This window comes from Melanerpes formicivorus, unplaced genomic scaffold (genome assembly GCF_026170545.1).
Source record: "Melanerpes formicivorus ecotype bairdi unplaced genomic scaffold, bMelFor1.0.p_v2 SCAF_14, whole genome shotgun sequence".
NCBI lineage: Eukaryota > Metazoa > Chordata > Aves > Piciformes > Picidae > Melanerpes > Melanerpes formicivorus.
The window spans coordinates 19,671,874-19,807,012 of record NW_027142366.1 but is presented as its reverse complement, the minus strand read 5'-3'; the positions used below and the strand labels follow the sequence as shown (position 1 = coordinate 19,807,012).

The 135,139-nt window shown below is 57.7% G+C and overlaps 3 protein-coding genes across 15 annotated transcripts; 2 read left to right on the top strand and 1 right to left on the bottom strand.

Annotated features, from left to right (window-relative positions):
• Positions 1-13,443: 13,443 nt before the first annotated feature.
• On the top strand, positions 13,444-17,757 carry LOC137445576 (glucagon receptor-like). Its single transcript, XM_068147422.1, has 13 exons — positions 13,444-13,518; positions 13,745-13,841; positions 14,151-14,258; positions 14,534-14,655; positions 14,760-14,866; positions 14,967-15,123; positions 15,734-15,893; positions 16,081-16,141; positions 16,325-16,394; positions 16,773-16,861; positions 17,047-17,185; positions 17,497-17,538; positions 17,686-17,757. The coding sequence occupies exons 1-13, from the start codon at positions 13,444-13,446 to the stop codon at positions 17,755-17,757; spliced, it is 1,299 nt and encodes a 432-aa protein (XP_068003523.1).
• Positions 17,758-19,697: 1,940 nt separating this feature from the next.
• Positions 19,698-43,689, bottom strand: ANKS3 (ankyrin repeat and sterile alpha motif domain containing 3). Of its 3 annotated transcripts, XM_068147341.1 has the most exons (18): positions 43,622-43,689; positions 39,762-39,851; positions 38,635-38,810; positions 37,301-37,499; positions 36,698-36,819; positions 36,020-36,101; positions 35,193-35,328; positions 34,736-34,894; positions 33,644-33,769; positions 32,740-32,855; positions 31,588-31,737; positions 30,556-30,680; positions 30,108-30,252; positions 28,910-29,082; positions 27,025-27,140; positions 25,066-25,149; positions 24,338-24,414; positions 19,698-24,199 (listed from the first exon to the last, which is right to left on the bottom strand). In XM_068147341.1, the coding sequence occupies exons 3-17, from the start codon at positions 38,802-38,804 to the stop codon at positions 24,350-24,352; spliced, it is 1,968 nt and encodes a 655-aa protein (XP_068003442.1). In that variant the 5' UTR covers positions 38,805-38,810; positions 39,762-39,851; positions 43,622-43,689; the 3' UTR covers positions 19,698-24,199; positions 24,338-24,349. The 3 variants fall into 3 exon arrangements, with proteins under 3 accessions (XP_068003442.1, XP_068003441.1, XP_068003443.1); XM_068147340.1 differs by lacking the exon at positions 43,622-43,689 and having other exon boundaries at positions 19,699-24,199; positions 30,108-30,249; XM_068147342.1 differs by lacking the exons at positions 38,635-38,810; positions 39,762-39,851; positions 43,622-43,689 and adding an exon at positions 37,611-38,121 and having other exon boundaries at positions 19,699-24,199.
• Positions 43,690-43,821: 132 nt separating this feature from the next.
• On the top strand, positions 43,822-74,567 carry DNAAF8 (dynein axonemal assembly factor 8). 11 transcript variants are annotated; one of them, XM_068147351.1, is made up of 11 exons: positions 43,822-43,842; positions 45,121-45,239; positions 46,219-46,409; positions 50,817-50,930; positions 51,935-52,058; positions 52,137-52,426; positions 53,566-53,662; positions 54,060-54,198; positions 55,008-55,199; positions 55,961-56,026; positions 59,020-61,804. In XM_068147351.1, the coding sequence occupies exons 3-11, from the start codon at positions 46,263-46,265 to the stop codon at positions 59,330-59,332; spliced, it is 1,482 nt and encodes a 493-aa protein (XP_068003452.1). In that variant the 5' UTR covers positions 43,822-43,842; positions 45,121-45,239; positions 46,219-46,262; the 3' UTR covers positions 59,333-61,804. The 11 variants fall into 11 exon arrangements, with proteins under 11 accessions (XP_068003452.1, XP_068003450.1, XP_068003454.1 ...); XM_068147349.1 differs by lacking the exon at positions 43,822-43,842 and adding an exon at positions 43,874-44,046; XM_068147353.1 differs by lacking the exons at positions 43,822-43,842; positions 50,817-50,930 and adding an exon at positions 43,874-44,046.
• The last annotated feature ends 60,572 nt before the right edge of the window (positions 74,568-135,139 follow it).

Here is a 135,139-nt window from a genome sequence, read left to right as displayed (position 1 = left end):
GTGGGGACCACATTGGCCAGTTTCAGTCATCTGGGACCTCTCCTGTGAGCCAGGACTGGAGGAAAGTGATGGAGAGCAGCTTGGCAGCTCATCTGCCAGCTCTCTCAGCACCCTAGGATGGATCCCATCTGGCCCCATGGACTTGTGAGTGTCCAAGTGGCTCAGCATGGATCCTCATGGATTTCCAGGGCACTACACTGCTCCCTGACCCCATCAGCCAGCTCAGGAGGCCACTCGTCCTCAACCCCTGCCTTACTGTTGAAGGTGGAGGCAAAGAAGGTACAGCCTCCAGTTGTTTGTAGAATGTTTCATCAGCCTCCTCATCCTGGCTGGCTGCTCTATAACAGACTCCAACCAGGATGTCAGATCTGTTAGGCCTCCCTCCCTCTGATTGTAACCCACAGGCTCTCAATCCCTTCTTTCTCCACTTCAAGTTCTCTGGCAGAGTGACTCCCTAATATACAGAGCCACCCCTGCTCCTCTTCTCCCTCACCTGTCTCTCCTACAGAGCCTGTAGCCCCCCAGTGCAGCGCTCCAATGGTGCCTGTTGTCCCACCATGTTTCTGAGATGGTGACTACATCACAGTCACCCTGCTGGGCCAGGACTTCCAGCTCCTCTTGCTTATTGCCCATGCTGGGTGCATGGGTGTACCTGCACTGCAGCTGGGCTCTCCATTTCTCAACTGCCCCTAATTTGTGTCCCACTCTCTCCTCTCCAGAGAGACTGGTTTCCTTACCCACCCCCTTCAGACCTAGTTTAAAGCCCTCCTAATGAGCCCTGCCAACTCCAGTGCTAGGACTCTCTTACCCTGTCTAGATAACTGCACCCCAGCAGGACCCAGCAGGTCAGGTGCAGTAAAAGTTGACCCTTGATCAAAGAACCCAAAATTCTGCTGCTGGCACCATCCCCTGAGCCAATTGTTGATGGCATGTGTTCTCCTGTTCCTCTCAGTGTACTCCCCTGCCACTGAGGGAACCGAGCAGAACACCACTTGAGCTCCTGCCCCATCAATCAATTGTCCAAGGCCCTTGAACTCCTTTTTAATTGCCCTGGTGCCCTTCTTGTCAATCTCATCGCTCCCAGCTTGTATTCCCAGCTGAGGGTAATAGTCAGAGGCTGGATCAGCTTTGGCAGTCTCCTTGCAATGTCCCTGACCCACACCCCGGGTAGGGAGCAGAGCTCCCTGTGGGATGGGGCGGGACGACATATGGGTCCCTCAGTACCCCCCAGGAGAGAGTCCCCAACAACTATAACCCTTCTCCTTTTCTTTGTGGAGCTGGTCATTAGAGCTGGTGGGGACTGCTTGGCCTCAGGCTCCTCTCCAGATGGCTGCTCCTCAGCCTCAGCCCTCTCATCCCCACTGCCCTCCGCCTGCAGGGCCTCCTACTTATCATGCAAGGGCAGCAGAGGAGGAGGAGAGGGCTGGGATGGATTCCCCTTGCTTCCCCTGGCAGGGACCTGTATCCATCCCTCCCTGTTTCCAGGGATGCCTCCTTCGACAGGGGAGGTTTGCAAAGCCTGCTCCCACACATCTAACTCCCTTTCACATTCTCCTGTAGTCCTGAGCCTAGATACTTCATCCTTTAGCTCAGCCACCAGGTTGAGGAGAAAGTTCACCTGCTCACACCTGGCACGGGCATTGTCTCCTTCCCCCTCCACTCCAAGTGCCAGGCTCCAGCACTCTCTGCAGCCAGCAGCCTGGACTCCTGTGTGCTTGTGCACCAACTCTGTCTGGGCACCCCCTGATTTTCTAATAGCCTTTGGGGTTTTGTTGTTAGTTGTTAAAAGAAACTCAACTCTGTATTCCACCTGGCCAGTATGAGTTATTCCTTGCAGTACTGTATTTACAAACTCTATCATTTGTGCTTCACCTGAGTGCTGCCACAGCTGCCATGGCCAGAGAGATCCCTGCTCCTGGGATGGCACAATGATCAGCAGGGATATGAAACCCCACATCCTCACCTCACCTCATCTGACACTAAGCCACCACTGCTGCCTTCCAGGGGCTGGGCCCTGTAGGAGTTGGCACATCCACCTTCCACTGCTCTGCAGAGAGCTCAGATGCCTCTGAGGACAAGAGCAGCTCTGCTTGAGTGCTGGAGGTCACAGGGCTGAGATAGAGGGAGAGTGGAGGCTGAGGACCAGCAGGAAGGCAGGAAGAGCACCTTGCTCTCTACACTCCCATTTCTGATGGGCCATGAGGACAACTGTAGTGTGAAGAGCTCCAGAGGTTTTTGGTACAGCCCACACTGCACATGGCTGCCCCAAGGCAGAGCCTGACCCCTGGGCATTCATTGTCCATCAGCAGAGACAGCCATGGGCACCAAGGTCCCTGTGCTAGCCAGCACAGCTTCTTGTGGTCTCTCAGCTCCTGCACACAGCTAACACTGCTCTTACCACACTTTCATAACAAACTTCTCAGAGGCCCTTGGCCTCCCAGGTTTGCCCCTGCAGACATAACTAACAGCAGTGTTCGTGTTGATGCAGCAAGTGAGAACGTGCTGACAGCTTGTCTGCTGCCACTGCCTGGTTTCAGATGTCCTAAAGGAACTGGAGCTCTGACCATGAGCCTGCAGAAACACTGACAAGGGACAGCAGAACTGACTGCAGTGCTGCTGGCAGGGTGTCAGCAGAGTAGAGCAGAGGGGAAGGTAACAACCTTGGTGCTATCAGGGTGCTGCTTTCAGGTAGCAGCTGGTGGGCTCTTGGGTGATCTTGGGGACCAAGAAGCCACACGGAGAGCCCAGTGGTTGCTTGGCCAGCAGTGGGGCAGCAGGAGCTCTTGTGACAACCACAGGGGGGGTGGGGGTGTGGAGCCCTGTCCTCTGAAAAAAGGAAAGAGCTCACAGCAAGACAGAGAGAAAATATTATCAACAAAAGAGCAAGCAGCTGCTTCAGTACACCAGCTCCCATCCTTCCAGGGGAAGAACCAGCTTGCTTAACATCCTTTTGGACTTACCAAACCACACTGGAAGTCCTGAAGTGTTGGAAGCTGGGTTTGTCTATTTCTGGCTCTGCTTTGGTGTGAAACTATCACCAGCTCCAGCTGCCCCTCCATGGGTGCCAGCTTGCAGGTGGAGCTGGTGTCTGGCATAAGCAGACCTTGGGGCTGAGCCAGCCCTGCAGCTGAGTCCCTGTGCTGGCAGGAACCTTTGAGCCCAGCAGGGGAAGGATGTGGTCAGAGGTGAGGGAGCTGGATTCTATTGGAGGCATCTAAAAATAGGGCTGTGATTAAAAATGCTTGGAGTGGGGCTGGTGGAGGGGATGCAGGCAAGGGATGGGGCACAGCCCGAGTGGGGCAAGAGGCAGTGAGATATGGCTGGAGTGGCAGTGAGCACAGCTGGGCTGGCAGCACATCTTGTGACCCAAGTGACCTCACAGGTGGCAGAGAGGTGGGTGACAGTGCCCAGGGAGGGGCTGGCACTGCCAAGTCACAGAATCCCAGCATGTGAGAGTGGGAAGGGAGCTCTGGAGCAGCACCCTGCCCAGCAGCACAGTGCCCAGGGGGGGTTGGAAGCTCTCCACACCAGCAGACTCCACAACCTCTCTGGGCAGCCTGCTCCAGGCCTCCAGCAGCCTCACCCCAAACAACTTTCTCCTCCTGCTCAGCTCCAACCTCCTGCCTGACACTTTCTGCCCCTTGCTGTCCCTTCTGCTGGCCCTGGGCAGCACTCAGCAGAGCCTGGCCCCAGCCTCTTGCCCCCCACAGCTCCTTTAGCTCTTGCTGAGCATTGCTCAGCTGCCCTCTGGGGCTGCTCTTCTGCAGGCTCTCAGCCCCAGGGCTCTCAGCCTTTGCTGCTCCCAGAGCTGCTCCCACAGGACCCTGTGCCTCCATCAAAGCCAAAGGGATCCCAGCACCCAGTGAGACACCCAGGCAGACCGAGCCAGGCAGGATGGCAAGGAGGAGCCAGGCAGTAGCAGGACCGTGCCCCATCTGGGCATCACCTCTGTCTTGTAACTGCCTTTCTCTGCTGCAGGAACACATTCAGGTGTGAAATTGAGCCTGGAAGCATCTGCTGCTCCAGGGTGAGTTCAACATCTCCCAGCACTGTCTGTGCTGCAACTGTCTCCTGCCTTGACTGGAGCTTGCAGCAAATGTGGGGACACCTCATAACCTCCCTGCTGCTGAAGCAGAAGCCATTGCACTGCTGATGTGATGGGAGTTAGGAAATTATTATCCCCCCCCCTCAGCTAGGTAATCAGGATCTCTGGTTGCCTGGGCAAGAGACAGATTGCTTTGTCTGCAGGCTGGGTGCCCTCAGCAGCAGTTAAGCTGTTGGCAGATCTCTGGTGACACCAGGAAAAAGCTCCTGCTGGAGATAGATGTCTGTGCCTCTGCATGAGCAGGGGTGAGGTGTACATCCAGAAATCCATCCTTGCTGGAGCTGCAGCACATGTGTCATGGTGCCAGTGAATCCAGGACCCAGCTTCAGGTTTTGGTAGCTAAAAGAGAAGTGGATACCCCTCAAAACCCAGTCCAGAGTCTACTGAGTTACAGGAAGGTGGCCTCCAGGGTGGGAGAGCTGCAGGGCAGGAGTCTGGGCTCATGCCTACCTCTACCATGTCAGTTGGGTTTGCCAATGGCTCTGCTGACACCCTGTCACTGCTGTGACACCCTCTGAGCAAGTCCTGAGGCCCCTGGTGCTGCTTCTGCCTGGTAGGAAGGAGCTCAGCCACCATCTGATGACTAAAAATCTTCTGTCACCTTCTACAGGGAAGCAAACCCCTTGAAGACAGACGATGAGGAGGCAGAAGGGGTTGTGCCCATCCTGCTGCTCCCTGAGGGCTTCCCTGCAACAGCAGAAGTGGGAGTGGGGCAGGAGCAGTAACCCAGCCCCAGCTCCTTGTACCAGTGAACAAGGGGAGGTCACACACAGGCAGCCCTGGCTCACACAAAGAGCCAAGGGACCATGCTCAGCCCAGCTCATGGTCCCTGTTGATAGCTCCAGACACACAACCCAAGCTCCACATCTTTATGGAGGCTTTGTACACACACAGAAGTCCAGTGCCAGGCAGAGCCCCGAGCAGCAGCACCTGCTGAGCTGCCCAGGCTCTCTGTGTTCAAGGCATGAGGATGTCTAAGCAGAGCTGAGGCTCTCCAAACAGCCAATGAGGAGCAGCAGCCACTGCATTAAGCCCAGGGTGCAGCCCAGCCTCAGGTCTGCCTCCTCCAGCAGCTAGCTGGGGAGCTTGGGCAGCAGCACAGGGGAGGAGCTGCTAAGAAGCCAGCAAAGCACTGGCAGAGGCTGCCCAGGGAGGTGGTGGAGTCCCCATGCCTGGAGGGGTTCCGCTGAGGTGTGGCCATGGCAGCTGGGGACAGGGTTTAGTGGCTGTGGTGGGGTTGGGTTGAGGGTTGGACTGGATGAGCTTCGAGGGCTTTTGCAGCCCAGACAGTTCCATGATTCTATAATTGCTTCCTTCCTTCCTTCCTTCCTTTTCTCCCAGGTGAGGAGAAGGTGGAGCTTTCCCCAGCCAGCTGAAGTGAGCAGCCAGGAGCGCTGTGCCACAGCACCATGCGCTGCAGGCTGCAGCCCCCCGGGCCCCGGTGCCTCTTTGCCCATCTGTAAGCTCTCCTCCATCTCACCAGTGGGGCTGACAGCCCTGGGTTGTGTTTCAAAGCCCCTCCCGACCTGCTGGCAAGAGGGAAATGCAGAGCACGTCTCTCCCACCGCGGGGCTGAGCAGCTTGGACGCCCTGCTGAGCATAACCAGGTCGTGCCGGCGGCAGGGCGGGTGGAAACGCGCTTTCTGCCATCACACGGGACCGTGAGGCGGCAGGCATCCAGCACCTGGGACAGCGGGAAGGCTGGGAAGGGCCCAGCGCACACTGCAAAGCAAGGCAGCTTCTTAAGCCCCTGGTTGCTTGTCTCTCTTTTGCAAAGTGGGACATCAAGGCGGGAGGAAAAGTCGCTGTGCTCACTGCAGCTGGGCTCAGCACTGCTCCGGGGGCATGCCCTTACCCTGCCCACACAGCTTGCCCACTGCTGCTGCTCTGCTTGAGCAGGATGGCTTTGGAGCTGTCCTGCACTGGGGAGAGCCAGGCAAGAGCAGCCCGTGGACTTTCATGGGCAAGACCAAGGCATAGGATAGGATAGGATAGGATAGGATAGGATAGGATAGGATAGGATAGGATAGGATAGGATAGGATAGGATAGGGTAGGATAGGGTAGGGTAGGGTAGGGTAGGATAGGATAGGATAGGATAGGATAGGATAGGATAGGATAGGATAGGATAGGATAGGGTAGGGTAGGATAGGGTAGGATAGGATAGGATAGGGTAGGGTAGGATAGGATAGGATAGGATAGGATAGGATAGGATAGGATAGGATAGGATAGGATAGGGTAGGGTAGGATAGGGTAGGGTAGGATAGGATAGGATAGGATAGGATAGGATAGGGTAGGATAGGATAGGATAGGATAGGATAGGATAGGATAGGGTAGGATAGGATAGGATAGGATAGGATAGGATAGGATAGGATAGGATAGGGTAGGATAGGATAGGATAGGATAGGATAGGATAGGATAGGATAGGATAGGATAGGATAGGATAGGATAGGATAGACCAGGTGGGAAGAGACCTTCAAGATCATCGAGTCCAACCTATCATCCAACACCACCTAATCAACTAACCCATGGCACCAAGCACCCCATCAAGTCTCCTCCTGAACACCTCCAGGGATGGTGACTCCACCACCTCCCCAGGCAGCACATTCCCATGGGCAATCACTCTCTCTGTGTAGAACTTCCTCCTAACATCAGAGGAACAGCAAACACACATTTGGGCAAGCAGCAAAAGAGACCTTCCAGGCTGCCCTGCAGCCCCATGAGCATTCTGAAGAGCAATCTGCTTCTTCCCACCTCCTACCCTGCTCTGGCAAAGCACTGCCTGAGCCCTGGGGAATGCTTCAGCATGCAGTGGAGGTTCTGCTGAAGATGTCCTTCAGAGACTACACCTGGGGTTAGCCCAGAGCCTGCTCAACTTAATGACAACTGAGCTTGATGAGGTCTGTCACTGGCTTCACCTGGAGTGTGGTTGGTAGGAATGGAGGTTGAAAACACACAGAATCCCAGCATGGTGTGGTTGGAAGGGAGCTCTGGAGCTCCCCCAGCCCAAGCCCTGCTCCAGCAGGGCACCCCCAGCACCCTGCCCAGCAGCACAGTGCTCAGGGGGGGTTGGAAGCTCTCCACACCAGCAGACTCCACAACCTCTCTGGGCAGCCTGCTCCAGGCCTCCAGCAGCCTCACCCCAAACAACTTTCTCCTCCTGCTCAGCTCCAACCTCCTGCCTGACACTTTCTGCCCCTTGCTGTCCCTTCTGCTGGCCCTGGGCAGCACTCAGCAGAGCCTGGCCCCAGCCTCTTGCCCCCCACAGCTCCTTTAGCTCTTGCTGAGCATTGCTCAGCTGCCCTCTGGGGCTGCTCTTCTGCAGGCTCTCAGCCCCAGGGCTCTCAGCCTGTGCTGCTCACAGAGGTCAATGTTATGCCCAAGAGCAGTGGTTGTTTCAGTGGGTAGTCCCTGGCAAAGCCACAAGGACAGCAGAGTTCTGTCCTCCTCCATGTCCACACCCTCCCATCTGTCTCAGGCACTCTGGTGGCCACTGGTCTGCAAACACAGCATGGGTGCTGCTTCATTTGGAGCCTTTGTGGGGTTGTTGTGACTCAAGTGCAGGATCTGGCATGTGGCCTTGCTGATCCTCATCTCTCATCCCATGGATCCAGCCTGGGCAGCTCCTTCTGCAGAGCTTTCTTCACCTCCAGCTGATCAACACTGCTGCCCCCTGCTCAAAGCAGAGTACAAAGGGATATTTTCCAAGGGGATTGTTCCAAAGTCACCTTCCAGGCCCTGTGCCACGCTTGGAAGGTTACCTGTGCCCCCAGCCCAGGGCTGTGGATGCAGCTGGGTGCCCTGGCCCCTCACACATTGCACTCACACAAGGGATGCTGCTCCCCCTGCATGTGGCCACCCCACCAGCCTGGCCAGGGACAGATCAGCCAGGCTCTGACAGGTGGGAAAAGGAGATGTTGCAGGCAAGCTCCTGGCAGGCAGGAAGGGAATCAAAGATGCAGCCTCTGATCTGCTCCTTGAATGCTTTGATCTGCTCCTTGATCTGCCATGGATTATAGATGCTGTGCTGCCTGCCAGGGATCTGCATATGGAAGAGGGCAAGCCCTGGCCATCAGCAGAGGATGGGTACAGAGAGTCCAGCTCCAGGGCAGAGAGTAGAGAGGGTGTTCAGAGTTCTTGATCTGATCTTTGAGCCTCTCTGCTTGAATAAAGTGAGTGACACAAGGGAAACTAAAGTGACTTGGTCAGCCCTGGGGCTCTCTGGAAGGCCAGCATCTGCTGAGGGCTCCTCTGAGAAAGTGCCAAATTCAATAGTGCCTTCATGAGCTGGCAGCAGTCATCTGTCACCAGCATGTGACACTGCAGCGCTGCCCTGGAAGTGGCTTTGCTGCTGAGCAGGGACCCTTGGGTGTTGCTGCTTGAGAGGGTAGAAACAGGCTGCAAACCCCTGAACTCAGAGCTCCAGGGCCCATAAGACCCCTGCAAAGTGCTGGATTGAGGCCAGGAGTGCTGGGTGCCAGCAGGTGAAGAGGAGCCAGGGGGTGCCCAGGGGGGCAAGAAGGGCAGCAGCAGCCTGGCCTGGAGCAGCAGTGGGGTGGCAGCAGGAGCAGGGCAGGGATTGTGCCTCTGGGCTGGGCACTGGGGAGGCCACAGCTTGAGTGCTGGGTTCAGTTTTGAGCCACTCACCCCAAGAAGGACATTGAGGAGCTGGAGCAGGGCCAGAGAAGGGCAACAGAGGTCCAGAGAAGGGTCTGAGGAATAGGACTGGGGAGGAGCGGCTGAGGGAGCTGGGGGTGTTGAGCCTGGAGAAGAGGAGGCTGAGGGAGACCTCCTTGCTCTCTGCAGCTCCCTGAGAGGAGGCTGCAGCCAGCTGGGGCTTGGGCTCTGCTCCCTAGGAACCAGGGAGAGGACAAGAGGCAATGGCCTCAAGCTGCCCCAGGGCAGGTTTGGGTTGGCCATGAGGAACAATTTCTTCCTCAGAGATGGTTGTCCAGGCCTGGCCCAGGCTGCCCAGGGCAGTGGTGCAGTCCCCATGCCTGGGGGGGTTGAAAAGCTGTGGGTCATGGTTTAGCAGTGGCTTGTCAGTGCTGGGTCAGTGGCTGGACTGGATGGGCCTAAAGCTCTCTTCCTACCAAAATGTGTCTGTGACTTCTCATGGGCTTTGCAGGAAAGCAGCAGAGATGAGGTGTGATAGGGCCAGCCCCATGGTGATGCTCTCCTTGGCTGCTGTGTTTTCCAGGACTTAAGCTGTTGCTCTGTGTCAGAAGGGACAGACCCACCCCAAACCACTGCCTGTAGAAAGAGGAAGTGCTCTGTGGCTGGGCAGTGATTGAGGTCACTCATCTCCTGCATCGAGGCAAGAAACAACCTTGGTTCAGATGCAGAAGAGCAAATTTCAAGGTGAGCCTCTTGGTGCTCAGGTGGCTCACCCCCACACCTGGGTGCACTTCTGCAGCCCCCTCTAAGAGCCTCTTCTGCTGAGTAGAGCAACACTTTGCCTTCCAGTGTGCACCCCAGCTCACTCCAGACACCCAGGTCCAGACATGACCAGCCACAGCCAGTGAGGTCCCTCCTGGGGGGGCATTGACATGCTGGTGGGGTCCTCTGCATGGCAGGTTCCTCTGAGAAGCTCACTGAGCAACTGCAAGTCAGGAAGTGCTGAGCACCATTTCTGCTCTGCTGGTTATTGCTGTAGGAGAAGCAAAGCAGCCAGGTGAGCGAGGCCCCCAGAGCACTCAGGCAGGAGCTCCCCAGCAGCAGTGCTTCCTGGCCATGCTTCTGCTGCTAAGCCTGGTAGCAGTCCTTGGAGAAAGGACTGGAGAAACCACCCTGCATGCTGTCTGGTGCACACCTAGCCCATGGCAGCACTCAGGGAGGATGCTCTCCTCTTCCTGAGCCCTCCTGCAGCTCTCAGGTTGTCCAAGAGGTACCACTCAGGAGCAGTTTCTCCATCTCTGATGATTTATCAGCCTCCTTGGTGACAGCCACACAACACAGCCAGCATCCCAAGCAGGACAGGAGCTGCAGGAGAGTGTGGTGGTGGTCTCAGAGGGTTTTTCCCACTGCATGAGGAAGGGGTTTCAAGCAGCTGTGTCTCTTGCAGAGCTGCTGGAGCCAGGCTGAGCACAGATCCAAGGGCTAAAACCACCATCAGCTGCTGATGCATGCCAGGATCACAGCCAGGAGGAGGGGAGTGCTGGTGGGAAGTGCCCCTGCATCACCCCCAGGTGCAGGGCAGCAGTGAGGGTTTGTCCTCATGAGGGACAGTGAGGGCCACAGCTCTCCTGCTGGCAGGCAGCTCAGCCTGGGGGCATGGAGCATGGGGCTATGCCCCAGCCAACCTGTCTGTGCCTACAACCAGCTCTGCAGCTCCCCACAGCTCAGGATCACAGAACCATGGAATGGTTTGGGTTGGAAAAATCCAACCCCACCATGGCCACCAAACCATGGCCCTAAGTGCCATGGCCACACAGTTCCAGGGATGGAGACTCCACCACCTCCCTGGGCAGCCTCTGCCAGTGCCAAGTGACCCTTTCAGTAAAGAAATTGTTCCTTGTGTCCAACCCAAACCTCCCCTGGTGCAGCTTGAGGCCATTGCCTCTTGCCCTGTTCCTAGGGAGCAGAGCCCAAGCCCCAGCTGGCTGCAGCCTCCTCTCAGGGAGCTGCAGAGAGCAAGGAGGTCTCCCTCAGCCTCCTCTTCTCCAGGCTCAACACCCCCAGCTCCCTCAGCTGCTCCTCCCCAGCCCTCTTCTCCTGCACCTGTAGGATGCAGCCCCCAGCTGAGCCACAAGCACTGCAGTCGCTATGGAGACCCTGCCTGAGATGCATCAATATGGAGAGGAACTGCTTGTTCCTCACACCCCCAGGCAAAGCACCACTGAGTAAATCCCTTCCAGATGGACCCTTGCCCCAGCACAGCTCCCACCAGCCACACAGAACCCTTTGAAGTTGGCAGGGACCACGCTGGGTGGTGGTACCAGGGGATTTGTTGGAAGCATTGTTTGGACAAGGGGCAATGGCCTCAAGCTGCCCCAGGGCAGGTTTGGGTTGGCCATGAGGAACAATTTCTTCCCCTTGAGGGTTGTCCAGGCCTGGCCCAGGCTGCCCAGGGCAGTGGTGCAGTCCCCATCCCTGGGGGGCTTCCAGAGCTGTGTGGCTGTGGTGCTGAGGGCCGTGGCTCAGTGGTGGTGCCCTGGTCAGTGGCTGGGCTCTGATCTCAAAGGTCGTTTCCAGCTTCAGTGATTGTAAGATTTTATCCTCCATAGGTACCCCAGGATCTCATTATGGCATGGGGGCAGGATGTGACCCTGAGAGAGCCACCACCAGCTCCAGCCCCATAGCAGGGTGGTTTGTGGGAGCAGCAGAGATGTCCCTTCCCCAGCTCCTCCTTCAGACAGGACTCTTTGTCCCCCCAGGATCAGGAGAGTGCAGGAGCTTTGTGACCCACTGAACATCCTCCTTGCTCCATGTTCTTTGCAGAGGCCAGCACAGAGCAGCTGGGATGCTGTGTCCCCACTTCCCCCATCCACACCAAAGCCACTGTGTGTCAATGTCAGCTCACAGAAACACAGGCAAAGCCAGGACGTGGCCAGCCACAGCCTGCCCACTGCTGCCCACTGCCTGCCCAGGGAGCAAGAGGGAGGACAAGAGGTGAAGGAGGAAGAGAAGAATCAGCTGTGTACCTGGGGTGACCAGCAGCTGTGGGGGGAGCCAGGCTGTGAGCAGCAGCGAGGCAGCAGCTACCCAGGAGACCAGCTGGAACCCAGGCTGCAGGAGTCACTGAGCTCTGGTGAGCCACAGTCTGCCGCTGGTGCTGCTGGGGACAAAGAGGCCACAACAGCCAAGCAAAGATCAAGTGGCACCATCTGCAAGGGGCAGCTCAGGAGGGGTGGTCTCCTGGGGGTGAGGACGTGGGGCAGCTGGGGAGGAAACCTGGCCGGTTCCACTGAGCTTCTCCCGCGGCCGCTCCCTGCCCTCGTGGCCTCCCTGCTGGTGGGGGTGGCCACTGCGACCTGTGCCATGAGCTGGGGCCCTGTGCTGAATCCAGCCCTGTCCCCAGGGCCACCTGATCCTCGGGAGCAGGGGAGGGTGGCCCCAGGAGCTGCCACCATGGCGGCACCCCGCAGCCCAGGGGATAGATACTGGGGAGCCAGACCCGGGAAGGGAAGGAGGCTGGGGACAGTCTCTGGGGCTGCATGGGTGGGGAGGGGCTCGGGGTGGGCCCCGTTGTCTTGAGGCTGAGGGGGTCAGGACCCACGTTTCCTGTGCCCCACAGTGCTGGACCCTCATCCCTGGCACCATGTGAGGCAACTAGGAAGCCGCAGTGTGGCTGGAACCCCATCCCTGTCCCCTTGTGACCCATATGGGGACTCTCCAGGAGGGCTGGCCCCCATCTCTGTTCCTGTGTGACCCAAACAGGGACCCTCCGCAGACCTCGACCCTTGTCCCCTTCTGTGTGTGACCCAGCCGGTGAGCACCACAGCAGTGGACCCGCACCCTTGGCCAGAGTGATGCAACCAGGGACCCTGGGCAGGGCAGAACTCTCATCCCCATCCTCATGTCGTGCAACCGGGACCCCCTGTCAGGGGTGGACCCTCAGCCCTCTCCCCTTGTGACCCAAATGGGGCATCAGAGCAACGCTGGACCCTCACCCCATCCCCATGTGATGCAGCGGGGGGCTCGGCGGGGGCCGTGCTGGAGCTCGGCGAGAATGGGAGCGGCGGGACCCAGACTCCCGCCCCTTCTCCCGTTGCCCGTCGCGGGGGACCCGAGCCCGGGGAGCGGTGCCGCCCCCAACCCCCCCCCCCCCCAACCCCAGTCGGGGCACGGCGCTGGCGGGAGGCGGTCCCGCCGCAGACACCGCGGGATCGCCGCCGCGGCGGCGGCTCGGAGCTGGGGCTGCCGGGGACACCGATGCTGCGCAGGGTAAGCAGGCGAGGGGAGGCGGCAGCGCAGCCCGGGACCCCCGCGGTCCCTTCTGGAAGCGGGGGCGCCCGTGTGGTGCCAGCCGCCTGCGGGGTGGGCAGCGGTGGCACGGGGCTGTCCCAGCGGGTACCGGGATGGCTTTTGCTCCTCTGCCACTCCAGCCGATGTTGAAGGCTTGGCCAAGGCGGGGATCAGTCTGCTCCGGCTGCTCTGCCCAGTGCTCTCCAGGTTTTGGCTGCAGCAGAGAAGTAACAGCCCAGGACGTGCCTGCAGCTGGCACTTGCACCTCAGTTCTCCTCTGCTGCCCCGAGGAGTTCATCTTCTCCACAGCAGCGAGGGCAGCTGGAGAGCAGTGTCCTCCTCAGTCCTCCACCTCTCACTCAGGACCCTGGTTTCCAGCTCAGCGCAGGACACTCCCTGGCACTGGAAACACTGGGCAGGGGCAGGAGCAGCCATGAGGGACATGGTGGGGTCCAGGTCCTGGCAGAGCCTCATCCATCTCTCCTGGATGTGCCTCTTCTCTGTGCCGGTAAGGGACAAGCTGGGCTGGCCGCGGGGCAGTGGGGTTGGCAGTACCGGGCTTTGGGAATGGGCTATGTCCTGTCGTCACTGCCTGGTCCTGCCCATACCAAGGATGCCACCGGCAGCTGTTCACCGGGGGCGCAGGCAGCCGGACTGGGGAGCTGCTGGGCAGCAGGGTGGGGTGGGCTGAATGGCAGCTGGTCGGAGTCTCTGACCCAGCTCTGGGCTTGCAGCACGGCGGGGCCAAGGTGCTGGAGAAGACCTTTGAGGAGTGGTTGCGGTACCGTGACGAGTGCCTGAGGAGGATGGCGAGCGAGCCCTACCCGGCAGGTACCCGCCTGTGCCCCAGCTCAGGCGTGGGGCTCAGAGCTGCGGCGGTAGGGCCCGGCGCTGGCTCTGATCCCTCCTCCAGCACCATGCACCCTGGTCAGCTCCGGAGGGATGAGCCAGGGAGCCGGCCCGGTGCCTGCGCACCGCAGATGGGACGCCCAGCGCTGAGGTCTCCCCGGGGGGCTGAGGCTGGTGTGGGACACCAGGGTGACTCGGGGTGATGCCAGCCCCGCGGCATGGTGGGGAGGGATGTGGTGATGCCAACAGCAGCTGACCATCGGCTTTTCCCGCTCTCCCTGCCCTGGGAAGGGCTCTTCTGCAACAGGACGTTCGACATGTACGCCTGCTGGCCCGACGGCAGCCCCGGCACCGCCGTCAACGTCTCCTGCCCCTTCTACTTGCCCTGGTTTGAGAAAGGTGCTGATGACCCTCTGCACCCTGCCGCTGGAAACCGGAGCATGCGGGCTTGGGGAGGGGTTTGGGGGGCTCCCCTCCTGCCCACAGCCAGGAGGAGAGGGACCTATGAGCAGGCCTGGGGGTTAGGAGACACATGGGGCGTGGAGCAGAGCTGGCTCATACCCTGCAGAGCTGCGCTGGAGGGTCTCCGGGTCTGAGCAGGGTCTGAGCCACGATGCCAGGAGAAGAGTGGCTCGGGGAGCCCCGGGTGAGCTGTCGCTGCTCCCTGTCCGCAGTGAGGCACGGGCTGGTGAGCCGCCGCTGCGGCGCCGACGGGCAGTGGGTGACGGTGAACGGCAGCCAGCCCTGGCGCGACTACTCCCAGTGTGAGGAGGAGCTGGCGGCCACCATAGAGGAGGTGAGTGCCCTGTGCGTGGGGGCTGGGCAGGGACGGGCAGGGACACCACAGCCATGTGGTGGGTGCCGCTCCTCCGTGCCCAGCGGTGCGGTGCTTGCCCGCAGGAGGGTGCCCGGCGGCTGCTGGTGAGCTTCAAGGTGCTGTACAGCGTGGGGTATGCGCTGTCCCTCCTCACTCTCATCTCTGCCCTGCTAGTCCTCACCCTCTGCAGGTAGGCGAGCCAGGGCAGGCGCAGTCCTGCCCCTTGTGCCTCCCAGCCAGGGGCGCCCCTATCGCCCACCCTGCTCCCCTGGCACCCTGGCTCTCGGCAGGAAGCTGCGCTGCACCAGGAACTACATCCACGCCAACCTCTTTGCCTCCTTCGGGCTGCGGGCAGCCTCGGTGCTGGTGAAGGATGCGCTGCTGGAGAGGCGCTGGGGCATGCAGGTGCTGCAGGTGGCTGACTGGGAGGCTCTGCTGAGCCACCAGGCAAGTCCTGCTCCGGGCAGCTGGGCTGGGCAGCTGGGTGCTGGTGCCCATGCAACCTCAGGCGCCCAGTGGGTGAGCTCTTGGGGTGGGTGTGCTGCCCAGGAACATAATGGATGAGGTTTTAGCAAGCACCTGGGGTGCCCATGCCCCGTTGGTGAGCTCCTGGGGGTCTGTGCATGCAGTGTCTGAGCTCTTGGGGTGTCCATGCTGCACAGGGGCCTGATGGATGGTGCATGGAGGTCTCGGGGTTCTTATGCTGCCTGGGTGTACTCTAAGCAGGCTCTCAGAGTGGCTGCACCCTCAAGGGTGAGATCTTTGGGTGCTTGTACACCAAAGGACAAGCTCTTGGGGTGCTCAAGCACCCAGCAGCCAAGCCTTGAAGTGCCTCTGCTGCACATGCACCTGATGGGTGAGCTCTTGGGGTGCTTGTGCTGCTCTTGCATACTCTAGGCAGACTTTTGGGGTATCTGTGCACCCAGTGGGCAATCTCTTCGGGTGCCCACACAGCTGATGGACAAGCTCTTGGGGTGCCCATAGCCTCTCTAGGTGAGCTCGAGGTGCTGAGGCCCCAGGGGCACACAGCTGGCCCCACGGTGGTGTCCCCTGGCAGGCGGCGCTGGGCTGCCGTGCGGCGCAGGTGCTGATGCAGTACTGCATCCTGGCCAACCACTACTGGCTCCTGGTGGAAGCTGTCTACCTCTACAAGCTGCTCATCGGGGCTGTCTTCTCCGAGAAGAGTTACTACAGGCTCTACCTTTACCTGGGCTGGGGTAGGGGCCAGTGGGGGGAGCGGCAGGGCTGGGGATGGTGACGATGAGTGCTGGGGCCCAAAGTGGCCCTGGGAGGGGGTGAGGCGGGGGTGGGGCTCTGCTGACCCCACGGTGTCCCCTGCCCCGGGGCTGGTTGCTGAGCCCAGGCGGGCGCTGGGGTTTACAGGCTGTGCTGTGTGACTTGCAGGGACCCCTGTGGTGTTCGTGGTGCCCTGGATGGCCGCCAAGTACCTGAAGGAGAACGTGGAGTGAGTGGGGAGGGCTGGGGGGTCCCAGCTGGATGCTCAGCCCCAGGCTGGGGGTTGGGCTCAGCTGGGGTGTGGGATGGAACCTGCTGTACGTCCCTGGCCCTGCCTGCCAGGGCTGCACACGCTGGTGCTCATCCTGCAGTGGGCACAGGGTGCTGACGCCGCTCCCCGTGCCCCGGGCAGGTGCTGGGCGCTGAACCAGAACATGGCTTACTGGTGGATCATCCGCACCCCGATCCTGCTCGCCTCCCTGGTAGGGGCACGGCCAGCACCTCGCCCGCCGGGACAGCAGCAGCTCAGCCCCCGGCTCCCGGGGTGGGGGGCGGCGACCCTCGGCAAGCTCCCAGTAGAGCCTAGGAGAGAGGGGCTGGCCCCAGGGCATCGTCTTTCAGGTTCTGGGGGTCCATGCACGGGGAGGTTATGCTGAGCCTCAGAGAATGGGCTTGGAGGTGGCACCTGATGCTTCCTAGATGTGATTGTGGGATGGTGGGAGGGGTGGAAGGTAGCTCTGGGGACCAAGCACTGTTGGCAGGACAGGGGTTGTCACCTCCCACAGCCCCCAGGGGTGCCTCTCATGGGCAGGGGTTGTTGTGAGGGGTAGGGGTGCCCCTGCACTGTCTCCCCCTCCCAGATCAACCTGCTGATCTTCATGAGGATCCTCAAGGTGATCCTGGCCAAGCTCCGTGCCAGCCAGAAGGGCTACCCCGACTACAAGCTGCGGTGAGCCGGGGGGGAGGGGCGGCCAGCCCTGGGTCCTCCCTGCTCCTGGGGCTGCACCGGCTCCATGCCCCCCTCCACACCACGAAACGACTCCTCTGAGGCCAACCAAGATGTCATCCCTGCCTGCATCTGTGCCCCAGCCCTTCAGCACTCGCTGCCAGAGGGCTGCCCTTCTCCTCTTCCAGGCTGGCCAAAGCCACCCTCACCCTCATCCCCCTCTTTGGCATCCATGAGCTCCTCTTCATCTTCGCCACCGACGAGCAGACCTCGGGCGTCCTGCGCTACCTCAAGGTGTCCTTCACCCTCTTCCTCAACTCCTTCCAGGTGAGGTGGCAGCAGGACATGTCCTCACCCTCCCCCGGGCACACCGTGGAGCAGGATCTGGGGCCAGGGGGAAGTCTCTCTTCCAGCTTGTTCTCCCCCTGAGCCCAGGCACAGGCTGGGGCACCAAGGAGGGGGACACAAAGTCTGCCACGCCTGGTGCTGAGGAGGCGTGACGGTGCCTCCTGTGCTGTGGGGCAGCAGTGCCAGGGGGATCTCAGCCCCCAGAGCACCCAGCATGGCCTGGGGTCACTCAGCTCATGGCAGCCATGAGAGCAGGGGTGGTGGGGCTCACTCCCCTGCTGTCCCTCCAGGGCTTCCTGGTGGCCGTGCTCTACTGCTTCGCCAACAGGGAGGTGAGTACCGGCTGCAGCTTCTTCCTGCTGCCGGGCCTCGGCTCTGCTCTGCTCCGCCTGCTGGCTCTGCTCCGCCTGCTGGCTTTGCCACCCCCCACTGCCTGCTCAGCCAAAGCAGAGCCCAGCGTCCCTCCCCCACCACGGCAGGTGAAGTCAGAGATGAGGAAGAAGTGGCAGCTCTGGAAGCTTGACCACCCAGCGCTCTGCTGCACCCAGTGATGCAGCACCCAGCCCCACGCAGCCGTGGGAAGGGCTGCTGGCCCTGCTGGCCCTGCTGGCCCAGCTGCAGGGCAGCAGAGCACAGGGAGCTGTGCTGCAGCAGCACCCCACCTGGGACAGCTGGCCTGGGACCACCGTCTCAGCTGTGCCACCGTGAGAGCCCCAGAGCTGCAGGAGGGGATGTGCCCTGCTGTGGGCACCCCCAGCTCCCACCAGACATCGCTGCACCCTCAGAAGAGCCTCCCCTGGCCTGGATGAGAGGCATCTGCTGCTTTCTACCACTGCCTGAACACCAGCAGCGACCTCTGCTAGCATCCACCAGATGAACAAACACTTCCTGCTGCACCTGGGTCATGCCAGCCCTGCTCCAGTCAAGGGCATCATCTCCACACTCCCAAGAGCCCTCCCACCACATACTGAGACCTCCCAGAGGAAAGCTCCACGCCATGAAAGGTGCTGCTTCTGCACCTCCCCACTCTCATCACTGATGTGGAACAAGGCACCACAGCATCTGGGTCACAACAACCCTGTGAAGGCTCCAAGGCTTGGGGCAGAGTGGTTGGACACTGCCCAGCAGAGCGAGCACCTGGGGGTGTTGGTCATCAGCTGGCTGAAGAGGAGCCAGGGGGTGCCCAGCTCAGCCAGCAGCCTGGGCTGGAGCAGCAGTGGGGTGGCAGCAGCAGCAGGGCAGGGATTGTGCCTCTGGGCTGGGCACTGGGGAGGCCACAGCTTGAGTGCTGGGTTCAGCTCTGGGCTCCTCACTGCAGGAAGGAGACTGAGGAGCTGGAGCAGGGCCAGAGAAGGGCAAGAGAGCTGGGGAAGGGTCTGGGGAAGAGGGCTGGGGAGGAGCAGCTGAGAGAGCTGGGGGGGTTGAGCCTGGAGGAGGCTGAGGGAGACCTCCTTGCTCTCTGCAGCTCCCTGAGAGGAGGCTGCAGCCAGCTGGGGCTTGGGCTCTGCTCCCAAGGACAAGAGGCAATGGCCTCAAGATGCCCCAGGGGAGGTTTGGGTTGGAGATGAGAAGAAACTTCTTCCCTGGAAGGGTTATCAGAGCCTGCCCCAGGCTGCCAGGGGGTGGCTGAGTGCCCACCCCTGGAGGTGTCTCCCAGGGGCAGAGCTGTGGTGCTGAGGGCCAGGGCTCAGCCCCAGCCTGGGCAGAGCTGCAGAAGGGTTGGGCTGGGTGATCTTCAAGAGCAACCAGTGGTTGGCTGTCACTCTCTCCAGCTGCACACAGCCAGGGGTTCTCCTCTCCAAGGCCCTCCTGCAGCCCCTGAGCCCCCTTCACAGCGAGCGAGAGCAGAGGCAGCACAGGTGGCAGCTCCCTCGCCCCCAGGCAGTCACTGCTGCTTCTCTGGTGGCAGGGAACAGCCCCGGGGGAGTGGGGGCCTGGGGAGCACCATCTGGCTGGGAGCTGAGCCTGCCCTGCCCCTCGGCAGTAGGGAGAGCTGTGAATGCCCTCCAGGGAGCACACACGGCCGCAGGAGAGCTGTGCTGGCCACAGGCTGGGTGGTGGTGGGCCCGGCTGGAGCTGTCTGCTGCCCAGCTGGACCTCCTGGCCGAGCAGCTCGAGGCTCCCCCTCTGCAAGCCAAGCACCCAGGCCGGGGGGGGGGGGTGGTGACGCTTGGCTGTGTGCTCCTGGCTCAAGGGCTGCTCCTGCTGCCAAGCAGCAGCAGATGCCACCCCCTCCCCCCCCCAGCCCCCAGCTCTTTCCTTCAGCAGCAGGCCAGACCGACTGCCCCAGGCTGCTGCTCCACAACGTGAGCTTTGCCTGCCCCAAAGCTCCCGCCAGGAGGAAGGATGAAGCCACTCCTGCTCTCCGTGGCATGCAGGGGGTCAGGGGTGGTTCTCCAGCCCCTTTGCCTAGAGGCTGAGGGAACCTCCTCCAAATGCAGCAGCTCCAAGTGGTTTGCCTTGAGCAGAGAAGGAGCTGCCCAGGGAGGTGCTTGAGGCCTCATCCCTGGAGCCATTGAAGCTCAGCCTGGCTGTGTCCCTGGGCAGCCTGCTCTGGCTGGAGCTGTCCCTGCTGGCTGCAGGGGGCTGGAGAGGATGCCCTTGGAGGGCCCCTCCCAGCCCAGTGCAGGCTGTGAAAGAGGCTGCAGCAGGCTCAGGGGGGTGAGGGCTGGGAAGCCAGAGAGGAGCCCTGCTGGCTGCCTGCCTGTGACACCACTGGGCAGAGGAAACTTCTTCCCAGGTGTTAATAAAGTTTATTTTTCAGCTGATCTCTTGGCTCCTCTCTGCTCCAAGGGGGGAAGCAGCTCTTGGGCACACAGGGGCTGCAGCTGGGTGTGCAGGGGCACAGACCTGCACTGGAGCACCACAATTCCAGCCACAGGGGCACTGAAGGGGCACCCAGAGCCCCCACAAGGCCCTGCCAGGAGCTGCCACCCAGTGAGCCCTGGCCAGGCTGGAGAGCTGGGCAAAGGGGAAACTCAGGGGGCTCAAGAAGTGCAGGGTCCTGCATCTGGGCAGGACCAACCTCCTGCAGCAGAACAGGTGAGGAGACACCTGGGGGTGCTGAGGGACAAGTTGTCCATGAGCCAGGAATGCGGCCTTGAGGCCAAGAAGGCTGAAGGTGTCCTGGGGGCATGAAAAGAGCAGCCAGCAGGGCAAGGAGGGTTTGCTTCTGCTTAGACTCTGCCCTGGTGAGGCCAGCTGGAGTCCTGGGTCCAGCTCTGGGCTCCCCAGCTCAGGAGAGTCAGGGAACTGCTGGAGAGAGCCCAGGGCAGGCTGCAGAGCTGCTGAGGGGCCTGGAGCAGCTCTGGCAGCAGCAAAGGCTGAGAGCCCTGGGGCTGAGAGCCTGCAGAAGAGCAGCCCCAGAGGGCAGCTGAGCAATGCTCAGCAAGAGCTAAAGGAGCTGTGGGGGGCAAGAGGCTGGGGCCAGGCTCTGCTGAGTGCTGCCCAGGGCCAGCAGAAGGGACAGCAAGGGGCAGAAAGTGTCAGGCAGGAGGTTGGAGCTGAGCAGGAGGAGAAAGTTGTTTGGGGTGAGGCTGCTGGAGGCCTGGAGCAGGCTGCCCAGAGAGGTTGTGGAGTCTGCTGGTGTGGAGAGCTTCCAACCCCCCCTGGGCACTGTGCTGCTGGGCAGGGTGCTGGGGGTGCCCTGCTGGGGCAGGGCTTGGGTGGGGGAGCTCCAGAGCTCCCTTCCAGCCCCAGGCTGCTGGGGGTCTATTACAGGACACTCCAGGAGGGCAGCAGCAAACCACCACCCTGACTGTGGTGGTGATCACAGAATCCCCCAGCAGCTCTGGGAAGGAGCTGGCTGCTGCTCTGCCCTGGCTGCTGCAGGCTCCAGCAGCCCCTCTCCTGCTTCCACACCTGGGGCACTGCTGCAGAGCTGCTGCCCAAGTTGCAAGGGGTCACTGGCCAGAGGACTGCTCCTCTTCTTGATCCAAACTCCTCTCCCTGATCATCTCCAAAGTGCTGCTCTGTGCTAGGAGCTGAGCAGAGCCAAAGAAGAGAGTCCTCAAGACCAAGGACCTTGACTCAGAGCCGTGGCAGTGCTCCCCTGGCAGCTTCTGGCTGCACAGTGAGCACAGCAGGGCGGCTGTAGGACAGGGCAGGGCTCTGAGAGTGACTCTGCTTCACTCCTGCATGGCCAAGCCCCACCTGAGCTTAACAGTTGAGAATACAGAGTGCAGCATGGCAGGGCTGGAAGGGACCTCTGGAGCCCCTCCACTCCAAGCCCCTGCTACAGCAGGGCAAACAAGTTCAGATGAACCTCCTGGGCTCCAGCTTGTGCCTTCTGAGCTGCTGCAGAGACAACTTCTGCCCCAGCTGGGACCTCCTGGAGGCAAAGGTGCCAGTGCCCAGGCAGGCAGGAGAGAGCTGAGCCTTTTATTAGCTCTGCTCTGCAGCCCTGGCTGCAGGAGCTCCCACACCACCTCCCCTGCTGTCAGCTCCCAGAGCAGCCAGGCAGGGCTGGGAAGCTGCAGGGCAGGCAGCCTCGGGCCCCTCAGCCTGGGAGCCCCTGGCAGAGGCAGCTGGACAGCACTGGCTGTGGTCCTGCTGATCCTGAAAGGAGTCAGGGAGCTGCTCCACGGCCCCAGCCAGCTCCCTCCACAGCAACCCCCACCCCTGGGAGAGGTTCTGGGCTTTACTGGAGCATCCAGGTCAGCAGATGCTCTCCTCTCGGGGCAGCTTGCCTCAGGGGAGCACCAGAGGCCCTGCTCTGACCTGCTCCAGCAGTGACCACCACTTAGAGTCCTCCAGCCCAGGGCTTTGCCTGCTCAGGGCAGCACTACCCCCTCACACCTCCCCCAGCCTGGGCTACTCCAGCACCTTCCAAGCCTTTTCCTCTGGGCCCTGCAGCACTTCTCTCTGGGCTTCCTTTTCCTTCCTCCTGCTGCATCTCACCCTCCCCCCATCACAGCCTGTGAGCTACCCTTCCCCCCAGACCCCTTCTTCCAGCCTAGGTCCCAGCCAAGCCAGCCCCAAGCCTTCCTTCCCTGCACAGCCCACCCAGCCCTGGGGGCCCTGCTGGGGCAGGACCTCCTCTGCTCCCCAGCTGCTCCCAGGCCCCTTCCCTTGGGCTTTTGGGGTGGTTGCTTTTGCTTCCCTGGAAACTCTTCCCCTTGCCCACAGCTACCTTGCCTTACATTCAATCTGGGCTGCCCAGGGGCCACCAGCCCTGGGCCAGGGGACCCAGAGGCAGCACCAGGGGAGAAGATGGTCTCTAAGGTCCATCCAGCCCCAGCTATTCCAAGGCTGAGGGGAGGGCAGCTGCCTTGGCATTCTCCACCCCTCCTCCAGCAACAGGCAAGGAAGGCCCAAGCCCCAGCTGCTCTTCCCAGCACAGCCTCAGTGCTCTGGGAAGCTTTCACAGCTGCTGCTGTAGGATTGGCTCCAACTCTTCACAAATGAGGCTGCAGCCTCCCCCAGCCCTGCCCCACTGCAGAGCCAGGCCCAGGTGCCCATGCCCCGGTGCCCATGCCCCTGGCACCTGCTGAGGATGGAAAACTGAGATGGAGGCAAGGCTAAGGGCTAAAGAGGGGCAGAAAGGAGCACAGGCTCACAGCTGCCTCAGTGCTGTCCCCAGGAGGCACAGCAGCTCTGGGGGACAGCCAAGGGAGAGGGCCCTGGTCCAGGGGCTTTGGGCAGCTGGCAGAAGCTCCAAGGATGAGGCCAGATGGATTTCTCCACTTTGGCACCTGCCATCAAGGTCCAAAGCTCAGAGTTTCTGCCTGGGCTCAAAGGAACGTTCCCAGACTCCAGGCCACCACTCAGCCCTCAGTTTGTTGGCTGTTGCTTTGTCTCCCCTCCCCCACAGGAAGCAGAGTCACTGGGCACCAGTTCACACCACCAGCAACTGCTCCCAGCACCCTTGTGTCTGCTTCCCCAGCTGCAGGAGATGGGGCAGGACCTCTGCTGAGAGCCTCCCCTGCAGCCCTTGGAGGCAGCCTGACAACAATGCCTTGGCAGAACCACTCCCAAACACTACAGCCTGGGGCTCCAAGGCAGGCAGGGAAGGAGCAAAGCTCTGCTGCCCCCCTCCCTCGGGGCTGCCACAGCTCTGCTGCCCTCCTCCCTCGGGGCTGCCACAGCTCTGCTGCCCCCCTCCCTCGGGGCTGCCACAGCTCTGCTGCCCTCCTCCCTCGGGGCTGCCACAGCTCTGCTGCCCTCCTCCCTCGGGGCTGCCACAGCTCTGCTGCCCCCCTCCCTCGGGGCTGCCACAGCTCTGCTGCCCCCCTCCCCCAGGGGACAGACCTACCCCTCAGTTCTTGTGCCTGCCCCAGCCCTCTGCAGAGGCCCAGCAGACCTGAACAGCCTCAGCCCTGTCCCTGCCAGGGGACATCTGCCTTGCAACTGCTATCGGCGCCGAGACCTTGGCACTGCCAAGCCAGGTCAGACTCTGCCGTGCAGCATTCACCACAGAACCCAAAGTTCTCTGGCACTGCACAACAGGACCCCCAGCAGCCCCTGGGGAAGGCACTGGACTGGGGTGGGCTGGGTAGAGAGAGAGGTTTTGGGGATGGCAGGGCAGAGATCCCAGTTAGGAACTGGAGCTGCGTGAGCCTTGCAGTCAGCTCACTCTGCCCACCCACAAGGAGCCTTCCTCACTGCCCCAGACCTTCCCTGGGGCTGTGCCAACCCACATGGCATAGGAGGAGCCAGGGCGAGTGGCAGAGGCCTCGTGAAAGACGGGATGGAGAGAAGGATGATTGCTGTGGTCAGCTGCCAACAGCAGCCAGGCCCGAGCAGGAAGGGCTGCAGGAGGCTGCAGGCAGAGGAGAGCTCTTCAGGTGCTGCTCCTCTTCCCCTTGTGGCACCCACAAGCGATGCTGGACCCAAAGAGCCAGGCCCCAAGGCCTGCTGGGTTGCGGTCTTCTGCCGTGCCTCCTCCTCCCAGGGGCGCCCTCTGGCGGCGCAGCAGCTGCCCTGCGGCGGAGCTGTGGCGCTGCCGGCTCGCCCGGCTCGGCTGGCGGGTGGAGCATCACCCGGCGTCGGCACCTGCGGGGGCACGGGGCACTGCCAGCGGGGCACCGCCAGCGGGGCGCCCCCGGGGGCGGGGGAGGAGCAGGGCACAGCCTGGGGGTGCGGGCTGCCGGCACCCCGCTGCCTCCCGCGCTGCCGCCGGCTCCCACTCACCCTCCTGCTTCGCTACGGCTCCAGCCCCGGCCCTTGGAGCCTCTGCAGCCTTTCACTCACAGTCTGCAGAGCTCTTCCTGGGGGCAGACCAGAAGGGAAAAGAAGTTAGCCAGGAGAGCTGCCTGCATTCAGCCCCTGCTCTGCTGCCTTGAGCAGCAGGGCCTCCCCCGAGCCCGGAGCAGCAGTGCCTCCTGCCTCTGCCTGCCTTGGGCACAGCCCTCCCCCGACCCCGGAGCAGCAGTGCCTCCCCCTCTGCCTGCCTTGGGCACAGCCCTCCCCCGACCCCGGAGCAGCAGTGCCTCCTGCCTCTGCCTGCCTTGGGCACAGTCCTCCCCCGACCCTGGAGCAGCAGTGCCTCCTGCCTCTGCCTGCCTTGGGCACAGCCCTCCCCCGACCCCGGAGCAGCAGTGCCTCCCCTCACCCCGGAGCAGCAGCGCCTCCCCCTCTGCCTGCCTGCTGCTGGGGCAAGCTGCTGCCATCAGAACGGGACAGAGGCCTCGGCAAGCAGTGCACAAGCAGCTCTGTCAGTGAGCCACCCCCCTGCCCTCAGCCTGGGCTCTCTGCCTGCCAGCAGAGCCTGAGCTGCAGGGAGAGGTGCACAGTGCCACCAGAGCCTGGAGCCCCCCTGGCTGGGGGGGGGTTGGTGGTCCTCAGACACATCCCTGCTGGCCCAGCCCTGCTTCCCCAGCACCACAGCCAGGTCACATGCCCAGCCCTGCCCACCTTACCCATTTCCCCTACACACTGCTCCAGGACAGCTGACAGCTCAGGCAAGCTCAGAGTCTCCAGGGAAGGTGGCCAGCCCTCCAGCACTGCAGAGGAGCAACCACACAGCAATCATCTGCATGCTCACCGGGACAGAGGGCAGACAGGGCACCCACATCCAGTGGCTCTACACAGGGGTTCTGAGTCACAGGGGGAGAGAGCTGGGACTGCCTGTGACAAACCAGGGGGCTTCTGGCAATTCTGCCACTTAGGAATTGGCTTTTGTGTTGGCTGGGGCCCATGTTCAAAGCAACTTGAAGAGCTGAAGTGCAGGGGACAGGGATCAGCAGGATCTCCCTGTGTCTCACCTTGAGAACACAAGCTCTGGAAATGGCATGGCAGTATCACAGTATCAGTCAGGGTTGGAAGGGACCACAAGGGTTATCCAGCCCCAACCCCCCTGCCATGGGCAGGGACACCCCACACTAGATCAGCCTGGCCACAGCCTCAGCCAGCCTGGCCTTAAACACCTCCAGGGACAGGGCCCCAACCACCTCCCTGCACAACCCATTCCAGGGCTTCACCACTCTCATGGGGAAGAACTTCCTCCTCCCCTCCAGCCTCAATCTCCCCACCTCCAGCTTCATTCCATTCCCCCTAGTCCTATCACTGCCTGAGATCCTGAGCAGTCCCTCCCCAGCCTTCCTGGAGCCCCCTTCAGATCCTGGAAGGCCACAATGAGGTCACCTGGGAGCCTTCTCTTCTCCAGACTGAACAGCCCAAACTCCTTCAGTCTGTCCTCACAGGAGAGGTGCTCCAGCCCTCTGCTCATCCTCCTGGCCCTGCTCTGGACACCTTCCAGCACCTCCAGATCCCTCTTGCCATAGGGGCTCCAGAACTGGAGGCAGGACTCCAGGTGGGGTCTCCCCAGAGCTGAGCAGAGGGGGAGAATCACCTCCCTTGCCCTGCTGGCCACACTTCTCCTGCTGCAGCCCAGGAGCTGATTGGCTTTGTGGGCTGCAAGTGCACACTGAGAGCTCCTGGTGAGCTTCTCCTCCCCCAGCACCCCCAAGGCTCTCTCCTCAGGGCTGCTTTCCAGCCAGTCCCTGCCCAGCCTGCATTTGTGCCTGGAGTTGCCTCCACCCAGCTGCAGGACCCTGCCCTTGGTCTTGTTGAACCTCCTGAGGTTGGCTTGTGCCCACCTCTCCAGCCTGTCCAGCTCCCTCTGGATGGATCCCTTCCCTCCAGCTGTCTGCTGCACCACACAGCTTGGTGCCATCAGCAAACCTGAGGCTGAGGGAGACCTCATTGCTCTCTGCAGCTCCCTGAGAGGAGGCTGCAGCCAGCTGGGGCTCGGGCTCTGCTCCCAAAGAACAGGGCAAGAGGCAATGGCCTGGAACTGTGCCAGGGGAGGGTTAGGTTGGAGAGAATGAAAAATGTCTTTGCTGCAGGAGTGGTCAGGGCCTGGCCCAGGCTGCCCAGGGAGGTGGTGGAGTCCCCATGCCTGGAGGGGTTCCAGAAACCTGTGCCATGGCACCTGGGGATGTGGTAGGTCTGGGTTGGGGGTTGGACTGGATGACCTTGGGGTCATCCTGAGGGCTTTTCCAACCTAAGCAATTCCAGGTTAGTCTAAGCAGCTGATGGGACAGCCCAGCCATGGCCAGCAGCTTGCCCCCTGCTCAGGGTGGCAGCCATGGTTTTGGCTCAGCCCTCCTCACTGTGGTAGTGCCCCCAGGGTACCCACAGGCCCCTGCAGCAGTTCCCACTGGCTGCTGCATCTCTGCAGCTGTGGCCACCAGCATCTGCCAGGCCCCAGCCTTGCCACAAGCTGCTGAGGAGCTCCAGGAGCTTTAGAAGCTGCTCTCACATTCAGTTTGAGGCTTTGGCTGCTCAGCTGTTTCCAAACCACTTCTCAGTGCACCCTTGCAGCAGTGGCTGGCTCTGGGTTCCCTGCTGCTCAGCCCCCCCCGTGCCCACCTCACCTGGAGGCTCCCCGGGCCGCCTGTGCTCGCCAGTGCCCAGCTGCAGCTCTGTGCCCAGCACCCTGCCGGCAGAGGGCTCCTGGATGAGGCGTGAGGACAGCTCTGCCTGGCAGCCCCTGCCAAACAAGAGCAAGGCCATTAGGGCTGGCACAGGCAGTGCCAGGCTGCACCCCTCCACGTGCCTGCACCCAAGGCCCCAGGGTCACTGACTGCTCCTAGCTCCTGCCCAGGAGCGGAGGATGTGCCCCAGACGAAGCTTGGGGCCCTCTCCACTGTGCCCCATCTCTCCCTGTCCACAGAGCAGCTGCGTGGGGAGAAGAGGAGGCAGCAGGGTGAGCAGGACAAAGCCTAAGCCAGGGGCTGTGCTTGATTTAGACCAGAAGCAAACCTGAGCTAAGGTTCTTACCAGGCAAGGAGAGCGAGCTCAGGACAGGCACCCAGCTGGAGCACAAGAGGCACAGCAAGCTCCCTGCCATCAAACAGGGCACAGCAGGGCCTGCCAGCAGCCTGCCTCAGCTCCTCAGCCAGCAGGCAAGACAGCTGCCCTGCGGCCAGGAACACCACCCCGCGGCCGGGAATGCTGCCCCGCTCTGCGGCCGGGAATGCTGCGCCGCCCGGAGGCCGGGAATGCTGCCCCGCTCTGCGGCCGGGGAACGCTGCCTGGAGGCTGGGAATGCTGCCCCCGCTCTGCGGCTGGGAACACCGCCCCGCGGCCGGGAATGCTGCCCCGCTCTGCGGCTGGGAACGCCGCCCCGCGGCCGGGAATGCTGCCCCGCTCTGCAGCCGGGAACGCCGCCTGGAGGCCGGGAATGCTGCCCCGCTCTGCGGCCGGGAACGCCGCCTGGAGGCCGGGAATGCTGCCCCCGCTCTGCGGCCGGGAACGCCGCCCCGCAGCCGGGAATGCCGCCCTGCTCTGCGGCCGGGAATGCCGCCCCGCTCTGCGGCCGGGAATGCTGCCCCCGCTCTGCGGCCGGGAATGCCACCCGGAGGCCGGGAATGCTGCCCCGCTCTGCGGCCGGGAACGCCGCCCGGAGGCCGGGAATGCTGCCCCGCGGCCTGGAATGCTGCCCCGCAGCCGGGAACGCCGCCCTGCCCCGTGGGAAGCCAGTTTCCCCTGGCCGGGCTGCCGGCAGAGCCCCCCCAGAGCCCCCCCAGCGGCCGGGCCAGGATCTGCAAGCAGCAGGATTAAGGCCACCTGGATGTGTCTGCTCTACCAGTGTGCAGAACGTGGCCCAGTTCAGCTGGGGCAGGGAGACAAGCACCACAAAGGCAGCAAAAAGTTGGGTGAGACTCTGAGCAGCCTGACTCCGTTCAAGACGATCCTGCTCAGTGCAAGGAGGCTGGACTAGGTGACCCTTTAAAGGCTGCTTCCAACCCAAACCAGTCCCCAGCTTGACACCAGGAGATGGGGGCAGGCACAAGTCCATGGCAGGGATGTGAATGCCAGGGCAGCTCTTCCTGCTGGCTGTCAGAGGCAGAAAAGTGTTCTTCACTCTCCAGGGCAAGACACTACAAGTCTTTTGAGATGGTTTGGAAGTCAGAAGCCTTCCTGCATTCACCCAACTACCAAGCTGTAGCCTGGGCACTGGATCCCACATAAGCACAAATACAACTCTCAGGCTTCTGGTTCCCTCTAGCTGGAGCAGGAGCTACCAGCACCTCTGCAAATCAGCCTGGGCACAGCTGGTGCAGCCACCTGGGGCTTCACATCTGCTCATGTGGCTGTGGCTTTCATCCAGAGGAAGTCAGGCAGGCCCAAGCCAAGTTTAGATGCCTGGTGAGCTCTCCTGCCTCACACTAAGGCTGCCAGGGTGACCTCTGATCTCTGCATGGCCCAGAGCCCCCTTCCCAGCAGCCTCAGTGCCGTGTCCTGGGAATGACTTACTTGATCTGATCCAGCAGGACCCCAGCATCCTTGGTGATGGCCTGGGCCTCTCTGAGCTGGCACTGGATGACATTCCAGGTCTCATCCCGCTCCATCAAACAGCTCTCAGCCACTGCACGCAGCTTCTGCTCCTGGCACACCTGGCCCTTCATCACCTCCACCTCTTCACACCTCTGGAGCAGAGGAGAGGGTTAGGATGGGAGTGATGGACACCACTCATGGGCCAGCTCTGGAGTGGCCCTGCAGGCTCTGCTGCTTTGGCAACCAGAGGGTTCCTGCAAAATTGCACCCAGCTCCCTGGCAAAGGAACTGGATAAGGCTGGCACCCTGAGACAGCTTCTCTCCACATCAAGACCAGCCCCACCACTGACAGCTGCCCCTTCCTCTCTGTTTGGAAATGCTCTCAGGAGGCCCAGAAACCCCAAATGGACAGAAGGCTGCCCCCCAACGGCAGCTTCCCCAGGCTGCTCACCTTCACCACCAGTGACAGGGGGAGAGCAGCAGCTGCTGTCCCTCACACCTTCCTAGTTCTCAGGGGGATGTGAGGCACATAAGGGCTACATCCTCTGTGCTCCATGCTTGAGAAGAGCAGGTTGGTTAACACTAAGTGCATCCTATCTACTGGGCACCAAGTGTGTCCCATGGAAGTTCTGTCTTTTCCTTTAGTCCATTCCAGAATCCCAGCAGCCTGGGGCTGGAAGGGAGCTCTGGAGCTCACCCACCCAAGCCCTGCTCCAGCAGGGCACCCCCAGCACCCTGCCCAGCAGCACAGTGCCCAGGGGGGGTTGGAAGCTCTCCACACCAGCAGACTCCACAACCTCTCTGGGCAGCCTGCTCCAGGCCTCCAGCAGCCTCACCCCAAACAACTTTCTCCTCCTGCTCAGCTCCAACCTCCTGCCTGACACTTGCTGCCCCTTGCTGTCCCTTCTGCTGGCCCTGGGCAGCACTCAGCAGAGCCTGGCCCCAGCCTCTTGCCCCCCACAGCTCCTTTAGCTCTTGCTGAGCATTGCTCAGCTGCCCTCTGGGGCTGCTCTTCTGCAGGCTCTCAGCCCCAGGGCTCTCAGCCTTTGCTGCCCCCAGAGCTGCTCCAGGCCCCTCAGCAGCCTGCCCTGGACTTCCCGCAGTAGCTCCTCCATCAGAGGCACAATACAAAGAGATGGCAGAGGTGTGCTAAAGCCTGCCCACAGCAGAGGCTCACCTTGTGCAGCTGAATTGCCAGCTCCTGCATCTCAGCCTCCAGCCGGTCGGCATAGGCCAGCTCCAGGGCGTCGCTGGGCGGCCGGGCGCTGCTGTGCCAGCGTGCAATGGCAGAGGTCATCTTCCTCTTTGGCCCAAACAGGCTGCTGGGGGAAGGGCAAACTTAGGGAACAAGCTCTGCACCCTCTTTTCCTTAGCCTCAAGGGGACACCATGAGGACCTCTGCAGTCTCCTGGTTCCTTCAAGGCCCCTCAAAACTCAGGAGGCTGTTGAAGGCAAAGACGAGATGGGCAGAAGAGAGAGGCACCTGGGGCAGAAAGCTTCCTGCCAGGCTGTGTGGATGGCCTGGGAGGGAAGGGGAGAAGAGGAGAGGCAGCTGGGGGAGAAAGCTTCCTGCCAGGCTGTGTGGATGGCCTGGGAGGGAAGGGGAGAAGAGGAGAGGCACTCACGTGATGCCTATCTCCTTCAGGTCGCTCTCTGTGAGGGTCAGGAAGATCCGGAGGTCAACATCTTGCTCCTCAAACACCTGCAGATACTTCAGGCACCCAATCTGCTCCAGCAGCGTTGCCAGGTCCTGCAGCCCACCCAGACCAAAGTTACACTCTCACAAACAGCAGCATTAGCACTTCTCTTCACACACAATCCCAGAGCTGTTTGGGTTGGAAAAGCTCTCTGACATCAGCAGCTCCAACCAGCAGCCCAGCCCCACCATGGCCACCACACCCTGGCCCCAGCTGCCATGGCCACAGGGTTCTGGAACACCTCCAGGGGTGGGGACTCCACCACCTCCCTGGGCAGCCTCTGCCAGTCCCTGACCACTCTTGCAGCAAAGAAATTGTTCCTCCTCTCCAACATCACTCTCCCCTGGCACAGCTTCAAGCCATTGCCTCTTGTCCTGTCCCTTGTTCCTAGGGAGCAGAGCCCAAGCCCCAGCTGGCTGCAGCCTCCTCTCAGGGAGCTGCAGAGAGCAAGGAAGTCTCCCTCAGCCTCCTCTTCTCCAGGCTCAACACCCCCAGCTGCCTCAGCTGCTCCTCCCCAGCCCTCTTCTCCAGACCCTTCCCCAGCTTGGTTTCCCATCTGCCTCCTCATGATGCTGTTGTGCCTTCCAGGGTTCTAGCAGCAACCAAGCCTCGCCCTGGCTAACTGCCTTCTCCACAGCCACACCACAGGACTGGGCTGCCTACTGCAGCTGTTGCCTCTTGTAGCAAAGGCAGAGCAGATAGACCAACATCTGCTCCAGCCACACCACATCCTTGTCTGGGAGCAAGCCCCCAGGCTTGAAGTCTGTAGAACAAGGCTGTAAGCAGCACTCAAGCAGACAGTTCCTGGCACTGCTGCTGAAGCATTTCAGCTTGGGCAGATCTGGAATCCAAGGTGACAACTTCCCTCCTGTCTGAGAGGGCCAAGCAGCAGCTTGGCAGATCTCCCACACCTGACAGGGTGACAGTCTGCACCCCCTCAGAGCCAAGGTGGGCAGTTACCTGTGGGCCTGTATAGGCAGGGGGCTGAGCAGAGCCCCCAGCCCTGCCCAGGCAGTGGCACCAGTGGCTGTCGCTGCTGCTGTAGCGACTCTTGCTCTTGAAGCTCTTGGCCTGCTTCCGGCTGGGGGTGCTGCTGGCATGGTCAGAATCCTGCAGAGGGAAGAGAACAACACAGAAGGGAAAGGTGAAGGACGACCAAGCAAAGATGCCACCGTCCCCACAGCTACCAAGAGCAGACTCCAAGTGCCAAGCTGCGAGACCAGGTGTGCTCCAGAGTGCTGGGTGCTGCACTTGGGTCACAGCCACCCCATGGATGCTGCAGCTGTGGGGCAGAGTGGCTGGAAACTGCCTGGGGGGAAAAGACCTGGGGGTGCTGGTTGACAGCAACTGAAGATGAGCTAAGGTGTGCCCAGGTGGCCGACAAGGCCACCAACAGCCTGGCCTGAATCAGCAATAGTGTGGCCAGCAGGAGCCCCTGTGCTCAGCACTGGTGAGGCCACAGCTCAAATCCCAAGATACCACCCTGCTGCCATGGGACGGTGTCAGGCTCTTGCAATCCCAGTTGAGGGGGCAACATGCCAGAGCAAAAAGCAGTGCTGAATGCTCCCTGAACTGATGCAGTGCACTAAGACCACACTGGTGAGAAGCTCTGCTAGATACAGAGGACTTCTGCTCAGCTGCTTCAGCCTTCTGTACAGCAGCTGCAGAGCTATGTCTTGAACCACACGAGCTGTGACACGAACCAAGGAACAGCCTCCAACCCCCTCCCCTTCCTGCACTTCAGAAGGGCCAACACCACTGCTGTGCTTCTCTCAGTCTTACTGCACTGCCTGCTCCCTCCCCAGGCTGCAAGACTGGGCCATCTCCAGCAGGTCACAGCCACCACCCTGTGGCTAGCAGCTGGAGAGAACTCCAGCTACTGACTAGCCACCAACAAGCTGCTCCAGAGCAGACATGCCCTGAGCTGGCTTCTAGCCAGAGCACAAACAAGCCAGCCCATAACCTTCCAGTATAAGAAGCTGGTTTCCTTGTGGGGACCTGTCCTCACTCAGGCTGGGACTGCAGGCTCCTGTGGAGGCTGAGTCACAGCAGGCTGCAGAAGTGTGACAGAGGCCAAGCTGAAGGCAGAGCAAGGCAAACTGAAAACCTCACCTCATTGCTTTCCAAGGAGCCTTCGCTGCTGACTCCCAGGGCCTTGGTCAGGCATTCACTGCTGCTGCTGCTGCTCCTGACAGCTCCTAAGTTGTTGGTGAAGAAAACATTCTCCTCTGGAAAGGTGGGAAAAAAAGTAGAATCTGAGGTTCAACTTCCTTACACTCAGAGATGGTTTTACCACAGAGAGGAGAAACCCAGAGCAAGGCTTCAAATCCAGCACTCATGGCAAGACAGTCCCAGGACAGAACCATCACACCTGATCCCAGGCACTCATCCCCCTCCAAGTGCAGTTAACACCACAGAGAAGTAGAAAGCTGAGTGTGCTTCTGTGGGACTCTTGGCTCCGTGGTGCAGAAGGGATGATTGCTCCAAGCCTGCAGTGCCTTCAGTGGAGCTGAGGAAAGGCCTAGAGCAAGGCACTGACATGTTGTTAATTGAGGAGCTGCCTGTAGACCCCTCCCTGAAGGGCAGCTCTGGAGCTCCTTCTGTCCAGTCTCACTGCTCCAGCAGGGTCAGCTCCAGCAGGTTGGCCAGGAGCATCTCCAAGGACGGAGCCCACCCCAGCCCTGTGTGCTGCTCTCAAAGAGCAGGCAGAAAGCATTTCCTTATGTTCAGAAGGAGCCTCCTGGCTTCCTGTTTGTGCCCAGCGCCTCCTGTCCTGCCCTGGACCCCAGGTGTTCCACCTGCTTTACAGCCTCCCATCAGGGTGTGGGTACAAACTGAGGAGCTCCCCACAGAGCTTTCTCTTCTGTAGGTCAAACCATCCCAGCTCTCAGCCCTTCTTCCTGAGAGCTACTGCAACCCTCAACAGCTTCATGGGACAGGAAGGTGCAAGGCCTGGGCTGGTCTCTCACCCAGGCGTGCACTGCCAGCCAGACCATCTCCTGAGACAAGGACTCACCCCTGCTGCTGCTGCTCTCCACATCCTGCTCATTAATTGGAGAGGTAACATCCCTGTTCCTGATACCATCTGCTTCACAGCTGCCATCATCCTTGAAGGTGACATAGCCCTGAGGAGGGACCTGCTCTGTGTGCAAGAGAACAAACAAGTTACCAGGGAGGCTCCAGCAGGAAAGCAACCACTCAGCCCTCTTGGATCATTTTCAGGTCCCTGTCTCCTCAACCAGCAGGTTTCATTCTACAAAGCACAGAAGCAAGCTGAGGAAGGCACCTGCCTACAGCCTGTGCCACACCAATACTCATCAGCTGGTTTTCAGTCAGTGCTGAGAAGCACCTGAAGCAGCAGCTTCCAGCAATGCCTCTCCTGTTCATGCTCAAATGAAAGGGGAAAACATCTGCTTGAGAGCCAAGCACTCTCTGCAACACCAAGCCCTCTGCATGGGTGCTCAACAGCAGCAGCAGCTGTGCCACTTCAGAAGCTGACAGTACCCACTCAGCACAGCCACTGGGGTAACATCTCTGCATGAAGGAATTCAGCTTTGAGAATGCTTTCAAGCCTAGCTGTCTGTATTCTTGGCTACTCCAGTCAGCCTGAGAGATAGCCATGGCCACCACAGACTGAAGAACCACCCCTGCAGCCAGAGGCTGATGTCTGAGCTGGGATCACCTTTCTTTTGGCTGCTGGTTCTGCAATCTCATCCTCAGCACTGCTTCAAGCATGGAGGAGGACAAAGCTGACAGGCCTAGGAGCAGGAACTTCCCTTCCATGATCAGTGGCTCCTTAGCTTCTGTGGTCACTTCCTTTGCCATCTGCTTGAGGAGGGTTCTCAAACTTTTCAGCCCACCTCAGAAGGGGCAGCTGGACTCAGAGGAAGAGTGACTGAAGTCAGAACAGTGTTTGTCCCACAAGTGCTCTACTCACTGTCCAGCCCTAACAAGAAGCTCAAGGGGTTTTCTTTTCAAACCACAGGCTGGGAAGCCTCACTAACTGCTGCTGTACAAACCACACAGGAAGCCCAAAGGAAGCAAAACCAAAGAGCTGCAAGGCACTGGAGACCTCGCAGGACTCAGGCAGGCTTCTCACTGCTCTCACCATAGCGAGATTGCTTCTTTCCCCCAATTCCAGCTGCTGTTATCTCAGCCAAAGCCTGGGGCCCCTCATGGATGCTGGGGCCCTTGGTCCTACGAACAGGTCTCTGTCTTTGGGGAGCAGAACAGGATTCATCTGAGGAACTCAGCTCTTCGTATTTCCCTGCAGTGCAAACACAGGCTGTTGGCAGCAGTCATTCAGATACCTACTGCATTTGCTACTAGTTCCAGAAATGCAGTGGAAGAAAAGGAAACGTTAAAAGGGAGGTGAAACAGTTTCAGCAGGTCAGCAAGGGGCCAGCAGACAATTGCTGGGTCCATGCTTCCTCCATCCTTAGCAGTGCTGGAGTTTCCAGCACAGACAGCGAGCACTACCTCACTCACACAGCAACGCCCCCCGGACATCAAACACCTCTCTTCAGCTGCTACCTTAACATGAACAAGCCAGAAACATCTGTTACCTGGACCCCTGCAGAAGACCTTGGGCACTGGGGCTGCATGCAAATCTATCAGCCCCACAATCTTTGTGTGGCCATACTTCATGGCCAGCATCCGTGCGGTGGCTCCGGTGTTGTCCCTGACATCTGTCTTCACTCCCTAGGGAAACCAAAGGTGGCTGAAGTGCAGCAAAGGGGACTGTGTACAAAGAAGCCAAGGAATTGGCTTCATTAGAAGTTCAGGTTCACCTCTGATAGACAGGATAGACAGTTCAAGCTCCACCAATAGGCTGTTGCCTTTCTAGCTACTCAGTTTGCCAGCCCTGAGTGCCCAGCAGCTCCTGTGCACTGCTCCATGGAACAAGGCTATCTGGGGAGCATTTTGTGTGGCTGCCTCCCTCTGGAGGCAGGCTGGACCGGCTCAGGGGGGTGTTAGAAACCAAGTAACATCAAGAGACATGCATGCTGGTAGGCTTTTGGAGGCAGAAGCACCCACAGGATGCTTTTGGGTGCCAGAAGCTGCCTGTAAACACAACACATTACTACTGGAGCTGCTCTCCATCCAGTGACTCTTCAGTTAAATCACAGAATGGATCAGGTTGGAAGGGACCTTAGAGATCACCTACTCCAACCTCCCTGCCACAAGCAGGGACACCTCTCAACTGGAGAGGAAACCTGTACAGCTAGACCTCACTCCTGCTGGTGCAAGGCCAGTGTAAAACCAGAGCAGGTATCTTGATATGTGCCTCCACAGACCAAACAGAACAGAAGTCTGCTGCCAGCCTTGTGGCTGCTGCTGAGGGCTGGAAGCAGGTTTTCAGCTGCACAAAGAGCTGCCTATGGACACTTACATGATTGAGAAGGTACTGGACAATGATCTCATGGCCAGAAGCAGCTGCTTCCATCAGAGGTGTGTATCCATATGCTGGCTCCCTAGGGAGAGAACAAACCCATCAGTGTGAGAATCAGAGCTGAGGTATGCTGCAGGCCCTGCCATACCCTCACAGGGCAGCTCCAGCCCCTGCCCTCTGCTGCTCAAACACTCCATGCACTGGCTGCTCCTCTGCTCCCTGGGGTTCCTTGAGTAAAACTCCCAGTGCAGATTCAGGGCCTCCCTACTGGCTGCACAGCAACAGGTTACTCTGCCAGCTGCAGCCTTGCCTTTCAGAGGCACAAACCAGGTTTGCAGGAGCTCACAAAGCAACCCAATGTCTAAATGGAGAGGCAGGTCCCAGGGCAGGGGAGTGATCTTCAAATCAAAAACATGAACTCCAAGAACACAGGAGATTCACCAGCAGGCCTTGTAAAGTGCCCTCACTGCTCTTGGAGATCAGCCTCTAACTAAAGCAGCAGTTATCCAGCTCCTCCTGAGCTCACTGCTCAGCTGCAGGCCACCTGCCCTGGAGCGTGCCAGGCTTCCCACAGCACAGCAGAGACAAAAGCAGAGGCCTTCCCCCTGGCTGTGCTCAACTTCTGCTTTGACACCTAACATGAGACCCTTGAGAAGAGAGTGACAGGTTGCTCCTTACCTGCAGTTGGCATTTGCCCCATTGTCCAGCAGGAACTTCACCATCTGCTGATGTCCGGCACTGGTGCAGTGGAACAGGGCAGTCCAGCCATGAATGTCCTTCATCTCCAGCTCTGCACCTTGCTTCAGGGCAGCAGGGAAGGTTCTTTACTGCACCCCTTCTGCTGGACTCTCAACCACCACCCCTCTGTGCTGTCACACCAACAGTTTCACACCTGGCTGCACCCAGCAGTCAGTGCCCGAGAGCGCAGCCTGGCATCCACCAGCAGGGCCGGGGCAGGGACTGGCCCCTGGCACTGGTAAGGATGGGGTCAGTTTTGGGCCCTTCACTCCCAGAAGGACATGGAGGGCTGGAGCAGGTCCAGAGAAGGGCAACCAAGCTGGGGAAGGGTCTGGAGTGCAGGGCTGGGGAGGAGCAGCTGAGGGAGCTGGGGGTGGTGAGCCTGGAGAAGAGGAGGCCGGAGCCGGGGGGGGGCTGGGCTCTGCTCCCATGCAACAAGGCAGAAAGAGCTTCTCCACCCCACACAGTTCCATGATTCTACAGTGGAAAACCCTGCTCTGTGCATCTGCACCAGGACCTTACCTGTGGGTGATGGATACACACCTGCAGAAGAAAGTAAGCCACACTTTCATTTCCACAGCTGGAGGCCAGCATGAGTGGTGTCTGCCCCTCTGGCGTGGGGATGTTCACGTTCACTCCTGCTTCCAGCAGCAGGTGCACAATGGTGTCATGGCCAATGTAGGAGGCATACATCAGAGGAGTCCAGCCCCCACAGTTCCTCTTGTTTAAATCCAGATCTCCACTGAAGAACACAAAAGAATTCAGCTGAATTATTGTCTTGGAGCTGTAGATCAAAGCAGGCTAGTGCAGACTCCTGCTACCATCACTGTACTGAAAGAAGGCTGAAGAATACCTGAAGGGATCCTGCAGGAAGGCTGCAGAGGAACTTTTCCTGGGGCTGTCTGAGACAAGCCAAGGGGGAATGGTTTGGAGCTGAGGCAGAGCAGGGTTAGAGTGGAGCTGAGGAAGAATTTGTTGAGTGTGAGGTTGGTGAGCCTCTGGCCCAGGCTGCCCAGGGAGGCTGTGGCTGCCTCCTGCCTGGGGGTGCTGAAGGCCAGGTGTGGTGGTTTGGAGAGAAGGGCCTAGCCTTCTGTCCCCCACAAAGAGGAAGAAAAACCACAGCTAGCCAGCCAGAGAAGCAAAAGGAGAAATGCTGTATTTCACAAGCAAGTTGGAGAATGCAGGACATGTACACAACCTGCAGTACTGACAACATAGACACAGAAATGTACAGCGAAGGAAACAGCAACACAGGAACCAACTGCCCTCCTGTACCCCCTCCTCTCCCCTTTTCCCCCAAAGAGGGTTAGAAAGAGAGGAAAAGGCAGGAGATTAGTAAAGCAGAGTGTTAGTCAGCCTTATCTGTTCAGGGTCACTCTGGCAGGGAGCCCAGAAGCAGACCAGCTGGAAAGGGAGAAGGAAAGGAGCGAACTGAGGACAGTTCCAGCTGAACTTAACACTTAAAGTTGCACTCTACCAATCCACCAATGAGATTAGTTTAGAATATCTGATTGTTTTAATTAATATGCCAAAACATTCAGAGTGTCCCAGCACTGTCTCTTTCTTAAAGGCACAGCCTCAAACAGTCACACCAGGCTGGAGGAGGCCTTGGGCAACAGTCTAGCTGACTAGAGTCCCTGCCCACGGCAGGGGGCTGAAGGAGATGAGCTCTGAGGTCCCTTCCAACCTGAGCCATTCTGTGAAAGAGATCCCAGCTCTGAAGCTGGCATGGGAGCTCCTGCCAGCTCTAGCACCACCTCCAGCAGTCACTGGGGAGCTCACTTTTACCAGCAGCCTTTCCCTCGAGGCTCTGTGCCTCAGCCCCCTCGGGGCCAGCCCACCCCCGGCAGGAGGTGCCCTCCCCAGCCCCTGCTCACCGTTGAATGCACTCCTGCACCACTTGGTCCTGGCCGACAGAGGAGGCAGTGTGCAGGTCCAGGGGCAGGTCCAGCTCCTCCCGGCAGAGCAGCGGCCCCGCCCCGTGCCACATGGAGAGGCTGCGGCTCAGCAGCTCCGACTCGCTGGCCTCGTCGCTCAGCTCCGACATGGCAGCCTGCGGCAGGGAGCACAGCTCAGCGGGGGCCGGGCCCGGCAAGCCCAGCTTCAGGCGCTCAGCACCACACCCCGCACCGGCCAGGACACGCCTCCAGCACAGGGGCCTCTCACCACACGGACACTGAAGGGCTGGAGGGTGTCCAGAGAAGGGCACAGCTGCTGAAGGGTCTGGAGAACAGGGCTAAGGAGGAGCTGGGGGTGTTCAGTCTGGAGAAGAGCAGGCTGAGGGCAGACCTCATTGCTCTCTACAGTTGCCTGAAGGGAGCCTGCAGTGAGGAGGGTGCAGCCTCTTCTTGGTGACAAGCAAAAGGAGCAGATGGTTCCAAGCTGCTCCAGGGGAGCCTCAGGCAACATTTCTGCACTGGAAGGTTCTCAAACCTTGGAACAGGCTGCCCAGGGCAGTGCTGGAGTCACCATCCCTGGGGGTGTGCCAGCAGTGTGGGGACCTGGTGCTTAGGGACATGGTTTGGTGCTGACCCTGCAGTGTTGGGTGGAGGGTTGGACTGGATGAGCTTGGAGCTCTATTCCAACCAGGTGTTCTGGGATCCCTTCTGGCTCTCTACAGCTCCCTGAGAGGAGGCTGCAGCTAGGTGGGGCCTGGGCTCTTCTCCCAAGAAAGAAGTGACAGGATGAGAGGAAGTGGTGTCAGGTTGAACCAGGGGAGGTTTAGGTTTGACATGAGAAGAAACTTCTTCACTTAAAGGGCTCTCAAGCCATGGCCCAGGCTGCCCAGGGAGGTGGCTGAATCCCTGGAAGTGTTTCAAAGAGGCTGAGCTGTGGTGCTGAGGGCCACAGTTTAGCCCCAGCCTTGGTAGAGTTAGATAATAGTGGGACTCAATCATCAAGGTCTTTTCCAAGCAGAATGATTCTGTGTGTGATTGGCACCACAGCCCCAGTATGGGCTTGGAAGGTGAGGTCACCTCAGGGGTACTGTGGGCCAAATTCCTACCTCTGATGGCCTCCTTAGCCTGAAGCAGCAAGACTTGCTGAGGAGCTTTTGATGACAGACCTTCCTCTCTCTCTCTGGGAACTGAATGCACTGGAAAGAGATAAGCCAACAATGCTCAACCCCAACCAGTTTCATGCTTCAGAAGCAGTGGCTTTATTTGCCCCCTTCTAACCAAAACATGCCCAAGGCAGCCCTGGGTGCCATCCTCAAGAGAAGGCCAAACTCCACTGCAGTGCAGATGGCATGCTCAGGTTGCAGTTCTCAGTCTGCCTGCTCTGCAATCCAGAGAGAACAAGGAGTGCATGTGTTGGATGCTCCTGGTCTTTCTGTCACAGGATGGCTCCACTTAATTGAAGGCACGGTCATCAATGACAGCTGCCCCCTGCTCTGAAGTGGGTCACACCACCTGAACAAGGTGCACACTTCATTAGGGAGAAGCAGACTGATTCAGCATTTCAGAAGCAGCCCAGTCCTGTCTCTGTGGATCCTGAAGTTGTGGGAGCACCTTCAGCAGCACTGCCCCTGCCCATTCATCATCCAAGCCTGGCCACCATCCTGCTGGTAAAGCCAGGGCAGCTTCCTGGAAGGTTATCTGCCAGCCCTAGCCTCAGGCAGTGATTGCAGATTAATCACTTGAAGCACTCACAGGAGTGTCCTTGTTTGGCATTTCATAAGCAGCCCTTTGCCACAGCTGTGTCTGTCACCTGAGCCTGGCAGCTGGAGATTCCAGCAGCACTCTCCCCTCCCTGCAGGGTCATCTCACCCACTCCACACCACACCACCAGCTCTGGCCTTTGCCTGCTCCCACTGGGCAGCTAAGCCACCAGCAAATCTTCTGTGTATAGGTAACTGCTTGCAAGCTTAATTCCTCAAAAGGATTCACTGCCCAGTGGAAAAGGACCTGGAGGAGTTCAACAGCTGACTGAAGAGGAGTCAGGGTGTGCCCAGCTGGCCAAGGCCACCAGCCTGGCCTGGATCAGGAGTAGTGTGGCAGCAGGGGCAGGGCAAGGATTGTCCTCCTGGACAGGGCACTGCTGAGGCCACAGCTCAAATCCTGGGCTCAGTTTTGGCCTCCTCACTACAAGAAGGACATTGAGGGCTGGAGCAGGTCCAGAGAAGGGAAACCAAGCTGGGGAAGGGTCTGGAGAAGAAGGCTGGGGAGGAGCAGCTGAGGGAGCTGGGGGTGTTGAGCCTGGAGAAGAGGAGGCTGAGGGAGACCTCCTTGCTCTCTGCAGCTCCCTGAGAGGAGGCTGCAGCCAGCTGGGGCTTGGGCTCTGCTCTCAAGGATCAAGAGGAAATGGCCTCAAGTTGTCCCAGGGTAGGTTTAGGTTGGACATCAGAAGAAACTTCATCCCTGAAAGGGTTATCATGCCCTGTCCCAGGCTGGCCAGGGAGGTATCATAGTATCATTCAGGGTTGGAAGGGACCACAAGGATCATCCAGCTCCAACCCTCCTGCCATGGGCAGGGACACCCCACACTAGATCAGGCTGCCCAGAGCCTCATGCAGCCTGGGCTTAAACACCTCCAGGGACAGGGCCCCAACCACCTCCCTGGACAACCCATTCCAGGGCTTCACCACTCTCATGGGGAAGAACTTCCTCCTCACATCTAGCCTGAATCTCCCCACCTCCAGCTTCATTCCATTCCCTCTAGTCCTATCACTGCCTGAGATCCTCAGAAGTCCTTCCCCAGCCTTCCTGGAGCCCCCTTCAGATCCTGGAAGGCCACAATGAGGTCACCTGGGAGCCTTCTCTTCTCCAGACTGAACAGCCCCAACTCCTTCAGTCTGTCCTCACAGGAGAGGTGCTCCAGCTCTCTGCTCATCCTCCTGGCCCTGCTCTGGACACCTTCCAGCACCTCCAGATCCCTCTTGCCATAGGGGCTCCAGAACTGGAGGCAGTACTCCAGGTGGGGTCTCCCCAGAGCTGAGCAGAGGGGGAGAATCACCTCCCTTGCCCTGCTGGCCACACTTCTCCTGCTGCAGCCCAGGAGCTGATTGGCTTTGTGGGCTGCAAGTGCACACTGAGAGTTGAGTGCAAGTGCACATTGAGGTGGCTGAATCCCCATCCCTGGAGGTGCTTCAAGAGGCAGAGATGTGGTACTGAGGGCCATGGCTTAGCCCCAGCTCTAGTAGTTGGAGAATGGTTGAACTGGATGAGCTGAAAGGGCTTTTTCAGCCAAAGGATTCCACCATTCCATGACAACATCCTGTGGAACTATTTCTTCCCCTTGAGGGTTCTCAAGACCTGGCCCAGGCTGTCCAGGGCAGTGGTGGAGTCCTCATCCTTGGAGGTGTTCAAGAAGTGTATGGCCATGGGCTTACAAAACTGTTTGGAGAAGCAGGTTCAGGTGAAAGTGAAGCTCACTGCTCCCTCTGCAGAACCCTTTTGTTAATTAGCTAAATTAACTACAAGCCCCACAGGTGTTTGGTCTTTGCCAGTCAGCCCCACAGAAGGCAGTAGTTACCAAGCCCACAGGCAGCAGGGCAACGCTGACAGGACAGAAAGGTTATGCCTGACCCCACTCCTACCACCTGCACTCTGCTCTGCCTTCCTCCTTTTTTCCACTCTGATATTTCAGCCCAGCCTGACCTGAAGCATTTCAGCTACACAAGCACCTGAGAAGACAGAAGGCAGCTGAACAGAATCCAGAGAACAACAAAAGCTATCAGAGCCCTAAGGCTAGCTGGAATGAAATCAGGGTTGTCTAGACTACAGAGGAGATGCCTGGAAGGTACTCAGGAGCACAGCCTTCAAGCACACCGGTGGTTGCTGCAGGAAGGCCAGAACTGATCTGCTCCTTGTGGTCAGGGCCAGCATCACAGCATGGAACAACTTGAGCCACAGCAGGGAAGAGTTTGGTTAAAGACCACAAAGCTCCTTGCGACAGTTAAGTGCTGTGGTGGCTTACCAGCAGGGGCTGGGTTGCTAAGCACAAGCTAGCCAGAGACCTTCTGAGTATTTACAGGCTGTCCTCTTGCCTCGGGGCAGAGTAGGTAGCACTTGATAGAGCCCTCCCTCAGCCCCATAAGCTTGTTCATTAATTGTATTTGCTCCATCAACACCCAGCTACTTATCAGCACTGCAACTCTACAGCACGGAGCCTTGGAGCAGGCAGCAGACACCACACTGCTCTGGACTCAGAGTTTGCTGTCTGAGCATGGGAGAAAAGCAGAAAAAGGGAATTATAATGTAAGAACTTCAGCTGAAAGCAACAAAGAAAGCACCTAAATACACTTTTCATTTGAGGCTAAGCCTAAGAAACAAGTGACAGCAGATGAAAGAGCGGCAGAAGAGCCACATTAAAGGAGAAGCAACCAGGGCCCAAGGCAGAGCAAGCCCAATTAACGACCACTCCTCAGACAGCACCACTGCTAAATTCATCCTCACACCCAAACAGGTCCTTCTGATGAGCTGAGAGCTCCTCATCTGCACCTGGTACTCTCACACGTTACAACACACCACGGCCTCCAACCAGCGGCCTGGCGCATCATACAGCCCCGAAGCTCGACACGAACCCCCCCCAGCAGCCGCACGCAGCAGCCCGTTCGTCAGCAAGGGCTGTACCAGACGAAGCGCAGCACTCCCAAGCAGCGCAGACACCGCAGGCCGCGGAGCTCGGCGCCGGGCAGGCTGCGGTTGCCTGGAGGCACACAAGGCCGCTCGTCTCATCAAGAAAGCTTCCCTGAGGCGCTGCAGGCCAGGCCGGGGCCTACCTACCCCATGGCGGAGCCGGCAGACTGCAGCTACAGAAGCAAAACCCCTCCGACTCCCACCTAGGAGGCTGCACCCGAACGGTCCCTCCCCGCAGCCACCGCAGAGCGACCTTCGGCCCGCTCGGAACCCCTCCGCCCCTCACCTGCACACCCGGTGAGCGCCGCGGCCGGAAGCTGCTCCCCGGCGCAAGGGAAGATGGGAAGCAGCGGCTGCCCCAGAGTACAATACCCGCAAGCCTCTGCGGCGGAAAGAGGGAGCTGCGCTAAGCCAATCAAAAGCGCGCCCGTGAGGAGGCGGGGCATAGCATAGCCAATGGGATGGGGCGGTTCTAGCTGGCGGGGAGGAGCCGAGCCGGCGGCTGAGGTACGGGGAGGGATTGGGGGAGAGACAAGGCGTAGCGATAGACGCGAGCAGCGTACCGCCGACATCGCTGTTGCAACAGTCGTGGATTGCGGCTGAGCGGCCACTCCCGGTTTTCCTCCATAAGTCACGGCGGTTGGCGTTATCCCGCTGCTAGGACCCCAGGCCGCGGCTGAGGAGGCGGGGAAGGGGCTGGGAGAAGCCTGGGTGGGTGCTGGGAGTGAGGGGAAGGGCGGTGGGGCGGGAGCGCGGGCAGCCGCTGGCCCCGTTGCCATGGCGATGGAGGAGCAGGGGCGCAGGCGCGAGCCTGGCCGCCGTGCTGGGGCGCGCGGGGAGCTGCCGCCGCGGGGCCCCCAGAGCTGCCCGGGGCTGCGGCGGCTGCGGGGCAGAGCTCATCCCCGCGGCTGCGGCGGCTGCGGGGCAGAGCTCATCCCCGCGGCTGCGGCGGCTGCGGGGCAGAGCTCATCCCGGCGGCTGCGGCGGCTGCGGCGGCTGCGGGGCAGAGCTCATCCCCGCGGCTGCGGCGGCTGCGGGGCAGAGCTCATCCCCGCGGCTGCGGCGGCTGCGGGGCAGAGCTCATCCCCGGGGCTGCGGCGGCTGCGGGGCAGAGCTCATCCCCGCGGCTGCGGCGGCTGCGTGCCTCTGGAGACCGCCCCCAACAGAAGGGTTGCTTCTCACCTTCTCCCTCCGCACCGCCCAGTTCGGTGTCCCCACCGTGAGAGGGAGATAGATTTGCCCAGGGGCTGCAGCAGCTCTGCTGGGAGCACAGGCTGAGGGAGCTGGGGCTGTGCAGCCTGCAGAGGAGAAGGCTCCAGGGGCTCCTCAGAGCTGCTGCCAGGAGCTGAAGGGATCCTGCAGGAAGGCTGCAGAGGAACTTTTACAAAAGTGTCCACCACTAGGACAGAGGGAAATGGATTTAAATCGAAGGAGAATAGGTTTGGGTTGGAGCTTAGGAAGAAATTCTTCACTACAAGGGTGACAAGAGTCTGGGATGGATTGTGCAGGGAGGCTGTGGCTGCCCCCCACCTGGAGGTGTTCCAGGCCAGGCTGGATGAGGCCTTGAGCAGCCTGGGCTGGTGGGACGGCTCCCTGCCCATGGCAGGGCGTTGGAACTGGATGATGTCTAAGGTCTCCCAGCCTAAGCCACTCCATGATTCCTTGCTTGCACACACAGACAGCAGGCTCCTGAGGTGGTGTGGCAGGACATGTCAGGTCCAGTGGCATGGGGAATCTCAAGTCTCAGTTGGCACAACTCTGCAGAACGTGCTGCTTGTGTTACAGCTCTCTCAACAAGACTGCCCTTGGGTTGAAGTTGCTCCTAGTGATCAATAAATCAGGTCCTGTCTACCATCAGCCTTGGGAGCCAGCCTCCTCTCAGGCTGGCAGAGGTGGAACCCCAGGTAGGTTTTTTCCATCCCCATGGACCTTCTTTCAGTCCCAGGAAGCTCTGCTCACTGTCAGAGCCTGGTGCCCAGCCTTGGGCCTTTCCTTCCCATTGCCTGAGCCACATTCAGGGCTTGTCTCCCATGAACAAAGCCACCACTATGGACAAGGCAAAAGAAGGATCAACAAAGGTGCTTTGCAAGCTGTGAACTTGCCAGAGAATGAGTCTCACTTTGTTCAGAGAAGTGTCACCAGTGCACAGCAGGGCAGGTAATGCTGGCAGTGTCACCTGGGAGCAGACAATGCAGCATTGAACAGCCTGCAGCCACCAGCTCCACACTCTGCTTGCCAAACAGAAATTATTTGCTTTCATGTCAGAGTCCTCAGAAAACCACTCAGCTGTAGCATAACGTGTTGGAAGCCTTGGGTTTCCAGAGGGCTTGCAAAAGGAGTCATTGTTACCTTGTTAGTGCAGGACAGCCCACACTCTGCTGTCTGGGCCATCAAGGAAGCTGTGAAGACAGTGCCTGCTTTGTAAGCATCCAAAAGGCTGCCTGCTTTCAACTGCTGTTGGACAAACCCAGTGAAAACAAGCAAACATAAATCCTCTCATCAGAGAGGAGGGAGCATGAGAGAAATAGGCAAGAGGAGTAGAGAGCAGCTGAGAGCAGAGGTGTCAGCCAGGCAGGCAGGGGGAGCGTGCTCTGCTAGCAGCAGTTACAGCTCAGGCTGGCTGTGAGACCCCAAAACACTGCAGAAGTGAGGGGTGACGCTGCCCCCAGGAGGGCCCAGCTAGGGGTGGCTGTGGTGAGCAGGGCAGAAAGCTCTCAGCCCTCTGGACTCAGGAGGTGGGAAGCAATGACTCCAGAGCTGCAGGTTTAGTTGTTCCCTGCTGACAGTGCAGACCCTGGGAGTGCTGAGGATTCTGCTGACCCCAAGCCCACAGGCTTGGGCCTGGTTTTGTACTGATGTTATCCCTTCTGCTCTTTCATGGAGTGTGCTTGGGCTCATCTTTCCCTGGCTGAAGGGAGGCTCTTCAGATGGCCTCAGAAGGGCAAAGCGAGGACACAGAGCATCCACGGGAGCCTCCCGCGGCGTCTCTTCAGAGCAGCAGAACGTGCCAGTGGGGAGCCATACTTGCTGCAGTGAGAGACCAGCTGCCCTCCTTGGGCTCTGACAGCTCCACAGTAAGCACTGCAACTTGCCTTTCTTTCTCACTTGACTCAAAAGCAAGAGCCACTTCAGCCCAGCATTTCTGGGGAGCTGCTGGGCTCCCTGCTCAGACTGTTCCAACGCTGCCCGCTCAGCCCCAGCCTGCTGGCTCACCTCTGACTGACAATGGGTGACTGCCATCTCCTCTGGCTGTGTTCTCTGGAGCCTGAGCACAGGGCTGATTTCTCCACACCATCAGTACTGCTGGGCTGGCAGGAGGAGGGCAGAGGGATTCTTGCAGAATGAGCCTGAATTTCTCCCTGGTTTGTTGAGCCACAAATCAGCATGGAAGGAGCACAGGGCTGGATTAAAGGGCAGGGGTGAGGGTTTATGCTCATTGCACTACTGGACTTGCCATTACTCCATCTCTCTGTGTATGGGGTCACATGGAAGTGGTTTTATTGAAGAATTTCTGCTCCATTGGGAGGAGAATTTGGCAGAATCTGGGCTCTGGTTTTGCCCCTACCTGCAGTTCTCCACAGAGCACCTTCCCTTCCTGTGCTTCAGTTCCACCTGCAAAGAAGCACAGTGCCCCTGCACTCCTCATGGAAAGCCCAGGGCTGATTGGTGTTGGGCAGCATTCCTCACCCTTCCAGGATCTTGACTTGCTGGGGCTCTGTGTCTGGGACAGGGCAGGCTGCCCCTTGGCTGCTGAAGATCTCTGGTTACAGGAAAGGGAGACTCAGTGCAGGTAATGAAAGTGCCTCCCTCTCTAGTCACAGGCTTCCAGAATCCCAGCATCTGGGAGTTGGAAAGGAGCTCTGGAGCTCCCCCAGCCCAAACCCTGCTCCAGCAGGGCACCCCCAGCACCCTGCCCAGCAGCACAGTGCCCAGGGGGGGTTGGAAGCTCTCCACACCAGCAGACTCCACAACCTCTCTGGGCAGCCTGCTCCAGGCCTCCAGCAGCCTCACAACAAACAACTTTCTCCTCCTGCTCAGCTCCAACCTCCTGCCTGACACTTTCTGCCCCTTGCTGTCCCTTCTGCTGGCCCTGGGCAGCACTCAGCAGAGCCTGGCCCCAGCCTCTTGCCCCCCACAGCTCCTTTAGCTCTTGCTGAGCATTGCTCAGCTGCCCTCTGGGGCTGCTCTTCTGCAGGCTCTCAGCCCCAGGGCTCTCAGCCTTTGCTGCTGCCAGAGCTGCTCCAGGCCCCTCAGCAGCTCTGCAGCCTGCCCTGGGCTCTCTCCAGCAGTTCCCTGACTCTCCTGAGCTGGGGAGCCCAGAGCTGGGACCAGGACTCCAGATGTGCCCTCCTTAAAGCAGGGCAGAGTAGAGGGGCAGCAGAACCTCCCTTGCCCTGCTGGCCACACTCTTCTCAATGCACCCCAGATCACCATTGGCTTTCTTGGCCATGAGGGCACATTGGGGAATTTCTTGTCCCCCAGCACTCCCAGGTCCTTCTCCATGGAGCTACTTTCCAGCAGCAGGTCCCCCCTCACCTGTCCTACACTTGCCCTGGTTGAACTTGATGAGGTTCTCTGCACCCAGCTCTCAGCCTGAGCAGGTCTCAGTGAATGGCAGCACAGCCTGACAGCATCAGCCATTGCTGCTGGCCCTGGCATTGACATTTCCAGGGTGATGGTGTGTCTCAGGAAATCTTGTTTGGTGCTGGAGCCCTGGAGCAGGCTGCCCAGAGAGGTTGTGGAGTCTCCTCTGGAGACTTTCAAGACCCACCTGGATGCCTTTCTGTGTGGTCTGCCCTAGGTGATCCTGCTCTAGCAGGGGGGTTGGACTGGATGATCTCCAGAGGTCCCTTCCAGCCCTTAGCACTCTGTGGTTTGTGACCTTTTGTGCAGATCAAAGTCCTTTGCTAGTTCTCAGGCATGGAGAGCTTCCCTCTGTTCAGCATAGATTTCATTCTACCTTGGTGTGGCCCAGGGACACAAAGGAGTCCTGGGAGCAGTGCAGGAGCCAGAAATGTCTCCATGGAGTATTTATTGTTGCTTCTTGTTAATCAATCTCCAGAAGCAGTGGGCTCTAGGGGACAAAGTGTTGATAAAGACCCTTGATAAGCTGTTCCAGGGTGGGGAGACTGGCACAGGTTGCCCAGGGAGGCTGTGGCTGCCTTCTCTCTGAAGGTGTTCCAGGCCAGGCTGGACGAGGCCTTGAGCAGGCTGTGCTGGTGGGAGGGGTCCCTGCCCATGGCAGGGGGCTGGAGCTGGATCATCTTGAAGGTCCCTGAATCCATGAATGAATCTATAATGTTTCTGCCCCTGGCTCCAGCACTACCCTCCTGCACAGCTTGTACTGCCTCCCTGTTTCTCAGTGCCTCACATTCTGCTTTCCTTACTGACCACAGCTGGTGCCACTGCCCTGCACCTGTGTGGTACAGACTGAGGCCCCACCACTCAGAGGTTATGTTCAGGGCTTCATGTTTCAGTGTACACTGAGCTTAAGACTGGCAGATGACTTTTCTCCTCTGGTGCCTGACCCTGTTCTCTAAGGCTTGTTGAACACCAAGGTCGCACCTGGCAAAACCTTGCTGCTGCAGGAGTGAGGCAGCCTGTGGCACCTAAACACTGCCTGCAGTGTGCCTCACAAGAGCTGCTTGTCTGAGCCCCCTCCTGCTCCTGTGAGGCTGCTGAGGCTGCACTTCCAGTGGGGCACTTTCATCTGAGTGGCTGCCACTATGTGAAGATAGCTTAGTGCAGTCCAGGCTGGGGGGCATGAGGTTGAGAGCAGCCCTGCAGAGAAGGCCTTGGGGGTGCCAGCAATGGGCACTGACTGCACAGGAGGCCAAGGGCAGCCTGGGGTACATCCAAAGCAGGGTGGCCTGAGCTGGAGAGAGAGGATCCTGCCCTCTGCTCTGCTCTGGGGAGACCTCACCTGCAGGGCTGGGGCCAGGTATGGGACCCCCAGCAGAAGAGAGACCTGGAGCTGCTGGAGAGGGGCCAGAGGAGGCCACAGAGATGAGCAGAGGCTGCAGAACCTCCCCTGTGGGGCCAGGCTGGGAGAGCTGGGGCTGTGCAGCCTGGAGAAGAGAAGGCTGCAGGGAGACCTCAGAGCTGCAGTTCAGTATCTGCAGGGCAGCTGCAGGCAGCTGGGGAGGGACTGCTCAGAAGGGGCTGTGGGGATAGGAGCAGAGGCAATGGTTTGGAACTGGAGCAGGGCAGAGTTAGGTTGGACACCAGGAGGGAGCTCTGCAGAGGGAGGCTGGGGAGACTCTGGCACAGGCTGCCCAGGGAGGTGCTTGAGGCCTCATCCCTGGAGCCATTGAAGCTCAGCCTGGCTGTGTCCCTGGGCAGCCTGCTCTGGCTGGAGCTGTCCCTGCTGCCTGCAGGGGTTGGGCAGGATGCCCTTGGAGGCTCCCTTCCAATCCAGTGCAATCTGTGGATGCATCTGAGACCTGTGACCTCAGTGGGTGTGCTCCTCATTCCCAAAGGGGATTGACAAAGCTGCTCTGTGCCCTGCAGTGCTTTGGTTACCCCGAGAGCCAATTTATTAAGGGGAAGGAAGTTCTGCTGCAGTTTGCTAAGAAGAATTAATTCCAGCAGGCTGAGAGAGGATTCTCCAGAGTGGAAATGATCCCATGGGAAGCAGAGGGGCAAGCAGCAGCTGTGTCCTGCCTGAGCTCACTGTGGTCTGTGCACAGGGAGGCACCTCAGGTCACAGGCTGGTAGGGGTTGGAAGGGACTTCTGAAGGTTATCAAGTCCAAGCCTCTTGTCAGAGCAGACCACATCCAGGAGGGCCTCAAAAGCCTCCAGAATGTTCCAAGCTGCTTAACCCCTGTCCAGCTGAGGCCCTGTGCTGCTCTGGATTCTGGAGTGGCTGGGGGAGTCCTGTGGCAATCTCAAGCCCTCATGGCCCTGCCCAGCCTCAGCTGGGGCTCCCACCCACATGCCCAGCTGCTTTCTTGACCTCAGCTCCATGCCTTTGTTCCTGGGCTGGGCTGTGTTGGAGGGGCTCTGCTTTTTGGCTCATCCTGCTTCATCCAGGTTGTTACCTCTGAATGTCCTCCAGGCGTGGTCTGTGGCCTCCCTCCTCTCCTCACCATTGCCTGATGAGCTGTTTTCACCACCCACTTGCTGCCCTTCAGTGCTGTGGGACTGGGCTTTGCCTGGTGAGGCCCTTGTGCTCCCCCTCCCAGCTGCCCTTGCTGCTCTGGCCGCTCTGTGGTGGTGACTGAGGTAGGGCAGAGAGCCACTTGGGAGTCTGTCATGCCTTTGCTCAGAGGCTGCCAGTCACAGCCCAGCCTTGGGCAGGGTTCTGCAGCTTGCTCAGATCTCAGGCCCCTCGAGGCTGCTGGGGTTGGGTGTCAGTGCTCCTGCAGAAGAGACTCCTGTCTCTGGCCTAGGCAGGCAGAGACAGCCCAGGGTCAGTGCGGGCAGAGCTGGGAGCCAGGTGAGTGTTGCCAGCTCTGGTTTGATTTCTCTCTGCTTGCAGTCAGACTCTGAGGGCGATGCAGAGCTCTACATCTACCACCGGGAGCAGCCCAGCTTCCTTCCTGAGCTGTCAGAGGAGCTGCTGGAGTTCTCCCTGGAAGACTTAGGAATGCAGGTTGTAGAGTGCAGGCCATGATACTGCAGCCCCTCTGCTCTGGTGGTCTCCAGTGGGGCAGCTGCTGTTACCTGACACCGAGCTGTGTGCCAGAAGGGCAGAGTCCCCAGCCCCTTCTCCCCCCACAGCCTCTCTCCTCATTCTGTCACAGAATGACAGAGCCTGGAATGAGTCTGGATGAGTCTGGCCCCAGCTTCTTGCCCCCCCAGCTCCTTTAGCTCCTGCTGAGCATTGCTCAGATCCTCTCTGGGGCTGCTCTGCTCCAGGCTTTCAGCCCCAGGGCTCTCAGCCATTGTTCATGAGAGAGTTCTTGTTCACTCCATGGAGCTCCTTCCCAGCAGCCCCCCCCAGTCTGTGCTGCTGCAGGGGGTTGTTCCCTGGGTGCAGCACTCTACCCTTACCCTGCTTGAACTTCATGAGGCTCCCTCTGCCCAGCTCTCCATCCTGGCCAGGTCATGATGGATGGCAGCACAGCCTGCTGGGCTATCAGCCACCCTTCCCAGTTTGGGAGCAGCCTGCTCTAGTTGGGAATGTGCCTGTTGACTGCAGGGGAGTTGGTCTGGGTGACCTCAGGATGGCCCTTCCAGCCCAGTGCTGTCTGACCTTGTAGGCTATAGAACCACAGCATTGTCATGGCTGCCAAAGCCCTCTCAGCTCCTCCAGCCCAACCAATCTCTCACTCTGCCCAGGCTGGGGCTGAGCCCTGGCCCTCTCACCACAGCTCTGCCTCTGGGAGACACCTCCAGGGCTGGGCACTCAGCCACCCCCCTGGCAGCCTGGGCCAGGTACTGAGAACCCTTCCAGGGAAGGAGTTTCTTCTCATGTCCAACCTGAACCTCCCCTGGGGCAGCTTGAGGCCATTTTCCCTGGTCCTATGGTGTGTGGTGGTCCCAGATGGTGCCTGCAGTGCAGCTGACCCTTACAGTCACTCTTCTTTGACTGCCAGCTGTGAAGGCTCAGGGGGATGTGGCTTTCTGCATGTGTGTATTTTTTCCCACCTGCAGCTAACACAGGAAGCAGAAGGACACCCATGGGAGGTCTGGAATGGAGATCTGGAAGGGTTTTGCTTTCAGAAACACCCAGAAGGTGCCCAAGTTGTTGCAAAAGAAGATACACAAATGATTCAAGGTGAGACTTCCAGTCTTGCTGCCCACACTAAAGGGATTCTGAGCCAGAAAGAAGCTGCTCTTGATGAATCTCTTGCAGATTCCAGGGATCACCTTGCAGAAGAACTAGGCAGGGAACAGGCCATGGAAAGAGGGAACTCTTGGCTCAATACAGCACTGTCTGTGGAAGGGCTGGGGTCTGCCAAAGAGAGGAGGAAGCTGATAAAGACAAAGATCCTCTCCAAAATCTTTCTGGAGCCATCACCAGGCCACTCAGAGCTCAGAGTCAAGCCTCCCTCACATGACATTAACAGCAGTGCAGAAAGAGCTGCTGAGGAGAAACCTTCCTTAGAGGGCTGTCTCCAAGAGCTGCCCCACTTGTCTCTGCAGGTAAGTGGCCCAAATAAGAGCTCTTGGAGTGCTGTTTGTGGGGCAGAGGGCACAAAAAAGAGCTGCAGTGCCAAATTCTGCCCTACCACAGTGCTCTTGGTTGCTTTTGTCAGCCAGAATTTGGGGGTTGTGGGGTCCTGTCTCTACCAGCTGCCTGTCAGTCAAAGCTCATACAGGCAGCAGAAGCCCTGGGCCAGCACATGGGTCCTGGGTCTCACTCAAGAAAGCCACTCACAGTGTCTGTCCCAGGGCAGACAGGGACCTCCTCTGCTCCCACCATCTGGTCTTTCCTGCAGCACCTGCTGAGGGTGGAAAAAGAAGGTAGGCTGGGTTGGTCCTGGGGCCTTCAGTCTCTGCCAGGCCTGTAGGCTGATCAGCTCCTGTGTGCTAACTGTGTCCATGCCCCCCCTCAGGGCTGCAGCTCTAAAGCTCTGCTTGATCTGGAAGGTCAGAAGGGCTTCATCAGCACAGAGCATGAACATGGCATTGCTGTTCAGGGCCTCCTATAGAATCAGAGACCTGCACAACTGGGGACACTTCTGGGCTGGGCAGGGATAGATGTACTGGACAGAGCCCAACAGAGGCAGTGAGGATGATGAAGGGCTTGGAACATCTGTCTGAGGAGGAAAGGCTGAGAGCCCTGGGGTTGGTTAGCCTGGGGAAGACTGAGAGGAGACCTTATTGATGTTTATAAATATGGTGTCTGGGGGGCAAGAGGCTGGGGCCAGGCTCTGCTGAGTGCTGCCCAGGGACAGCACAAGGGACAGCAAGGGGCAGAAAGTGTCAGGCAGGAGGTTGGAGCTGAGCAGGAGGCGAAAGTTGTTTGGGGTGAGGCTGCTGGAGGCCTGGAGCAGGCTGCCCAGAGAGGTTGTGGAGTCTGCTGGTGTGGAGAGCTTCCAACCCCCCCTGGGCACTGTGCTGCTGGGCAGGGTGCTGGGGGTGCCCTGCTGGAGCAGGGCTTGGGTGGGGGAGCTCCAGAGCTGCCTTCCAGCCTCACCCTGCTGGGGCTCTGGGACTCTTTCTGGGTGCCAGAGGAATCTGATGGCATTGCTGCAAAGGCTGTGAATCAAAGGGAGTTTTAGTTTGTAGCAGTCTTTTGGGAGTGAATTTTCCATCACACTTCATCTATCTTCTTTCAGAAGATGGAGAAATGGGATCAAGGCAAGGATCCTGAGGAGCTGGAGCAGCAGAGAGATAACACTCAGACAGAAGCTGCTTTGTCCTCAGCAGATCATGGTAACATTGCTAAATTGATGCCAGCTTTGCTGAAAGGCTCTAACAAGGAATAAAGCTCAGGTTCCTGTGCTGAAGTCATTCCCTGCAGCATCATCTTGACTGCTGAAGCCACGCTGGGGTTTGAATGCCTCTGTAAACCATTTCTGATTAGCTTTCCTCAAGAGCTCATCTTGCTTTCATAGCTTGAAACCCTACTTTGTGGCTGAGAGAGAGCAAGAGAGAGCCAGGCAAGATGGGTGAAGGTTTGAAGTGACTTAGAGCCAGGTGACAAGAGTAACTTTATCCTTCCCCTTCTGACAGGCTGGAGGCAAAGGGACAGTGTGGAAATGGGGAAAGGAGGCGTTGGGTGAGCCATGGCAGAAGACCACAACTGCTGACACTCTTTGATCTTCCACAGATACCTCCTGGAGTAAATCTGAGAATCAGCTGCAGGAGAAGCTAGAAGAGCTGTGTGCCAGGCAGTCCAGCAGAGTGTCTCCACACTGCAGCTGGCCATCAGCCAAGCTCTCCTCCTCTCCAGAGCAGCAGGAGAATAAGTAGGTCCTGTTCTGTACTGAGCACTAGGTGCTCATGGCTGCCAGCAGGGATCCCTGCACCTCATAGTGCTTTTCTCTGTAGCCTCTGCAGAAGGCTGCTGGTTTAGCTGCACTATGCCACAGGGCTGTTACAGGAGACATCTGAGACTCAGCCATTCAGCAAGTCACCTCAGCCCCCTCCAGCAGCCACCAGCTCTGTCTGGAGACAAGTGGGGAAGGCAGGCAAGGCTGAGCAAATTGTCATGGCCACAGCTTTTATCATCTAGGGACCAGTTTCTCCTGCTGCTATCTCAGTTTTCCCCAGCTATCCAGGATGAAGTGGGGATGTCAGTGTGGCCTGCAGCACTCTGTGTGAAGAAGGTGGATTTCCAGCCTCTGTGGAGGGAACAGCATCAGTGTGGCAGCACAGGGGGACCACCAGTGAAACAAGCCTGTGGAGGGGAAGGTGGCAGGGCAGGGAGAGCCACTGAGCTGATTTGCACTTTGCTTCCTCTGGCAATTCTATTCCATCCTTCAGGGCAGAGAGCAGCCAGGGGCCTGCTTTTGCTGGCTGCTGCTGGCCTCTTCAAACCTGCATGCTCTTTGGTACCATAACTCTCTGCCTGCCTTTCTTCTGATGCTGTCTCTTGGAGAGCTCACTGTCCCTCCTGCTGCTGCCTGTGGTCTGGATTCTCAGGGGAAGCTGAATCTTTGAGTCCAACTTGGAAAGGTGGTGGATGGCAGGCAGATAGCAGGGGGTGAATCTGTACAGCAGCCAGGCACAAAGCTCCTTTCACATTCCAATTCTGATCATAATCCACACCCTGCAGGACTTCTTGTCTGGATAAGGACATGCTGAAAGAGTGTTCCCTATGCAGGGCTGTTGCCATGCTCTCATCTTCACCAAGCTCTCCAAGAAGAGCCAGGATGAGCTGCCAGTGTCTGCCAGAGCCTGGAGCTGTGTGCACAGGTCTGAGAGAAGCCCAAGCACAGAAGTTAGCAATCTCTGATGGGTACCTGAGGTAAGTCCTGGCTCTGTTGCTGGTGAGAAGTAAGGACTAAAACCTGGGAAACAGAAACCTTCTTTCTGCATCTGGTGCTTGGGAAATGTAGCTCAAAGTGTTCCCTTCTTGCACACCTTGGTGGCCTCAGTAAGGAGCACAGATGTGTTCTCAGGACAGAACAACTCTCAGAGCAAGGCAGTGTGGGGGTGTGGGCAGCACAGGCAGCAGCTGCAGACCATCCAGGGACAGCAGCAAGTCTGGCTGCACTGGAGTGGGCAGTGACTGCACAGCCTGCAGGGGGGAGCACTGACAGCACAGGAGGGACAGCTTCCCCTCTCTGCCTCCTCTTACAGGGGGCTGAATTCTTCTCATCTTGCAACAGATCTTGGCAGAGATTGTCCTTTTCCCAAGAGCTAATGGTGGCTGAGGTGGCTGCTTGCTTCCTTCTCAGGGTGCATGCTTGCTGCAGCAAGGCCTGGAAGAAACCAGCAGAAGAAACCCTGCAGTTACTGAGCAGCCAACAGCTGGCACATCTGGGTGTAGTGCTTGGGTTACTCTCTGCTGCAGTGTGAACTGCTCATAGCACCTGGAGAGAGCCTGCTGACTACAGGGGCTTAGACTAGATGACCTTTGGAGGTCCTATCCAACCCAGACCATTCTATGATCTCTCCTGAAAGTCTCTCTCTCTCTTTCATAGTGGCCCTAAATCTGCAGCCCAGAAATGACGAGCAGCCAGCCCCCAGTGGGAAGAGAGTTAACTGCTCTGCTTTGCTTCACAGTGCAAGCAACAGCTCCAGTGAAGAAGAGGAGACAATGGCAGTTAAGGACCAAGCAGCAAGGAGAAGGTGAGGTTCTTTCTTTCCCAGGGCCCTAGTTCAGGTGGTGCAAGGTTAACTTCTGCACTGGAGCCATTAGCCTGGTCAGTGGCCGGAGAGTGCACCCCTGCTGAAGTGTCTCCTTCCTGGGCTGCATGGCTGCCAAAAGCACTGTCAGGAAGGTGCTGCAGTCTGGCCCCAGCATATCACTCCGTTCTGTGGCATGGGAAAGATGCAGAAGCTGTTGCTCCTTGGGGCAGTGCAGCACCCTGCTCCTGGACTGGCTCAAAGGCAGATAGAGCAGAGCTGGGTGCCTGGAGAACCTGCCCCTTCCTCCAGACTTGAGTGACATGAGGACTGGGTTTGAAGTGACTCAGAGCCCAGCTCTGAGAGTGTTGTAGGGAGTTGACTCAGCCAAACCTTTATTTTTAGAGCTAATAACACAGGCTAGAGAAGATGTTGATTGAGAGAAAATGTTGAATACACTGTGTGGGCAGGGATGCTCTCAGCTCTCCTTAACTGGGAGGGAGAGGAAGAAAGGAAAGGGTTGGGAGTGTGAGGGGTGGAATCCTAAGCTGTAAATTCTCCTCCAGACACAGCTGTCAGCCTTTTCCTGTTGCTAAACTCAGGGCTTGATTCCTACCCACAGGTTGTTAGATGTTTGGTGGGAAGCAGGCCTGTCAAGCTTTAAACACCTTCCTGTGGCTCACATGTAGAAGCCTGCTGCATGGAAGCTGACATGGCAGCAGTGCAGAGGGCAAGCAGAGCACTCGTGGTGCTGTGCCAGCCACCTGAACTCCCGTGGCCTGGAAGCAGAAATGGTTTGCCCAGGGGTGGAGGCTGAACACTCAGTGTCATTGACAGCTAACCCAAAGCCAGCAGCAAGCAGGGACAAGCTGCTGCCTGGGGACCTCTGGCTCTGATGCAAAGGCAGAAGCTGCATCTGTGTAAATCTGGAGTGGTGCAGAGCTGAGCTGACTGCAGGTTGATTTGGTTTGGTGTTGCTAATGAGCATGCACAAATTAAATGCCTGCAAGTGTTACTCAGTTGTGTTTCTAAGTAAAGCCTCTTGGTCTCAGCAGGGCAGGACTCCTTCACAGGGGGCAGTGATTTTAAACTGGAGCAGGGCAGAGTTAGGTTGGACACCAGGAGGGAGTTCTGCAGAGGGAGGCTGGGGAGACTCTGGCACAGGCTGCCCAGGGAGGTGCTTGAGGCCCTGCCCCTGGAGACATTGAAGGTCATCCTGGCTGTGCCCCTGGGCAGCCTGCTGTGGTTGGAGCTGTCCCTGCTGCCTGCAGGGGGTTGGGCAGGATGCCCTTGGAGGCTCCCTCCCAGCCCAGTGCAATGTGTGAGTGCCAGTTTCACTCTCACCGCAGTGGTGACAGGATGAGGGGTAAGGGCTTTAAACTGGAAGAAACTGGTTTCAAATGAGACATTAGGAAGAAATTATTCCCCATGAGGGTGGTGGAGCACTGGAACAGGGTGCCCAGAGAAGCTGTGGTGACTCCAAGCTTGGAAGCATTCAAGGCCAGGCTGGATGAGGCCTTGAGCAACCTGGGCTAGGAGGAGGTGCCCCTGCCCATGGCAAGAGTTGGAACTGGATGAGCTTGAAGGTCCCTTCCACCCCAACCAATTCTGTGATTCTATGGATGGACTTCTTGGCCAGGGCTCCATGTTCTGCAGTGCAATACCCTTGATCCTCTTGATTTCCAGGCACTTAGCCTGGACAATGTGTTCTTGGGCTGCCCCTGGAGGCTCAGGTTGTAGGCTGCTCTCCTAAAGGTACCAGCAGCTAGTAGACTACCACAAGTCCATCCAAAGCTGATTTGGTGGTTCTGGGTATGAGGGCAGGAGCAGTGAGACCCTTCTGAAGGGAGAAGCCCCTCCACCTCTTTGTTCTTTGTTCTGAGAAGCAGAGGTTTGGTTGAGCACAGCAGTGTGGTGCTGTGTGTTCATCCACACAGCCACATCACTAACACCCAGCTCAAGCTGTTACTCACTCTGGCTCCTTCTCAGTCATCACCAATGGGAGGTGCATCATCTGCTGGCAATCAGCAGATGAGCTGCTGTAAACTGACTGAGCTGCAGCCTTCCATCAGTGATCAGAGCTGCAAGCCAAAAGCAGCATCTCTGCCCTTCACATCACTGCATGCTGTCTCACAGCACACCACCACCACAGCACTGTGGTTGCTGGCAGCTCAGCAGTCTCACTGGCTGCAGGAGACAGGGGTGAAACTAAGCCAAAAAGCCTAACCAAAAGATTTATGTTGTGCTCCCATCACAAGGAGGTCATGGAATTGCTGGAGCAGGACCAGAGGAGGCCACCAAGATGATCAGAGGGCTGTTCAGCCTGGAGAAGAGAAGGCTCCAGGCAGACCTTAGAGCAGCCACTAGGAGAGCTGGGGAGGGACTTGGGACAAGGGCTGGGAGTGCCAGGCCCAGGGCCAATGGCTTTGAGCTGGGAGAGAGGAGACTGAGAGTGGAGAGGAGGAAGAAATCCTTTGCAGTGAGGCTGGGGAGACTCTGGCACAGGCTGCCCAGGGAGGCTGTGGCTGTCTCCTGCCTGGAGGTGTTCAGGACCAGGCTGGACGAGGCCTGGAGCATCCTGGGCTAGGAGGAGGTGCCCCTGCTCATGGTAGGAGTTGGAACTGGAGGAGCTTGAAGGTCTCTTCCAAGCCTGCCAAGGCTGTGATTCCATGAGTATTAACAGAACTTTTCCTCTGGCTGTATTTGAATCCCAGTTCCTGTATCCCAAGGGGACAGCAATCATAGGCTCTGAGCCCCATGCCAGCAGTCTGTTTGTTGAGGGCTTTTGCAGTAGGTGTGAGTGGTCTGAGATGCAGAAGCAGTGAGTCAGTGGCAGGTAGGGTCAGTTCTGTGCTTTGTGCTGCTGTTACCAACAGCTCTTGGTTGTGTAGAAGCTCAGTCCCTGTTCTGAGCTGCCACTAGCTGAGCCTCTCTCAGTTTGGATCTATTCCTGTGGCACTTTATCTTGATTAAATCAGGCTTTGTTTCCCTTGCAGGAGGAATTGCTCAGGGAAAAGCCTCCTGCTGCAACAACTCCATGCAGCCTGCAGAGAAGCCTCAGAGCTCCTTCCTCAACCATCCACCCCAGCTGGAAAACTTGAAGGCTCAAAACAGGATCCAGAAAGCCTGGCAAAGAAAGATTCCCCTCAACTAAGTCAGACCCAGTACTTTGAAGAGACAGCTGAAGTGATTCCCAGGAAACTGAGACTGCAGAGAGAGGAAAGAACTCCTCCTGTGTTCATCCACAGGGCCAGGGGAGCTGACCTGGGAAAAGGAAACCAAATGGCTGCTGAGATGGCTCCAAATTGAGGAGCTGCTCCAGAGTCTCCTCTGGCTCCCACAGCCCTGCCAAGGTATCCCAGCAGCAAAGCTGTCAGTGGTGCTGATCATGGCTTGTCTGATGGTTTGAGATCCAAAAGCAAAGGGAGGGCTGCTTTGGTACCTGCAGAGGCAGCCAAGCAGGTTGCTTAAAGGTGCAGAGGCAGCCAGAGTGGGCTCAGGGAGCTGGCTGGGACTAGACAAGCTATGGCAACTTGTGACACACTGACTCTGGCCCTTTGCTGTAGTGGTTATCCTGTCTGAGAGGAGGATAGGAAGGTCTTGGGCTCCTTTCTGAAGAACAGTAGAGAGGATGGGTCTGGAAGGGGCTGTCTCCCTGTACCAGTCCAGAGTCAGGTAAAACCTAATCCCTTCTGGGCAGATCTTTGTACACCCTTGGTCTTGAAATCCTCAGGGGTGAGGATTCCTTGACTCCTAGGTTGTGCATTTCACTGCTTAATTAGCCCTACAACGGGAAAGCTTTCCCTCCAGTCTCACTGAAACTTATTTTCTGTTGTGCCCTCAGGAGAGCTGCAAAGTGGTTTCTTCTGTTTCCCAGCTTAAGCCCTTTACAAACTGGAAGGTGTCACCATGCCTGCCCTTGTAACTGCTGGGTTTGCTGCCCCCAGACAAAGCAAGTCTGACTTTTTGGCTTGAAAGAGAGTGTGAGAGTTCAGGACAAAGCAGACCCTGAGGACTGGGTTATCCCACAGGACTGCACTGAAAAGGTTGAACAAGCAGAGAGAAATCAGAATGGTATCAGCTGAGGAAACAGCAGAGTTCTGTGGGCCCCTGCCTCCCTGGGCTTCCTGTAGTGGATTCTGCAGAAGGTCTAATTTCAAAGTGAAATCAGGTGCCTCCTGCACCTGCCCAGCTCTTTGTGGAGCTCCACTGTGCTGACTCTTCAAAGGTTATTTTCTGCCTGCTATTTTCAGAGTGAAATTTAACATTGAGACTTGGAGATGGGAGCCCTTGCAAGGCTTGGAGCCTGCCTGCTCTAGAGACTGTTGCTCCTTCAGTGTCAAACCCCAGCCACTCTGGCCCTGCAGCTGCTGTGTACTTGGCTGAAATGGCAGAGGCTTGGCTGCAGGCTTTGTTTCTCTAGGGGATTCCTGACATTAGAGCTCCTTGCTTCCAGCACTCCCATAAAGCTCCACTTTGTCTGCTGAGCTGCAGCAGAGGTGCAGAGCGTGGCTGGGCAAGCAGCTGTGCTGTTTCCTGGTGCTCACAAGGCTTGGAAGGAGCAGCAGTTGTCCTTCTTGCTCTTCTCATTATTGCTGAGGCACCTGGGGCTTGAAGAGTTTGGATGGAATGGAACTTAACATTTGCCATGGAGATGGCAGGGGAAAGCTTCCTGCAGACACCAAAATCTGGAGAGGTGGAAGGGGAGGTTCAGGGGGAACTTGTCACTGTGTCATAGGAGACAGGAAAGAGTGAGGCTGAGAGTCCTGGTGTGGAGCTGGGCAGTGAGACACCCCCCACCCCCCCAGCTTCCTGGAGTTCTGGTCTCCAGGTAGATTGTCACCACTTGTCAGAACATGTCAGGGAGTGCAGCACTATCATTTCTTTGGGCTCAGAGCAGTAACAAAGCTCTTCTGGCAGGGCAGAAGTTGAAGGAGCTTGCAGCCCTGAGCTGGACCCTTCAGACTTGTTTGGCTTGGGGGCAATTGACTGCTGGGTTTCTGCAGGTGGAGAGTTTGGGTTTCTAGCACTGATGAGAGTCAGGGAATCACAAAGGCTGGATAAGGCCTCTGAGATCAAGTCCAACTGTTAACCCAGCACTGTCAGGTCACCACTAAACCACAGCCCTCAGCACCACACCTGATGCAACACTTCCAGGCACAGACACTCCACTGCTGCCCTGAGCAGCCTCTTCTAGGGCTTATCCACTCTTGCAGTGAAGAAATTCTTCCTGATCTCCAACCTAAGCCTCCCCTGGTGCAACTTGAGGCCATTTCCTCTCATCCTATTGATTTTTACCAGGGAGAAGAGACTGACCCTCACCTGGCTCCAGCCTCCTTTCAGGGAGCTGTAGAGAAGGTGTACCCTCAGCCTCCTTTCCTCCAGAGAAGTAAAGGACCGACAGCTGGGTTTGTGTCAGCCTGCTCTGGCAAGGCCAATGCACTGCACAGGCTGCTCCCTCATCCCGGCTCCCTCATCCCGGCTCCCTCATCCCCGCTCCCTCATCCCGGCTCCCTCAGCCCCGCTCCGTCATCCCGGCTCCCTCAGCCCCGCTCCCTCATCCCGGCTCCCTCATCCCCGCTCCCTCATCCCCGCTCCCTCATCCCGGCTCCCTCATCCCGGCTCCCTCAGCCCCGCTCCCTCATCCCGGCTCCCTCATCCCGGCTCCCTCATCCCGGCTCCCTCATCCCGGCTCCCTCATCCCCGCTCCCTCATCCCGGCTCCCTCATCCCCGCTCCCTCATCCCCGCTCCCTCAGCCCGGCTCCCTCAGCCCCACTCCCTCATCCCGGCTCCCTCATCCCCGCTCCCTCAGCCCCGCTCCCTCATCCCGGCTCCCTCATCCCGGCTCCCTCAGCCCCGCTCCCTCATCCCGGCTCCCTCATCCCCGCTCCCTCATCCCCGCTCCCTCATCCCGGCTCCCTCAGCCCCGCTCCCTCAGCCCCGCTCCCTCATCCCGGCTCCCTCATCCCGGCTCCCTCAGCCCGGCTCCCTCATCCCGGCTCCCTCATCCCGGCTCCCTCATCCCGGCTCCCTCATCCCCGCTCCCTCATCCCGGCTCCCTCATCCCGGCTCCCTCATCCCCGCTCCCTCATCCCGGCTCCCTCATCCCCGCTCCCTCATCCCGGCTCCCTCAGCCCCGCTCCCTCAGCCCCGCTCCCTCATCCCGGCTCCCTCATCCCGGCTCCCTCATCCCCGCTCCCTCATCCCCGCTCCCTCATCCCGGCTCCCTCATCCCGGCTCCCTCATCCCCGCTCCCTCATCCCGGCTCCCTCATCCCCGCTCCCTCATCCCGGCTCCCTCAGCCCGGCTCCCTCATCCCGGCTCCCTCAGCCCGGCTCCCTCAGCTCGGCTCCCTCAGCCCAGCTCCCTCAGCCCTGCTCCTGTCCCACTCTGCTGGGGGGTGCCACCAAACTCCAGTTAAGCTGCTCCATCATCATCAGAGCTGAGCTTTGCTGGCCCATTCCTGACACTGCACTGAGTGTTGTGTTATGTTCTCTGGCTTAGTCCTTTTCCATCTTTGCTGCACTGAAGCCAATCAGGAGAGGATAGGGACATGGGAATGTGGTGGCTCCAGATATGGCTCAAGGTGTACCTGTGCTGCAGTCCTGCTGTAACTACATTGCCATCTGGGTGTTGGAAGCAGCAGCAGCCTGATGAAGTTTGCAGATGACACCAAAATGAGCGAGGAGGCTGACAGTCCAGAAGGGAGAGCCACCCTCCAGCAAGGCCAGGACAGGCTGAAGCAGGGGGGGTTAGCAAGAAACTTGTGAAGCTCTACAGTGTAGGGTCCTGCACCAGGGAGTGCATAAGCCAGGAGTGCAGCTCAGACTGGGATCCACCCCATGGAAAAGGACCTGGGGGTCGTGGTGGACTACTCAGCATGGGTGAGCAGTGAGCTGCAGGGGCAAAGCAAGCCAGCAGGATGCTGGGCTGCACCAAAAGGGCAGAGCTCAGCACTGGTCAGTGCCTGCAGGTTTGGTCCCCAATGAACATAAATTTAGATGTGGAGAGGGTGGGAAGTGTCCAGATGTAGTGGGTTGAGAGAGAAGGCCTAGCTCTCCCTCCCCCCCAACAGAAAGCAAGCACAGCTAGCTCAGTGGGAGAAGCAAAGGACTGCTCCATTCACAGGCAATCTAGGGAGTGCAGGTTGGCTACACACAGTATCTACAGCATTTACAAGGTAGATACAGAAATATACAGCAAAGAAAAACACAGGAACAAAAGCCCCTCCTCCAGACAGAGGAGGGTTCCCCCCCTGCACCCCCCTCTCTCCCCTACCTGCCTTTGTTCCCAGAGAGGGCTGGAGAGAGAAAAGGCAGTTAGGAAGGGAGAAAGCTCTCATTAGGCCTCCAAGCGCCGGCAGGATTAGCGCTTCTCTGGTATCCAGGGTCAGAGCTCCAGCTCGTTGCCCAGAAGCAGACAGGCTGGAAAGGGAGAACAGAGAGGAACTGAACAGGATTCCAACTGCACTAAAACTTAGAGCTGTGTTCTACCAATCTGCCAATGAAATGTCTTTGTTTACAAAGCATTCAGCCTGAGTGTCCCAGCACTGTCCCTTGCTTAAAGGCACAGCCTCAACCAGTCACACCAGAGAAGGCCATGGGAATGAGCACAGGCCTGGCAGCCCTGCATGGAGAGACAGGCTGAGAGAAGTGGGGTGGCTCAGCCTGGAGGAGAGAAGGCTGAGGGCAGACCTTGTCACTATTGAGCAGTGGAGGATGAGACTCCCTTGGTACAGGGAGTGCCAGGAGAAGACAAGGGCTGGTGGGGACAAGATACTGCTGGGGACATTCCCATTGGACTCCAGGGAAAAATGTGTCCCACGAGCACAGTCAGACACTGGAATAATCTCCAAGGGCAGCAGTGGAGGCCCCTCCTTAGGACAGTTTGAAGCTTCAGGTGCACTGCTGCTGGGTCAGCTCATTTCAGATCCACCTCACCTGGACAGGTTGGACCAGATGAGCCCTGGGGTCCCTTTCAGCCTGGCATCCTGTGATGCAAATATGCTTGGAATGGACCTAAGGGCATCACTGCCAGGCAGTCAGGGCAGCATGGGCATGGCCCAGCATTTAGACAACTAACTGCCAGCCTGCTTGAGGGAAACAACATCAGCACAACCCCTGGCAGGTGTGTTCCTTGGCCAAGCCTGCTCTCAGGGCTTCTGCAGAGGGATTCATCATTAAACTGAGGAGTGGAAAATGGATCAGCATCAGCCACAACACTGCCTTGTGACACTGCCTGAAGCTCAGCTTGACAGCAGCATTTTCCCTTTGAATTAGAGCAGGCTTTGCTTTCATTTCTCCCCTTTGCTGCGTCTGGGAAGACAGCAAAACTGGAATGTTTTGACATTTCAAACCTAAGAAGCTGTAATTTGGTGACTGCATCTGAGGGAAAATATCAAGTATCTGCATCTAAGGAGGTTCAAAGAACTTGCCATGTGTCTGAGGGAGCAGCACACTGCCACAGGACTGCTTTTGGTGTTGGCAATGAGAACTGCTCACATCTGGAGCATTTGTCATCATTTGCAGCATTCCTCTGACCCTTTCTGGTTCACAGACTGCCCTGGGCTGGGAGGGAGCCTCCAAGGGCATCCTGCCCAACCCCCTGCAGGCAGCAGGGACAGCTCCAGCCAGAGCAGGCTGCCCAGGGACACAGCCAGCCTGACCTTCAATGGCTCCAGGGATGAGGCCTCAAGCACCTCCCTGGGCAGCCTGTGCCAGAGTCTCCCCAGCCTCCCTCTGCAGAGCTCCCTCCTGCTGTCCAACCTAACTCTGCCCTGCTCCAGTTCCAAACCATTGCCTCTGCTCCTATCCCCACAGCCCCTTCTGAGCAGTCCCTCCCCAGCTGCCTGCAGCTGCCCTGCAGAGATTGAACTGCAGCTCTGAGGTCTCCCTGCAGCCTTCTCTTCTCCAGGCTGAATAACCCTAATTCCTTCAGCCTTTGTGGGAGAGGTTCTCCAGCTCCCTGGTCATTTTCCTGGCCTCCTCTGGCCTCTCTCCATCAGGTCTGTGTCTCTCTTGTGTTGGGGCTGCAGAGCTGGAGCCAGCAGTGCAGGTGAGGTCTCAGCAGAGCAGAGGCAGTCATGTACATAAAGAATTGGACTGAATAGTGGTCAGAGGGCAAGGCTAGAAACTGTGCAGCCCCTGTGGCTGAGGTGCTGGGCAGGACACCTGAAGCTGCATGTAGGATTCCATGAGAGTTCTTGTCCCAGCAGTGACATTCAGCTGGTCTGCTGCTGTCCCTGCTGCTGAACCTCCTTCAGTCAAGCTCTGCAGTCAGCTGCATGCCGAGGGAAACACTGGGCAGAGGAAGGTCAACTCCAAAGAGTGCAGGTGGTGAAGAGCTGTCCTGCAGCATCCCCAGGAGGGGCTGAGGCACCTGCTGGGAGTTTCAAGATGTGCAAGTACCAAGCTTTGAAATCAGTGGCTTCAGTTCTACGAACTCTGCCTGCCCAGTCTGAGTCCTTAGGTGTCCAAATCTTTCTGCAGTCAGTTTAGAGATGCCTGGAGGAGCTGGATTTTGAAATCCTGATCCACTCCACCACCCAAACCCTCAGTAAAACTTAAGACTGGCATGAGCTCACTGGTGAGGACACCCCTCAAATCCTGGGTTCAGTTTGGGACCCCTCACTCCAAGGAGGACATCGAGGAGCAGGAGCAGGCCGTGGCTCAGTGGTACCCTGGCAGTGCTGGGCTATTTGTTGGGTTTGATGATCATGGAGGTCTTCTCCAGCTTTGATGATTCGCTCTGATTCTTCCCACCATTGCATCACAGTCTCACAGTATCACTAAGGTTGGAAGAGACCTCGAGGATCACTGAGTCCGACCTATCAACACAGACCTCATGACTAGACCATGGCACCAAGTGCCACATCCAATCCCCTCTGGAACACCTCCAGGGATGGGGACTCCACCACCTCCCTGGGCAGCACATTCCATGACTCACTCGGTGAAGAACTTCCTCCTCACCTCGAGTCTAAACCTCCCCTGGCACAGCTTGAGACTGTGTCCTCTTGTTCTGGTGCTGGCTGCCTGGGAGAAGAGACCAACCCCTTCCTGGCTACAACCACCCCTCAGGTAGTTGTAGAGAGCAATGAGGTCTCCCCTGAGCCTCCTCTTCTCCAGGCTAAGCAACCCCAGCTCCCTCAGCCTCTCCTCACAGGGCTGTGCCCCAGACCCCTCCCCAGCCTCCTTGCCCTTCTCTGGACACCTTCAAGTCTCTCAATGTCCTTCTTAAACTGAGGGGCCCAGAACTGGACACAGGACTCAAGGTGTGGCCTAACCAGTGCAGAGTATAGGGCACAATGACCTCCCTGCTCCTGCTGGCCACACTGTTCCTAATACAGGCCAGGATGCCCTTGGCCCTCTTGGCTGCCTGGGCACACTGCTGGCTCATGTTTAGGCAGCTGTTGATCAGTACCCCCAGGTCCTTCTCTGTTTGGGATTCAGCACTGGATTTAGCATCTACAGCTGTGCTGCAGGCCAGCAGGGCACTGGTGTGCTCCAGGCTGTGAGCCCAGGCTGAACCCTCAGAGTACCATGCAGAGGGCTTGGTTCAGGGTTGGAGCAGAGCTGAGCAGGGAGGCAGAGCAGGAGCTCTGTGCAATGTGTAGAGCAGTGAGGTGCAGGGTGCAGAATGAAAGGGGTTTGGCTTTTCACTCATCCTCTGGTGACAGAGGAACACCATGGCAGTGTTGATTGCCATGTCACACCCCCATTAGGTGGGATCCAGATGGCAGTGCTTGCTTTTGCAAGGCTCATCTCTTTATGAGATCAGGATCCTCTGTAAGGGAAGACAAGGCAGGAGCTGCAGGGGACAGCAAGGCAGGCAAGGGGCCAAGAGCTCAGAAGCAGAGCCTGAAGCAAAACAGAGCAGCTCCCTTGAGGGTAACCAGCTAGTGAGGCTGTGCTAATGAGATAGGGTCAAGATCATGACCAGAAAGTCAAGCCAGGGACAGGACTGGATCCAGGGACAGTATTCAGGGTCAGCCTCCAGGAGGTCTGTAGTGATGAAGTGGGTCTGAGATCAAGCCACAAAGCCAAGTCAGTCAGTTAAGGGCAGGGCTTGGGTGGCTGAGGTGGGGCCAGGCAGAGGCAGAGCTGCACCACGGCCCAGTGAGGCTGAGGTGAGGCCAAGCAGAGGTGTAGCTCAGTCAGAGACCAAGGGCAAGTGGTTCAGCTTCTGTGCAGCTCTCCAGCAAATCAGGGAGGGCCCACCAGAGGCTTCCCAGCAGCCCCACAGTCACACACCTGAGCTGGTCTTGAACACAGGCAGCTAAAGCACTGCAGGAGATGGTGCTCATGGCCCTGGTTCTGTACATCCAGCCATGGAATTAACTTACCAGGCAGCAACTAATATTTAGCTTTTGTAAAGGTCCTTTACTGTTGGGACAGAGCAGGTGTTTGCAGCAGGGCCTGATGCTCTGTGTTGCTTTATTGTGATATGGCAGGACAAGATAATGGAGTAGGAAAGCTATTAGGAAGCACCTTGTTAGCACTACCTTATAAACTCTCTTTTATCTCCCCCATGCAGCCCAACAGCTTGGGAAATGAATGTGTTGACTCAGACTGAGGCATCTCATTGTTCTTGGCCAGGCAGCCTCGTTGGCTAGCCTTGTATCAGCAACTGCAGTGCCCTGATCACCATCGTCCTGCACCTTGGGCTTACAGAGCAGAGACATCCAGGCATGCAGAGGAGTCAGCCTGGCTTACCAGGGCTGTTCTGTGGCTGAAACAGCTTTCCTGGCCAGCCTGTGCACATTGGCTCTCCAACAGGCAGGCCAAGCTGGGTTTTTGCTTGGGTTTGTTTCTATTGGTATGCTGTTGACTCAGGTTTATTGCTGGCAGGTGAAAGTCTCCACCAAAAGACTCTCTGCTTGCATCCTCACAAAGCTCAGATGAGCCCCATGCTCTGATCAGAATCTTCCTTGACCTTTTTCTCACTTTGAGACTGGAGAGGAGGAAGAAATCCTTTGCAGTGAGCCTGGGGAGACTCTGGCCCAGGCTGCCCAGGGAGGCTGTGGCTGCCTCCTGCCTGGAGGTGTTCAGGACCAGGCTGGATGAGGCCTTGAGCAGCCTGTGCTGGTGGGAGGGGTCCCTGCCCATGGCAGGGGGTTGGAACTGGATGAGCTTGAAGGTCTCTTCCAACCTAAGCCTATGAGTCTGGTAGCCCTGCCACAGCCCCTGGGTGACCCTGAGCAGCAGCAGCATTGCTGGGGCATCGTGTGGGCAAGGCCTGTGACAGCCACCCTGCATCAGCAGTGAGAGCCTCATTGCCAAGCCCTGTGGAATATTTTTGGTCCAGTTCCTGTTCCTGTATTTTTCTGTCTGCAGAAGGTGCCTTGATCTGCACAGTTGGCAGTGAAATGCTTTTGATTTTCACCTGTCTGACTAAAATAGGTGTCTGTGGTTTCTATTCCTGGTCTATGAGTGTCTTGATCTTTTCAAGGCAGTAGTGATGGCATCAGTGTTGGGATCTGCCTTGTTCTTCCCTCTTGGCTGAGCACAAAGGGTTTCTCAAGGACATCAATTGAATTTGGTTGGAAAAGCTCTCTTAAGCTCATCCAGTCCAACCATCAACCCAACACCACCACGGTCACCAAACCATGGCCACAGGTGCCACAGGCACACCTCCCTGGGCAGCCTCTTCGGTGTTTCATCACCTTCACTGTACAGACCAGTCTCAGTCTGCCCTCCTCAAGCTCAAAGTGAGAAAGGAAGGTTCTGACCAGAGCATGGGGCTCATCTCAGCTTTGTGAAGATGTGAGCAGGGACTCCTTTGGCTGAGAGCTTCCCCTGCCAGCAATAAACCTGAGTCAACAGCATATCAATAGGAATTGTTCCTCCTCTCCAACCTACCCCTCCCCTGGCACCATTCCAGGCCATTGCATCTCCTTCTATCAGTTGAGACCAAGCAGAGGAGCCCAGCCAGGCTGCAGCCTCCTTTCAGGGAGTTGTAGAGAGTAATGAGGTCTCCTCTCAGCCTCCTCTTCTCCAGACTGATTCCAAGCATCCCAGCATCCCAGCCCACAGCTGACCAGTGCTACTTGGGTGTCCTCCCCACTCCTCTGTTGAGCTGCTTACATGAAAGCCCTGAAGTGATGTCCTAAGAGGTACTCAACAAACCTCCATTTGCTCTGTGGAGATTGGAAAAGGATAAGATCCACGAGAATGTGAAATTCCTGGCTCAGGGGGAAGAGAGTGCCCAAGCCTGAGGTACCAGCTAGGAAAGGAACAGGTTCTGGGCAGCAAGGCTCCTTTGCTCCAGCAAAGCAGCACAGGTTACAGGTGGGGAGAAGGTGGAGAGTGTTGTGGTTTGCATTGCACCACCCAGCAAGCTGGGAATTTACCCCAAGGAGTAAGTTTACCACACTGAGTCAGGCTTGGGAAGGAAATGCAATTAGATTTACAAAAGCACAGCAAATGCAAAGGTGTAAAAGGCAATAACCTGACACAAAAGGTTATTTGCATACATCTACAGCTCAGCAGCAGCACAACACCCCCTGGGGCAGGAATTCATCTCTCCCTGTGCAGACATGCACCCCCCAGCCACAAAGGGTCCGGAGGGCTGTGTGCTCTCTATCCTGCTCTTCCTTGCAAACCCAAACAGATCAGCAGCCAGCAGGCAAGGTCACAGGCGGAGCAGAGAACCAAGAAACAAGGCAGAGGCAGTCCAGAGAGAGAGAAAAACAGCCTGGTGCTGCAAAATATAACAAATCCTGCAGTCCAAGGGGGGAGAGAAAGTTTTCTAGCATTATCCTGCCCAGCCCTAAAGGCTGCCCAGCCCTAAAGGCTGCCCAGCCCCTAGGCTCCAGTTCTCTGAGTCACTTACAAGTCAAACATTAGTCTTGAAACTGTCCCAGTGAGGAGCAGGCCCCAGGACTGTGACACAGCAGCTGAAAGTCTTGTGCCTGTGGTACTCAGACTCATCCTCTGAGTGGTTTGTACTCAGAGAGCAGCCTGAGCCACACCAACAGGTCTGACCAAGTGTCTTGCCTAGCACTGGACCACGGCAGCCACTGCCTGCACAGAGCCACAGATCACAGCAGGCTGGGAGGGACCCTCCGAGGTCAACTTGTGCAACCCCCTGGCAGGCCTGCAGCAGGGACACCTCCAGCTGTTTGCAGCTGTGTGAGGGTAACTGGAGCCAGCATTTAGCCCTTACTGTTTTGAGTGCAGCTCAACTCCCAAACCTTCACTGTAAGAACTGCAACTATTGCCTGCACCAAATCTGCTCTAAGGTCAGAGCCGAAGTGGGTTTGTGCTCTGCTCCAGGTCTTGTTTCTGTCTCTCTTGGATGGCCTCCGTGTGGCTGTGACCGGCACTACTGTGCCAAGCAGCCAGCAGATGGCCCCTGCATTCCTCCCTTCTCCTGCAGCGAGGTATTTAATGAGCTCCTGAAACGAGATTAAAATCTCTTCTGCTTAATGAACCTGCTGCCTCAACCCAAGAAAGGCTTAGCAATCAACTAAGGCAATTAGAGCCCCAGCTAAATTTAACCCAGCAGAAGACCAGCGTTGCTGTTTGCACCCAGCAGTCCAGCACCCAGCATCCAGAGGAGCATAGTTTCATTCAGGGTTGGAAGGGACCACAAGGATCATCTAGTTCCAACCCCCCTGCCATGAGCAGGGACACCCCACACTAGATCAGCCTGGCCAGAGCCTCATCCAGCCTGCTCTTAAACACCTCCAGGGACAGGGCCCCAACCACCTCCCTGGACAACCCATTCCAGGGCTTCACCACTCTCATGGGGAAGAACTTCCTCCTCACATCTAGCCTGAATCTCCCCACCTCCAGCTTCATTCCATTCCCCCTAGTCCTATCACTACCTGAGATCCTGAGCAGTCCCTCCCCAGCCTTCCTGTAGCCCCCTTCAGACACTGGAAGGCCACAATGAGGTCACCTCGGAGCCTTCTCTTCTGCAGACTGAACAGCCCCAACTCCTTCAGTCTGTCCTCACAGCAGAGCAGCTCCAGCCCTCTGCTCATCCTCCTGGCCCTGCTCTGGACACCTTCCAGCACCTCCACATCCCTCTTGTAATAGGGGCTCCAGAACTGGACACAGTACTCCAGGTGGGGTCTCACCAGGGCTGAGTAGAGGGGGAGGATCACCTCCCTCGACCTGCATGAAGCTCCCAAGGAAAGGTTTCTCCAGCACAGCTGGCTGCTAGCTGGCACACAGCCTGCTTCCGTGGCCCCCTCTTGAGCTTCCCACTTGGTGCCAGTGATAGCAGCCTGGGGGGGAAGGATTTGCTGGCACAGCTCTGTATGCTCAGGTTGACTTTATGGGCACTTTGGCTGTAGTCAGCCAGCCAGGGGAGCTGGGGCTGCTCCTGCCTCTGGCCTGGCTTGGGATGGCACAGGTTTGGCTAAGGATGTATGCCAGTAGGCAATGCAGAGCCTCCAGGCCTTGATTGCCTTGGTAAAGAACAATGTGATCAACAGCTGGCTGAGCATGGTGCCTGTGTGCCCAGCTGGCCAAGGGCACCACCAGCAGCCTGGCCTGGAGCAGCAATGGTGTGTCCAGCAGGAGCAGGGCAGGGACTGTGCCCCTGGGATGAGCACTGGGGAGGCCACAGCTCAAATCCTAGGTTCAGCCCTGGGGTCCTCACTCCAAGAAGGAGATTGAGGAGCTGGAGCAGGGCCAGAGAAGGGCAACAGAGCTGGGGAAGGGTCTGGAGAAGAGGTCAGCTGAGGGAGCTGGGGGTGTTGAGCCTGGAGAAGAGGAGGCTGAGGGAGACCTCATTGCTCTCTGCAGCTCCCTGAGAGGAGGCTGCAGCCAGCTGGGGCTTGGGCTCTGCTCCCAAGGCTCAGGGGACAGAAGGAGAGGAAATTCCCTAAAATTTTGCCAGGGCAGGTTCAGGTTGGACATGAGAAGAAGCTTCTTCACTGCCCCAGGCTGCCAAGGGGGTGGCTGAATCCCCAGCCCTGGAGGTGTTTCCCAGAGGTAGAGCTGTGGTGCTGAGGGCCAGGGCTCATATGGTTGGGCTGAAGGAGCTGAAAGGTGTTTTCCAGCCAAAGGATTCCATGATAACATCCTTCCCACTAGCAGTGCCTGCTTGCTGTGTGCTCTGGCACTGAGGACACAGCTCCAGGTGGGTTTACAGGTGGCTGGCTCTCCTCAGCTGCTGTTTGCCCAAGCAGAGCAGTGAGAAGCTGATGTGCTGTAATCCTGCCTTAACAGCCTGCTGCCTGCCTCACCAGTTGCTGCACTCCTGCTTGGAACCAGGAAGCCCTCCTGGGTGCAGCATGAGCACCAAAAGCCATCAAGAACCTTCCAGTTAAAGCTGCAGAGCCCCAGCCTGATGGATTCCCGGGGGCTCTCACCTCTACCCACTGCACTGCAGCTGTGGAAGATCCAGCTGGATCTTTACTGAGCTCTCAGTGCTGTTCCTCAGACTGGAGTTTGAAATGACCCCAGGAAAAGGTGAAATATTTCCTCCTTTATATTCCTTGGCATATCCTGGGAGTGACTAAAATGAGTTTAGGCTTATTCCTGACTCTCCTTCTGCATGCACTTGACAGATGGGAACATTGGTTGCTGTTGCTTAAGGGAAAGGTTAATGTAAGTATAAAGAAGTGTTCCCAGGATCACATGCATGAACCTGCTGCCAGTAGAGGTCCTAGATACTCCTCCAGTCACATTGGCAGGATGCTTCAGATTCCACTTGGAGAGAAAGCAGTGACATGGGATGTCCATGGTTGAGTTCTATTCCCCGTTTAGAAGAGGGTGGGAGGACAGGAAACCATTTCTGTTCCTCTTTGAGCCTCATTCTTTGACAGGGTCTGTGTCTGCTGGCAGGAGGAGTAGCTGCCAGCAGTTTACAATGAGTAGGAACAAGTGGCAGTCACCTTTATTTATAGTCAGAAAGGCTTTGTGCCATGAATCTCTCCCTTGGAACTGGAATGGCATTCACTGCTCCTGGCTCTACCTCGGGGCTCTGATCAGGGATGCTGTTTGTAGATGAAAGGAGGTGAAATCTGTCCCTCTTCTTTTCTGAAGGGGCTTCTCTGGCACAGCCATGCTGCTGTGTAATTCTCCTGATCAGCAGCAGCCCAGGCTGGGGGTGAAGGGCTGGGAGCAGCCCTGTGGGGAAGGCCTTGGGGGTGCTGGGGGTGCAGAGGTGGCCTGGAGCTGGCACTGAGTGCTGCCAGCCCAGCCCCAGCCTGGCCTGGGCTGCTCCCCAGCAGTGTGGGCAGCAGGGGCAGGGAGGGGATTCTGCCCCTCTGCTGTGCCTGCTGAGACCTCCCTGCAGGGCTGGGGCAGCTCTGGAGCATGGACAGGGCCTGGTAGAGCAGGGCCAGAGGAGGCCACAGCAGTGCTGGGAGGCTGGAAGCCCTCTGCTGTGGGGCCAGGGAGAGTTGGGGATCTCTTCAGTCATCACCAAGAGCTAAAGGGTGGGGAGGCAAAGGGCTGGGGCCAGGCTCTGCTGAGTGCTGCCCAGGGACAGCACAAGGGGCAGAAAGTGTCAGGCAGGAGGCTGGAGCTGAGCAGGAGGAGAAAGTTGTTTGGGGTGAGGCTGCTGGAGGCCTGGAGCAGGCTGCCCAGAGAGGTTGTGGAGTCTGCTGGTGTGGAGAGCTTCCAACCCCCCCTGGGCACTGTGCTGCTGGGCAGGGTGCTGGGGGTGCCCTGCTGGAGCAGGGCTTGGCTGGGTGAGCTCCAGAGCTCCCTTCCAGCCCCACCACTTGAGACTCTGTTTTCAAGTTTCTTCATAATCTTACACCCTTTCTCTTCAGAGTGTTTGGCAAGCTCGGGACCATGAGTGCAGCAGGCCCTGGGGTGAGGACTGTTCTCCTCCCTTGCCAGTCTCACAGAGAAATGCTCCATGCCAGAGCCAAGTCCCTTCCAACCCAAACTGTTCTCTGACCGAGTGTGAGAGACTAAAGCTTGTCTCTCCTGGTGTGACTCAACAAAGATAAAATCACCTGTGCTGCTTGCCCAGGCTGATGTGTATTGGGCAGAGCCACTGGAAGGACTCTTGGGAAGGTGCAAGGATAACCTTGCTCACTGGACCACAGCTGGCCTGACAACAATGGACTGAGGCAACCCTCAGGAACAAGATCATCTCCACCCACCAGGTACCCCAGAAAGGGAGGATGCTGAGACAGTGGAGTCACCACCTGGGCCCTGGGTTCCTGGGGGACAATACTGGGACACATACCTAAGGACTGAAAACTGTACAAAAGACCTGGCTCAGGAGAACCACAAACACAGCAGAAGAAAACCACAGAAGGGAAACATGGATGAAGAAGAACACAGGAGAAGGACAATGCTGCTGAGAAGGAAAACACCAGGGAGACACCACCGTGGAGCCTGCAAGAAGCAGAATCCTCTCTCCATGCCCTAAGTTCAGCTCCTGGAGCTGAAGAGGCTGCCCAGAGGAGCACCTCTCTCCTACAGCCAAAGCCTCAGCAGCCTTCCTCTGCAGACCCAGCATCTCCTGCAGCACCTTTCCTCCACAGAACCAAACTGTCTTGGGGGGTGAGGGGTGTGGTAAAATAATTCCTTTCCTCTTCTCTCTCTCTCTTCTCACTCTCTCTTCTCTCTCTCCCCTTCTGATCCATCCACTTTATTAGTGTAATCAATAGCCTAGCTGGTGATGTTTTGGCCTCCTTTGTGCCTCTCATTTCACAACAAAAGAACTGAGGCTCTTGCCCTCTCCAGGCCGAGACCCTGAGGCACAAGTTCCTGATTCCCAGTCCTGTGCTCACAGCAAAGGTGAAGGTGATTCAAGTTCTTTTCCTTATTTCAGCTGCTTCTCATTAACCAGGAGAAGAAACTCAGCAGAGAAGGAACTTTTTGTTGCATGTGCTCAGAGCAGCACAATGAGGCTGTGGAGCCTTCGAAGCCTCTCCAAGTGTCGTGGGAGTGTAAACACCAATCATGGCAAAGGCTCTTCTCATCTGTAATGATTACAACTCAGAAAGCAAACAGAATCACTCAGGAGGCCGAGTCACAGAGTCACAGATTGCACTCTCCAAGGGCATCCTGCCCAACCCCCTGCAGGCAGCAGGGACAGCTCCAGCCAGAGCAGGCTGCCCAGGGACACAGCCAGGCTGAGCTTCAATGGCTCCAGGGATGAGGCCTCAAGCACCTCCCTGGGCAGCCTGTGCCAGAGTCTCCCCAGCCTCCCTCTGCAGAGCTCCCTCCTGGTGTCCAACCTAACTCTGCCCTGCTCCAGTTCCAAACCATTGCCTCTGCTCCTATCCCCACAGCCCCTTCTGAGCAGTCCCTCCCCAGCTGCCTGCAGCTGCCCTGCAGAGATTGAACTGCAGCTCTGAGGTCTCCCTGCAGCCTTCTCTTCCCCAGGCTGCACAGCCCCAGCTCTCCCAGCCTGGCCCCACGTCAGAGGTGCTCCTTGATCCTTTGCTCCACCTTTTAGTTCCATTTTCAGAGCAGTTCTTTGGACTTGTGGAGTTGAGCCTTGCTGTCAGGTCTCGATGACCCTTATGGATCCCTTTCAACCTGAGATGTTCCCTGACTGTCACAGCCAGGAGAAGTTTTCTCTCAGCCAGCTGCTTGATGCCAGTTCTTGGTGCCATGGCTTTAATGGTTTTTAGCTGCACTCAGCCTGGTTGTTCAATGGCCTCCATTTACACAGTTTTCCTTCAGCAGATTTATTTCCCACCACTTCTGGTTAGTTAACTCTCTTGCCAACCACCTGAGTGTTCTGTGTCCTAATGAACCTTAGAAAGACGTTGGAATTGGTCCTTAGTCATCTTCAACCTAGGCTGGCATCTGACACATGTTCCTGGGTGGCTTTAGACACTGATTAGAACATTCTGTGTCCTAATGAAGTCCTTTCAGAGCAATTCCACCCAGGGATTACATCAGAGCTTTAACTTCATCCCTACCAGTGCTGAGGGATGGCTGTGCTTGTGTCATTCAGAGGACAATGGTCTGGTGAGCACTGGCTTGCTAGACAGATGTCCAAGAAAGACCTTTAGCTGCTCTGAAAGGGTCTTTGATAGCAGTAGGGATCAGGGGAGGCAGACAGACCACTGTGAGGCACATCACAGAATCATGGAATGGGATGCCTGGAAGGGACCTGCCAAGCTCACCCAGGGCAAGCCCTGCAGCCAGCAGGGACAGCTGCAGCCACAGCAGGCTGCTCCCAGCCCCAACCAACCTGCCCTGCACTGCTGCCAGCCATGGGGCAGCTCCACCTCTCTGGGCAGCCTGGCACAGGCTCTCCCCACCCTCAGCACCAAACATTTCTCCTTCCCTCCACTCTCAGCCTCCCTCTTGCACTTCAAACCATCCCCCCTTGGCCTGGCCCAACAGGCCCTGCTCAGCACTCTGTCCCCAGCTCTCTTCTGGCCTCTTGAAGCTCTGTAAGGCCACCAGGAGGTCTCCCTGGAGCCTTCTCCTCTGCAGGCTGCACAACCCCAACCCTCCCAGCCTGGCCTCCCAGCAGAGGGCTTCCAGCCTCCCAGCACTGCTGTGGCCTCCTCTGGCCCTGCTCCAGCAGCTCCCTGCCTGTGCTGTGCTGAGGGCTCCAGAGCTGCCCCAGCCCTGCAGGGAGGTCTCAGCAGGCACAGCAGAGGGGCAGAATCCCCTCCCTGCCCCTGCTGCCCACACTGCTGGGGAGCAGCCCAGGCCAGGCTGGGGCTGGGCTGGCAGCACTCAGTGCCAGCTCCTGGCCAGCTCTGCACCCCCAGCACCCCCAAGGCCTTCCCCACAGGGCTGCTCCCAGCCCTTCACCCCCAGCCTGGGGTGGTACCCAGGGGCTGCCCTGACCCAGGTGCAGGACCTTGCCCTTGGCCTTGCTGAGTCTCATGAGGTTTGCTCAGACCCCCCTCTCAAGTCTCTCCAGGTCCCTCTGGCTGGGTGTCAGGAGCACGTCTGTGTGTTCACAGCACGAGCCCTGGCAGGCCAAGGAGCAGGTTAGGACAGAGAGAACACTTTTGGGTTTGTGGAGCTGTCTTCTGCACCCTAAACAGTGCTGAGCTTTGGGCCCAAAATACTTTGCTGCCTGCATGGTCCCAAGGGATCACCCAGAACCTCGCTGCTAAGAGCCCAGAGGCAGGTGCAGCTGGCTCTGCTGCAGCTGTGAGCTCCCCGCACGCAGCAATGCCCAGAGCAGTGCAGTTCGTACCCCCCCACTGCTCTGTGGCCCTCATTTGTGTTGGGAGGGATTGTTGAGCCAGGAGTGTGTGATTGTAGCTGTCAGCAGCTGTCTGCCAGGGTTGTGGTGGCCATAAAGCAACGTGAAATGGCACTTGGAGTTGACCATGCTCGGCTGGCAGGGGCACAGAGTGACTGTTGCTGTCCTTGGCTGCTGAGCTGGGCAGAGCTCTCTGTGTGCCTCACAGCTCAGCTGCCTTCCTCAGCCACTAATTTCTGGTGACACTTCTCATTGCCACTTGCCCTCTTTATGCTCCAGCAGAGATGCAGCCTGGCTTCAGCACACTCATGCTGCCAGAGATGGCCAAGTGATGTCTTCTAAATCAGGAGAGGTTATCTTCTTCAAGCCCAAGACAGAATACCTGCTCAGAGGAAGGAGCTCCTTCTCAGCCCAGAGCTGCTGGGTTTCAAGTGAAACTCACAGGACATGGAAGGCTCTCACTGAGCTGCAGGGCCACAGAGATCCCAGCAAGCACTGACTCCAGCAGGCAGCTTTGCAATCTTCCTCTGGCAGAGCTCTCTGCTCTGGGGGCTGAGAACTCCTCCTCTGTAGCAGTCTGCAGCTCAGTTCAACAAGAGCTTGCACCATCATCTGTTTGACATCCCCAGCTTGGGCTGTTTGGTACTCAGAGAGCCTCTGGTGCTGCAGAGAGTGGCTGTAGCACCAAAGTGCAGCACAGAAAGAGCAGCTGCAGTCTCCTTGTTGTTAAATGTTGCCTTCCCAATGACAGAGCTCCAGCTGCACGCAGGGAATGTGGTTCCTTGCCTCATTCTCCTCCTTTGCTCCTACTCTGCAAGGCTAAAGCAGCTCTCTGAGTGCTTGCAGGGTTCATTCCACAGTTTAATGTGGAATTTCAAATCATCTAGCAGATGGCACTGTCATCATTTCCCCTTCCCCACAGAAGTGAACAAACACTTGACATTTCCAATATGGCTCCAGCTAGCACAGGCACTTTTAGAAACCAGGAACAAGTGTTTTCCACTTTGCCTTAGATGGGGAGTAGGGAAATGGCTCTGACTACTCAACATCCACAGCAGCAATGTGACTGAAAGCAGAGCTGTGACCATACCCTGAGCATCTCCTGGGCTGCTCCCCAGCAGTGTGGGCAGCAGGGGCAGGGAGGGGATTCTGCCCCTCTGCTGTGCCTGCTGAGACCTCCCTGCAGGGCTGGGGCAGCTCTGGAGCCTCAGCACAGCACAGGCAGGGAGCTGCTGGAGCAGGGCCAGAGGAGGCCACAGCAGTGCTGGGAGGCTGGAAGCCCTCTGCTGGGAGGCCAGGCTGGGAGGGTTGGGCTTGTGCAGCCTGCAGAGGAGAAGGCTCCAGGCAGATCTCCTGCTGGCCTTGCAGGGCTTCAAGAGGCCAGAAGAGAGCTGGGGACAGAGTGCTGAGCAGGGCCTGTTGGGCCAGGCCAAGGGGGGATGGTTTGAAGTGCAAGAGGGAGGCTGAGAGTGGAGGGAAGGAGAAATGTTTGGTGCTGAGGGTGGGGAGAGCCTGTGCCAGGCTGCCCAGAGAGGTGGAGCTGCCCCATGGCTGGCAGCAGTGCAGGGCAGGTTGGTTGGGGCTGGGAGCAGCCTGCTGTGGCTGCAGCTGTCCCTGCTGGCTGCAGGGCTTGTCCTGGGTGAGCTTGGCAGGTCCCTTCAGCCCACCCCAGCCCATGACTCCATGTCAGGCAAGGTGCTGGTGCTCTGCTGTGGGGAGGCAGAACATGCCACGCTGGAGCTGTTCCAGCAGAAGACTAAAGGTTTCATTAGAGAAATTAGCTGGAGCTGCTGAAGCACCCAGAAATCAGCTCCCATTTACAAAGCCACAGCAGATGCATCAGCTGGCAGATTTCTGCCCTTGGTAATTTGCCATTCATCAGGGATTGCCTCTTAAATCCCTGCTCCGAGCTCGGGTGCAGATGACATGGAAGGATAAATTTAGACATGGCAGGAAACAATTATTTTGATGAAGTCCATAGCCAATGAGAGGGAGATGCTCTCAGTTCCTCTCCTTCCCCCTCTGCCCTCCTCCAGGGAAGAAGGAGGGGACTGGCAGAATGGAAGTTATCTTCATCTGGCACACAGGGGATGCTTTGATTCAGCCCTCACTGCTGGGGAGTCTGCTTAGTGGAGCAGAGTGCAACATGAAACCTTGCTGAAGAGCTGGACCAAGGCAGCCTCATGAAGGTCAGTAAAGCCAAGGGCAAGATCCTGCACCTGGGTTGGGGCAATGCCAAGCACAAACCCAGGCTGAGTGAGGAGTGGCTGAGAGCAGCCTGCAGGAGAAGGCCTTGGGGCTGTCAGCTGGTGACAAAGTCCCCAGGAGCCAGCACTGGTCCCTGGCAGCCCAGAGGCAGCTGAGTGCTGAGCTGCAGCCAGAGCAGGGAGAGCAGCAGCACAGGGAGGGGATTCTGCCCTCTGCTCTGCTCTGCTCAGCCCCCACCTGCAGCACTGCCTCCAGCTCTGGGGCCCCCAGCACAGGAAGGACCTGGAGCTGCTGGAGAGGCTCCAGAGGAGGCCACAGAGATGATCAGAGGCTGCAGAACCTCCCCTGTGGGGCCAGGCTGGGAGAGCTGGGGCTGTGCAGCCTGCAGAAGAGAAGGCTCCAGGCAGACCTCAGAGCAGCCTCCCAGTACCTGAAGAGGCTCCAGGAGAGCTGGGGAGGGACTTGGGACAAGGGCTGGGAGTGCCAGGCCCAGGGCCAATGGCTTTGAGCTGGGAGAAGGGAGATAGAGACTGAAGATCACACGATCACAGATGTCAGGGGTTGGAAGAGACCCAAAGAGATCATCCAGCCCAAGCCCCCTGCCAGAGCAGGAGCAGAGAACCCAGCACAGGGCACACAGAACACATCCAGACAGGGCTGGGAAGGCTCCAGAGCAGGAGACTCCACAACCTCCAGCAGCCTGCTCCAGGCCTCTGGCAGCCTCACAGTGCAGAAGTTCCTCCTCCTGCTGAGGTGGAACCTCCTGGGCTGTAGCCTCCATCCATTGCTCCTTGGCCTGTCCCAGGGAGCAAATGAGCAGAGCCTGGCCCTGGCCCCTCCCTCCTGAGCCCCAGCCCTCAGCTATTGAGAGACATTGATCAGATCCCTCTCAGCCTTCTCCTCTCTGGACTGAACAGCCTCAGGTCCCTCAGCCTCTCCTCCCCAGGCAGTGCTGCAGTCCTCTAACCATCCTCACAGCCTCCCTTGGACTCTCTCCAGCAGATCCCTCCTGGACTGGGGAGCCCAGCACTGAACACAGGACTCAAGATGAGGTCTCAGCAGGGCAGAGGGGGAGGAGAACCTCCCTGGCTCTGCTGGACACACTGCTCTGAATGCACCCCAGGACCCCATTGGCCTTCTTGGCCCCCAGGCACATTGCTGTCCCATGCAGCACTTGCTGCCCCCCAGCACTCCCAGGTCCTTCTCCTTGGGGCTGCTCTCCAGCAGATCCCCTCCCAGCCTGTCCTGCTGCACTTGATTCTTCCTCCCCAGCTGCAGGACTCTGCACTCATCTTTGTTGAGCCTTATTTGGTTCCTCTCTGTCCAGCTCTCAGTCTGCCCAAGCCTCTGAATGGCCTCACAGCCTTCAGGTGTCTCAGCCAAGCCTCCGGTTTGGTGTCATCAGCAACCTTGCTGAGCAGACTGTCTGTCCGTCTGTCTGTTCCCTTCATCGATGTCATTAATGAAGATGTTGAACAGCACCAATCCCAGCATTGATCCCTGGGGGACTCCACTGGTTACAGCCCTCCAGCTGGACCTGGCACCATTGGTCACCACTCTTTGAACTCTATCCTGTAAGCAGTTCCTAATCCACCTCACTCTCTGCTCTTCCACCCCACACTTCCTGAGCTTGCTCACGGGGCTGTCATGGGAGATGGTGTCGAAGGCCTTGCTAAGGTCAAGGCAGAACACACCCACTGCTCTCCCTGCATCTCCCCATTCAGCTATGGTAGCACAGAATGCTATCAGCTTAGTCAGGCAGGATTTCCCCTCGGTGAATCCATGCTGACTATTGCTCATGACCTTCTTCTCTTCCAAATCCCCTGAGATGCCCTCCAGAAGGAGCTGCTCCACCATTTTCCCAGGGATGGAGGTGAGGCTGCCTGGTCTGTAGTTTCCTGGAACCTCTTTCTGGCCCTTTTTGAAGCCTGGAGTGACATTGTCTCTCCTCCAGTCCTCAGCACCTCTCCTGTCTGCCAGGATTTGGCAGAAATGCTGGAGAGTGGCAGAGCAATAGCATCAGGCAGCTCTCTCGGCACTCCTGGGTGCTTCTCCTCAGGGCCCGTGGACTTGTGCAGATTCAATTTCTGTAACTGAGAGGAGAAAGAAATTCTTTGCAGTGAGGCTGGGGAGACTCTGGCACAGGTTGCCCAGGGAGGCTGTGGCTGCCTCCTCCCTGGGGGTGCTGAAGGCCAGGCTGGATGAGGCCTTGAGCAGCCTGTGCTGGTGCAGGGGTCCCTGCCCATGGCAGGGGGCTTGGAGCTGGATGGTCTTGAAGGCCTCTTCCAACCCAACCCATTCTAGGATTCTGTGTCAGCTTGGGTTCAGTGTTGGAGCAGCTGCTAGAAGGGATGTGTTGAAGTTTAATTACCTGCAGAAGAGAGACCTCAACCCTAAGCTCCCAACAACTGCCTTCTCCTTGAGGTGTCCTGCTGGGAAAACCCTTCATGCTGGGGGAGCTGATTCTGCTGGGAATTATTCTCAAGCTCTCTGAGGTCTGTGTGGAGAAATGGACTCTCCAAGCCTGTCCTGTGGCCTGGTGCTCCCTCAGCAGTGAAAGGCAGCTGCTTTCACCTGCTGCAGCCCTGTGCCTGGCTGACACCAGCAGCAGAGCTGTCCCCTGGCCCTCTCGGCTCCTTGGAACAGGGGCTCCAGAGCTGGCTGCAGTACTGCTGGGCTGCTGCTCAGCCCTTCCAGCCCCTCACAGCCTGGCCAATGTTTCCCACAGACTGGGCAGTGAAGCTGCTCCTCCAGCCTGGAGTGCAGGCAGAGTAAAGCCAATGCCAACTCTTTTGTGGGAAGCCCCCCCACAAGTCTCCTTCAGCCGGTTAAAGCTGCTTGACCAGCGGCACGGCGGCATCCAGCCGGGCTGGCAGAGCGGCGTCTGCGGCGCCTGGGTGAAAGATGCAGCATTTGCTCATCAGCAATATGGCAAATGTATTGATAACCTTTTATTGATATGAACAACTGCCAAAGCCTAGCAAAAGGTTGGCTGCAGGGTTAGAATGCCCTCACAGTGGGATGGGCAGGATTTGGCCAACGATCTCAGTTTAACCACTTTGTGCAAAACAGGAGCAGTGCCCGGGAGCGAAATGGCCTCGGCCATGGCAGGGAGCCTCGACAGGAGGCAAGGGCTCAATGCCTCGCAGCTGGCTGCAGCCAGGCAGGCAGTGCTGCTGCCCTGCACAGAGCCTCGACAGGAGCCATGGCTCAATGCCTCACAGCTGGCTGCAGCCAGGCAGGCAGTGCTGCTGCCCTGCACAGAGCCTCGACAGGAGGCAAGGGCTCAATGCCTCACAGCTGGCTGCAGCCAGGCAGGCAGTGCTGCTGCCCTGCACAGAGCCTGCAGGCAGCCTGCCGGCAGGAAGGCCTCACAGCCACACAGCTGCTCTGGCTCTGGCGGCAGGCAGCTGGTCACCATGCCGTCACGCTGCCACCACGCTGCCCTGCCACCGTACTGCCACCGCGCTGCCACTGCCGCCACACTGCCCTGCCGCCATGCTGCCGCCATGCTGCCGCCACGCTGTCGCCACGCTGCTGCCACACTGCCCTGCCACCACATTGTCGCTGCACTGCCCTGCCGCCACGCTGCCGCCATGCTGCCACTGCTGCCGTGCTGCCCTGCCACCACGCTGCCGCCACACTGCCGCCACACTGCCACTGCTGCCGTTCTGCCCTGCCACCACACTGCCACCACACTGCCACCACACTGCCACTGCTGCCGTTCTGCCCTGCCACCACGCTGCTGCCACACTGCCCTGCCACCACATTGTCGCCGCACTGCCCTGCCACCACGCTGCCACCACGCTGCCACTGCTGCCGTGCTGCCCTGCCACCATGCTGCCGCCACGCTGCCACCACACTGCCACTGCCGCCACGCTGCTGCCATACTGCCACTGCCACCACGCTGCCACTGCCGCCACACTGCCACCACGCTGCCACTGCCGCCACACTGCCACCACTCTGCCACTGCCGCCACACTGCCCTGCCGCCACGCTGCCACTGCCACCACACTGCCACCACTCTGCCACTGCCGCCACGCTGCCCTGCCGCCATGCTGCCACCACACTGCCCTGCCACCACGCTGCCCTGCCGCCACGCTGCCACTGCTGCCACGCTGCCCTGCTGCCATGCTGCCACCATGCTGCCACCACACTGCCGCTGCTGCCCTGCCACCACACTGCTGCCATGCTGCCCTGCCGCTACACTGCTGCCATGCTGCCACCATGCTGCCACCACACTGCGCTGCTGCCATGCTGCCCTGCCACCACACTGCTGCCATGCTGCCCTGCTGCTACACTGCTGCCATGCTGCCACCATGCTGCCACCACACTGCGCTGCTGCCATGCTGCCCTGCTGCTACACTGCTGCCATGCTGCCACCATGCTGCCACCACACTGCGCTGCTGCCATGCTGCCCTGCTGCTACACTGCTGCCATGCTGCCGCCATGCTGCCCTGCCACCACGCTGCTGTCGCACTGCCCTGCTGCAACACTGCCATGCTGCCACCTTGCTGCCACACCAGCTCAGACCAGCATGAAGTGAGGCACAGCAGGACCCTGCTGGAAGGGGAAGCAGCCTTGGCTTCAGCTCTCAAAGTCCTGGCTCCTCTCAAGGCTTGTGGTGTGAACGCTCCTGGCTGTATCCCAGGCACCGCACCGGGCACTCCAGGCCATGCAACTCCAGGCAGCTTCAGGATAGAAAAGGTCCAAGCAGGTTCAAGCATGAAAGGCTTGAGCAAGGCTTGAGCAAAGCTGAGCAAGGCTTGAGCAAGGCTGAGCAAGGCTTGAGCAAGGCTGAGCAAGGCTGAGTAAAGCTGAGCAAGGCTTGAGCAAGGCTGAGCAAGGCTGAGCAAGGCTGAGCAAGGCTGAGTAAAGCTGAGCAAGGCTTGAGCAAGGCTGAGCAAGGCTTGAGAAAAGCTGAGCAAGGCTTGAGCAAGGCTTGAGCAAGGCTGAGCAAGGCTGAGTAAAGCTGAGCAAGGCTTGAGCAAGGCTGAGCAAGGCTGAGCAAGGCTTGAGCAAGGCTGAGCAAGGCTGAGCAAGGCTGAGTAAAGCTGAGCAAGGCTTGAGCAAGGCTGAGCAAAGCTGAGCAAGGCTGAGCAAGGCTTGAGCAAGGCTGAGCAAGGCTGAGCGAGGCTTGAGCAAGGCTGAGCAAGGCTGAGCAAGGCTTGAGCAAGGCTGAGCAAGGCTGAGCAAGGCTTGAGCAAGGCTGAGCAAGGCTTGAGCAAGGCTTGAGCAAGGCTGAGCAAGGCTGAGCAAGGCTTGAGCAAGGCTGAGCAAAGCTGAGCAAGGCTGAGCAAGGCTGAGCAAGGCTGAGCAAGGCTTGAGCAAGGCTGAGCAAGGCTGAGCAAAGCTGAGTAAATCTGAGCAAGGCTTGAGCAAAGCTGAGCAAGGCTGAGTAAATCTGAGCAAGGCTTGAGCAAGGCTGAGCAAGGCTGAGCAAGGCTGAGTAAATCTGAGCAAGGCTGAGCAAAGCTGAGCAAGGCTGAGCAAGGCTGAGCAAGGCTTGAGCAAGGCTGAGCAAAACTGAGCAAGGCTGAGCAAAGCTGAGTAAATCTGAGGAAGGCTGAGCAAAGCTGAGCAAGGCTGAGCAAAACTGAGCAAAGCTGAGCAAGGCTGAGCAAGGCTGAGGAAGGCTGAGCAAAGCTGAGCAAGGCTGAGGAAGGCTGAGCAAGGCTGAGCAAGGCTTGAGCAAGGCTGAGCAAGGCTGAGCAAGGCTGAGCAAGGCAGAGGCGACTGGAAATCAGCCTGTATATAAATCTTGCCCCAGATTCAGCTGGGCCCATAGGGCAGCTGAAACCAGCACAGAGCTACCCAATGGGGAGGGGCTCTGCCAGGCTGTGCCCAGAGCCCCTGCCCCTGCCCCAGGCTGTTTACCAGGCACAGATGGTCCTGTCCCCTTTGTCCCGCTTCCCGTGTTCCCCTGGCTTTCTGCAGGAAGCAGGGGAGAGGGGCACCGTGTCTGGACACCTCAGTGTCTGTCTGGGGTTGTGCTGGGGCTGTTTGGCCCTACCATGATGAGCTCCTCGTGAGCACGAAGAGCTCTGCTTGCTAGAAACAGGGCCATTGCCCCTGTGTTTTATGCTGGTCTGGGCAGATGCCTCCACTTAGAGGGGATTTTGTCAGTAGTGTTTTATGAACAGCCCCTCAGCCCAGTCTGCAGCTTCAGCACTGCAGCAGCTGAAGGGTAGAATCACAGAATGGTTTGGGTTGGAAAAGTCCTCCGAGGTCATCAAGCCCAAACACTGACCTAAGTCCACCATGACCCCCAAACCATGGCTCCAATTGCCAGGGCCAAAGGTTTCCTGAACATCTCCAAGGGTGGGGACTCCACCACCTCCCTGGGCAGCCTGGGCCAGTCCCTGACCACTCTGGCAGCAAAGAAATTTTTCCTCCTCTCCAACCTAAGCCTTCCCTGGCACAATTTCAGGACATTTCCTCTTGTCCTAGGGAGCAGAGCCCAAGCCCCAGCTGGCTGCAGCCTCCTCTCAGGGAGCTGCAGAGAGCAAGGAGGTCTCCCTCAGCCTCCTCTTCTCCAGGCTCAACACCCCCAATCCCCTCATGGGTATCCTTAAGAGTGCCTTGGAATTCCTTTTTCCTCCTATCTTTCTTTCTTTCTTGGTGTGGATTTGAGGGGAGGCCATTCCTGAGGTGCTCAGAGCGGTTCCTGCTTCTCCTTTCAGTGTTGTTATGCTAGGGTGGCAGAAGATGGCCAGAACTCAGTGTAGGGGGCTTGGAAGGTTGATCTGAAGGGCTCCAAGCTGCAATATTGTAAACTAGAACTGAACAACATCACAGCAAGAGCTCTGGGAATGAGAAATGTCATTGTCTTCGCTCTCTGGCAGTTGCTGGCACTTGGCTACAATCAGCTGTAAGCATGGCTGTGACTGACAGCAGAACTCCAGCCACAGCAGCCCAAAAGCGCCCAGGCTTGAGTAAGCTGATGCTCTTTAGAATCTAATCCTGGCACAAAGGAAGGCCAGGGTCCCATGCAGGCAAAGTGAGCTCTGCTCTCAGGTGGCTGGGGTGGATGTGGCAGTGCTGTGGGGAGGGCACGCAGAGCACTCAGGGTGCCTGGCTTCAGCAGCTCTTGGCCAGAGCTAAGCAGGGGCAGATCCTAGGCTGTCATTGCCCTCAGTATTTCTGAAGTTCTCCTGGCCCTGGGTCTTGCTGGGTAAGGAGGCTGGCCGAGGGGCAGGGAAGAGAAGGACCAGCACTGAGCAAAGCTTCACTCTTTCTCAGTATAATTCTCAGCTGGCCTGGTCAGAAAACCTCTTGAGCCCTGCCCTGCTGCTGGGCCAGGCAGTGAGGGAAGAGCTGGAAGTGTCCTGCTGGAGCATTGGTAGATGTTGGGTTTGTCTTTAGCTCTTGAGTTGCCTTCTGTCGTTGCTCCCCTCACCCTGGCTGAGAGAAGAAGGAAGAATCACTTCTGCACTGCAGGATGTGGACACAGGGCATCTTCTCCTGAAAGGCACCAAGGTTCTCCTAAGGCCTCTCCCTCAGAGAACTACAGTGGCAGGGTCAAAGCCCTGATGAACAGATCCTGCCCTGGCTCACACCAACCCTATGGATTCCAGGCTCGGGGCAGAGTGGCTGGAAACTGCCTGGTAGCAAAGGGCCTAGGAGTGCTGGAGAGTGGTGGTGGAAGGTGAGCTAGAGAGTGCCCAGGTGGGCAAGAAGGCCTCCAGCAGCATGGGCTGGATCAGCAATGGTGTGGCCACCAGGAGCAGGGCAGGAATTGTCCCCCTGGACAAGGCACTGCTGAGGCCACAGCTTCAATCCTGAGTTAGTTCTGGGCCCCTCACTGCAAGAAGGACATTGGGGGGACAGATTTGTGAGCAGGGCCTGCTGGGACAGGCCAAGGGGGGATGGCTTGAACTGCATGCAGTCCCTTCCAGTCCTCACCATTGTGTGATTCTGCTGTGGGCATGTGGCCAGTGCTGGTGTGGCTGAGGTTTCCTCTTAGAGGTTCTGCCATATGTCTTTATGGGAGCAGTGCCTTTGTCAGGCTGCTTTCCTGAGGTGTTTGTAAAGCTGCTGCTTGCCCCAGCACAGAGCTAAGCTGATAGGAGCAGCAAAAGAAATGTCCCCAGAGCAAAGACAAGGGAATGGAGCAACCAGCCCTACCTCCTCCTTGCTGCTCTGGAGCAGCTGCAGCCGTTGTTGGAGGGCAGTGGGGCAGAATCTCCTTGGCAGTCCCTTACTGAGGTGTTAATGGGCTGAAGCAGGCAGAAAAGTTCTGTTGTGGCACCTGCTGGTTCTTGGTCCAGGTGTCTGCTGTGGGCACAAAGGAAATAACCTTTCAGGGCTTGGATCAAAACAGAACTGGGGTCCAGGCATTTTTGTCACAGGGAAATCTGCTCCTGCTGGATTATGCAGCCTGCTGTGTGTGCCCCTGCTTTAGCAGAGGGCTTGGATTAGATGATCTCCAACCTCCAGCATGCTGGGACTCTGAGATGTGCCAAGGAGTGCAGCTGTTAACCAAAAGCATTATGACAAATTGATGTGTTAATGTCCTTGGAGTCCAGAGCCCATTTTCAGTGTCAAGGATGGGTTGGTATAAAACAGAACAACAAAGAGGCACAGCTGTGCTCCTGCTTGATGCTGAGGTTAGATCAGTTTGTGCCCCTTGCCCCTTGTGCTGGCCCTGGGCCGCACTCAGCAGAGCCTGGCCCCAGCCTCTTGCCCCCCACAGCTCCTTTAGCTCTTGCTGAGCATTGCTCAGCTGCCCTCTGGGGCTGCTCTTCTGCAGGCTCTCAGCCCCAGGGCTCTCAGCCTTTGCTGCTCCCAGAGCAGCTGCTGCTCCAGGCCCCTCAGCAGCTCTGCAGCCTGCCCTGGGCTCTCTCCAGCAGTTCTGTCTCTCCAGAACTGGAGAACTGGACCCAGGACTCCAGCTGTGGCCTCTAGGGCTGAGCAGAGGGACAGGAGAACCTCCCTTGCCTTGCTGGCCACACTCTTCTGAATGCCTCCCAGAGAGACCTTTGGCCTTCTTGGCCACAGGGGCACATTGCTGGCTCATGGGGAGGTTGTAGCCCAGCACTCCCCAGTCCTTCTCTACAGAGCAGCCTCTGCTTTCCAGTTTCAAGTTACCCAAGGTCCTTGATGCTGCTTTTTGTTATCATTTGATTCCCAGCCCCCAGTTATTAACTGGAGCTGAGCTGTATTCCACCCTCTCAGCCATCAGCTTTTGATTGACTGCCCTCTGCACTGCTAGCTGAGTGTTTTGTCCTGTGTCACATTGACTTTCTGCATCCCTAGGTCGAATGGTGATGAGCACAGACAGACCCGTGGTTCCTCAAGACCAAAGCTCCTCTTCTCAGCAGATCAATAAGTCTCCAGGTGACTCCACTGGGCTGCCATCTGTTCCTCTTCCAGGTGGCTCTACCACCTTTCACAGGTTGGAAGAGAGCTCCCAGCTCATCCAGTCCAACCCTTGACCAGCACTGCAGGGTCAACACCAAACCATGTTCCTATGGGCCAGAGCCAGACCCCCAGGGATGGTGACTCCAGCACTGCCCTGGGCAGCCTGTTCCAAGGTCTGTGAGCTTCAGCCTGAGCCTCCCCTGGTGCAGCTTGGAACTATTTCCTCTGCTCCTGTCACTTGACACCAAGGAGAAGAGGCTGCCCCCTCCCCGCTGCAGAGAGCAATGAGGTCTCCCCTCAGCCTCCTCTCCTCCCATTTTGGTCAGCTCTGGGAGTTGGTTTGTGTCCTGTCCTCCACCAAGAAGCTGACAGAAGTGAGGCAAATCTGAACATCCCTCCATGGATTTGGTCTTGGTGTCAGAACAAATGCTCAGCCACTCCCCTCTGTGCCTCCTGCCTGCTGATGGACGAGCTGCAGTGACAGGCAGCTCTGATAGGAATTGGGTTGTGTAGTGCTTTGAGCCTTAACTGAGAGTTAAAAGCCCAAATGGGGAAAAGGCTGAGAATCTCTTCCCCACTCCCCCCCACCTCCTCCCTCCAAACAAGGAGAGGGGAAAAAAAAGGGTAAGGAGCAAATCCACTAAGCAACAATCTGGAGTCAGCTTGGAAGTAGAGAGGCAAAGAATTTTTCTTCAAATTATATATATGACAATAACAGGGAAAAGAAAAAGGTTCACAAGGGCAAGGAGCAAGAATGGATGGGAGGGGGACAGAAAGGAATAATACAAAACCAGTCTCTCTCTGAGGAGGTGCAGAGGCAGCAGGGAAAAGGATCAGGTCTGGCCACGTGGCTGAGGAGCAGGAGGGCAGCTGCAGTAGCTCTCACCCAGCAGAGGCAGGAGCCAAAAAGGAGATCCAACAGCTATGATGTCCTGCTTTTTCTACCCTAGCTGGGCAGGGAGGGGGGAGTGGAACAGACTCAGCTTTCCCAGGGGAAACGCCCTGCAGGGAGGGTAAAGTACCCGCAAGCCCTCCCCCTGCTTTCTTCTTTTGTTTTCAGAAAGAGGCGTTAACCCACCACAGGTTGGCACAGAGCAAGCTTCCCAGGAACCTGCTCAGCATGGCTGATGAGGCACAGCAGCACTGCCACCACCTCCCAGCTCTGTGGTGGCTGAGGGCAGCTCACAGGCTCTGGCACTGGAGCTGAGCCTTTCCTGTAGATCTTTCCTTGTGCAGAGGGACAGCTGCTGTGCAGGAGATGCTTTGCACAGTTGCTGATTCTGTTAATGTCCAGTGAGGTCTTGCTGAGGTCACCAGATTTGTTCCCTGAAAGTTCTGCTAATTAAGAATGGACAAAGACCAATCTGGAAGAACAAAGGGGCTCAGAAGGGAGGTGAAATGGTGGCTAACTGAAATATAGCACTTCGGTGTTCACTCTTAATGCACCAATAGTCATATCCCAGAGTGCCAGCATGGAGGGGCTGGAAGGGAGCTCTGGAGCTCACCCAGCCAAGCCCTGCTCCAGCAGGGCACCCCCAGCACCCTGCCCAGCAGCACAGTGCCCAGGGGGGGTTGGAAGCTCTCCACACCAGCAGACTCCACAACCTCTCTGGGCAGCCTGCTCCAGGCCTCCAGCAGCCTCACAACAAACAACTTTCTCCTCCTGCTCAGCTCCAACCTCCTGCCTGACACTTTCTGCCCCTTGCTGTCCCTTCTGCTGGCCCTGGGCAGCACTCAGCAGAGCCTGGCCCCAGCCTCTTGCCCCCCCCAGCTCCTTTAGCTCTTGCTGAGCATTGCTCAGCTGCCCTCTGGGACTGTGACCTGTCTTTGAGTCTGAGAGTCGAGACTTTGTGGGATGATCCCAGGATGGTGGCAGGAGTTTGCCCTCGGTGTGCAGAGCTCTGGTTGCAGGAAATGAAGGTTTGAAAGCTGAGGGCTTTTGCCCTAGGGGGTTGGTTTGGAGGACCTGAAGTGCAGGTCTGTGGCAGATGGATGAAGCAGGAGTTTGGGATGGTTGTAGACAAAGAGCTGCTACAGGTACATGGTGTAAAGTAAAAAGCTCCTTTTTAACCATTGCCTTGCTGCAGACTACAGCAGATTCCCAGGGAACAGCCAGCTTTTCCCAGGAGTTTTCTGCCTTTCTAGCCTGCACACAGCTTCCAGAGGTCAGCTGCTGGAGGACAGAGCTGGCCAGCTGCTTCCAGAACCAGCTGTGTCCACTTCTTCCTGACATTCCCTAGGCCTGCTCAGTTCAGTGACTGCTCTTAATCCTGATCCTCAGGTACTGTACAGAGCTTCTGGGACTTGTGGTACTTCCATTTCTCATGAGGTGCAGCACAAGCTGTTGTTCTTCTGTGGGTCAGGTGGTGTCATGTGGCTGTAAAGGGAGTTTGAAAACAAAGGCTTCTGAGCTGGGCAGCTGCCCACTGAATCCTAGAATGGCTCAGGTTGGAAGGGACCTCAGAGCTCCTCTGCTCCAAACCCCCTGCCATGGACATGGACAGGCTGCTCAGGGCCTCATCCAGCCTGGCCTTCAGCACCCCCAGGCAGGAGGCAGCCACAGCCTCCCTGGGCAGCCTGGGCCAGAGCCTCAGCAGCCTCCCACTCAACAACTTCTTCCTCAGCTCCACTCTAACCCTGCTCTGCCTCAGCTCCAAACCATTCCCCTTGGGCCTGCCTCAGACCCCCTCAGCCAAAGTTCCTCTGCAGCCTTCCTGCAGGATCCCTTCAGCTCCTGGCAGCAGCTCTGAGGAGCCCCTGGAGCCTTCTCCTCTGCAGGCTGCACAGCCCCAGCTCCCTCAGCCTGTGCTCATGGCAATTACATGGAATCAGGAGGCCAGAGCAGCTCTTAACATGCAGTGCTTAGGGTCACTTGGGTGCCCTGAGCTGCCTGCAGCAGCATTCCCCTCCTGCCCAGGTGCACAGTGCTGATTCCCTTCCTCACTCCTGTCAGCAGAGCCACTGCCCCCTAACAAATGCTCAGTGAAATGCTGCTGGGGGCCTTATTCCTTGAGGGCAGCCAACATAGAATCCCAGAATTGTTTTAGTTGGCAAAGCCCTTCCAGCTCCTCCAGCCCAGCCCTTCTCTGGCTCTGCCCAGGCTGGGGCTGAGCCCTGGCCCTCAGCACCACAGCTCTGCCTCTGGGAGACACCCCCAGGGCTGGGGATTCAGCCACCCCCCTGGCAGCCTGGGCCAGGCTCTGAGAACCCTTCCAGGGAAGAAGTTTCTTCTCATCTCCAACCTGAACCTCCCCTGGGGCAGCTTGAGGCCATCTCATCTTGTCCTGCCCCTTGTTTGTAGGCAGAAGAGACCTGCCTGAACTTAGTGTCACTACTTAGACCAGACCTACAAAGCAGAACTCCTTAGGGTGTGCTTTCCCTGCCTTTGGAGGGAATGCTCTCCTGGTATCAGCCTTGGACACTCATGGTCTTTCCCAAAACCATTCAGACATGATTCCAGGGAATGACTCACAGAATCCTAGGAAGGGTTGGGTTGCAAGGGACCTTCAAGATCACCCAGTCCCAGCCCCCTGCCATGCCCCAGGTTGCTTAAGGCCTCACCCAGCCTGGCCCTGAACTCCTCCAGGGAGGGAGCAATTCTGGCTGACAGTGAAGACCTCAATTCTGGTGACAATGAACTTTCAGTCTGAGCATAATGTAGGATGAGAACTTTTTTTGTGCAATTTCAGCCAGCCTTGGGGATTACTCTCTGGAGTCAATGCCATCAAAGCTTAGGGGCTCAGCAGTGCTCTGAGCAATTTGCCTAAAGGTTTATCCCACTTCAGTGGAGGGGAAAAGGAGGCTTAGTGTTGTTGATTTGCAGTTGCTGCAGCTTTCAAGTTGAGGTAAGTGCCATAAAGCAAGCTGAGATCCCTGGGAGAGGGAAATCTGCTGTGCACTTTGAAGGCAAGAAATAAGGCATCCTTTGAAACAGGCTGGGCCTGTATGCAAAGCCCTTATTAGAGGCATCAGAAATCATTAGAAACTGAACAGCCAGATTACAGCTCAGCTGGGCTGGATGTTTGCCTTGATGCCACACAACAGCTGGGGACAGTTTACAGGCCATGTCCTCAGCCCAAGTTGCAGCTCTGTGGCGCTCCTGCTCGCAGCCCTGCGTGCCAGGGCTCTCCTGCATGTAGCTCCCAGCTAAGCAGCCAGGCTGGGTTCTCAGAGCCAGGCTAGTGAGCCAGGCTCTCAGCAGGCAGCAGCTAATCCCCCTGTCTGCCCTGGAGCTCTACAAAGTGGCACCAGCTGAGAACTTCCCAAGAGCCATCAGAACACAACCACAGGTGCTGCACAGGAAACCCAGCAACTCTCCTTTGAGTGTCATTGCCTGGGGTCTTTGTACAGCCCCAGTGACCCATGCTTGGTCTGTGCAGTCATTTGGAGGTGGTGCAGGCAAAGGATGTGCACCAACGAACCTGCTACTGCCATAGTGAAGAAGTGGCTTCTAATACCCAACCTGGGCCTCTCCTGGTGCAGTTTGAAGCCCTTTCCTCTTGTCCTGTCACTTGTTCCTTGGGAGCAGAGCCCAACCCCCACCTGGCTCTCTCTCAGGGAGCTGTAGGGAGCAATGAGGTCTCCCCTCAGCCTCTTCTCCAGGCTGAACACCCCCAGGTCCCTCAGACCTGTTGTCCAGACCCTGCTCTGCAGCCCTGCTCTAGGTCAGAGGAGCAGTGAGCAGCTCTTTATCTCTGCTGTTTATCTCTGCTGTTTATCTCTGCCCTGCCAGGTTGCTGAGACAAAGGGACAGTGTGAGGCAGAGGGGACAGGAGGTGAAGCTGCTGTGTGCTTGTACAGGGCCTACCTCTGAGCATGGCTCAGAGCACCACAGTGAGCAGGACCTGTGATAGCCTCTAACACTGTTTGGTAGAGCATGAGCCAAAGCCTTGCTCCCAGCTGTTGGTTCTTGGTGTGTTTTCAGGCTGTTCTGACCCCAAACATTGCTTCTGTCTTGCTGGTTTGGGCTGAGGTAGCCCTTAGCCCACACTAATTCATCTCTGAGCTAGGAGCAAGCTCCCAATGCAATCATTGAAGCCCCAGGTGAGGAGTGGCACAATCCCTCTGGAAGTTATTAACAGCCACATCCCTTGCCAGCACAAAAGGAGGATGTCTTCACCTGAGCATCAAATGGAAGTACTTTCTGCTCTTAAGCCTTAGAGGCACAGACCCAGTGCTGATGCTTCCCTGACTCTGCCTGCTGTTCCATCAAGTCATGCTGGGATTCTCCTGCTCTCTTCCCAGCTGCTCTGGGCACTGGGACACAGCCCCAAAGAGTGCAGCCCCCACTGCCCAGCATCTTGCTGGTCACCTTGCAGAGCATCTCCTTGAGCTCCCAGCTGCCTGCCAGGACACAGCAGGGTGGGATGTGTGATTTGTGTCAGGGGAGTTTCCAAGAAGGGGAACCTCTGTCCCACAGGTGAGTGAGATTTTGGTTAGTTCCAGGCAGTTCTTTTGCAGCTCCTGGTGACCAGGTTCCTACTTGCTGCTCCTTCAGCTTGTTTCCCTGGTGAGCTCCTGCTCAAGGTTTGTTCTTTCTCTTTTGAGACAATAACACTGACTTAGGGCAAGAGAGCCCAGCAGCCTGGGGCTGGAAGGGAGCTCTGGAGCTCACCCTGACCAGCCCCTGCTCCAGCAGGGCACCCCCAGCACCCTGCCCAGCAGCACAGTGCCCAGGGGGGGTTGGAAGCTCTCCACACCAGCAGACTCCACAACTTCTCTGGGCAGCCTGCTCCAGGCCTCCAGCAGCCTCACCCCAAACAACTTTCTCCTCCTGCTCAGCTCCAACCTCCTGCCTGACACTTTCTGCCCCTTGCTGTCCCTTCTGCTGGCCCTGGGCAGCACTCAGCAGAGCCTGGCCCCAGCCTCTTGCCCCCCACAGCTCCTTTAGCTCTTGCTGAGCATTACTCAGCTGCCCTCTTGTTGTCCCAGATCTGGGTTCTTTGTCCAGTGTGGAAAGACCAAAGGACACCAAGTTCCCTTCCTCTCTTTTCACCCCAGCAGAGCTCCACTGTAGTTCTGTCGGTTCAGTTCTGGCTAAGCAGAGATAAGAACTCCAGAGCAGGGCCCAGGGAGCTCAGCTTACCAGCAAGCTGTAACTCAGTGCCACCAAAATCTTTGAGCAGCACAGGCTGAACTCCCTGGAGTTGGATGTCTGGGAGTGCAGGCCCTGGGGGTTCCCTACTGGAGAGCTGTGTGAGCAGGGCAGCCCTGTGGGCTCACAGACAGCAGCTCTGGGAGCTACAGCTCTTACAGCCAGAGCTGATGGAAGCAGGCAGCACAGAGCTGAGCACTGCTGAGGACATCAGAACTCAATGACTGCTGCTGTGTAAACCCAGCCCCAGCTGGGCTGCTCTGGGCACTCAAGGCAGCAAATTCCTTAGAGTCCCAGGATGGTTTGAGTTGGAAGGGACCTTAAACATCACCTAGTCCAACCCCTGCAGGGACACCTCCCACCAGCCCAGGCAGCTCAAGGCCTCATCCAGCCTGGCCTGGAGCACTGCCAGAGTTGGAGCCTCCTCTGAGCACCTTGTCCCAGTGCCTCACCACCCTCATGGGAAGGTGTCATCTCAATCCATCTTCCTCCAGCCTGAAGCCATCACCCTTCTCCTGCCATGGCTTTATACCAGGTTCCTCCCTGACCTTGTACCAAGTCTCTGCCCAGCTCTCCTGGAGCCCTTTCAGGTATGGGAAGTTGCTCTAAGGTCTGCCTGGAGCCTTCTCCTCTGCAGGCTGCACAAGCCCAACCCTCCCAGCCTGGCCTCCCAGCAGAGGGCTTCCAGCCTCCCAGCACTGCTGTGGCCTCCTCTGGCCCTGCTCCAGCAGCTCCCTGCCTGTGCTGTGCTGAGGGCTCCAGAGCTGCCCCAGCCCTGCAGGGAGGTCTCAGCAGGCACAGCAGAGGGGCAGAATCCCCTCCCTGCCCCTGCTGCCCACACTGCTGGGGAGCAGCCCAGGCCAGGGCTGATCACTTAGGTATGGGACTGCTCCAACTCTGTGAATGGTCTCTGAGGAGGGAGTGAGAGCCATTTGCAGGGAGGTGAGGAGAAAGTTCTTCACTCAGAGTCATTGGTCATTGGGCTGTGCTGCCCAGGGAGGTGGTGGAGTCCCCATCCCTGGAGGTGTTCAGGGGGAGATTGGATGTGGCACTTGGTGCCATGGTCTAGTCATGAGGTCTGTGGTGACAGCTTGGACTCGATGATCCTCGAGGTCTCTTCCCACCTTGGTGGTACTGTGAGACTGTGACTCTGTAGATCAGTGCCCCTGTGGGCTGCACAAGAAGACTCAGCTGCCTCTACAGCCTGCCCAGGCCCCTCTGGATGCCAGCCTGTCTCTCTGGCATATCAACAGCACCACTCAGCCTCTCTCTTTCTCCTCCCATGCTGTGTGAGAAGCAGCCAGTGAGCAGCTTTAACAGTACCTGAGCTAGGCCAGGCAATGCTTTGTGGTGGAGAGCACAGGCTGGGCACGCTGGAGAGCAGCAGAGCTCGAGCAGCTGCGGGACCTGGGCCAGGTGTCACTGCAAGCTCTCAGTCAGTGGGTGGCTGTGCTCTCTCCTCCGAAGTTTCTGCTGATGCCAAAGCTTGGAAGAGTTGATTGTTGTGCAGCTGCAATGAGTGTGAGGGAGGAATCGACCACCCACAGCAGCACCTCTGCATCCACTTCCCCAAACCACACCCAGCAGGATGCACCCTGCAGCACAGAATCATGGAATGGTTTGGGTTGGAAAGAACCTCCAAAGCTCACCCAGCCCAACCCCCTGCACCCAGCAGGGACAGCCTCCACCAGCTCAGGGTGCCCAGAGCCCTCTCCAGCCTCACCTGGAATAGCTCCCCCCAAGCACCTCCCCAGGCAACCTGCTGCAGTGTTCCAGCAGCCTCATGGTAAAGATGGCAGCTGCCAAGGCCAGCAGCTTGCTGGTCTGAAATCCAAGCTAAAGTTGTCAAACAGGCTTCAACAGGGACAGATTCATCCTGCCCTTTGCTTTCCAGATGTTGCTCCCATCTTGTCTTTATCTGAGGTGGTCCAGGTCTCACATGTCTGGCACCCCAAGTCTACTGTGCAGCCTCACAAAGTTGTCTTAAGAGCTTTGGTGAGAGGCCTTGAGCTGCCTGGTCTAGTGAAGGGTGATCCTGCCAGTGCCAGGGGGTTGGAACTGGATGGTCTTTAAGGTCCCTTCCAACCAAACCATTCCTTGAACCCCTGAGAGCAAGTCTTCTGCCTGAGGGCTCCCTGTGGCCAAGACCCATCTGTGGTCCTGGGGCCTCATCTCTGTGCACTTACAGAAGGTCATCCCTGGCTGCAGGCACAGAAGAGCTGCATGGCTGAGGCGTGGCTGGGGCATGGCAGGAGGGACACAGAAACACAGAGCATTGAATTGTTGGGATAGGAAAAGAGCTCTAAGGTCACTGAGCCCCAAACCATGGGCCCAGCAGCAGCATGGCCACTCCCCTGGGTCCCCAGGTGCCAGGATCTGCAGCCTGTCTCTGGGGGCAGGGCTCAGGTGATGTCTGGCAGTGCTCATGGCTTTGGGGAGCACCTTGTGTGTGAGACACAAATCCTTCCTGCAGCTCCTGCTTCCCTGCTGTAGCCAGGAGGCACTCCAGGGGACTCTCTGAGATCATCTGGCAGCAAAGGCTCTTTCTCTGGTGTCAGAAGTGAGAGCAGAACACACAGTGAGCCGGAAAGAGAGGGTGGAGGTGGTCATCTGTCTCTCTGACAGCTCAGGATTCATGATCCTGCTGCACACAGCTGCAGCCTGCCCTGCAGTGTGCTGCTGCTGCCTCTGCTCAGTGTTGTGCAACCCCTGTGCCTTCTGCTGGGAGTTCCTTCATGGCTCCCTCTTGGGAACACTGGCTGGGGCACAGCAGCAGCCCTGGCTGCCTCTGAATGCTTGTTGATAACCTTTCAATCTTGGCCATGGCACAAACTGCTCTTTGCCAGAATCTCGAGGGAGTAGAAAGCAGAACTTCTCTCCCCAAACAAGGAAGAAAAAGGATAATGAATAGTGTGGTTTGGGTTGGAAGGGACCTCAGAGATCCCCCAGCTCCAGCCCCTGCCATGGGCAGGGACCCCTCCCACCAGCACAGGCTGCTCAGGGCCTCATCCAGCCTGGTCCTGAACACCCCCAGGCAGGAGGCAGCCACAGCCTCCCTGGGCAGCCTGTGCCAGAGTCTCCCCAGCCTCACTGCAGAGGATTTCTTCCTCAGCTCCAGTCTCACTCTCCCCTCTTCCAGCTCAAAGCCTTTGTCCCTGGGCCTGGCACTCCCAGCCCTTGTCCAAAGTCCCTCCCCAGGTTTCTTGTGGAGCCTTTAGGTACTGGAAAGAGCAAGGAGAGTTACCTCCATGTGGCAGGTTGTGAACATGCCCTCCCTTCCTGCTCTGTGTGATCATGGCAGTATGGATGGAGAGGATCTCAGTGCTGTAGGAAGCCCTGCTTCCATGGGAATGTCATGGCAAGCACTCTGGATCCATCATTCTGGGCTTGGAGGGCTGGCACAGCACAAGCCAGAGTGTCCCTGGGTCTGCTGTATCTCCTGCTGGCTGACTGCAGGCGCCTTTCCCCCTGCTGTGAGACATGAGGCTGCCAGAGAGCTCTGAGGGCAGAGCCACACAGAAGAGCTGTTTCCAGGTGGCATCCAAACTGGACTTGACTCTTCTCCATGGTGGGAGCCTCCTCTTCTCCCCACCAAGAGGCAGCTCAGCGTTCAGAGCTGATGCATCAGCCAGCCTGGGAGAGAGCTGCAGACCTGCTGTGCTTGCTGAGAAGCTTCAGAGCTGCTGCAATGTTGTGTTGGAGGCACAAGAGAGGAACCAGCCCAGAGGGAAAGCAATCCACTTCTCACAGCTGCCCTCTCCCTCCCTCGGCACATTAGAAGCACCCTGAAGATAAATGGTCTGGAAGTGGCCTGAAGGATTGCAGTGCTGGGGGGTCCTGCAGGTGGCCCTGCATGGCAGGGTAGACAGGGCTGATGCCATCCTCTCCTGCAAGCAGGGGCAAGGCTGCTCCCTTCCACCTCTTCCTGTGCACTGCACGAGAAGGCAACATCAGGAGTTCTCCTCACTGCACTGCCATCTACCAGGCTGTGTGGCCCAGGGCAGCCTGCTCTTGCTGGAGGTGTCCCTGCTGGCTGCAGGAGGGTTGGACAAGATGCCCTTAGAGGGTCACTTCTGACCCACTGCAATCTGAAGCAGTGTTTCTAAGTGGCCTCAAGTTGCCCCAGGGTAGGTTTAGGTTGGATATTAGAAGAAACTTCTTCACTGAAAGGGTTCTTGAAGCCTGCCCCAGGCTGCCAGGGGCGTGGCTGAATCCCCAGCCCTGGAGGTGTTTCCCAGAGGCAGAGCTGTGGTGCTGAGGGCCAGGGCTCAGCCCCAGCCATGAAACAGATAGGGGTTGGGCTGAAGGAGCTGAAAGGGCTTTGCCAGCCCAAATGACTCTGTGTCTGTGTCTGTTCCTCACACAAGGCAAATGATTTTCTAGGAGAACCAAGGCTCTTCAGGCTTAGTTTTCTGTTGCCTTGTGAAATGGAATCCCATTCAGCTGGCTCCTAGAAAGCAGAATCTGACAGATGCTGGGAGCAGTTTCCCACAGGGTGATGCCCAGGTGTGGCTGGATCCCTGCTCCATGGGGAGGGAGGCTGAGCACACACCGTGCCTGGGATCAGCCTGACCCACAGCTTACACCATGGGGTTGCTGGGGGTCAGCTTGGCTTCCTCAGCACCTGTCCTGCATGTCCTAGTGGGGCTGGGGGGTAGCAGTGCAGGTTTCTGTGGCCTCATGGGCTGGGACTGGTTTAGCCACCACCAACCCTTTGCCTGCTTCCCGAGGTTTGGTCAAGGTGCAGCTTCAATGACTGGAAGCCCTGAGGGCTGGCTGCATTCCCATCTCACAGGGCTTGTCTGTGCTCACTGCAGTGTGCCAGGGCTGTGTGCAGGAGCTGGCACCAAAGCCTGGGAGCAGAGATCTCTTTCCTTAGGGCACCCTTGTGCTGCTTTTCCTCTGCTGCCATTGTGCGCAGCAGCCAAGTGCAGCACCCCAAGCGCTGAGCTCTGAATGGCAGCACCAAACCCATGGAGAGCTGTCAGAGCTGCTGGGCTGGAACTGTGTGGACTGAAACAGGAGGAGAAGTGGAGGTCTCAGTTCTGCTTATAGACAAAACCCTGCTGAAGCACAGGAAAGAGAGGAAGAGAAGGCAGGGCAGGGTCCTGAGGCAGAGGGGCAGGTGGCAGAGGGGGATTGATGTCCCTGAAATGAATTCCATCTTCTGGCTGCTGGTGTCCAACACTCGTGGGGTGCCACAGGGGACAGTCTGATGGAGACAGGCTTTAGAGCAGGGCCTGTTGTGACAGCACTGGGGGGGATGGTTTGAAGTGCAAGAGGGAGGCTGAGAGTGGAGAGAAGGAGAAATGTTTGGTGCTGAGGGTGGGGAGAGCCTGTGCCAGGCTGCCCAGAGAGGTGGAGCTGCCCCATGGCTGGCAGCAGTGCAGGGCAGGTTGGTTGGGGCTGGGAGCAGCCTGCTGTGGCTGCAGCTGTCCCTGCAGGGGGCTTGGACTGGATGACCTCTAAAAGTCCTTTCCCACCCAAACCAGTCTGTGGCTCTATGATGGGAAGCAGCTATCACTTGCCAAGCAGTGCATAAAAACCTCTCAGGTGATGCAGCACAATGAAGCAGCATTCTGTGTACCTTGGAATCAGGGACCTCAGAGATCATCCAGTGCCAACCCCCTGCCATGCCCAGGGACACCTCTCAGCTAGCCCAGGTTGCTCAAGGCCTCATCCAGCCTGGCCTTGAACACCCCCAGGCAGGAGACAGCCACAGCCTCCCTGGGCAGCCTGTGCCAGAGCCTCAGCAGCCTCACTGCAAAGAATTTCTTCCTCAGCTCCACTCTAACCCTGCTGTGCCTCAGCTCCAAACCATCCCCCCTCAGGCTCAGGCAAAGGTCCCTAGTGCCAAGGCCAAGGCAGGAAGTCAGTGAGATATGAGATTGGGCCAAGGTGTACCTGCACCAGAGCTCAGAGGGAGACCACAGCCAAGTGCCAGGCTCTGGAGCCAAGGGGGACAGGCAGCTCCTGGCCCTGAGCCCAGGCAGCCCAGCCCCAGGGACTTGCAGCAGCTACAGAGTGGGCTCATGGCAGGAGAGCTCCAGCCACAGAGACCTGGAGCAATGGAGCTCTTTGTGGGACCACTCCCATGACTGGAGGCCATTTCTGTCTCCATCTCCTACCATGCTGTCAGCCTCCCATGGGGAGCAGCATTTCAGCTCAGGGGTCCAGGTGTGAGGAACTCCTCTGTGTCTGCTGCAGCTTGCTGCTGGGGGTGGCCTTACAGGCAGGAGAGCTAGGCACAGATCTGAGCCCAGCCCAACCACTCCTGTATCTCCAGCTAGGGAGCTGAGCACAGCTCCACACCCCTGCTGGCCCCAAGAGCTTGCTCCCTGAAACTACAGCTTCCTTCTGATGGGACAGGAGCAGTGATTTGCTTCCCTGTTAGAATCAGAGTTGTTTGGGTTGGAAAACAGCCTTTAGGATCATCCAGGCCAACCATTCTCTAACTGCTCCAAGGCTGGGGCTGAGCCATGGCCCCCAGCACCACAGCTCTACCTCTTGGAAATGCTTCCAGGGATGAGGATTCAGCCACCTCCCTGGGCAGCCTGGGCCAGGCACTGAGAACCCTTCCAGTGAAAGGCTGGAGCTGGATGATGTTGAAGGCCCCTTCCAATCCAAACCAGAGTCCAGACATCCCCAGGTGTTTCTGCCCTGAGCAGGGACACCTCCCACCAGCCCAGGTTAATCAAGGCCTCATCCAGCCTGGCCTTCAACACCTCCCTGGGCAGCCTGTGCCAGAGTCTCCCCAGCCTCACTGCCAAGGATTTCTTCCTCCTCTCCACTCTCAGTCTCCTCTCTCCCAGCTCAAAGCCATTGGCCCTGGGCCTGGCACTCCCAGCCCTTGTCCCAAGTCCCTCCCCAGCTCTCCTGGAGCCCTTCAGGTACTGGAAGGCTGCTCTGAGGTCTCCCCAGATGCTGGCCTTCCAGTCCCTGTGTGTCATCAGAGCTGGATTCGCTCACAGTTATCAGAGACATTCCCCATCCAGGCTGCAGCTCAGAGCCTGCTGTGCTGGGCTGGCTCTAAGCAGGACATAAAGAACCCTCTGCAGCTCTGGCAGTGCAGATAAGCCCTGGGAGCAGAAGGGACACAGCTGTGTAGTCCCTGGGGTCTCAGAAGTGTTTGGCTCCTCTCTCCAACATGTTCTTGCTGCTCAGGTTGCCATGGTTGTGCTGTTTGAGAGTCTCCTCCAAAGCCCCTTGGCTGCCCTCCGCACACTGCAGCTGGTGCTGGGCTCCGGCCGCCCCGCAGCTCAGCTCCGCTCCTCCTGCACAGCCTCCATCCTCTGATGCCAGCCAGCTGAAGGCAAAGCTCTGTGGATGCATTCAGCTGGAGAGTGAGCTGGTGTGGGCATGGGGGGAGAAGGGCAGAGTGGCAGCAGTGGTGCTTTAGCAGTGCCTCATCTTTTGCAGAGGGACCTGGACAGGCTGGGCAGAGGGGCAGAGGCCAAGGGCAGGAGATTGAACACATCCAAGTGCCAGGGGCTGCACTTTGGCCACAGCAACCCCAGGCAGTGCTACAGGCTGGGGGCCGAGTGGCTGAGAGCAGCCAGGCAGAGAGGGACCTGGGGGTGCTGGTTGGCAGTAGGCTGAACATGAGCCTGCAGTGTGCCCAGGCAGCCACGAGGGCCAAGGGCATCCTGGCCTGCATCAGGGAGAGTGTGGCCAGCAGGAGCAGGGAGGTCATTCTGCCCCTGTACACTGCACTGGTTAGGCCACACCTCGACTCCTGTGTCCAGTTCTGGGCCCCTCAGTTTAGGAAGGAGGTTGAGCTGCTGGAACCTGTCCAGAGAAGGGCAACGAAGTTAGTGAGGGATTTGGAACACAGCCCTGTGAGGAGAGGCTGAGGGAGCTGGGGTTGCTCAGCCTGGAGAAGAGGAGGCTCAGGGGAGACCTTCTTGCTCTCTACAACTACCTGAAGGGAGGTTGTAGCCAGGTGGGGGTTGGGCTCTTCTTCCTAACAGCCAGTACCAGAACAAGAGGACACAGTCTCAGGCTGCACCAGGGGAGGTTTAAGCTGGAGGTCAGGAGGAAGTTCTACACAGAGAGAGTGATTGCCCATTGGAGTGGGCTGCCTGGGGAGGTGGTGGAGTCACCATCACTGGAGGTGTTCAGGAGGAGACTTGATAGGGTGCTTGGTGCCATGGGTTAGTTGTTTAGGTGGTGTTGGATGATGGGTTGGACTCGATGATCTGGAAGGTCTCTTCCCACCTGGTCTATTCTATGTGACTTCTAATTCCATCTCTCCCCAAAGGAAGGATGGGAGCCCTCGGGCTGCTTCTGCCCCTCTGCTCCTGTGCTGGCTGTCCCTCAGGTCAGTCTGAACACTTGGTACATGCTGTTGTTTAATTGCCCTCTGCAGAGATGCTTCCCACCTTGCAGTGCCATGAGCCCCAGGGCCAGACCTTGTCAGCTGCATACACAAACAAGCTCCCACTGATGTCCCTGAAGGGTCTGGCACAAAATCCACAGCTCCTCCCACAGCCCCCACAGCCCTGTGGGGCTCCAGAAGCATGGGCAGGAGCACTCCCCCAGCAGAGCTGTACTTGCAGTGCCTGATAGGCCAAGGTCCTACTTATGGAATCATGGAATTGGTTGGCTGGCAAAGCCCTTCCAGCTCCTCCAGCCCAACCACTCTCCAACTCTGCCATGGCCCTCAGCATCACAGCTCTGCCTCTGGGAAACACCTCCAGGGATGGGGATTCAACCCTGGCAGACTGGGACAGGCACTGACAACCCTTCCAGGGAAGAAGTTTCTTCTAATATCCAACCCAAACCTCCCCTGGGGCAGCTTCAGGCCATTGCCTCTTGTCCTGTCCCTTGTTCCCTGGGAGCAGAGCCCAAGCCCCAGCTGGCTGCAGCCTCCTCTCAGGGACATCAGCCTCCTCTTCTCCAGGCTCAACACCCCCAGCTCCCTCAGCTGCTCCTCCCCAGCCCTCTTCCCCAGACCCTTCCCCAGCTCTCTTGCCCTTCTCTGGCCCTGCTCCAGCTCCTCAGTGCCCTACCTGCCAGCCAAGTATTTCCTTGCTTCCATTTGTGCAGTGGAGCTATGGGGCCTGGCTAAAGCTCAGGTGGAGTGTTAGTGGTTTCTGATGTAGAGCACCTCCAGAGCAGTAGCAGCTGCAGAGCATGGACCTTGCCTTTCTCTAGGCTTGTACTGCCTGTGAAGCCAAGCAGCTCTTCTGGCAGGTTTGGGTGTGACACTGCACCAGAGGCAATCCACTGCTGTTGGGAGGGGAGGCTGGCAGCCAGGGCCAGAGCTCTCCTTTCCCTCTCCTTCCCCTCTCCTTTCCCTCAGAGCCAGGCCAAGAGCTCTCCTTTCCCTCTCCTTCCCCTCAGAGCCAGGGCAAGAGCTCTCCTTCCCCTCTCCTTCCCCTCTCCTTCCCCTCTCCTTCCCCTCTCCTTTCCCTCTCCTTCCCCTTTCCTTTCCCTCTCCTTTCCCTCTCCTTTCCCTCTCCTTCCCCTTTCCTTTCCCTCTCCTTTCCCTCTCCTTCCCCTCTCCTTTCCCTCTCCTTTCCCTCTCCTTCCCCTCTCCTTTCCCTCTCCTTCCACTCAGAGCCAGGCCAAGAGCTCTCCTTTCCCTCTCCTTTCCCTCAGAGCCAGGGCAAATGCTTTCCTTATCCTCAGGCACCAGGTGAGCTCAGAGCAAGTTCAGCAGAGGAACCCCCCCCAGCCTCCTTGCTTTGCTCTCTACACTGGGAAGCAATCAGAGCACTCTGCCTCCAAAGTGGGGGTGCAGCTGCAGCTGTCCCAGCGCTGGGCAGAGAGCACATGGATCCTGACAGCTGGAGAAATGAAGAAGGACTCCAGGAATGAGTAAGAACATCATGAAATCAGCAGTCATTAGGGGATGACAGGCAGCAGATCTGCTTCAGTGCTCTCTCCCATGCTCCATTATTTAGGAGCCATTCACTGGAGCTGAGCACTCCAGCAGCAGTTTGCAAATGGGAGTTTTGCCCTTAGCTCCAGAACATTCCAATGATTGCTTTGAACATTTACAGCCAATTTCTGTGGTATCTGCCTGGACCTCTGCCTTCTGCTGCTTATGCAACAACTGAGGGAGTTGGATGTGATTGGAAAGTGCAGGGAAGGAAATGCCATCCCTTGCTGCCTTCTCCTGGAGCTGCAGAGGAGCCACCTCTGCTATGTCTCTGGGGTTATTTACTGGGCCCCAGGAGGGAAGGTTTGCCAGGGGCACAGGGAAGAGGTGGTGCAGGAAACAAGGGAATCATGGAAGCCTAGAATCAGAGATCATCCAGTCCAACCCCCTGCCAGAACAGGGGCACCCAGGGCAGGGCACACAGAGCACATCCAGGTGGGGCTGGAAAGGCTCCAAGGAGACTCCACAGCCTCTCTGGGCAGCCTGCTCCAGGCTCCAGCACCCTCACACCAAACAACTTTCTCCTTGTGGTGAGGTGGAACCTGGGTGCCAGCTTCTACCCATTGCTCCTTGTCCTCTCACTGGGCACCACCAAACAGCCTGGCCCCTTCCTCTTGCCCCCACCCCTCAGATGTTTATAGACATCCATCAGCTCTCCTCTCAGCCTTCTCATGACTAAAGAGCCCCACAGGGAAGCCACAGTGCTGGCAGGGAGAGGAGGTGGCAGCTCAGTTACCTGCCTGCACACAGCACAGACCTTCATTCACTGCAGAAGGACGTGGCCTCGAAGGGAAGAGCACAGCCTTCCAGTGTGGGAGCCCCTGCCCTGCTTCCCACAGGTCATGAAAGCTCCAGAAAGCATCCCTGTCCTCAGGCCCGAGGCCCTGCCCTGCCTCCCCTTCATGCCCACCCTTCCTGCTGGGCAGGGACACCTTGCTGCATGAGAACTCAGAGGTGTGACTGTGTGTACCTGCTGCTCCCTGGGACCTAACTCAGTACACTCCTCCCCCAGGGGCTCTGGGGTACCAGCTCCTCCCCACAGCACCTCTGGGGTACCAGCTCCTCCCCACAGGGGCTCTGGGGTACCAGCTCCTCCCCACAGCACCTCTGGGGTACCAGCTCCTCCCCCCAGGGGCTCTGGGGTACCAGCTCCTCCCCCAGGGGCTCTGGGGTACCAGCTCCTCCCCCCAGCACCTCTGGGGTACCAGCTCCTCCCCCCAGAGGCTCTGGGGTACCAGCTCCTCCCCACAGCACCTCTGGGGTACCAGCTCCTCCCCCCAGGGGCTCTGGGGTACCAGCTCCTCCCCACAGCACCTCTGGGGTACCAGCTCCTCCCCACAGGGGCTCTGGGGTACCAGCTCCTCCCCACAGCACCTCTGGGGTACCAGCTCCTCCCCCCAGGGGCTCTGGGGTACCAGCTCCTCCCCCAGGGGCTCTGGGGTACCAGCTCCTCCCCCCAGCACCTCTGGGGTACCAGCTCCTCCCCCCAGAGGCTCTGGGGTACCAGCTCCTCCCCACAGCACCTCTGGGGTACCAGCTCCTCCCCCCAGGGGCTCTGGGGTACCAGCTCCTCCCCCCAGGGGCTCTGGGGTATCAGCTCCTCCCCCCAGGGGCTCTGGGGTACCAGCTCCTCCCCACAGCACCTCTGGGGTACCAGCTCCTCCCCACAGCACCTCTGGGGTACCAGCTCCTCCCCCAGGGGCTCTGGGGTACCAGCTCCTCCCCCCAGGGGCTCTGGGGTACCAGCTCCTCCCCCAGGGGCTCTGGGGTACCAGCTCCTCCCCCCAGGGGCTCTGGGGTACCAGCTCCTCCCCACAGCACCTCTGGGGTACCAGCTCCTCTTTCTTTAACAGCCAGCCCTGGATAATTTCAGATCACTGCTGGGTGAATACATGCAGCTGGCTGCCAGCCTTCCACCCACAGGACAGAGGCCCAGGCCAGGCAGCCCCAACCTTCCTGTGGGTTCTGCTCTGAGGTCTGCCTGCAGCCTTCTCCTCTCCAGGCTGCACAGCCCCAGCTCTCCCAGCCTGGCCCCACAGGGGAGGTTCTGCAGCCTCTGCTCATCTCTGTGGCCTCCTCTGGCCCCTCTCCAGCAGCTCCAGGTCCTTGTGCTGGGGGCCCCATGGCTGGACACAGCCTTGCAGGTGAGGTCTGACTTTGTCAGAGTGAGCTGGCTGACCTTGGGCTGGGTTGTTCCATCTCTTGGTCAGGCATCTGTTTGTCTTCCACAGCAGAGCTGCCTCCTTCCCACCCTTCAGAGGCTGGCAGGGTGCCCCCAGTGCTGCCCTCAGGCGTGAGGGGGCCCAGAGCCTGCCGCAGCCTGCAGGTCTCCATGCTGGCCGGCATGGGGGACAGCAGCTCCAGCAGTGCCACCTCCTGCAGCAGCCTCGGGGAGCCCCTTGGCCACCTGCCCCAGCACAGGGAGCTGTTGCCTCTGCTTTGGCCTGCACCCTGCTCCCCAGGGCAACAGCAGAGCAAGGTGAGAGCCCTGTGTCGATTCCAGCTGTGGCAGGGGGGCCACACTGCGGCTTTGCAGAGCAGCCTTCTGCTCAGGGGGCTGGAACTCGGTCAGCTGTAAGGTTCTGTCTAGCCCAGAACAGCCTAAAGCTATCTCAGAACCAAAGCCCAGGGTGGCAATAGTCTCTCTGCTCTGTATTCCCAAACCAGACAGCTGTCACAGGTCTGCCTCCTCTGCAGCACACGGTGGAATGGTTTGGGTTGGAGAAGTCCTCCAAGCTCACCCTGTCCAGCCATCAACCCAGCCCCACCATGGCCACTAAACCACGGCCAAAGTGCCATGGGCACATCATTCCTGTACTCCCTGGAGTGCAGGAGCAGGAGGCTCTGCACCCAGCTCAGTGGTGGCAGGGGGAGAGGCAGCCCCAGCCTGCTCCTCACCCCCCAGCCAGGCGCTTCCACAGGCTGCAGCTGCCTCGCTGCCAGCGCCTCACTGCCAAGCCCACACCTTCTGTTCCTGAGCTGTGAGCTGGTCCTTGGGGTGTGCAGCAGTGCTGGGGAGGGTTCCCTGGTGTGAAATCCCTGCCAGACTGGAGTGTGCCTGTTGGCCAACACCAGCCTTTAACAGCAGCTAAACTCAGGCTGAAGCAGCAGGCGTGAGGAGCGGCTCCGAGGTGGCTGTGGGTAGGCAAAGCTGTGGTGGTGCAGCCTGGCACCTTGGCTCCCAGATCTCTGTGCCAAGCTGGCTGCTTTGTGCTATGCTCCTTTCATTGAACACAGGGAGCCTCAGGGGCAGTGATATCCAGAGGTGTTCAGTCACAGACACCTTGGTGCAGCTCATGGCAAGGACAAGAGACTGAGATGGCTTCTGCTGCTGCCAGAGAAGCGTCCGTGGCCCTGGGCTTGTTGCAGCAAGTAGGTTTGAGTCAGAACCTACCATAACAACTTTTAGATTCATAGAATGGGTTGAAGATCATCCAGTGCCAGCCCCCTGCCATGGGCAGGGACACCTCCCACCAGCACAGGCTGCCCAAGGCCTCATCCAGCCTGGCCTGGAACCCCTTCAGAGAGAAGGCAGCCACAGCCTCCCTGGGCAGCCTGTGCCAGAGTCTCCCCAGCCTCACTGCAAGGAATTTCTTCCTCAGCTCCATTCTCAATCTGCCCTCCTCAACCTTCAGTCCATTGCCCTTCATCCTGTCACTCCCAGCCCTTGACCAAAGTCCTTTCCTGGTTGTGACACTGGATTTCTTTAGCCCCCAGAGTCCTCCATCAGCTGGAGCAGAGGCAGATGGGGAGCAGGCTGCTCTCCAGAGCATGGTGCTGTCTCCACCTCCAGCAGTGCTTTTCTGCACTACCAAAAGTCAGTGCTGGGAGTGAGTTGGGGTTTGTGGCTCTCCTTCTCTGCCAGTGTTACCCCACTCCAGCCCATCAGGCTGAGGAATTCTGCCTCCCTGGCACACTCAGGGCTGTCACCTGGCCATTGCAGAGCCAGGACTGAGTTCCCAGTGAAGCACTGTTGCCTGAGATGAACTGACAGAGGAGTCTTCTCACCTCCTCCTCCTCCTCCCAGAGTAGCTGCTGGAGCCATGTAGGCCGCTCAGATTTCACTGAAGGGTAAGAAAGGAGAGAAACAATGCAGCAAGAAGCACCCTGGGAAATCTCTGCATGCAGGGGGCTGTGCACAGACACAGAAATGTGAACAGCTCTGAGTGTCCTCAAGCTGCAGGTCGGTCTGACCAGAGATCATCTGCCTCTGCTGCAGAGAATCTCCATGGCTGTGCAGTGGCTCAGGTTCCATGCAGGGCAGGGCTGCCCATGCAGTCAGAAAGGAAAGCTACTGTCAGCTGGGTATCACCTGGCTCTGCCCAAATCCCCCTTGGCAGGGGCAGTCCTCCAGCTTCTGCCTCTGTCCCTAGGTGGGAGCCAGCTGACTGTGTGCCTGCCAGTGAGGCCCTCTGAGCAGGACCAGAGTGCTCCAAAGGTGCCTGCTGTCAAAGGCCAACCTTGTGCAGAGGGGCTGGCACAGCAGAGCTCAGGTGCCAAGTGACTCTCAGGCCCTGCATCTAGAGCAAAGCTGTCTGGTTTCTACTCCCACAGCTGAAGACAGTTTCACAAGTTTAAAAAAACCCAGAGGAGTGGGAGCCCAGCAGCTGTCAGGGAGGGGGTGGCAGAAGAAAACAGGCTGCCCAGGGCAGTGGTGGAGTCCCCATCCCTGCAGGGGTTTCAAAACCATAGAGATGTGGTGCTGAGGGACATGGCTGAGCGGTGACCTGGCACTGCTGGGCTAAAGCTTGGACTCACTGGTCTTACAAGTCTTTTCCAGCCTAAATGATTCCATGAAAGCAGGGTTGGCCTGACAGAAAGAGAGCATAGGAAACTCTCTTGCCAAAGGAAAGGGTGCACCAGGAAAGCAGGAGAGCACAGGGCAGAAAGGTGAGAGCAGAGGAGAGTGTCAGAGAGGGTGACAAGAAGGCAGTGGGGAAGGGAGAAAGGAACAAAGCCTGGCCCTTGGGATACACTTCCCTGAAGTGAGCATGTGAACTCGGGCAGCCTGGCAGCCAGCCACTGGCTCTGTGCTAGCTGGGGTTGGTATTGATGGCAGTTGGTTGCTGCTGATAGCATGAGTCACATTCTCTGCCTCCCCTTCCTTTTCTGGCCATTAATGATTCACAGGGGCTGTGGGCTGCTGAGTTACACCACACCGTGTTCCATCTGCATTTGGGCTCAGGAAGTCACTGTCAGGCTCTGCTCCTCAGGTAGCTGGAGCGTGGCTCTCAGGAGAGAAGCTGCAAATCTGGGCTGGGAGCAGGCTCTCTGGGGTTTGAAGGAGAGGAAACATTCCCTGGCTCCTTCCCCCAGGCCTCCAGCAGCTCCTTTTGGAGACAGGAGCAAACAGACTGCAGCTCCCACCAGCTACATCTTCCTCTCCTCAGCAATCACAGTGCTCCTGACCCCAGCAGGCACTCCTGGGGATCTGGGGGGTGTGTGTGTGGAAAACAGGAGGCTTAGTAACTGGAGAGTGACCAAAGTCTTACCGCCTGCAAGCCTAAATGTTGACAGTTCTCATGCAATGAACATGGCCCAGAGCCTGCAGAGCTGAAGCCACAAACCCAAACAGGCATTTGAGCCAAAGAGCCACTGCCTGTCCCATCCTCAGGGATTTCTCCCTACTCCCCAGACTCAATCTGGAGGTGGGGAGATTCAGGCTGGAGGGGAGGAGGAGGTTCTTCCCCATGAGAGTGGTGAAGCCCTGGAATGGGTTGTGCAGGGAGGTGGTTGGGGCCCTGTCCCTGGAGGTGTTTAAGCCCAGGCTGGATGAGGCTGTGGCCAGGCTGATCCAGTGTGGGGTGTCCCTGCCCATGGCAGGGGGGGTGGAACTAGATGATCCTTGTGGTCCCTTCCAGCCCTGACTGATACTATGATACTATGATACTGTGATACTATGAGACTATAATCTGCCCTGCTCCAGTTCCCTGGGCCTGGCACTCCCAGCCCTTGTCCCAGATCCCTCCCCAGCTCTCCTGGAACCCTTCAGGTACTGGAAGCTTCTCTGAGGTCTGCCTGGAGCCTTCTCTTCTGCAGGCTGCACAGCCCCAGCTCTCCCAGCCTGGCCCCACAGGGGAGGTTCTGCAGCCTCTGCTCATCTTTGATCATCACTTTGCCCGTGGAGGTGGTGGAGTCTTGTGACGGTTTGAGGCTGTGCCTTTGAGAGAAGGACAGTGCTGGGACACTGGCTGAGTGCTTTGGAACAGTAACGAGAGCAATCAGATATTCTAAAGGAATTTCATTGGTGGATTGGTAGAATGCAACTTTCAGTCTGGGTGCAGTTGCTCTCTGCCTTGCTTTTCCAGCCTGTCTGCTTCTGAGCAGCCGGAGTCTGACCTTGGATGCCAGATCAGCACTAACCCTGCCTGCGCTTGGGGGCCGGACAAAGCTTCATCCTTGTTCATTTCCTTTTCTCTCTCTCTAGCCCCTTTTGGGAACAAAGGCAGGTAGGGGAGAGTGGGGGGTGCAGGGGGGGAACCCTCCTCTGTCTGGAGGAGGGGCTTTTGTTCCTGTGTTTTCCTTTGCTGTATATTTCTGTATCTACCTTGTAAATGCTGTAGATACTGTGTGTAGCCAACCTGCACTCCCTAGATTGCCTGTGAATGGAGCAGTCCTTTGCTTCTCCCACTGAGCTAGCTGTGCTTGCTTTCTGTTGGGGGGGAGGGAGAGCTAGGCCTTCTCTCAACCCACCACAAGTCACCATCCCTGGAGGTGTTGAGGAGGAGACTTGATGGGGTGCTTAGTGCCATGGGTTAGTTTATTAGATGGTGTTGGGTGATAGGTTGGACTCGATGATCTTGAAGGTCTCTTCCAACCTGGTCTGGTCTATTCCATTCCATTCCATTCCATTCCATTCCATTCTATTCTATTCTATTCTATTCTATTCTATTCTATTCTATTCTATTCTATTCTATTCTATTCTATTCTATTCTATTCTATTCTATCTTGGTGGCCTCCTCTGGCCCCTCTCCAGCAGCTCCACGATAAACCAAAGCTTTCCCTTGTTTTGTTGCTGCTGCTTTGAGCTCTGAGACTGAGCTGTGGTCATCCACTGCCCTGCCTCCAAACCCAAGTGTCATTGGCACAGAGTGAAACACTTCTGACCCCATTACAGCATTCAGAGAGAGCTAAGTGAGGAGGTGGTGCTGAGGACTCGTCTCAAGAGCTTGCTCTTGGCAGGTGATGGAGATGTGAGTGTACCTTGTAAACAGAAAGGAGCTGTATTAGAACTAGGACAGGCTAATCCTGAAGGTGATGGTAGAAGCAGAGCCCCAGGGGAAGATCAGAACAAAGCAAAGGCCTCAGCTGGGTCTAAGGCTTCAGGGAAAGGTCTTGAGCTTGTCCTATAGGACTTCAGATAGGGCTTAGACACCTCTCAGAAGGTCTTGGAGACTTTCTCCTGAGCTGGCCCATAGCATGGGTTACCACCAGGCTGGCTGTGAGCTTGGGCTTCAGCTTACAAAACAGGAGCCTAAACCCCCAAGGTTCTAACCCAAGATAAAGGCCAGTTGCTTCTACAACCATATCTGCTGGGCACCTGAGCAGCCAGACCTAGTGGGTAAGAACTGGGTAGGAGAGACCAAGCTGGTACCATAACCATGACAAGGACAGGAACCTGTGAAGCCACAGATGGTACCAACCCAAAGAGTGAGGTGAGGACAGGAAGGAGGAACTGCCCATGGTGAGTGAAGATCAGGTTGTGATCATCTGAAGAACCTGAAAGAGTTCAAGGCCATGGGGCCAGATAGGAAGCACCCAGAGGTGCTGAGAGAGCTGGGGAGGAGGTTGCTAAACTACTCTCCATCATACTCCAAAAGTTCTGGCAGTCCAGGGAGGTCCCCAGGGACTGGAAAAGAGGAAACATAGCTCCATTTTCAAGAAGGGAAAGAAGGATGACCCAGGGGACTACAGGCCAGGCAGTGTCATCTCTGTGCCTGGTGAGATCATAGAGCAGAGCCTCCTGCAGGCACTGCTGGGGCAGAAGAATAATGCAGAGGTGATTGGGCACAAGCAGCACAGCTGCACCAAGGGCAAATCCTGCCTGACAGACCTGGTGGCCTTCTGTGACAAGGTCACAACATCAAGAGATGAAGGTGGAGCAGCTGAGGTCATTGACCTGGAGCTGAGCACAGCCTTTGCCACTGTCCCACACCACATCCTGGTCCCCAGGCTGGGGCAGGATGGGTTCCATGAGTGGAGCATTCAGTGGGTACAGAACTGGCTTGAGGGCTGCACCCAAAGGGTGACTGTCAGTGGTCCATGGCCAAGGGGAGGCCAGGGACAAGTGTAGTCCCTCAGGGATCAGCACTGGGACCAGGCTTGTTCAACATCTGTGTTGGTGCCAGGGGCAGTGGCACTGAGGCTCCCTCAGCACCAAGCTGTGTGGTGCTGCTGACAGCTGGAGGGAAGGATCCATCCAGAGGGACCTGGGCAGGCTGGAGGGAAGGATCCATCCAGAGGGACCTGGGCAGGCTGCAGAGCTGGGCCCAGGACAACCTCAGGAGGTTCAACAAGACCAAGGGCAAGGTCCTGCAGCTGGGGCAGGGCAATCCCAGGCACTGATAGAGGCTGGGCAGGGACTGGCTGGAGAGCAGCCCTGAAGGAAAGGCCTTGGGGGTGCTGGGGGAGAAGAAGCTCAGCAGGAGCCAGCAGGGAGCACTGGCAGCCCAGAGAGCCAAGCAGAGCCTGGGCTGCAGCAAGAGAAGTGTGGCCAGCAGGGCAGGGAGGGGATTCTGCCCCTCTGCTCCACTCTGCTGAGACCACAGCTGCAGCTCTGGGGCCAGCTCTGGAGCCTCTGTGCCAGGAAGGATCTGGAGGGGCTGGAAGGTGTCCAGAGCAGGGCCAGGAGGAGGAGCAGAGGGCTGGAGCTGCTCTGCTCTGGAGACAGCCTGAGGGAGTTGGGGTTGTGCAGGCTGGAGAGGAGAAGGCTCCCAGGAGACCTCCTTGTGGCCTTCCAGGATCTGCAGGGGGCTGCAAGAAAGCTGGGGAGGGACTTTGGAGGGTGTCAGGGAGGGATAGGACTGGGGGGGATGGAGCAGAACTAGAAGTGGGGAGATGGAGATTGGCTGTGAGGAAGAAGTTGTTGGCCAGGAGGGTGGTGAGAGCCTGGCCCAGGCTGCCCAGGGAGGTGGTGGAAGCCTCCTGCCTGGAGGTGTTTGCAGCCAGGCTGGAGGTGGCTGTGAGCAACCTGCTGTGGTGTGAGGTGTCCCTGGCCACGGCAGGGGGTTGGAGCTGGCTGAGTCTTGAGCTCCCTTCCAGCCCTGACAGTTCTATAACTCTATGATCACAAGGCTGGTTCAAAGATAAGAAGCCATAAGGCAAGCTCTGGCATGAGGAATAAGGGATGAAGGTTGCAGAGAGGACTCAGGAAGGGACAGGAGGAGAAGGAAGCAGGAGGTCTTGCTGAACAGGAATGTAGAAGCAAGATACAGGTTAGTACCACCAGTAACAGTAGAGGAGTGGCTGGGGCTGCTTCATGCACTTTATGGTGGGCAAAAGTCCAGCTGGACCTGCTGACCTTCAGTCATCAGTGTGGCCTTGAGGGAACTGAGTGCTGTGGGGTTTTCTGGCAGGGCAGGCACACAGCTGGCATGTGAAGGGCCAACACAGACCCCCCCAGGAGAGCTGAAGAGCTCACAGATGGTCCTGGGGAGGCAGCCTAGCTGGGGTAGATGATTCATAAAGATACCACTTAAGATGCCATAAGCTTCTCCAGTCCAGGCTGGCTCCAACAGCCCTCACTGCCAGCTGGACAGAGCAATGCAGCCACAAAATACAGTGGCAGCCTTTGGGATGTCACAGAATCATGGAAAGGCTCAGCTTGGAAGGGACCTCAGAGCTCATCTACCCTAACCCCTTGCCATGCCCAGGGACATCTCTCAGCTAGGCTCAGCTGCTCAGGGCCTCAGCACCCCCAGGCAGGAGGCAGCCACAGCCTCCCTGGGCAGCCTGGGCCAGAGCCTCAGCAGCCTCACACTCAACAACTTCTTCCTCAGCTCCACTCTGACCCTGCTCTGCCTCAGCTCCAAACCATCCCCCCTGGGCCTGCCTCCGACACCCTGGATGCCAAACCTTGGATGCTAATGATGATTGGTGATGAATTTGCTTTTATGGAGCCCTAATTCTCTCCTGTGGAGCCATTTTGTCTTCTTGGTTTATAAGTGTTCCCCTTAGCTTCACCACACTGCTTGTGAGGCAGCAGTGCTGGAGAAGGGCCTGCAGCACACAGTGCCATGGGAGGTGTGCTCCTGGGTGGGACTAGCAGTGTAGCCTGGCAGGATACCACAGCTTCTGGGGAAATAATGTGCTGCTTTCCTGCCCTTCTCTTTGCCCCAGGGGCCATCATCCTGGAGGTGCCCCTCTGGTCTCTCCCCACACTCACAGCAGTGTGCTCGCCAGGGCTGCGTCCTGCGAGGAGCACGGCACAGGCAGGGACAAAGCAGAGCTCTGCTGTGCTCCTTGGGTCACCAGGTGCTCTGTAGTGCTGTGAGCTTCTGGCTGGGGGAGCAGCACTGCCCTGGGAAGTGCTCTCATGGCTCCTCTCACCCCGGGCCAGCCAGCACTCATATTCTCTGGGTTACAGAGACCTGGGCTCTGGTTTTGCCCCTACCTGCAGTTCTCCACAGACCACCTTCCCTTCCTGTGCTTCAGTTCCACCTGCAAAGAAGCACAGTGCCCCTGGACTCCTCATGGAAAGCCCAGGGCTGATTGGTGTTGGGCAGCATTCCTCACCCTTCCAGGATCTTGACTTGCTGGGGCTCTGTGTCTGGGACAGGGCAGGCTGTCCCTTGGCTGCTGAAGATCTCTGGTTACAGGAAAGGGAGACTCAGTGCAGGTAATGAAAGTGCCTCCCTCTCTAGTCACAGGCTTCCAGAATCCCAGCATCTGGGAGTTGGAAAGGAGCTCTGGAGCTCAGCCACCCAAGCCCTGCTCCAGCAGGGCACCCCCAGCACCCTGCCCAGCAGCACAGTGCCCAGGGGGGGTTGGAAGCTCTCCACACCAGCAGACTCCACAACCTCTCTGGGCAGCCTGCTCCAGGCCTCCAGCAGCCTCACCCCAAACAACTTTCTCCTCCTGCTCAGCTCCAACCTCCTGCCTGACACTTTCTGCCCCTTGCTGTCCCTTCTGCTGGCCCTGGGCAGCACTCAGCAGAGCCTGGCCCCAGCCTCTTGCCCCCCACAGCTCCTTTAGCTCTTGCTGAGCATTGCTCAGCTGCCCTCTGGGGCTGCTCTTCTGCAGGCTCTCAGCCCCAGGGCTCTCAGCCTTTGCTGCTCCCAGAGCTGCTCCAGGCCCCTCAGCAGCTCTGCAGCCTGCCCTGGGCTCTCTCCAGCAGTTCCCTGACTCTCCTGAGCTGGGGAGCCCAGCACTGGGTACAATACCCCAGCTGTGGTGTCCCTCAAGCAGAGCAGTGAGTGGTAGCCTGGTGGCTCTCTGTGCTGTTTCCCGCCTGGCCTTTCACTGAGGCCTAACCAGGCCTCCCCCTGCTAAAGCAAATATGCTTTTTAGCACTGATCTCAAAAAAAGGAGGAGCAGGCAGCAGCCCCATGGAGCAAACCAGCAGTTTGTGCTCTGCAGACATGTGCTCAGGGGAGCAGGCTTCACCTAGCAGCCTGAGGGCTGATTATCTGCCTTGCAGTCCTGGTGGGATTGCTCCTGGCCTGCCAGCATGCTGGCCCCTGGTGCAGCATCCCAGAAGGGTTGCAGAAAGAGCTTTCCTGCTGTCAGGAATAACAGCTGTGGGGGGGTTTATTCTCTGCAGTTCTGTCTAACCTGATGAGAGATTCAAGTTAGACTGCAGGAGGCCTTTTGACCAAGGCAGCCTAAGGAAGCAGCAGTGACCACAAGTGCAAGAGTTCAGGCTGATTGCACAGGTGCCAGAAGTCCACCTCTGCACTGGTCACCCCTTAAATCCCCCTTCTGATCATGATCACCATTTCCTCTTTCAAAGGAGGGGACCTTTCCTCCCCCATGCTGAGGGTAGTTTGCTCTGTCAGCTAGGGAATGCATCGGCTTGCAGCCTGTGCAGAGCCCTCCCTGCTGCTTGCCCCGTGCTCAGGCCAGAGCAGCACTTGCCCTGCTCAGAACAGCTGGCAGGACAGACACAGCTTCTTGAGGAACTGCTTCAGCCCAAGCAGCCACAGTTAGAAGCCTCTTCCTTACAGGCCATTTGAGAAGCTAACAGCAGCAGCTCTGGCTTCAGTGTGCTGTTTGGAGCTGAGTGGTGCTGGACAATCACCCCTAGGCCCTCTGGGACTCGAGGTCAGTCCTGTCTGCATGTGTGCTGTGTGCTGGTACCACCTACCAGCCCAGGTACAGCTGCTGGGGCAGAACATGGGCTTGTGCAGCCTCTTCCCTGAGCTCTAAGTTCTCTATCTCATGAGTACCTGTGACCAGATGGTTGTAGGGAGTCACTGTACTGGTGAGCTGCATCTTGTTATGCCATTGTAACTTCAGGCTCTGCCAGGGGAGGTTTAGGCTGGAGGTGAGGAGAAAGTTCTTCACTGAGAGAGTTGTTGGCCATTGGGCTGTGCTGCCCAGGGAGGTGGTGGAGTCCCCATCCCTGGAGGTGTTCCAGAGGGGATTCCATGGTCTAGTAGTCAGGAGGTGTTGGGTGACAGGTTGGACTTGATGATCTTTGAGGTCTTTTCCAACCTTACTGATTCTATGATTCACAGAGTGCCAGCAGGGAGGGGCTGGAAGGGAGCTCTGGAGCTCACCCACCCAAGCCCTGCCCCAGCAGGGCACCCCCAGCACCCTGCCCAGCAGCACAGTGCCCAGGGGGGGTTGGAAGCTCTCCACACCAGCAGACTCCACAACCTCTCTGGGCAGCCTGCTCCAGAGCTCTTCCTCACAGAGCTGCTCCAGGCCCCTCAGCATCTCTGCAGCCTGCCCTGGACTCTCTCCAGTAGTTCTCTGTCTGCTGAACTGGGGAACCCAGAACTGGGCCCAGGACACGAGCTGGGGCAGAGCAGTGAGTGGTGCACTGGGGACTGTCAGTGCTGTTTCTCAGACTCACTCTTTCTAGCAGCTCCAGCTGGATGTAGCAACCTAACCTGAGCCTCACTATTTCAGACTGTTGCATTCTGCCCAGCCAAGGTTCCAAGTGCCCTGGGCAGCTGTGCACTGCCTGCTGCTGTTGCTGAGACAGGAGAATGCCAGGTACCACCCTGCTGCCTTGCTGACAGGTAGGGCCTTCAGTGCTCCACAGCGTGGGGAGCACAGCTTTGTGCTCCAGCACATGAGCTCCAACCACAGCTCTTCTGCTGCATGGCCTGAGAGCTTTGCTGGCCCCAGCCCCAGCCCAACATCTCAATCTAACACTGCACATCTGCCAGAGCATCTTGGTCTTTGTCAGCTGTTTGATCTTTGGAGTCCTCCTGAACTTACAGTCAAGGAGTAATTCCTGTTGGAAGGGACCTCAGAAGGTCTCTCCTTCAATGTCTTACTCCACACAGCATCAGCAACGAATTCAGGTCAGGACAAGAAGGGCTTTGTTCAGTCAGGTCTTGATGGATGGAGATTCCCCCACTCCCCTGGGCCTGTCTTCCAGAGCTCAACCATCCTTAAGGGGAAGTCTTTCTCCTTCATGTGGAGTTGGAACATCCTCTGTTTGAGTTTGTGAGCCTTGGCTCTTGGCTTTGCACTGTAACCTCCCCAGTGGGCCTGGCTCCCTCATCTCCATAGCTTCCTGGGGTATTCTTACTGCACAGGTGGGGCAGCAACAACAGGGATGTGCCACTGAGCCTCAGCAGAGCGTCTGAGCTAGCCCCAGGTTCTGCATCCTGCTGACCTCCAGGCATCTGAGCTGTAACTTGATTTAAGTGCAGGGTCTGCCAAAACCCAGACAACCTGCTGCCCCAGGTCACCTTGCTTGCCTCAGGCTCTGTTCCAAGGCTCTGCTTTAGGAAAGCATTTCCTGGTTTTCTTAAGGATGAGCTGACTTTGGTCTGAAGTGGGGAATGTGATCAGGAGGGACCAAAGGACTTGTCCTGCCTGCTTCTCCCTGGCCTGGCAGTGGGCATGTTGCCTGCAGAGGGAGAGTCCATTTCTCAACCATTTTCCTGCCACCTCCCCTTCAGACACCGCTGCTGAAAAGAGGATTTGCTGTTGTTGACCCCTCCATTGCCACAAACAGCTCGTGATGGAGACATTCATCCCCTGCCTGCTGCTTACTGTAATCCATCCACACCCTGAGAGGTTTGGAATAAATCCCAGTCCTCTGCTTTTTCTCCTGGGACTGTCACAGCCTGATCTGCAGCCATGCACAGACACAGTGAATTCATCATGGCAGAGCAATTGTGGCACCGTGGCTCCTGCTGCCTGTGGCCCCAAGGGAAGATGCTCCTCAAAGACCCTCTCTTGCTGCTCGTCTCACCCAGTGCCACAGATGGTTACAGAGCTCATGTTCTGCACTGGAGAGTTGCCACTAGAAATACAAAGATGGGCACTGGAACAAAGGATTCCAGAAAGGCAGAGAGCTCTTAGCTCCTTACAGAGAGCTTGTTGAGTCTTCCTTTGTTTACAGACAGATTTGCCCAGCAGCCCAGCAGGGTTCTGTGCTGGCCCACACCCATCCTCGAAGGGGCTGGAAAGAACCCAGCCCCCAGCTGGACAGAAGAAACTCGATCCAGGTGGGCAGAGGGAGAGATGTGTTTTTCTCCCTCCCAGGAGGAAGGGTCCCCTTGGGTCAGAGGTGGTCTGTTCCACACCCCCTTCCTGTCCAGCAAGCGTGTTTAAGGAGAAGACCTCTTGATTCTTCCTCTTCTCCCCTGCACATCAAATGCTCCAAAGATCATCTCTGCTGGTGCTGCCAGCCCACAGGTGAGGCTGCCTCCAGCTTCGCTTTCCAGCTCTGACCCCACTGCTCCTAAGGACCTGGAGGCATTTGCATCAAGGGAGCCCAAGGCCAGCTGGGCCTGGGTTTGGATATGCTTTTCTATTTACCCTTTGCCTCACACCTTTGTAACCTTCCCTGCTACTGACACAGAGAATCACAGAATGATAGAACCTTAGAATAATATGCTCTTAGGACTTTGGAGTCACAGAATCATGGATCTCAGAACCACCCAGGCTGGAAGGGACCCCCCGAGGGCAGCCAGCCCAAGCCCCGTGCAGTGAGCAGGACATCCCCAACCAGACCAGCATTCCCAGAGCCCTGTCCAGCCTCACCCTGAATGTCTCCAGGGATGAAGAGCATTTTCCTGTTGGATCTTGTCACAGAACTCTGCATTCCTCCCCTTTTCTTTCCCTGTGTGCCTAGGGCTGATGGGTGAGCTGGCAAAGCAAGGCCTCCTTGGCAGCAGGAGCAGCCTGCCTGGGGCTGCTGGACTGGACCCCTCCAGCTGGTTTCATGCAGCTCCTTACAGCGAGACCTTGCTGAAGGCACTGGGTGAGGCAAAGCTGTGGGGCACAGAAAGTTCTGCCTTCTCAAAGGTCTGACAGCCTCACTGCAAGGGATTGTCCTGACTGGGCACTTTGGGGACAAGATGCTTGTCTGTCACAACTTGGTTAGTTGGAGACCATCCAGCCCAACCCCCTGCCAAGGCAAGGCCATGGAGGGCAGATCACACAGGAGCCACCCAGGGGGGTTGGAAGCTCTCCAGAGATGGAGACTCCAGCACCTCCCTGGGCAGCCTGCTCCAGGCCTCCAGCACCCTTCAGTCACAGAAGTTCCTCCCCATGTTCAGATGGAACTTCTGATGTGCCAGTTTGTGCCCAGTGCCCCTTGTCCTGTCTCTGGGCACCACTGACAGCAGCCTGGTGCCACTCTCCTGACACCCACCTGTGAAGTATTGATCAGCATTGATCAGATCCTCTCAGGCTGCTCTGCTCCAGACCGAGCAGCCCCAGGGCCTTTCTGTGCCTGTCTTGGCTTCAGCAGGTTTCAGTGGGTTGAACTCATTCAGTGAAGTTAGCTCAGAGTTTGTAACTGAAGTGTGCCACACTCCAAACCCACATTCACACTGAGCCAGGAGGGGCAGTGGCTTTAATGGGGCTTGGTTTGGTGGCCATGGTGGGGTTAGCTTCAAGGATCTTAGAGGTCTCTTCCAACCAAAGCATTCTGTGATTCTAGTAATCAAATCCATGCCACCCACCATTTCCTAGAAACATTAGGGTGTAGGAATAACTAAGGGAATGTGGTGGCCACAAGGATCATGACTTCTGCCTCAGCAGGCTCCTCTGCTGCCGCTGCTCTGATGAAGAGCCACTGAAGCAACCATTCCTGGCTGCTTGGGCAGGGTCACCCAGGGTTTCTCAGCAGAGCTGAGAGGACTGGGCTCTGGGGGTGCTTCTTCAAGGTAGAACCCAAAACAAAACACCTGAGCTTCTAGGACTGACAGCAGAAACAAGGCAACTTCTCACCTGAGTGCAATATGGAAGCACAGAGGGAGCTTAACCCCCTGCTAGCCACTGCCTGAACTACACAGGGAAGGTAACCAGGAATCAGCTGACTCTGTACCTGGAGCCCTTAGCAGGCTGTGCTGTGCCAGAGGAGCTGGAGCAGGTCCAGAGAAGGGCAAGAGAGCTGGGGAAGGGTCTGGAGAAGAGGGCTGAGGAGGAGCAGCTGAGGGAGCTGGGGGGGTTGAGCCTGGAGAAGAGGAGGCTGAGGGAGACCTCCTTGCTCTCTGCAGCTCCCTGAGAGGAGGCTGCAGCCAGCTGGGGCTTGGGCTCTGCTCCAGGGAAGAAGTGCCAGGACAAGAGGCAATGGCCTCAAGTTGCCCCAGGAGAGGTTTAGGCTGGGCATCAGGAAAAGTTTCTTCCCTGCAAGAGTGGCCAGGCACTGGAACAGGGAATTTACAGATTCCCATCCCTGGAAGCACTCCAAGAACTTGTAGATGCAGTGCTGAGGGCCATGGATTAGCGGTGGCCTGGCTGTGCCAGGTTCATAGTTGGATTGGATGATCTTGGAGGCCTTCTCCAGCTTTGCTGATTCTGTGATTCCATGATTCCATCCCACAAGGATGAGAATGTTTGCCCAGAAACACAGCAGGTGGTGAGGAAACCATCTTGAGGAGAATGAAGGCTTCTGTAAGGCTGTTCAGCTGAGGCTGCCAGCAGCTGAGGACCCAGCCTCTTGCTTCTGCACTTGCAGGCTGTTGCTATGGCATTTAACCTTTTCTGTTTGAGTGACATGAAGAAGGCAGCAGATCTTCAACACGAAGGCTCCTTGCACCAAGAGGGTTGAGATTCTGTATCAAGCTGGGGGGGTGCAGGTGTCCTGCCTGTGCTTTCTGATCCCACACCTCTCTGTCAGGCCTCAGGCACATCCTGCCTGCTGCTGGCAGAGGACAGGATGCATGCAGTGACCTGTAGCATGGCTGAGGCTGTGCTGCATCAGCCCCTGCAGAGTCAGCCCCTGCAGAGTCAGCAGTGGGCTGTGCAGGAGATGCACAAGCAGATAGTGATGGAGCAGCCTGCAGGACTCTGCCCTCATGCCTCATGCTAATCAACAAGGTCAGCAGACAGCAGTCGGGGGCAGGCAGCCTACTGCTTCCAGCACTACAGTTGCCAATAAAGCTTCAAAGGATGGTGCTAGGATGAAATCATGGAATCATGGACTGGTCTGGGCTGGAAGGGACCTTTCAAACTCACCCAGGGCAAGCCCTGCAGCCAGCAGGGACAGCTGCAGCCACAGCAGGCTGCTCCCAGCCCCAACCAACCTGCCCTGCACTGCTGCCAGCCATGGGGCAGCTCCACCTCTCTGGGCAGCCTGGCACAGGCTCTCCCCACCCTCAGCACCAAACAGTTCTCCTTCTCTCCACTCTCAGCCTCCCTCTTGCACTTCAAACCATCCCCCCTTGGCCTGGCCCAACAGGCCCTGCTCAGCACTCTGTCCCCAGCTCTCTTCTGGCCTCTTGAAGCCCTGCAAGGCCCCCAGGAGGTCTGCCTGGAGCCTTCTCCTCTGCAGGCTGCACAAGCCCAACCCTCCCAGCCTGGCCTCACATAACTGAACTGCAGAAGGCATCACCTGAGGCTGCTGCCATTTCAGAATGGCTTTGGTGTCTGCTCACTTTCTAACAGACTCTGAACCACCAGCCAGCCAAGCTCTCTTGGTCTGTTCTGGGCCCTGTTTCTTGAGTGCTGCACCTGGCTGGCAGCTCTGCCCAGAGAGCTTTTGGCAGCAGGAGCAGGAAGTTGCTGCTTGAAATTTGCATTTTGGTAAACACAATTTCCCTATAATAGGTTTAGAGTACTAATTAAGACCTGTCAGGCTTGTTAGTGCCTCTCTGAGCCATATCTCAAACAGAGAGACACAGAATGCTGAGGAGACTAACTGTGAGGGATGAGGATTTACCAGCTGCCTGAAGGATTCTATCACATAATCACTGCAGCTCACATGGCAAAGGTAAAAGGGAATGTTTGACCTCAAAACATCCATGTGGAATAGGAAGGATTGAGACTTATCCTGCAGAATTTCCAGGCAAAGCTCCTGGATCTAAATCATAGAATACAGAAAGGCTCAGGTTGGAAGGGACCTCAGAGCTCATCCACCCTAACCCCTTGCCATGGGCAGGGACACCTCTCAGACAGACTCAGCTGCTCAGGGCCTCATCCAGCCTGGCCTTCAGCACCCCCAGGCAGGAGGCAGCCACAGCCTCCCTGGGCAGCCTGTGCCAGGTTTGTAGGAACTATTGGAGCTGGAGTTTAGATCAGGCTGCCTGTGATGAGGAGATCCAAAGCCCTGGTCACAATTTCTAGAAGGGGCAAACCCAAGAATTTCAGCCAGCTGCACCCATAAGTTGTGGAGCCTCCATGCCTGGAGATGTTCAAAGCCAGGTTGAGCTCATCAGAACTCATCTACTCCAATCCCTGCCGTGGGCAGGACACCTCTCAGCTACATTCAGCTGCTCAAGGCCTCATCAGCTGGGCAGCCTGGGCCAGAGCCTCAGCAGCCTCACACTCAACGACTTCTTCCTCAGCTCCACTCTAACCCTGCTCTGCCTCAGCTCCAAACCCTTCCCCCTGGGCCTGCCTCAGACCCCCTCAGCCAAAGTTCCTCTGCAGCCTTCCTGCAGGATCCCTTCAGCTCCTGGCAGCAGCTCTGAGGAGCCCCTGGAGCCTTCTCCTCTGCAGGCTGCACAGCCCCAGCTCCCTCAGCCTGTGCTCCCAGCAGAGCTGCTCCAGCCCTGGCAGCATCTTTGTGGCCTCCTCTGGCCTCTCTCCAGCAGCTCTGTGTCCTTCTGCTGCTGGGGACAGCAGAGCTGGAGGCAGGATTGGAGGTGAGGTCTGAGCAGAGCAGAGTACAATCTACAAACCTAGACTGGTTTGGTGCATTTGAAACTAAAGGTCAGAGCAAGCCAAAGCCAGAGCCCAGCTCAGCAGAGTTTGGTGAAACGTTGCTGGACATCATGGCCACACTGCAGAGAAGCTTCCACCAGAGCTGTCTGGCCAGGATAGGAAACGTTGCTGTGTGCCTTTCCTGCCCTTTGAGGAGCATTTGGGTTTCACTGCTCTGATTCCAGGAGCCCAGGTTCTCTGCACTGTGCTGCTGCTCAGCCCTGGTGCCTGGAGCGGTAGCCTGGGTAGGATCCTGCAGAAACTAGAGCCGGGAAGATTCACCGGGGTGGGGGTGAAGCACATCAGCCTGCAGGCAGCTCTTGCCCTAGGACTGCTTTCTTCTGAGGAGAAGCAGGTTTGGGAAGGACCTGGCAGACTGGTGGCCACACCTGGGAGTAGAGTGGGGAATTCTGTTAGCCTGGGAGTAACTCAGACCTGAAAACACCCCTCAGGGGCTTGGAGCTGTGCTGGGAGGGAGCTGTGTAGAAGCAGCTGATGTGCATAGAGCAAGCTGACAGGTTGAGGGCTGCTTTTATCACCTGCCATAAAGATGCAGCCCTGCTTGCTCTGAAGCACAGCTTGGGAGGGCAGGGGAGGTGCAGACCCCCCAGGAAGCTGCATAGTTACTCATCTGTATTGCTGCCTCTTGAGCAGCAGAGCAGCTGTCCCCCCTCCTCCCAAGGTCATTCCAGGTCAGGCACATAGATTCCTGAAATGGTTTGGGTTGAAAGAGACCTTAGAGACCATCCAGTGCCAGCCCCCTGCCATGGGCAGGGTCAGCTCCCCCCAGCACAGGCTGCTCAAGGCCTCATCCAGCCTGGCATTCAGCCCCTCCAGGCAGGAGGCAGCCACAGCCTCCCTGGGCAGCCTGTGCCAGAGTCTCCCCAGCCTCACTGCAAAGAATTTCTTCCTCCTCTCCACCCTCAGCCTCCTCTATCTCAGCTCAAAGCCTTTGTCACTCATCCTGGCACTCCCAGCCCTTGTCCAAAGTCCCTCCCCAGCTCTCCTGGAGCCTCTTCAGGTACTGGGAGGCTGCTCTGAGGTCTGCCTGGAGCCTTCTCTTCTCCAGACTCAACAGCCCCAGCTCTCCCAGCCTGTCCCACAGGGGAGGTTTTCCAGCCCCCTGATCATAGAATAGAATAGAATAGAATAGAATAGAATAGAATAGAATAGAATAGAATAGAATAAACCAGGTTGGAAGAGACCTTCAAGATCATCGAGTCCAACCTATCACCCAACACCACCTAATCAACTAACCCATGGCACCAAGCACCCCATCAAGTCTCCTCCTGAACACCTCCAGTGACGGCGACTGCACCACCTCCCCGGGCAGCCCATTCCATCACCTTCATGGTCTCCTCTGGATCTGCTCCAGCAAGCCTACCCCAGCCCCAGCACATGTGCCTGCTTTGCCTTGCCCTGGGTTGTGGTTGAGGCCCCATCCCCGGAGATATTCAAGGTCAGGCTTGATGCAGCCTGCTCTAGTTGGGTAGGTCCCTGCTGCCTGCAGGGGGCTGGGCAAGATGCCTTCCAGGGTCCCTTCCAGCCCAACGCAATCTGTGACTGTGTGTGCGCGGGGACCCCCTCCTGGCTGCGGACCCTGCTCCCTGCCGCCACGCTCCACACACAGCTGCGGCCCTGCTCCCCCTGCCCAGGCGTCTGCAGCAGCGGCCTGCAGAGAGGGACAGCGGAGTCGCTGCCCTCGGGCGGCCGCGATGGGAATCAATACGGAAGACCAATACCATCCAAGCATCGTTGAGTTTGATTAGGGCACCTCTACAGCTTCTGTAGACACAGGCTCACACAGCATGCTTAGCACAGCTTCATTGGCTCCCCACAACTGCCCACAGGTCCCAGCTGCCCCACAGGAGTGGTTCAACTGCTGCCATCACGCGAGGCTGCTGTGCCTCCTGCCGTGCCGAGGCAGCTCCTGGTGCTTCCAGCTTCCAGTGCCCCGCTTTGGTCACACACTGCAGGCACAGCACTGCTTTGCCAGCTGCTAGCTGCCTCTGCACCTGTCCTGAGCGTGGCCTACCACTCTATCAAGCTCCAAGCTTATACTGTCAGATTGCTCACGCTGCTTATTGCTGTGATTGCCACAAGTGTCCTGAAAGCAGAGTTAGTGTCCTTCCCAATATCTAAGAGCCAACAAAGAGGGCTCTGAAGCCTTGGTGGTTTGTGGGTTTGTGTTGCCTGAAAACATCTCTGCTCTTCCATAGCCCCAGAAATTATTCTTTTCCCAAGCAGGAGTATCCTGAGATGATTGTGGAGCTGTTGTGAGAGGCAGGGAACTGCAAGCTGAGCATTTCAGAGGAGACAGAGATCTGCTTTCCCTTGAAACAATGTCCTTATTATTTGCTTGTTTGCTGAAGAGGTGAAACCAGCTAATGGGGCAGAAAGCAAACCTGCACGATGCACTCTGCCCCTGGGCTGGGCTATGCTGCAGGAGATCAGAGCACACTCATGGCAGTTCCTCATACAGCCTTCCAGAAGAAGGCAGCAGCTTGCCCAGACAGTGCCCTCATCCAGCCAGCAGTCAGAGCAGTTCTTTCCTTCTGCATGATAGCAATGGGGCACCAGCAGGTGTGAGGTTCTGCCCCTGGGGAGGAACAACCTCCCCAGGACAGGTGAGGAGGGACCTGCTGGGAAGCAGCTCCATGGAGAAGGACCTGGGAGTGCTGAGGGACAAGTTGCCCATGAGCCAGGAATGTGGCCTTGAGGCCAAGAAGGCTGAAGGTGTCCTGGGGGCATGAAGACAACACTGGCCAGAAGGGCAAGGGAGGTTCTTCTCCCTCTCTACTCTGCCCTGGCATCTGGAGTGCTGGGCTCCCCAGTTCAGGAGAGTCAGGGAACTGCTGGAGGGAGCCCAGAGCTGTGAGGGGCCTGGAGCAGCTCTGGGAGCAGCAAAGGCTGAGAGCCCTGGGGCTGAAAGCCTGCAGAAGAGCAGCCCCAGAGGGCAGCTGAGCAATGCTCAGCAAGAGCTAAAGGAGCTGTGGGGGGCAAGAGGCTGGGGCCAGGCTCTGCTGAGTGCTGCCCAGGGCCAGCACAAGAGACAGCAAGGGGCAGAAAGTGTCAGGCAGGAGGTTGGAGCTGAGCAGGAGGAGAAAGTTGTTGTGAGGCTGCTGGAGGCCTGGAGCAGGCTGCCCAGAGAGGTTGTGGAGTCTGCTGGTGTGGAGAGCTTCCAACCCCCCCTGGGCACTGTGCTGCTGGGCAGGGTGCTGGGGGTGCCCTGCTGGAGCAGGGCTTGGGTGGGTGAGCTCCAGAGCTCCCTTCCAGCCCCAGGCTGCTGGGATTTGATTTTTAACTGTTGGCAGCACACTGGTGCAGGAGGGGCAGTGGCTGTGGGAGTCAGCAAGGAAGTTTTTTTCTAACTCAGCTTTTAATCACACAGCAAAATACAAACTGCTCCATTGATCATCTGCAGCAGAAAGCATCTGAAATAAGCCCAGAGCCTGCCCAGGGAGGCAGTGAGCAAGGAGATGTGAGGAGAGGTTGTTTCATGCTAATTGTCTCTTGTTTTTGGAGTTCTCTAACACTGGAGCAGCTGTTGAGCTTTGGTTTGGTTTCCTTGAAGAGCTGGTGACTAATGAGTGTACAAATTACAGCCTGCTGGGGTTGGGTAGTGCAGGCTCTGAAAGTGAGAAAGCTGCTCTGGGAGGGGCAGAGGGAAACGCTCTGTGCAGGGCCCCCTACTCCTTTTCAGAGGAGAAAGTCTTTCAATCCTGGGGGCAGGGAACGTTCCTGGGATGGGCAGGGAGGTGATCAGAAACCCTCAGCACACCTCAGGGGCTGGGAGTTTTGGGGGGCTGGCTGGTAAATGACACAGAGGCCCCTGGGGGGGCACAACTGTTTCTCACAGCTGAACTTTATGTCAAGCATTTGAGTTGGAGTGATGGTCCTCAGCTTAGGGGACAACAGGAGACAGTGCTGCTCCTCACATCAGAGACTGCTGGAAGGAACCTGAAAGGCTGCAGCCAGAGCAGGGTGGGCAGAGGGCAGCAGAAGGGATTCTGCCCCTGGGCTCTGCTCTGCTCAGACCTCACCTCCAATCCTGCCTCCAGCTCTGCTGTCCCCAGCAGCAGAAGGACACAGAGCTGCTGGAGAGAGGCCAGAGCAGGCCACAAGGATGCTGCCAGGGCTGGAGCAGCTCTGCTGGGAGCACAGGCTGAGGGAGCTGGGGCTGTGCAGCCTGCAGAGGAGAAGGCTCCAGGGGCTCCTCAGAGCTGCTGCCAGGAGCTGAAGGGATCCTGCAGGAAGGCTGCAGAGGAACTTTGGCTGAGGGGGTCTGAGGCAGGCCCAGGGGGAATGGTTTGGAGCTGAGGCAGAGCAGGGTTAGAGTGGAGCTGAGGAAGGAGTTGTTGAGTGGGAGGCTGCTGAGCCTCTGGCACAGGCTGCCCAGTTGATGAGGCCTTGAGCAGCTGAATGTAGCTGAGAGGTGTCCTGCCCACGGCAGGGATTGGAGTAGATGAGTTCTGATGAGCTCAACCTGGCTTTGAACATCTCCAGGCATGGAGGCTCCACAACTTATGGGTGCAGCTGGCTGAAATTCTTGGGTTTGCCCCTTCTAGAAATTGTGACCAGGGCTTTGGATCTCCTCATCACAGGGAGCCTGATCTAAACTCCAGCTCCAGTAGTTCCTACAAACCTCCTGTGTGCTGAGCTGGCTGCCAGCTTGGTTTGTGTCCACAGCAGCTGACAGCAGATCTGGGATTTACTTGCTGGTGGCAAGGCTCCTCCAGCATCTCCTTCCTCTCCCTGGGGTATTATTGCTGTGCACATTGATGAGAATCCTCAGTGGCAGCATTTCAGACCCAGGATGGCTTTGTCATCTGAAACACCAGCAGCCAGCTCTGAGCAGCTTCTGGCCCTTGGCACACAGTGAACCATGGCTCAGGCTGCTGCTTGCTGGGGTGCCCTAGCAGTGAGGGGTGATAAGAATTAGACCCCATCAAGATCAGGTAAATAGAGCTGCCAATGTCACCTGCTGGTGGTGAGGCTGTGAGGAGTGTCTGCTCCCAGAGCCTGCATCTCCTTCCCATGCTTCTCCAGCAGCTCTAGTCTAGAATCATGGAATGGCCTGGGTTGGAAGGGACCTCAGAGATCATCTACTCCAACCCCCTGCCATGGGCAGGGACACCTTCCACTAGACTTGGCTGCTCAAGGCCACATCAAACCTGGCTTTGAACACCCCCAGGGAGGAGGCATCCACAGCCCCCCAGGCAGCCTGTTCCAGTCCTGCAGAGATTCATGGACACTAGCTAAGCAGCTGGGTTGTACAGGAGAACCTGACCATTGTGCTGGGCATTCCTTATAACATTGCCTGCAGTAGCAGATGACCATAGAATCCCTGAACCCCAGCAGCCTGGCAGGGGCTGGAAGGGAGCTCTGGAGCTCCCCCACCCAAGCCCTGCTCCAGCAGGGCACCCACAGCACCCTGCCCAGCAGCACAGTGCCCAGGGGGGGTTGGAAGCTCTCCACACCAGCAGACTCCACAACCTCTCTGGGCAGCCTGCTCCAGGCCTCCAGCAGCCTCACCCCAAACAACTTTCTCCTCCTGCTCAGCTCCAACCTCCTGCCTGACACTTTCTGCCCCTTGCTGTCCCTTCTGCTGGCCCTGGGCAGCACTCAGCAGAGCCTGGCCCCAGCCTCTTGCCCCCCACAGCTCCTTTAGCTCTTGCTGAGCATTGCTCAGCTGCCCTCTGGGGCTGCTCTCTTCCAGCCCCCCCCCAGCAGTTCCCTGTCTCCCCTGGACTGGGGAACACAGCACTGGACCCAGCGCTCCCAACGAGGCTTCACCAGGGCAGAGGTACAAGAGAACCTCTCTCGACCTGCTGGCCACACTCTTCTTCATGTAGCCCAGACTCAATGCCTTGACAGATTGCCTCCAGCCGTGGTCTGAGGGCACAGGCACCAGGAGAAGGTTGCTGCCTTTGAATGCCGACAGCCCCCGAGCGGCGCCCAGCTGCAGCCTGCCCATCCTGAGCCGCAGCCTGCGGGGGTCGGCAGGGAACGGGGCCGGGGGTGCGGACGGCGTGGGGACAGAGGCAGCACCGGGCTGGAGGGATCCAGGGCGGGTGTGAGGAGCTCTCAGAAGCACAGAAGTCACCTTGACACCCTCGGAACGACGCTAACCCACTCTGTGCCTGTGCTGGGGAGCGGTGAAGGACACAAAGGGAGACAGAAGGGTTTTGTTGTGGAGACGGCAAAGCAGCGATCAGCAGCTCTGGAGCCCAATCACTGCCTTTGTTGTGCTTCATTTCACAGCAGCTGCCTCTGAACAGCTCTTTCTGCAGATGTTTCATAGAATCACAGAATGCACTGGGTTGGAAGGGACCCTCAAAGGTCATCTTGCCCAACCCCCCTGCAGGCAGCAGGAACATGGGATCCCAGAATCACAGACCCGCTGAGCTTGGCAGAGACCTTTGAGCTCATCCAGTCCAACCACAGCCCGGCACTGCTGCTGAGCCATTGCACCAAACCACCTCCCTCAGCACCACACCCAGGGACAGGGACTCAAGCACCTCCCTGCGCAGTCTGTTTCAATGCTTGATAACCATTTCAGGGTCAGGCTGCTCAGGGAAACAACCAGGGAGACAAATCTCAGTGCAAGAAAAACCAGCCTGGATGCCAAAGAGCAGCACCAGAGGGGCTGCAGCCCAGAACCTGTGCTGCGGTTACACAGTCACAGATTGCATCAGGGTGCAGGGGACCCTCCAAGGGCATCCTGCCCAACCCCTGCAGGCAGCAGGGACAGCTCCAACCAGAGCAGGCTGCCCAGGGACACAGCCAGGCTGAGCTTCAATGGCTCCAGGGATGAGGCCTCAAGCACCTCCCTGGGCAGCCTGTGCCAGAGTCTCCCCAGCCTCCCCCTGCAGAGCTCCCTCCTGGTGTCCAACCTAACTCTGCCCTGCTCCAGTTCCAAACCATTGCCTCTGCTCCTATCCCCACAGCCCCTTCTGAGCAGTCCCTCCCCAGCTGCCTGCAGCTGCCCTGCAGATACTGAACTGCAGCTCTGAGGTCTGCCTGCAGCCTTCTCCCCTCCATGCTGCACAGCCCCAGCTCTCCCAGCCTGTCTTGGCAGGTTTGGTGACATGGCTGAAGGTTGGTTGGTCACACCCAGGCCTTTTGAAGGTCTGCATGGAGACATTTGCTGGGCTTCATCTCCTGGAGGAAAGCCCTTGGAAAAGTGATTATAGAAAGATTTTGTAAGCTAACAAATGTCTCCCAACAAGAAATGGTTTGGTTTGTGTTATGTAGAACTGGGTGAGCCTCAGAAATTTGCAGGACACTCTGACATGCTGAAACTCTTCATCCTCACCAGAACAGAGCTGTCTTCTCAGGACTATGAGGATGCTGAAGGGACTGGAGCATCTGCCTGATGAGGAATGGCTGAGAGCCCTGGGGCTGGTTAGTCTGGAGAGGATAAGACTGAGAGGGATCTGATCAATGTCTGTAAATACCTGAGGGGTGGGGGGCAAGAGGAAGGGGCCAGGCTCTGTTTGGTGCCCAGTGACAGTACAAGGAGCAACAGGTACAAGCTGGAACCCAGGAGGTTCCACCTCAGCAGGAGGAGAAAGTTGTTTGGTGTGAGGGTTCTGGAGCCTGGAGCAGGCTGCCCAGAGAGGTTGTGGAGTCTCCTGGTGTGGAGAGCTTCCAAACCCCCCCTGGATGTGTTCTGGGTGCCCTGCCCTGGGTGCCCTGCTCTGGCAGGGGGTTGGACTGGATGCTCTCCAGAGGTCCCTTCCAAGCCCTGACATTCATTGGCCCTAGGGTTCTGTGAGGTCCCTTCCAGCCATTCCATGATTCTCACAAGGGAGTCCAAGGATCTCTGCCTGACATCCCAGCACCTCCTTCTCCCTGTGTTTGTGTGGGGTGGGAGGGTGGCTGAGCCCCCTGTGGAGCTAGGCAGAGGCAGGGCTTGCTGTGGCTCACTCTGCACCTGCAGACAGAGGGGAGAACATCAGCACTGAGCCAGCTTAGAGCCTGCTCCTTAGAAGTGCAGCTGAGGAGGAACCCAAGTGAGAGAAGATTTGGGTCAGAGGCACTGAATGGTTTCTTATGAGAGGAAAGCAGAAGCAGCCTTGCAGTGCTTTATCTCTGGCTTGCTACAGGGAGTGCTGGGATTTGCCTTCTGAAATGTTTCATCCAGGGAGCTGCCATCCTCTGGTGCTTTCAGCAGATTAAACAAGAGAAGAATTAAAACCTTTAGGGGGCTGCATGACACAGTTCAGCTGAAGCAGCCTCTGCTTCTCCTCCCTGTTTTCGTTCCGGTGAGCAGCTCTCTTCAGCCTGGTGCAGGCAGGGAGCTGCCAGAGCTGTGCAGCACGGCTGGTGCTGGCCTGAAGCTGCTCTGCAGCACTGCTGCTGGGGGTTGTGGGGCACAAGGAGGCACAGCTGGGTGCTCCTAGCATTTGGTGAAGGTGAAGGGAGCAGGGGCAGGCAGCCTGCAGCTGCTGGAGACACCTTGATCTCTGCAGCAAGCAGAGAGGTTCTGCTTAGTGAAAGCAGTCAGCAAGGCTGGCAGAGCTCTGCTGCCCCAGCCTCCTGCTACCTTTCCCTCAGCTTCTCAACCATTATGGCTGGCTGCTGCAAGTGGGACTCAGCACCCTGGTGCAGTAGTTGCTGGTTATCATCACCAGCAGCCTTAGCTAAAGTAAAGATCCCAGGGTGTTGTGAGCTGCAAAGCTACAGCAGGAGCAACTCTGCTCAGGGGTGGCCACAGGCTGGAGGCAAAGGCAGAGGACTTTGTCATGAAGCACAGAGCAGCAGAGACAAAGCCAGGAGGGCACACTTTGCTTTCAGCCCCTCTTCTGATTCTCCTTGTTCTCATCTCTCTATTTCTTAGCCCTGATCCTAACAGGTGTATGAAATTCTACCACCCTCTGGGAGAAGTTGGCCTCGAGCAGTGGGGTGGCTGAGGAGGTCCTTCCTTTCCTGAACCCAAAGCTCTGGGCTTTGTAAGACATCACTTGGTACCAGCTGGAGCAGAAACCTGCAGCATTTGTGGTCCTGGTGATATTGCTAATGTCCATTGCTTCCATCCTTCTGGATAGGATCATGGAATCATCAAGGTTGGAAAAGACCTCCAAGATCATGGAGTCCAGGCCTTACCCCAGCACTGCCAGGGCAGCACTGAGCCCTGGCCCTCAGCACCACTGAGCCCTGGCCCTCAGCACCACAGCCACACAGCTCTGAACCCCCCCGGGATGGGGACTCCACCACCTTCCTGGGCAGCCTGGGCCAGGCCTGGACAACCCTCAAGGGGAAGAAATTGTTCCTCATGGCCAACCCAAACCTGCCCTGGGGCAGCTTGAGGCCATTGCCTCTTGTCCTGTCCCTTGTTCCTTGGGAGCAGAGCCCAAGCCCCAGCTGGCTGCAGCCTCCTCTCAGGGAGCTGCAGAGAGCAATGAGGTCTCCCTCAGCCTCCTCTGCTCCAGGCTCAACACCCCCAGCTCCCTCAGCTGCTCCTCCCCAGCCCTCTTCCCCAGACCCTTCCCCAGCTCTCTTGCCCTTCTCTGGCCCTGGTGCAGCAGCAGAGCAGTGAGGAGTAGCAGCAGACCTGCTGGCTGCAGGCAGGGCTGGGTGAGGGGTGGCTGGGCTGTACCCAGTGCTCTGCAGCTGCTCATCATAACCTCTTGTACCTCTGCTGTTTCCTTCCAGGCTGCTGCTGGCTCAGAAGCTCACTGTGCCAACCTGACCTCGGGCACTGCCCTGCTGCTGTCTCCAGAGCCCCAACACCCTGAAGAAGCTGCTGGGTTTACTGGGGCCAGAGGATCCCAGGGCAGCCCAAGCACTGGACCCACTCCTCTGGAGGGCTCAGCATGGCACCAGCAGTGTTCAACACACACTTTATGGTAGGGACTTGTAAGAGGAAAGGCCAAAGGCCTGTCTGCCAGTGGAGAACACAGGGCCTGCACAGGGCCTTCACTGACACCTCCTGCAGTGGCAATGCAGGTCCAGCCCTGGCAGGCAGCACAGACCCTGGGCCCCCAGGAAGCTGCCCTTGGCTTGGGGGCTGAGCTGTGCATGTCTCAAGTGTTCTGCCAGGAGATTACAAATAAGGTTTCTTCCCAGAACAGCCCTGGATCTGTCCTCCATCTGAACAGATTTCCTTTGATCCCTCCACTTGGTCATTCTGTGCTTTCAGCTTGCTTCTGTTGTAATTATCCCCAAGAGCCCATCTGGCTTCTCTCTGCTGCTGGGTCCCCTCCTGGTAACTCCATAACCCATTGGCCAGCTGCAGCCACAACTCACAGAGGGATGGAAGACTCCAGGACACTGAGTTCCTGTATCAACTCTGCCACCAAGAAGGCCTCCAGCATGCTGGCTCAGATCAGCAATGGTGTGCCAACAGGACTAGGACAGGGATCATCCCCCTGGACTCAGCACTAGTGAGGCCACACTGAATATTGGGTTCAGTTCTGGGCTCCTCCCTCCAAGAAGGACATTGAGGAGCTGGAGCAGGGCCAGAGAAGGGCAAGAGAGCTGGGGAAGGGTCTGGAGAAGAGGGCTGGGGAGGAGCAGCTGAGGGAGCTGGGGGTGTTGAGCCTGGAGCAGAGGAGGCTGAGGGAGACCTCCTTGCTCTCTGCAGCTCCCTGAGAGGAGGCTGCAGCCACCTGGGGCTTGGGCTCTGCTCCCTAGGAACAAGGGACAGGCAAGAGGCAATGGCCTCAAGCTGCCCCAGGGCAGGTTTGGGTTGGCCATGAGGAACAATTTCTTCCCCTTGAGGGCTGTCCAGGCCAGGCCCAGGCTGCCCAGGGCAGTGGTGCAGTCCCCATCCCCGGAGAGGTTCAAGAAACCTGTGGCCATGGCACTTGGAGCCATGGGGGGTTGGGCTGGTGCTGGACTGGGTGATCTGGGAGATCTTCTCCATCCAAAGCAATTCTATGCTTCTATGATTCCTGACCCCAAGAGCTCCTACCCAGTCCTGTAGGCTGAGCTAAGTGAGAGTAAAACATTGCCAGCTTTGGGAGCATCCCTGTCCTCTGTACCAGTGCCTCAAACAGGGCAGGTTTGACGCAGAGGGAGGTACAGGATCCAGCTGGACTTTCAGGCTGGTGATTTATGGCCTCCTGGGATTGTAAACCACAGTGCTGGGGACTCTGGCTCGACAATACCTGGAATTCTCGAGCTGAGGCAGGGCTGAGTGCCCTAGGAGCAGCAGGAGATGATTCTGTGA

Coding starts and splice junctions, on each gene's coding strand:
- LOC137445576 (XM_068147422.1), top strand. CDS start 13,444: ATGAGGGACATGGTGGGGTCCAGGTCCTGGCAGAGCCTCATCCATCTC. Junction 14,259..14,533: donor CTTGCCCTGGTTTGAGAAAG/GTGCTGATGACC, acceptor CCCTGTCCGCAG/TGAGGCACGGGCTGGTGAGC. Junction 16,395..16,772: donor CGATCCTGCTCGCCTCCCTG/GTAGGGGCACGG, acceptor TCCCCCTCCCAG/ATCAACCTGCTGATCTTCAT.
- ANKS3 (XM_068147341.1), bottom strand. CDS start 38,804: ATGTCGGAGCTGAGCGACGAGGCCAGCGAGTCGGAGCTGCTGAGCCGC. Junction 25,150..27,024: donor GCGGCCCGGGGAGCCTCCAG/GTGAGGTGGGCA, acceptor GCTCCTCTGCAG/TGCTGGAGGGCTGGCCACCT. Junction 24,415..25,065: donor GCAGTGTGTAGGGGAAATGG/GTAAGGTGGGCA, acceptor GTCTGCCCCCAG/GAAGAGCTCTGCAGACTGTG.
- DNAAF8 (XM_068147347.1), top strand. CDS start 51,563: ATGGCTGCCAAAGCCCTCTCAGCTCCTCCAGCCCAACCAATCTCTCAC. Junction 52,427..53,565: donor TGCCCCACTTGTCTCTGCAG/GTAAGTGGCCCA, acceptor ATCTTCTTTCAG/AAGATGGAGAAATGGGATCA. Junction 53,663..54,059: donor TTTGTCCTCAGCAGATCATG/GTAACATTGCTA, acceptor GATCTTCCACAG/ATACCTCCTGGAGTAAATCT.